Below are 144,179 nucleotides of genomic sequence, written 5' to 3'. Positions count from 1 at the left end.
TACCTGCAAAGTCATCAGTGCACAACATTGTCTTTAGTTCCAGTGTGCATTTAATCTCGCTGATGCGTTCACTACTTCCCCCTGCTTTAACTAAGAATTGCACTGCCAAGAATAAAAAATAAGGCAGCAAAAGTCATCCCCGCATCAGTACCATTTATTAACACAAACCATTACCACAATTAACACTGCCTGCAGATTTAAAATAGAGCAAATATATGACTGTGGGGATGCAATGATTGATTGTCTATATTTAGACATTTGTTTGAGTCATTATCGCAGAGGTTCTCTATATACATATCATAAGGATAAATGGCAAACTCTGATTTAGTGTTTTTTTTTTATAAGTTTCCTGTAAAAGATAAATGTATTACAGTGTGGAGCTTCCTTTTATGCACCAAGATTTTTGATACACAATACTTTAATATACAAACTGTTACAAACGCTTCCATTTCTTGTTCTCGTTACATTTATTTGCACACTCTTTGTAGGTGTCAGTAAAAACATATTCATCTGAAATGAACTAGAATATATCTTTTAAATGCTGACACATACCGCCTTAAAGGGCACAGTATGCCTCCTCTCCCTTCACACAGGGTTCCTCAGCCTGCAGTGAATTGACCACTCGAAGCCCTTGGAAATCGTTTACATTCTAGTAACACAGATATTTACAACATAATGATACGGACACAATCATAGCTTTGATCTTCAATGCAATTTCCACTTTATTCTCTGCGACCCCCTTGAAAACACATCAATATACCAAAAATCCTCAATTGTTTCTGAGAAATTTACAATATTGAAGTTTAACTTATTTTAATTCCAATGAAAGACAATAGCATAGATTGTAAACAGATTAAAAAGGTAAAAAGATAAAGCAAACCAGTAAGTGAATCAGCGTTAACGGGCTCACAAAAGCGGTTTTAGATTGGAAGAAACTAAATTGTATTTTCATTTTTCCAGTAAAACAAATAACACAATTGGTTGCAAAACTATGGTCTTTGGCCGGATATAATAAGTCCACACATCAAATGACTGAGGAGAATAACTGATACTGTGGCAGATTCATGGAATAGCATGGGAGCAGCTTTGTACACTCATCATAGGGTTTCGTGAACTGCTGAATAACATGGTGCAACCCATTCATTAATTTACAGGTTTGCTGAACTACTGAAATGCCACAAACGACCAGCAGCTTGTGGCATACTTACTTCAACATCCAAATTGTCTTTCTTATGTGTTGTAATGAATTGGACGAAGGACGGAAGCCTTTTATAATGTGTGGTTTGTGACTTGCTTTATGCTGATTGGTGTCATGAAACGTTGTGGAACACAGGCTGCAGTATGTTATAGCTTTTAACATTTGTAAGTGCTTCAAGTAAATCGAAATTCTAATAGGATGTGCTTCTGTAGGCAGGACACATGTGCATTTGTTGAAGTCTGTAGCAAAAGTCACAAAAAAATCCAAGACATCACATAAATGAAGTAACAAAACACAAGGCAATAGCACAAAACAAAGAACAAGAGCATGACAAAACAATCCCTATTGAGCATAACAAAACAAAAAATATAAACACAAAACAATTGCATTAAAACAACATCAGGACAAAACAACAACACAGCCCAGGACACACAATGCAACAAGATAATAGTACCACAAAACAATATACCAAAACAACCAACAAAATAGCAGAAGACATAACACAACAACTCACAGCAGAACTTAGCACAGTGACACAAACACAATTCTATTGCGTTAATGCTATATCAAGACTTGGTTGTTATGTTTTTGTTGTGTTGGTATTTAGTAATGCAACTATAAGTAGGTATCAATATCTGCCAATTATGTCTTGTTTTCTACACTGCAACTTCTGATTAAGTGAATCAGAGTTAATTTTTTAGGATCACAAAATCAACCTTCTGCACAAATTGAAAGTTCACAAAAACACTTGGAATCACAGGAGGCATATAAGAATGTTAGTTATCATGAAACTCTAAGGGATGTTCTCATAATTTTAAATTTAAAAATCTCTTAGCACTTCTCTTTTATTCATTTATTATTTAGAGTAATAAATGATTGATAAATTAGCAGTGTTAATCATTTAATAGCGTCCAAAAATAAGTATAAATGTATAGAAAAGAACTGTGCAAGGGAACATTAAGGCTTATATACAAATCATGAAAAACATATTATATTATTGTACAGCTCTTAAATCTTGTTCCAACAATGACATTAAAAATCACTATCTCCCCTGCTGTTTGTTCTTATAATAGAGCTATTGTTAAGGAAAGTTAGAAGAGACAAAGGAAAACAGGATCACAATTTGGTCAGGACATGTGTAAGGTAATATTGTTTGTGGATGATATCTTATTAACACTAACAACTCCAGACACTTCCTCCATTGTTTACAAGATATCTTTAAACAATGTGAAGCAGTCTCAGGATTTATGGTGAACATGACAAAAACAAAAATATTGAACCGAACAGTTACACAGGCAGGTGTCAGCACTTTTTGGGCCTACACACCGATCTGATGGGTCATAAAATCAATTAAATACCTAGGTATTGCTACAAGCTCTAACCCCAGGGACCTACCTGAAGCTACCCCATACCCCCACATTTTGTTACTACATTAAAAGAGCAATTAAATAAATGGTTGACAATCCCTGTTTTATGGATAAGCAAATAAACTCCAATAAAGTGACAGTTCTCCCCAAAATGCTATACCTTTTCCATCCTATGTTTATGCCCTTGGAGCTTTTTCACTGATTTTAAAAGTGCATTGCTGAAAGGATATCATGTAAAACAATGTGACGGCCCAAAGAAAGGGGGAGGTCTGACTCTGCCTGACTTGAAAACCTATTATACAACAGCTCTATTGAGAGTTATCACAGAGAGGAGCTCTAGGATGTCAAAAGACAATTGGTACACATAGACATAGTGGTAGTAAAACCCTCAATGTGGGACCTCCAATGGAAACAAAAATGTGACCATCTAGCAAATGCCTACTTCAGCATACATACCTACATGCAGAAAACTACACATCTGAGACACCCTAAGTAAATGTTTTTACCTGACTACAGTTCCATCTCTGCACGTGCCTAATTATTTAATTTCAACTGTTACTCCCCTCTCCAACCAGAAAGGGAGAGATTTTACTAAACACAAATAAAACACTCGGTCTTACAGCCTAGGTGGAAGGACACAGTTGTGACGAATTAATCCCCACAGAAAAATTCACAAGGCTAGCAACCAGGATAATGTTTTACTTATATACTCTTCCTGTGGAGAGAACCCTATATAATCATACTTCAAGTGGAAACAGGTGGCTGGAGCTGACTGGTGAGATGCCGACAGAAATTCAATGGTTGAATGTTTGGAGAGAGCGCTATAAAAATCTATGCAGTATTCTAGGCAGGTAGACACATTTCAAATTACTATGGTACTGGTACCATTATCCAGTTAAGCTACAGAGAGTTCATCCTCTCATTTTTTCGAAGTGCTGTAGGGGCTGCAAGTCATTGAGAGATTTAAACTGAAGTTGATGGAACTATCCATTTGTTAAGCCATTTTGAATAAATATAATCAAGGAATTCATGTCCATTTTAGGTTACATTATCATACTAGATCTCGGAGCATACACTCAGGGATGAAGACGCCTTTATTACACTATTAACTTAAAACACACAAAATATAGCTCTGGAGTTATCTCAAAACCATCAAAACACAGTGGCAACCCACAGGAAAAAGGCATCTACCCATTGCACACTGGCATACTCAACTGTGGAATCTCACAGCTATGGAGATACTTGATAACACCATTGGTAGAGAGGACAATAGATTGTGAAATGGTATGGGTCCCATTATTATAATATTTATCTGAAGAATGTCTGACTGTGTCAAGGCCACTGAAATAGAATTTCTTTGCACTGTGATAGAGATTACATGGGAGGATGTTGGAGGGGTAGTCTTCAGCACTCAGGGTAACTCAACAGTAACATTGATATGCCAGGCACTTTTTTGTAATATATGACCTATTTAGACAACCAAGTGGCCCTACTAGTGAAACTCAACTGTAGATGTTGTAAAGAGAAACTCTGGTGTAGAAGGCTTTGAATGGGGTGGAGGTGGGTTTGTTTTACTTCAGTTGAAGTATAGAAAACATGGTCTATATATATATATATAAACCTTCTGGTGATAACCAGTAGATAGTTATATTTAAGACCAACTTTTCCCATCAAAACTGGTGTGTTAATTAGTTTGGCTACTGTCTCGAAAGTTTTTGGGTGATTCATCAAGCTAGGGCCAAGAAAAAAGGGGGTACCAAAACAACTTTCATCCATGGTATGTCTATGGGGTTTTTGCCATGTTTTAACATGGCTATAGTCTGAGCTGCTGAACAGATCCACACAACATTTGCCAGAAAGGTAGGTCTTGTTCCAGAACGATCTCTATTTATTACTTGGTGTAAATCTGTTCAGTCATTTTTGAGAAACTAAAGAAGATAAAGTACAGAAATCTAGGGACAGGGATCCTCAGCGCATCCCCCTTGGATTTGAAGGGCAATAGAATATATATATATATATACTGAAAAACGCTCACTAACGGGCTCCTGGAGGCCCAAGAGGGGTGGTGCGTCATAAACCGGCAGAGCTCTCCGGTTAATAATATAAACAATGCAAAAACTATCGCAGTAAGACGTGATCAAGGCTGCTTGACAGCCGAAACGCGTTGTGTGAATAAACACTTTATTTTTGTGAATTCCTGAGCGAGCATCTTACTGCGATGGTTTTTGCATTGTTTATATATATATATATATATATATATATATATATATATATATATATATATATATATTCCACCTAATCCTTTGTGTTAATATACCAACAAAATATCCGACGTCTGCTACAGTGCTCAGAACTTTTTATTAAGTTGCTGCTGTCAACTACGGACGCGCAGGCAGTCAGGAGCACAGTGGCAGCAACATACATTTACAAACATTTGATTCAGTTACTACTGAAAGGCTTCCTTGTACATAGTTCATATAATCATGTTTAAAACAGTAAATTTCACACTTGCAATATATTCAATACAGTGAGTAAATCATTTATTTAAAACCAATAACCTTTTCTAAAAGCAGACAGATAAAATTCCAGTACAATTCACCCGAAATTCTTATTCTTTGATGTCTTAGATTGACTTCTTAGTTGTCAAAGAACTTTGAATAGAGTTAACTACAGGCGGCTAAACACTATGGACCTCATTTACGAGGCCCTAGCTGCACACTGGGTCACCGGAGCATAATTTTTTTATGCTCTGGTGGCGCAGTGTGCCAGTCCATATTTACAAGGTCACACAAAGCCACCATGCGCGGCTTTTTATGGCCTTGTAAATGTGGCCCCTTTTCACTCCTAACACTCTGTGAAAGGGACATTCCATGGGTGTTGCATGGGGTTTTCCCAAGCAACACCCATGCAACTGGAAGGAATCTGATGCATTCTCAGAGTTACAAGTCTGGGAATGCGTCAGTTTCCTATGTCACCTCAGGGGTGGCGTAAGTATGACACAACGGGGAGAAACATCTTTATTTCTCTTCATTTTTTCAGCTTCCTGCAGCACACATAGAAAGATGAAATCATCACATGTGATTGTTTTTGTGCAGGAAGGTGCCCATTAATGCACAAAAACTAACATCCCCACAATGGAGACATCCTTGTACCATAGTGCAAGGGTGCCTGCATTGGCACTAGGCAGCAATTTGTGCACCAGCACAGGGGAAGAGGACAGAAATGTGCCGTAGATGTGGTGCATTTCTGTCCTTTCTCTGAGGTGCAGGGCGGTGCAGCAAGGAATTTGCTGTGCTGCCCTGCGCCACTGGTCTCATAAATGAGGCCCGATGTTTCTGATGATAGCTATATTAACGCCGTCAGGGTTGGCCTTCACTGTTTAATATTAAGTTGCCATAGTAATTCCTGGAAGCAGAACATGATTTTCAAAATAACACCAACTGCAGGGTGCTTTGTTCTGACTGAATATCAAATTGACATAACATGTAATCCATGGACCCATGGGCACAATCCAGAAACAAAACAAGAAGATGCACAATAATGCAATCTGAAGACTGTCAGATAAAATCAGTGGTTTGAGTGCTTTAAAAAAGAAGATTGCACTCGGCCATCTACTGTCAGTAAGTTCATGTGGGAATTCACAGAGATCTTCTGTGATTTAATCATTAATCTAACCTTTTCACAGTGATTATAATGGAAAATTTTGACTTTTCTCCCTCAAGAAGCCCTGACGATTCTGGGACTTGGAGCAACACAGGAACTTCCAACATAATTTCTTTTACATAGGAAAGACAATGGATAAATAGAGGATTGTCCAAGGACAGCTCTCCCTTGCTACAGCCCACAAAAATGTTATTTTCTGTTTGGCTCATAAAGTGATCTACAATAATAATGGGCACATTTTGATTTGGTCCACAAGATAAGGCAGCTCCAGCTCAGGGTGACATTCAAAATTAGAAAAACCAACAGGGATCTGCTAGCAGTTTTCGAGGACAACTTTTCGCGGTGCAAGATATCCTCTTCTGAGTGGCCCCAAAGTCCCGTTTCCTATGGGACCATAGATAAACTCCTACACCTGTAGAGAATCAGCAGCTTTTCTTATGGCTTGTGATCCAGTTTTAAAGCAACCATGAATAAGGCCTAAATGGATCTTAAGAACTGCTGGTGCCTTATATTTTGTTAGTCAACCCAGCAAACCGAGGAGTGAAACGGAATGCCCAATTAGGTAAAAATGTTCTCCTATCCCACTGCAAAATCACCATCATTCTGGGCTTGTTTTTTGTGTTTTTAGGCCCCATGTCCTTGTGAATGGTTTAGTTAGGTTAGTGATCAATCCATGCCCCTCCTAAGAGAAGTAAAACCATCCAGGAGACTTTGGAGACCATTTGCAGTTCTGGCCAGCAGGACTGCACCATTTACATATAACAAGATGGGGATAGGGTGTTAGCCCAATTGGGCCATATCTTTCTCATTGCTCACTAAGCAGTTCTCTACTCTATTTGTGTACAGGGTAAAAAGAAATGGTGCCAGGACACATCCTTGGCGAATCCCTCTTTTAGAGCTATTGGATTCTGTGCATTCGCCTCTTGGTCTGAAGCTTACCCTTTCTGTAACTTCCTTATGCATTTCTCTCTGCAACAAAATTAGCCCCCCCCACACCACTCCCCCAATCCGCTCCATAACGGATCGATTAACTCTGTCAAAAACGCAGCTCGGATACATTAATGTCAGTTGTACTATGCTACTTTTGGATATTTGCCAATGAGCAGGTATAAACTAAGGCACTATGCCACTGTCCTTACATCAGGATGGAAGCCGGTTTCAACTTCTGAAAGAGTTGTATTCTCTTTGTCCAAATTTTCCAAGCTTGTTAACATAACTCTCCCTATAATCTTCACTGTGGAGTAAAGCAGAGAGATTGTCTGATAGCAGCTAGGATCATTTCTCATCCCTTTTTTGAAAAATGAGTGCTACTGTGGCCTCACAACACGAAGAAGGGATTCCTTTTGCAATGGCACCCCTGATGATGCGTGTTACTATTGCTGTTCACACGGTAAGATTACTTGTATATACTTCCATTGGAACATGTATGCACTATCCTTTGTCTCTTGCCCTGCTCGATCAACGCATCCATTTAAAGTACACTTTCTCCCTTTGCTCCTTGCTGTCAGAATGGTACTGTGGGCAACAGAATTCTGCCCCATAGGTCTGACTTATTCTTTGTCAATTCATGTTGATTTGTATACACATTTTCATTTGTTCTCTTTCTAGTTGGTGAAAAATCCAATAATTGATGATGGAATGCATCTACTTTACTTGTAGTTATGTTCTAGTGGGCTTGTAAAGTATTTATAGATCTTCATGTATTTAAATTCCAATTGTTGTCATAGAAAACAGTCTCCAGCAGAGGGAGTGCTGCAATGAATAGGGGAAATACCAGGAACCAACTGACATGCAGCATGACTGGAGAATTCAAAGAGACCAGGAGCTGCAGAGGAAAATTGTTAAGTACTTTACATTCGACCTGGTAAACCCATGGAGGACATTTGCATGAACAAGAGGCCGGATGTGAACTAGAGCAAATGTGAACAAATCACAACAACCTACCTGAGTTACCAAGAAAGTTATTCTACAAAGCTTAGGAAAGATTAATTAATCTATAGAAGATTTCAGATTCAAGAGCATTTAATAGTGCCAGCTATAAAATCTCTGTAGAATAACCATGGCTTTTCAGATAAATAGCTGAAATGTTATGACTTGTTTCTAATGTATCTACCCCAAAATAATATACTCATAGTGGACTGCTTTGCTGCATTTTCTGCTGTTCTGATAAATGTTGTAATTTGCCTCCTTACCAGCATAATCTATTTTGGAATTATCATTTACAGATTTATGGAAGATTCTGCTCAGATAGGACAACAGCAGAATTTTTATATTTATGGATGTGTATGTAGAAGATGAGGCTGCTAATCTTAGGAGAAAATCTTTAGATAAACTATATCACAGGTAACCATGTAATATGGTCAAATCTTGTCATTGAGGGGTTCTGGAGACATTATAAACCACAAGTCCGATGATAAGTAGTTTGTTCCTAGCTGTGTAGGACCATATTGTGCATGCTACCCATTGGGCATCTTTTAATAGTACATGTTTTTATTTAAGGTAGTTTATGTTCAAAAAGCTATTTTCGTCACACTGCAGTTAATAATGCCCACTGAATGAGATTAGAATATTTGGTTATATTTTTCATAAATAAATTGTTGATGAAACAATGCACACATGATGAGGGCCAGATGATTTATTCAATTCTGTGGCAGCAACATTTACCACATAATTATATTTACTGCATTTACCAAATAAATTGCACACAATTTGAGTATTTTGCAACTTTTCACCCATTAGTTCTAATGAAGCATAATCTGGCAGACGGCTCTTCCACTAACATCACTGAAATTGAAGCTTGGTAGAGACAAAACACAATTTCCTAAACTGTTCCTCAACAAATTAGAACAGAGAAAGAAAAAACAGTGCACATGAAACATAATTTCCATTTAAATGGATGCAGCCAACGTAAATATGACAAAAGAGATACCAAGATTAAACTGTAAAACTAACAAATTATACATTAAGATATTCCAATATCGGCAATGGTCCATGCAATGTATAAAACTGTAGTGATCAGTCTTGAAAACAGGAATCCTAACATAGCTATGCATCTTCAACCTCTTGGTGGATAATTGTAGCTTGAGCCGAAGCTCTTGCTGTAGTTTGAGGTGGGGAAAGTGTATTGGATCCCATCAAGAAAGATTGCCATCAAATCAACCTTGATAGGTCATTGTCCTGCAGCATAACTAATAAGCCTTAAGCTATAAGGTTGTAACGGAAGTCTTCTCCTCTATGGTTGATGGGAAAAGGCAATGTAAAAAATGCAAGACAGTTTTATGGCTACAAATACTGACTTAGAGAACAAGTGTTGGAGAGAATCACTCTAAACTAGTACCAAATTATGTACTGACCTGGTATCATTGAGACTATGGAGCCTATTCTCAAGGTAAATGTACACCTATAAATTTAGTACATGTAAATGTACTTTTACATTTTTCATTAACTTCACTTCTGGTGGCTATTGGCCATTTACTAGTGTAAAAAGGGGTGGAGTCAGTGAAAACATGAAATAAGGTCATAGAGTTACTACTAGTGATGACTTTATGACATGTTTTTTACGTTCTGTACACTTGGCTGCGACCTATGCAATCTTTTAGTGCTAAATATTAATGTTAATTAATTGTGTATATTTATTTTAATGTTCACAATATTACAAATGGTATTGCATTAATAATGTACTTTAAATTGTGTGGAATATATTAAATATAAAAAAAGTATTTTTATGAAGTTTACGTAAAACAAATTCCGAAAGTAAGTTTAACAAATATATTTTAAGAATGTATTATAAAGGTAATTAGAATAATTTGGATTTTTTAAAAATATATTATTGTTAAATTAGTGTTCAATATTAAAAAAGGTAAATAACATATTTTAAAAGAAAATAATAATTATGTTACATGTTTTGTTAACATTAAACAAAATGCATTTATATTTTTAAATAGTTCAAATATTGTAATTTGTTTTAACATTATTTCCTTAGGGGTTTGATTTCAAGTTCCTACCTCCATTATTTTCCATGTGAGGGTGTTGCAGTACCATTATTTGGCCACTCGTGATTCTGAGCTGGAGTACATTCACAACAGTTGTGGGTCCTTTCTGGTTTTAATAACTATAGAAGGGCAGTTTGTGAATAGCAATTAGCTTATTCTTTTGCAGGTGGAGGAAAGTTTCTCTCTAAACCCCTCCCCAACCTTCTTTTAACCCCACCTTACTCTTCCCTCATTTCCTGCCACTTCCCTAACCTGCCTACATTTACTACTAAAATATATGTGTGAGGAAATCTCCACATCCAGGGTTGGGAGTACTGCACAGAAAGATAGGAAAAGTGGGCAGAGACCTTCTTGCGTTGGTTTGGGTATAGCATTTTATACTAATGGACCACAAAATGCAGTTTGTAAATAGCATCTGAATCTGGACCACAACCTTCTCAGCTACGTTCTTGTCAAACTTTGTTTCCTGGAGTATAAATCCTGTACAATTAGATGTATGCACTGTGCGAATGGGGAACTAAGGACATTGCTATTTCACCGTTCATGTACATTATTAGTGGCATTATCTGCAACTATAGTATGAACCTTTAGTCAAACTCCTTCCAAAATCTATATAGTAGTTATATATATATATATGGTGGTAGCTGCCTATGCCTTAGCAGCCTTTAGTTTATTCCAGTGTACTTGATTCAAATATAGGTCCTCAGTTAGAGTTTGGAAGGAACTGAAAATTCTCTAATAACTGGAAAGTACTCTGAATAGGGAATGTAGAGATAGTACTGTGAAAGAAATTCAGCTGGTATTTTAGACTGTTGTCCAGAAATTGGAATATTTTTATCTCCCTCTAGACTCTCAATAAATCTCATAGTTTGTAACCTGTCCGTTGCTCGACCTTTTATAGTCAAGTAAATGGTATGCACAAAACAGCTGAATTTCCACAAGGAAGTGTTATATTTTTAGCAACATCCCAGTGAATAAAAGGACCAAGGAATTGTTCCAGGAGCAACTTAATCTTAGTTGTTCCAAGATGTATGTTTTTGTGGGGAGTGTACATGATGTTAAACTGGCAACTCTGTGCTACCCATATAGTTGCGAGGCCGGTGTAAGTGGGAATGATATGAGTACTGGGAAAGGTGTTATAGCTTGTATAGTTGGAAGGAAAATACATATCAATATCTTCCAGTATGAAAGCTGTACAATTCGGCACATATGCAATGTTGAAAAAAAGAGAGAAATGAAAACATTTTTCCTCGTTCTCCAGCCGTGTGCATCGATCTCCCAGCCACGCTGCAAGCGCTGCATCGATTTCAGCCATGGAGCCGGCGGCGCGTCATTTCTTCAGCCGCTCTAGGGGGTTGCATCGGAAATATCCCTGCACGGCAGTCTGTGCATGGATTTTCAAGCTTGATCTGCCAGCTTCAACTGTCAAGGCCACAGGAACTGGATAGGGCACCACTTGGCAGGGCAGGAGTCTCAGCAGAGAGTCCAGGTGCTGGCAGGGGAAGTATGTGATGCCCTGAGACTTCAACAACAGGAGGCAAGCTCAGGACAAGCCCTTGGAGATTTCTTCACAAGCAGGAATGCACAATAAAGTCCAGTCTTTGTCATCTTTCACCAGGTAGAAGCAACAACTGCAGGATAGCTCCACAAAGCACAGTCACAGACAGGGCAGCACTTCTCCTCAGCTCTTCTCCAGGCAGAGGTTAATTTTGATGTCCAGAAGTGCTCTAAAATCTGTGGTTTTGGGTGCCCTTCTTATACCCATTTTGGCCTTTGAAGTAGGCTTATTTCAAAGGAAAATCTCTCTTGTTTTTTAAATCCTGCCTTGCCTGGGCCAGGCCCCAGACACACACCAGGGGGTGGAGACTGCATTATGTGAGGGCAGGCACAGCCCTTTCAGGTGTAAATGACCACTCCTCCCCTCCCTCCTAGCACATATGGCTCATCAGGATATGCAGGCTACACCCTAGCTCCCTTTGTGTCACTGTCTAGAGAGAGGTGTAAACAGCCCAACTGTCAAAATGACCCAGACAGGGAATCCACAAACAGGCAGAGTCACAGAATGGTTGAAACAAGAAAATAGCATTTTCAAACACACAATCTTAAAACCAACTTTACTTACGTATGAATTTTTAAATTGCAAGCTCAGAGACCACACTCTCCACATGTCTATCTGCTCCCAAAGAGCATCTACGCTTTAATCATATTTAAAGGCAGCCCCCATGTTAACCTATGAGAGGGATAGGCCGTGCAACAGTGAAAAACGAATTTGGCAGTATTTCACTGTTAGGACGTATAAAACACATTAGTATATGTCCTACCTTAAACATACACTACACCCTGCCTATGGGGCTACCTGCAGCCTACCTTAGGAGTGTCTTATATGTAAGAAAATTGAAGGTTTAGGCCTGGCAAGTGGGTACACTTGCCAAGTCGAATTGGCAGTTTAAAACTGCACACACAGACACTGCTATGGCAGGTCTGAGACATGATTACAGGGCTACTAATGTGGGTGGCACAACCAGTGCTGCAGGCCCACTAGTAGCATTTGAGTTACAGGCCCTGGGCACCTCTAGTGCACTGTATTAGGGACTTACCAGTAAATCAAATATGAGGCAAACATGAATAAAACCAATTACATACACATTTTGTATAGAAGCACTTGCACTTTAGCACTATAGCACTATATAGCAGTGGTAAAGTGCTCAAAGTAACAAAAACAGCAAAAACAGAGACCAGCACACATCAACAACCTGGGAAACAGAGGCAAAAAGTTAGAGGAGACCACGCCAAGGATGCCAAGTCTAAGACGTGTCCCCACCCCCCCGCAGCTGAAAGTGGGGAGCAACTACCCAACCTCTTGGTAGCTCTCATCACTAAGGCGGAAGAATCTTGACAGACCATCAGCATTGGTCTGCTCTGTACCTGTAGGGAAATGGATCACCTCAACAGTTTTGGATTCTCACCCCTCATCTGCATCAACCATCTGAGGGGCCTGTGGTCGGTCTGAGCCCAGAAGTGAGTCCCAAACAAGTAGGACCTTAGCTTCTTCAGCGCCCAGACTTCAGCAAAAGCTTCACGTTCTATGGCACTCCACCTACGTTCCCTTGGAAGTAACCTCCTGCTAATGAAGGCTACGGGTTGATCTAAGTCCTATTCATTAAGCTGTGAGAGTACTGCTCCAATACCATGCTCTGAGGCATCTGTTTGCACAACAAACTCCTTGGAGTAGTCAGGTGCTGTGCAAATGGCAGCCTTGAGGGCATCAAAAGCGGTCTTCTTTGGTTGATTCTTAGAAGTCAACTCCGTCAAGGGGGTAACAATGGTACCATACCCCTTGACAAACCTCTTGTAGTAGCCAGTGAGGCCTAAAAACGCTCTCACCTCAGTCTGGGTTTTGGGAGGCTCCCAAGCCAGAAGGGTGTCAATTTCTGGCTGCAGGGGTGCCACCTGGCCACTACCTACCTGGTGTCCCAAGTACACCACAGAACCCTGCCCTATTTGGCACTTGCTTGCCCTAATAGTGAGGCCTGCCTTCTGTAGAGCCTCCAACACTCTGCAAAGGTGTTGCAGATGTTTCTCCCATGTGGAACTAAAAACAGCTATGTCATCCAGGTAGGAGGAACTAAACTCATCCAGCCCAGCCAACACCTGGTTGACCAACCTCTGAAAGGTGGCAGGGGCATTCCTCATCCCAAATGGCATCACTTTAAACTGAAAGTGCCCATCTTGATTAGAAAATGCAGACCTCTCCTTGGCCCCCTCAGTCAAGGCAATCTGCCAATACCCAGACGTTAAATCAAATGTGCTGCGGAAGGTGGCAGCTCCCAACCGATCAATGAGCTCATCAGCTCGGGGGATTGGGGTGTGCGTCAGTCTTACTGACCGCATTGAGTCCCCGGTAGTCCACACATAACTGGAGTTCTGGAGTGGCACCAGGTGCAGCAGCCTTTTTGACCAATACCACAGGGCTGGCCCAAGGACTGCTGGAATGCTCAAAAAGCCCTAGAGTTAAGATTTTGGATATCTCATCCTTAATGCTAGCCCGACCTTGTCAGTCAGCCTGTAAACTTTTTGTTTAATGTGTGTACTGTCCCCAGTGTCCACATCATGTGTGTACAAGTTTGTGACCCATGGGATCAAGGAAAACAGTGAGGCGAACTGTCCCAACACCTGGCGACAGTCCCTCTGCTGCTCTGCAGGCAGGGAGGGGGATAGGATCACTCCCTCCACAGACCCATCTTTCTCTCCTGCAGACAGGAGGTCAGGAAGAGGCTCACTCTCCTCCTCCATCCCATCATCTGTTGCAAGGAGCATGGACAGTTCAGTCCGCTCAAAGTGTGGTTTGAGGCGGTTAACATGCAAGACCCTTAAAGGGTTCCTGGGAGTCTGCAAGTCCACCAGATAGGTGACTTCACTCTTGCACCCCACCACCTCAAAAGGCTCAGTCCACTTGTTTTTGAGTGCCCTAGGCTCCACTGGTGCCATCACCCACACTTTTTGACCAGGTTGAAACTCGACCAGAGTGGCATTCCGGTCATACCACTGTTTCATATCCTCCTGGCTTGCTTACATGTTCTCCTGTGCGACACACCTGAAGCGGACAGTCTGATTTCTCAGAGCCAGCATGTAGCTAAATACGTCCTGGGGGGGTTTACTAGGAGCTTTTCCCAAAGCCTCCTTTACCAGACTTAAAAGTCCCCTTACAGGGTGGACATAGATCAGCTCAAAGGGACTAAACCCAAGTCCCTTTTGAGGCACCTCCCTGTAAGCGAACAGAAGGCATGGCATGAGGACGTCCCACTTCCGTCTCCAGGGCTCGGACAGGCCCATAATCATGCCTTTCAAGGTGCAGTTGAATCTCTCAACCAGACCATTGCTTTGGAGGTGGAAAGGGGTGGTGAACTTGTAGGTTACCCCACACTCCTTCTACAGGGACTTCATATATGTAGATACGAAGTTGGTACCCCTGTCAGATACCACTTCCTTGGGGAACCCCATGCGAGTAAAACCCCCCATCAATGCATGACCCACCAAAGGGAAAGTGATTGACCTCAGAGGAACGGCTTCTGGGTACCGGGTGGCATGGTCCACCAAGACCAGGATGAACCTGTTGACAGTGGCTGTTTGGGGATCCAGAGGACCCACAATTTCAATACCAACCATTTCAAAGGGGGTACTAACAACAGGAAAAGGTTAGAGGGGAGCCTTACATTTCCCCCCACTCTTACCACTTGCCTGACAAGTTTGGCTAGACCTAAAATGAGCATCTGACTGTCTGCGCATTAGGGGCCAGTAAAAGTGGATGACAAGTCTCTCAAAGGTCTTGTCCTGCCCCAAATGTCCTGCTAAAGGCACATCATGAGCCAACCCCAGTAGGAAGGCCCTGAAGCACTGGGGTACCACCAGCACACGGGCTGACCCAGGCTCAGGAACCTTAGGCTCACTATACAGGAGGTCATCCTAGCAGTAGATCAGGTGGGATCCCGGCTCCTTGCCAGTCGCCTGGTCTGCAGCCTGCTGCTGCAAACCCTCCAGAGTAAGGCATGTCTTCTGTGCTGCAAAGAATGCTTCCCTGATGGGCCCCCGTTCCTGCTGACACTGCAACAGCTCAGGGACCTCCCCCAGTTCAGCCACCTGTTCCCCTGTAGGCTCTGGGGCGTCGTCCTCAGGCTCCACCTCCTCCCGGACCATGGGAACTTATGGGGCCGGTTTACCATGCCCCCGGCCCTTCCTCTTTTTGGGGTTCTCCTGGGCCACTGTTTCAGGATCCGGGGGCTCTTGACCAGCCTGATGGGCTGCCATTGACCTGGTAGATACGCATGCCCACCCAGGCAGACCCAACATCTCCAAGGATGACCTGTGTTCTACCTCCTTCCAAGTGGAATCCTTCAGGTCATTGCCAAGCAAACAATCTACAGGCATGGTTGGACTCACAGCTACTTTCAAGGAACCTGAGACCCCCCCCCCATTCAAACAGAGGATGCGCCACTCTACACGGGTGCTCTGAGTTGTCCACTGCAACTACTTGGTGAAGTATAGGGGGCTCAATCTGCTCTTCAGACACCAGGTGACTCCTCTAGGCAGTCACACTGGCTCCTGTGTCTCTCAGAGTTTCCACCCTCTGTCCATTGATGGTCACCCACTGCCTGTTCTTCTTAGTGTTGTCAGGCACGAGGGTTCTCTGGACCATCTCACTGTCCCCTCGTGAGACAAGGGTCATCGCAGCTGGGTCCCACCCACCTGGAACCAACTCTTCCCCAAGCTCTACACTAGCCAAACCTTGGGACTGCGCACCAGTGGTTGCTGGTGTACTCTTGGGGCATTTGGGGTCCCCCTCACATCACCCACTTTGTCACATGCATAACACTTACATGGGGGACCCCCTGCCACTGACCTCCCTTTGGAGGGATCATGGCTTCTTCTCACTGGGGGGCTGGGAATCTTTACCCTGGAAATCAGATTTGGGCCCTTTAGAGAACTCCCCCTGTTTACCCTTACCCCCCCTTTCTTCTAAGAGGGACCCTGCCCACCCTTGGCGGGGTGTCCCCCATACTTCTTCAGGACCCTGGTGCTCTCCCAGCGTTCCGCTTCCTGCGCAAGTTTCCTGGGATCAGTCAGCTTGCTGTTAAGCAGGTGCTGGTGCAGCTCTGGAAAATATAAACTGTACAAGTTCTTCCAAGCAATCAAATTGTAAAGCCCCTCATATGTTGTCACCTTACTGCCCTTCACCCAACCATCCAGCGACCTGCAGAATGAATCAACACACTCCAACCTTTTTGGGATTCCTTCCTCTTATAGGACTGGAACTTTTCCTTATTACTGCTCAGTGGTGACACCATATCATGATAGAGTAGGTGATCCCCTAAGGATTTCAGAGTATTCCTCCCTTCTACCTCAAAGTGCTTCCACAGACCTCCCCCCAATGAGCTTCAGGGACCAGTCTGTGGAGAGCAGACTCATACCCCTTGAACCACAAGTATATGTCATCCTCTCTCTTGCAATCCTTCACTTGGTCTTTTGGAATGTGTACCCTTCTCTCAGGCTGCACTGTACTCTTGCTGTCACCTTTTCTACTGGACTGGCTCCTTTGATCTAGCTCCCTCAAGCTAAGCTCATGAGCCAGCAGTATCTTCTTTTCCTCATTGGCCATCCTTCTGTCCTCCCTCTCCCTCTCCATCTTGAGCTTGAACTTCTCTAGCTCCAATTGGTACTCTCTCTCTGCCTGTCTGTCCTGTAATTCTTCAGGAGTCAGACCTTTTGATGACACACTGCTACTTGCCCTGGAGTCTTTCTCCCTGGACATAACAGGCCCACCCACTATACCATTGTGGATGGATTGCGCCTCTTCCTCCTCAACCTCCTCCTCCTCTGTGTGCCCCTCAGCTTCTTTGGCTGTCACCCAGGCCCTCTGCACCTTTTGCAGCTCTTCGTTCTTGGCGGAGCCCTTAATGGGACAGTCAAAATCTTTACAGAACTGCTTTAACTGAGCCACTGTATAGCTCTTTAGTTTCCTAGGTCAAAAGCAGCTTCAGCTGATGCACCTCTAGATTGGGACATGATGAAAAGTCAACAAAGTGCAAAGTTCCAAAGACAGAAAAACAAGTTCCCAATGAAGTTCAAGAAAAGTCAATCAATGGATCAGTAAAAATATGGAAGTAGACCAAAAAAAGAGTCCCACAGAGAAAAAGCAAAAATCACAAGACAAATAGTATGTGGTCACATAGTGGTCTGCATTGAAAACAGTAGTGTACACTTAATCCCTGTATGTCACGTACAAATACAAATCAAATCCCAACCGCTGATCACCAATGTAAGAAATTGGGGTCTTTGGTTGGCAGTCATGTTACACCCTGTCCCAGCAAGAACCCTCACTCAAATCAGGGTAAAGGAGAATCACCATCAGTTAACCCCCGCTCACCCCCTTGGTAGCTTGGCACGAGCAGGCAGGCTTAACTTCAGAGTGCTAGGTGTAACGTATTTGTACCAACACATACAGTAACTCAATTAAAACACTATAAAATGACACAACACAGGTTTAGAAAAAGAGAAAATATTTATCTAAACAGAACAAGACCAAAAAGACAAAAATCCAACATACACAAGTCAAGTTATTAATTAAAAAGCAGAAAGAGTCTTAAATCCTTTTGTAAACAGGTAAAACACTGTTAGAATTGAAAAAAGTACATGTGTAGCGTCAAAATAACACACACAGGTGAGTATGCATCAAAAAAGGTAAGCTGTGTGTTGATTTCTCACCCGCAAGCGAGCTCGTGCGTCATTTCTCCTTCTTCAGTCAGGCCAGCGTGCGTCGTTTTTCGTACCCGCAGGGGAGCGATGCGCCGATCCGGGCAGCACTCGGGTCCGGGTAGGCGTTGTGTTGTTTTTTCGCGCCCAACAAAGTTTGCGTCGAAAATCCTGCCGCACGGTGATAGCAAAACCGCGCTGTGTGGGTTGCGACGTTACCAGCCTCTGTCAGCAATCTCCCAGCCACGCTGCAAGCACTGCATCGATTTCAGCCGCGGAGCCAGCAGTGCGTCGTTTCTTCAGCAGCTCTCAGAGGTTGCGTTGGAAATTTCCCTGCACGGCTGTCTGTGCATGCATTTTCAAGCTTGGTCTGCCAGCTTCACCTGTCAAGGCCCCAGGAACTGGATTGGGCACCACTTGGCAGGGCAGGAGTCTCAGCAGAGAGACCCGGTGCTGGCAGGGGAAGTCTTTGATGGCCCTGAGACTTCAACAACAGGAGGCAAGCTCAGGACAAGCCCTTGGAGATTTCTTCACAAGCAGGAATGCACAACAAAGTCCAGTCCTTGTCCGCTTTCACCAGGCAGAAGCAGCAACTGCAGGATAGCTCCATGAAGCACAGTGACAGGCAGGGCAGCCCTTCTCCTCAGCTCTTCTCCAGGCAGAGGTTCCTATTGATGTCCAGAAGTGATCTAAAGTCTGTAGTTTTGGGTGCCCTTCTTATACCCATTTTGGCCTTTGAAGTAGGCTTACTTCAAAGGAAAGTCTCTCTTGTTTGTGAAATCCTGCCTTACCCAGGCAAGGCCCCAGACACCCACCAGGGGGTTGGAGACTGCATTGTGTGAGGGCAGACATAGCCCTTTCAGGTGTGAGTGACCACTCCTCCCCTCCCTCCTAGCACAGATGGCTCATCAGGATATGCAGGCTACACCCCAGCTACCTTTGTGTCACTGTCTAAAGAGAGGTGTAAACAGCCCAACTGTCAAACTGTCCCAGACAGGGAATCCACAAACAAGCAGAGTCACAGAATGGTTTAAGCAAGAAAATGCCCCCAATCGCATTTTCAAACACACACTCTTAAACCCAACTTTACTAAAAGATGTATTTTTAAAAGGTGAGATCAGAGACTCCACTCTCTACATGTCTATATGCACCCAAAGGGAATCTATGTTTTAAACATATTTAAAGGCAGCCCCCATGTTAACCTATGAGAGGGACAGGCCTTGCAACAGTGAAAACCAAATTTGGCAGTATTTCACTGTTAGGACATATAAAACACATTAGTATATGTTCTACCTTAAACATACACTACACCCTGCCAAAGGGGGCTACCTAGGGCCTACCTTAGGGGTGTCTTATATGTAAGAAAAGGGAAGGTTTAGGCTTGGCAAGTAGGTACACTTGCCAAGTTGAATTGGCAGTTTAAAACTGCACACACAGACACTGCAGTGACAGGTCTGAGACATGATTACAGGGCTACTGATGTGGGTGGCACAACCAGTGCTCCAGGCACACTATTAGCATTTGATTTACGGGCCCTGGGCACCTCTAGAGCACTGTATTAGGGACTTACCAGTAAATCAAATATACCAATCATGGATAAACCCATTACATACACATGTTGTATAGGAGCACTTGCACGTTAGCACTGGATAGCAGTGGTAAAGTGCCCAGAGTAACAAAAACAGTAAACACAGAGTCCAGCACACATCAGCAACCTGGGAAACAGAGGCAAATGGCTAGGGGAGACCACACCAAGGATGCCAAGTCTAACATGCACTAATATTAGATTACTGGTAGTTGCATACTAGAGGTATACACAGGGCAGTTGTGGAAAACTACTGTCATTCTTGTGGTGAGGAAAGTCTTGGCATGTGGACACTAGTGACAGAATTCTGGTACTAGCAGAATTAAGTTACATAAAGGTTGAATAGGAGAGTGATGAAAAAGTGCTGGCCCTGATATACTTAGGTACTGTTTAACATAAGTGTCACCTATAACCAATAAGTCTGTTGCTGCAGTGATGTTGTGTCATTTTTTAAATAAGGTGGCACCCATGGCATATGGGGTTACTCCTGACAAAAAATTGGCCCTGGCACAATGGAGGTAGTTTTCGACATATGAGGGCCACATACCACATTTTGAAAAAAATAGTGTCAACTTCTAGGGGACATCAGGTTTTATTGGTTTGAAACACCATTACAGGATTTGAATATTGAATAAGGGCTCTTTCAGTGCTTAGGGGCTTGCAGAAATTGTAGCAAATGTAAGTGAAAGTTGTGCTTTTAAATACACCGTCTGACCCTATTGTTTTCAAGCTTTTCTCAGGAGGAGAAACTCCATCAAAAATGTCTTGTGTACTCACTCTCCTTACTCAGTACAATTAAGGGTATCTTTCAAAGATCAAGTCAGCACCATGATATAGGCGGTATAGAAAATAGACATTTATTTGAATTTCGCTGTTTTATTGATCATGCGCTTATTATGGAACCTCAACAATGTCAATTGTTGTGATGATAGGTTCATGAGAAATGGCTTCTGAGAAAAAATTTGAGTCAAAAGTCACATGATGTCCCTTTTTGTGATGTCATTATGGTCAAATGGTATGTGGTGTCACTTTCGATACCTAAGCATTTTGGCAAATCAGTGCTCATGGTCTCTGTTCGTGAAGTAATAGCTTTTTCTCCCAGATTCCTCAGCCAAAGCAATTTGTTTTTCCAGCATTATAAGGTAAGTGTTAAGTTCAATGTTGGTATATTGTTTAATGTAGGGAAAAAGTCTATTGCACAAAGTTTCATTTCTTATTTATTTTATTCTGCGCACAATGCTAATTCACAATAAAAATCGCTTTTCATAGGTATTTTAGAAATTAGCAGTGTCATTGATTAAATGTGCACTATTTTAGTGTTGCCTTCAACATAAAAACACACCATTAAATTGTGTTGGTGTATTTGTGATGAACACTATTAAAATGTGATACTTGAGGAGGAGTTTACATATTCATGCAGGTCCGGGCATTCTAATGCTGTACTAGAGAGATCTAAATGCTGTTTGGCCATTTTGTATTAGGGCTTGTTATAATTAATTTGACTAAGTGCTGTAGCTACATACTTTTTTAAATGCACTTTACATTCTTGCATTTACTAATTAATTTGTATTTTCATTCTAACTAGTTTTATTTCCTGAAATGTTCTTTTTATATTTTAAGCAATAAAGAAACTGAGAACTGGAATAAACCTAATTGTGCATATTTCTCAGTAATGGTTTTAGCTGATTATGTAAGCACATTTTTCTCTCTTTCTGGCAAATTGACACTCCTTAGTGGTAATTGAATGGGGGTGTCAGATATAATAATAATAATAATAATAATAATAATAATAATAATAATAATAGTAATAATTACATCTTAACTTCATGCTACCACAGTTGCTACCATTGCCCACTTTAGTGATTTTTAATTTACTGACTTTGGAAGAATTTATAGTTAAGCTACTGTTTAGGATAATAAACCTGTGAGATCTATCTAACAGTGCTTAGGAAAGTACTGAGTTCTTCACCTGTTATGAAAGCATTTGAGCAGCCCACTGAGAAGCAATTAATGTTATGTGCATTTCAGTAGTGTACAATAATATCTGTACATTTGTTTATTGCATCTTGTAGCAAAGTAGATACCTCAAGAACTATCAGTGAGTCATCTGGAGTGGTTAAGTTGCCCAAAAATGTGCTGGTAGATCTTCTACGCGGGTACAAGATTTAATGAAGTGGGCAAGGGCAGAGCCTGATACGTTAATATTGCTTAGCTTGTGGGGAAGCCATGCACCTGTGGGGCTAATGTGGTTTGTATTAAGAAACTGGTAGCAAGGAAACATTTTCAGAACACTTGAATTGTGTAGGAGGCTGGCTGTCTATATACTGTACAAACATTATATGCACTGTTCAGAGAGTCCAAACAACCCCACCTTGGTTTACAAAGGTACAAACTAGGCCACTTAATGCTTTAATTTTCATGGTAGGTTGGCCGAGTAGTTTGGCCAATTTTGGAGAAGTGGTAGGAATTTGATGAATTGACAGAATCAATAATTGTGGTCACACACCCAAAAGAGTAACTCAAGATCAATTTACAAAAATACTTCAATTTTTTATAATTTTTTACAACCAAGATCATCAAAATCGGGTAAGTACTTTTTAAGTTATGATTTTTGAAAGTTTAGCAAAAATAGGGCCTCATTACGAGGCTGCCGGTCACAAGACTGCCAGACTCACAGTGGCGGCCAGACCACTGTGGCTGTGGCGGTTGGACCGCCATATTACGAATTAGGTGGGCGGACCTGCCTAAAGGCCACCGTCCCCACCAGGATCACAGATCCTGACGGGGTGACAGCAGTCTTGATTGTAGTCAGCCAGGGTGGCACTGAACTCAGTGCTGCCTGGCTGATTACAACCTTGTCCTCCACCAGCCTTTTCATGGTGGAGACCCCACCATGAAAAGGCTGGCAGAGAACAAGTGCCGGGGGCCACAGGGGGGGTGATGGGGGCACCCCTGCCCAGCGCTGTCAGAATACACAGTCTGCATTGCAGACAGTGCGTATTTTGGAGGATACTGGATGGCCCTCCTGTGTGACGGCATTAGACTCAGCTCCATGTGGAGCCGAGTCCAATGCCGCTGCATGTTTTCCACTGGGATGACTGGCATAAACCTTAGCTTCCACTGGTCAGCCCAGTGGAAAACTCGTAATGAGTCTTGTGAGGAGAATGTAAGCACCATGGTGGTCTCCTCACCACGAGTCTGGCGGTCGGGTGTTCCGACCGGCACACTCGTAATCAGGCCAATAGTCATAGCATATTTACGCACCATAGTAATCAATAGGAGAAAACTTAAAAAATGCATACAAAATCAGGCAGTGTGTTTACCAATGTCTCCTTTTGTTTGCATGTTGAGGTCATCAGGATGTCCTATGGACCAGCTGGAGAAGCTGTCGGACAGCCAAGACTGCAGCAGTTGGGCTGCCACAGCGAGTACAGTGGTCTTAAGACCCCCTTACTCAAAATTAGGCCCTAAGTTATTTGCCCAATATAAAGGTATTTGAGCAGAAGCTGGGACTCAAGCTTGGTTACCCAGTTCCAAATACTAACTTAATTTTTTTTTATATTCTTTTTTATTTATTGATGTTTTTACAGTGTACAACATGATGTGACCAACATTCACAAGGCACTGTTTATTAGCGTCAACATAGTGACAGTACCATCCTGTGCACTGGCATGCTCTTTGTAACTGTAACCTGTAGAGTCCTTTAGAGCTGTCGTAACCACATTGTATATAGCATAAGGTGAAGCAAAGGGGTGACATGGTACCTGCACCTGTGAAGGTCATATGCAAAAGTAGGAGGAAGGGTGTGAAAGGGGAAAGAGGGCGAATAGAGTGGGTACTCACACTCTGTTAACATTTTCAGGCAAATGGTGCATTAAGGCCGGCCTCACAGGCGAATTCCCGCTGGGTGGGTTGGTATATCTGAGCGCTGAGTAGTCAAGCCACACTCTCTTGGTCATTAGATAGAAGGTACATCTGAAGGGGCAGCCAAACATCCACCAGGCGTGAATGGGGTGCCATCAACTCCCAATAGGCCGACAGTTTTTCCTGATAGTACGCTGCGTCTTTCAGCCAGTCTACTTTCCGTGGTCCATGCTTTCTCCCCCCAGCCTTGGGGACCACAGAGGGGGCAGTGGCCTGCATGGTTGTGTTCAGACCAGTGACTATCCGGGGGGCCAATTGGCCTTGTATAATAATTCAATCACATGAAAAGGCTGTGGCGCAGTGGGGAATCCCTGGTAGCATGCGGCAATCTCCGCTTTTATCTGAAGGTACGTCAGACAATATAATGCTGTAATGTAGGGCTCACAAAACGCGGCCTCCGAGGAAATGGATAGGCCCTCTGGAAAGAGCGATCCAAGGGTTGACAGTTTCATATTACTGAGATGCATGTGAGCCTTGCCCCCCTCCACCATCTGCAATCCTGGATTGGCACTGAGTGTGCACATATCTCCGAAGCCCCAGTCTGACATAATATCGGACAAAACTTTTGTCGCTGCCAGGTGTGGGGGGCGTGTGCGGCTATCTCGGTCTACTACAGGGTTAAGCACCCCATTGAAATCTACACCCTACAGCAGGGTCCCAGCGCCCAGTGTACTCACCAGATGCCAGGCCCCTGCAAAGAACTCTGGATCATCGACATTAGGACCATATATCGACGAGAATTGGAAGGGCGTTTCCTGAAGCAACCCCTGCAGCATAACATTGCGACCATTCAGATCGCAGAGTACCCGCACGGTATGCCGCAATAGTCCCTTACGTATAATTATGGCTACCCACACGCATAGCTTGGCACTCCCCCACCCAGCCTGTGCGCAGCCGCGATTTAGTTTTAAAGGTTCAGTGAATTTCTTGTAGCAGGCACAATTCAATTGCATGGTGCTGAAAGTACGACAGCAGTCTCATTTTTCGAGTATCATTCAGACCCCTTACGTTCCATGTCAAACATCTCACAGTAGTGAAATTATCATGATCTAGCAGGTAACCGCCCCCATCTCAACCATCCTTGAGTGTGAGTACAGGGGAAAGAGGGAAAAGCTTTCAGGGAAACAAGTGTACATTTTTCTTACCAACATCTCCCATCCAACCCACCACCCATGTCAGCCTCCAAGTTGGGCCACACAGCACTACCCCACCCTAAACATTCCCATGCACAAAACTCAACCCCAATGAACTACTATGAATTTGGACTCATCCAGCAGAGCATTGGTGTGGCCATAGGACCCCCCCACCAATAGAGGGTGGGTGAGCAGAAGATAGAACAGTCGGATAAGACATTTAGGCCAGAGGACACCCATCTTCAAGATGTATTTGCGCCACCAGTCACAGTGACCCACTGTGTTATGATACTAAGTTGGCATGCTCATTATGAGTTAGTCATTGTTACTGAGGCGGTCTCCTCCTTCTCTGTTATCAAGTGCTCAAGCCTGGGCCAATTTCTTAGGGAGCATTTTTACAAAGCTGGTAACTTTGTTCGGGTCTGTGGAAAAGTGTAATTTACCATTACGCTGAATTCTAAGCTTGGCTGGGGAAATTAGAGAATATTTTGCTTCTGTTTGGTTCAGGGTGCACTTAACCGTCAGGAACGCCCTGTGAGCCGCCTGTACCCCATGGCTGCAATCCGGAAAGATGCTGAGTGTGTTACTGTTATATATAATGGGCCTGAGGTCGCGGGCCAGATGTAATACAACATATCTGTCTCTGTAGTTCAGCAGGCGTGCTATGATGGGGCGGGTCGGGTGCCAGGAGGCGGCCTCGGGCCCAGTGATCTGTGAGCCTGCTCCACCACTAACACCTGGGAGAGCTCACCGGGGAAGAGCGCAGTCAGCGCTGTCTTTACGCAGTCCTCCATACGGCCGATGTCCGTTGACTCGAGGACTCTCAGGATGTGAATGTTGTTTCTGAGTGAGTGGGCCTCAAGGTCTTCATTCTTGTTGCAAATCAGCTCCAGCACCCGCTCCATCTGGAGAAAGCATTTGTCTCCATCGCAAGGACCATCCTGCAAGTCTGAGGTGCAGGACTCCACGTGATCTAACTGAGTGTCATGGTCATCTACCCAGCCCTTCAAGAGGTCCATGCGGTCCTTGAGGTGGTCTAGTTTGACATCTATGCCTGCCAGGCTCTGCTTCAGATCCATGAACATGGCTTTTATTGTAGATGACTGGGCCTCACTCTCTGAAGACTGCTCCAGGACCATCTCCTCTGCTGGCCTGCTCTCTTGACCAGCCTTCTTCTTGTTCTCAAAGGATAGTTTCACCTGTTTGTGATCTGACTTCCCCATGTCGCCCGAGGGGCATTAACCTGTTGCCACCTGGGTTTTCAAATTTACTCACCACCACTCAGTTAGCCGCAGGTCTATCGTGATGGATGCAAGTTGCGCAAAGTTAAAATTCTTCAGCTGTTATATATTTTTTTTTTTTTGTTATTTTCTTTAGTCTTCTGCAAGCTTGCAGCCCCCACTGCTCACACGCCTGGAAGGGCCACCAGCGCTGTATGTTCTTTGGTTTAGGCTCCCTCTGGCGGTGTCCGACACCCAACCGGCCCCCATAGCCCTGCTAAGACCAGGCCCCAGGCGCCTGCGCCAGGTGCTCCACTCACACTTCCTTTATGACTTTCACGCACTTGACAACTCTCGCCTGCGTTTCGTAAGGCCCCTGCACCTCCGGCCCTCCTCTGCCGGGATCGGGACCTTTGTCTCCTCAGGCAGCCACCGGGCTGGGGTAGCTCCCTCACTACGGGGCCAAAATGCAGGTCCCCCCCGCTGGCCACACAGCGCCGGCCAGGCCAAGCAACCTCCTCAGCCGCACGGTGCCCGGCGTCCTTTTCCCCAGCAGCTCCAGGCACACAGCGCATTTGTCCTCAGGCCCAGGCTCTGCTGGCTGGCGGGGTGTCTACCACAGTGCCAATCTCTTCAGGCCTCAACGCAGCCAGGGTCCCCGCACGCCGGTCCAGTCTCACCTCTCGCTGCTGGTCTGCCGTGAGGTACACCCCTGCATCGCGGACCCCAGGCTCACCTCCGCTGCCGGCAATTTCTCCTCGGTTGGGTCCCCAGCGGGTTGAATGTCTAGTGCCCATCAGGATTCATCAGTGGGCAGCCCCTATGCCCAGATGAATTAAGGATAAAAACTCCTGTCTCCGGATCCTCACAGGGTGGTGTCCATCTTGCAGGCCGGCCAGACAACGCCCCCCCAAATGAATGTTTAAATCCACTTGTTGGACCTGACCCTCTCTGCAGGGTCACTCCCAAACATAACCAGTACTAAAGTGATTGTGCTTGCATGACCCAATTAGCATATTTAATTTATTTGTAAATCCCTTGCAAAGTGGTACTAAATGTACCCAGGGATGTAAATTAAATGCTTCTGTTGGGTCTGCAGCACCTATTGTACCATTTACTTACATAGGGGGTCATTCTGACCTCGGCAGTAAAAGGCCCTTACCGCCGGTCAGAAGTCCGCCATTCTACCGCCGCGGCCACGGTAAACCGCCACGGTCATTCTGACCACCAACTGTGAAACCGCCAAAAATCCGACATCCAAGGAAGGCCGCCGCATCAGCGGGCCGCGGAAAACTGGAGATGACCAAACCTCCACCGTCACGCCAACACAAACACGCCCATGCCATTCTGACCCACGAATCCACGCGGCGGTCTTTCAACCGCGGTATTCCATTGGCGGTACACACTGCCGCGCTCAAAATACACACACAGCTCCAAAACACTGCCACATTGGACATTTTGAAATACGCACACCTGAGACACATACAAACAACACACCCACACATCCAATCAACTATAAAACACACACCCACATCACCCACAAACCCCCACTAGTTGGAAATCGGAGCGAAGGCGAGAGCAAGAGAGATAGAGATAGAGAGAGCGAGCACAGCAATAGAAAACCCCAACACACACAGGAACCCAACTTCATCACCCACACCACATCTACGCACACATCACCACATATCACCACGCACATCACCACAAACACCACCCCACACCTCATCCACACCACCCCATGGCACCCCAAAGACACCCAAGGTTTTCGGACCAAGAACTCCGGGTCATGGTAGAGGAAATCATGAGGGTTGAGCCCCAGCTCTTCGGCACACAGGTGCAGCACACCACCATAGCAAGGAAGGCTGAGCTATGGCAAAGGATCGTAGACAGGGTCAACGCTGTGGGACAGCATCCCAGAAATCGGGAAGATATCAGAAAGCCATGGAACGACCTACGGGGGAAGGTGCGCTCGATGATCTCCAGGCACAACATCGCTGTGCAGAAGACTGGCGGCGGACCCCCACCCACTCCACCCCAATTCACAGCATGGGAGCAAGAGGTGGTAAACATCCTGCATCCTGATGGCCTCGCTGGAGTAGGCGGAGGAATGGACTCTGGTAAGTCGAATCTCAACTACTTCACCCCCCCCAACCACCAGCATGCCAACCCCCCCCCTCACCCCCAATCTCACCCCCCAGCACATAACCTCCCTGCCAATGTCTCACCAGCACAACCCACCCTAAACAACACCAACCCCTGAATGCCAACACAAACCATAGACAGCCACCACCAAAGCATGACCATTGCACATACCCATACACCCCCCCCTCCCCCAAACCCTCACAACACCTCCCACAAGGGAATGCCAGCACTGGGGGCCAAGGGCACTCAAAATGCACGCCATGGCACACACAGAAACAATAACCATACTCCTTTACCCCTGCAGGGCCCGAACGCCAACACACCGCCACGGAGGGTCCAGATTTGTCCATCCCACCCCCAGAACAGGCCCCCAGCGAGGACAGCAGCTCTGTCGACCTAGAACCTGACGACCAGCCCGGACCATCGGGGACCTCTGGACAGTCGGTTCCCCACACACAGACACAGGCCACAGCAAACCCAAACCCCTCTGGGAACACCAGCACAGCTCCCACCCAGCGGGCCCATGCCTCTGTCTCGTGGACGCGTCAATCAGCGGTGTGTCCGCCACTACAGGGCACCCAGGCTGACCCAACACCCCAACAACAACAGGGACCTGGGGGCAGTGGTAGTGGGCACACCGTTCAGGGGACAGAGGCCCGGGGAAACAGGGCAACTGGGAGGGCTGCTGTGCGACGGGGGGGGAGGACAGGCCCAGGGAACCGACTCTCCAAGAGGCCCTCACCACCATCATGGGAGCATATCATCACTCCCAGGAGACGATGGCGACGGTACTGGGCAGGTTCACCGAGATCCAGGCACAGCAGGAGGAACGGTACATGGGATTCAGCAATGAACTCCGGGACATCGCTACCGCTATGGGGACCATAGTCCAGGCCCTCAACCGGATAGAAACCACATTGCGGGACCATGTGGCACCGCAAAGGGCCCCTGTCACTAGCCAGGAACAGCCTACCACCTCCGCCGGCGCTAGTGGTCAGGAGGCCCCCACAGAACGACGGGCCACCAGAACCCCACCTCCTGCTGAAGAACAACCACCCCGCAAGAGGAACCTGAGATCTCAAAGGAAGACAGTGTAGGATGCCAAGACCCCCGCCAGCCTAATATCCCCCCGGATGTCATTCCACTGTCCCACAGTGTCACCCTGTCCAACCTTGAACTGCCCCTGCTCCATCCTTCCACAGCCCGATGAACAATGCACCTGTGCGACCGAGAACTGGACTCTGCCATGGACATAACTCCACCCCCACCCATCACCGTTTTAATATCATGTACCACAATATAGCACTAAAAAAAAATCACTCATTGCACAGAAATCATTCTGGAGTCAGCCTGTATTATTTACAAATGTATAACACATTACTTATCAATAATGTTCTGTTATTTATGTGTGGACAACATACCGATGTCAATAAGCATTAGTCCATGGGCTAACCAAGCAGAAGTCACGCAGTGGGTCATACAGCACTGAAAAGGGAAGGGAAAAGTAAACTTCAGTTTAAAAGAACTGGGGGGAAATACACAAAGTAAAGATGCAGGGGGCATTCAGTAAATGTTAAATGGCGTGGGTGATTCCTACCTGTGTGCTACTGAAAATACTGTTGGATAACTCTGTCCCTGTTGTCTGGGTCGTCCTCTTCGTCTTCCTCCTCTTCACTCTCCGCAGGCTCCACAGCTGCTTCAACACCACCATCTGGACCATCCTCCTGCAGGAAGGGCACCTGACGCCGCAATGCCAGATTGTGAAGCATACAGCAGGCCACGATGATCTGGCACACCTTCTTTGGTGAGTACATCACGGATCCCCCTGTCATATGCAGGCACCTAAACCTGGCCTTCAGGAGGCCAAAGGTTCTTTCAATGATCCTCCTAGTTCGCCCATGGGCCTCATTGTACCGTTCCTCTGCCCTGGTCTGGGGATTCCTCACTGGGGTCAATAGCCAAGGCAGGTTGGGGTAACCAGAGTCACCAATTAGCCACACACGTTGTCTCTGTAGCTGTTCCATCACATAAGGGATGCTGCTATTTCGCATCACATACGCGTCATGCACTGACCCAGGGAACTTGGCATTCACATGGGAGATGTACTGGTCAGCCAAACAGACCACCTGGACGTTCATCGAATGGTAACTTTTCCTGTTTCTGTACACCTGCTCATCGTCGTTTGGGGGTACTAAAGCCACATGGGTCCCATCAATGGCACCAATTATGTTGGGGATATGTCCAAGGGCATAAAAATCACCCTTCACAGTGGCCAAATCAACCTCCTCAGGGAATACAATGTAGCGCTGCATGTGTTTCGTCAGGGCAGACAACACTCTAGACAAGATTTTTGAAAACATAGGCTGAGACATTTCAGATGACATGGCCACTGTTGTCTGGAATGAGCCACTTGCCAAAAAATGGAGGACTGACAGAACCTGCACTAGAGGGGGAATTCCTGTGGGTTGGTGGATGGGGGACATCAGGTCTGGCTCCAGCTGGGCACACAGTTCATGTATAGTGGCTCGGTCAAGTCGGTATCGTAGTATGATGTGGCGTTCTTCCATTGTCGACAGGTCCACCAGCGGTCGGTACACGCGAGGATTCATCCTTCTCCTCGCAAGTCCCAGCGGACGGTGCCTAGGAAGGACAACATGGCGCACAGAGTCAAGCAAATCACAGGTACGTTCACCACTGCATGCATAGCACACGATTATCTATGTATTGAAAGGCGTGTATGTGTGGCAATGCAAGGCCTGTGTGACGCAGTACAAATAATGCCATGTGGGCCCTTGAAATGGCAGCTGCCTGACCTGTGAAGTGGGACAATGGGATGTGAGGTCAATGCGCTGGCGTGGCACACCGTGGCGGTAGGCGGTCGAAGACCGCTATACGAAGCCGCATTGGCTAACATTGAGGCCTATGGGTTTCAGGAGCCAATGACGAGGTGCGCCGGCGGTCGCGGTACGCACCGCCGCGGTACGCACCGCCGCGGGCGTGACCGCCATTTTCTATCTGCTTAATCACTCGAGACCTGATTATCCACAGGAGAGGACCTATACTGCAAGTGCTGCTGTGACCTCGGTCTGGAAGTGATAATGGCTGCTGCGACTGGGGAAAGGGCCCCTGCCTTCACGTCTGAGGAGTTGGACAAACTTGTGGATGGGGTCCTCCCCCAGTATGCGTTACTCTACGGTCCTCCAGACCAACAGGTAAGTACACTGGGTGCAATTTGAATGGGCTATGCCTGTGTGGAGTGGTGTGGATGCTAAGTTGGTGGGGTGGGGGGAGAATGAGGAGTGCAACGCACGACAGATGAGAGCATGTGCCATATGGCAAGGTTGGGGAGGGGGGCCAATCGCATCTAACATGCAGAAAAATGATGATTTTTCCTTCCCACCCTGTACATGTCAGATAGGTCAGCGCCCATCAGAAAGTGGACATTTGGCGTGCCATCGCCAAGGAAGTCCGGGCCCTGGGGGTCCACGTCAGATGGGGCACCCACTGCCGCAAGAGGTGGGAGGACATCCGCCGCGGGACCAGGAAGACCGCCGAGTCACTGCTGGGGATGGCCTCCCAACCTAGGAGGGGTGCCAGTCGTACCCTGACCCCCCTGATGTCCCGGATCCTGGCGGTGGCCTACCCTGATTTGGATGGGCGCTTGAGGACATCACAGCAGACACAAGGGGGTGAGTATCAGCACATTCTGCTATCTCTCTGCGCAGTGGAGGCGTCTGGGTGGGGGAGGAGGGTTGGGGGTGACATTAGGCCAGGGCGCTTTCTGTAGTGTAGTCCTCTCCTTTAGGCATGGGCCTGTGCTCCCGGCCCCCACCTCTGTAGGGTGACAAGTACAGCTATCGATGGTCCAGCATCACACATGTGCGCCTTTGTCGTCTCTAGACCTGTTGTCCTAGTCAGAAGTACTGAGTAGTGTACCCCGAATGCGCGGCTTAGTGCATGAGGCTCCTGTGTCTGTCCTCTCCGCCAACGGTGTTGACATTGCATGCACTCAACCTGGTCTTCGTTTTTCTCCCCCACCCTTCTTCTTCGTCTTCGTGTGCATCTGTGCATTAGCATCATCAGGCGGAGGAGAATTGGCATCGGAGCACGAGGGAGCTGCAAGTCACAAGGCCCCGGTGGGACCAGGAACAGACACCGAGGGCACCAGTGATCCGGAGGGCGAGGGGAGCACCACAACGGGGACCGGTGGTGACACCAGCGACAGCAACACGTCCTCGGATGGGAGCTCCCTAGCGGTGGCGGCAACATCCGGGCCCCCCGCCTCTCCAGGTACAGCCGCCACCCAGCGCGCCAGCCCCGCCCTCCCAGCAGCCCCTCAGCCTACGCTCTGTGCCCGCTCGCCCAGGAAGGCGGGCGTCTCCTTCGCTCCAGGCACCTCAGCCCCTGCCCCTGTTACCCCTGCTGCCCTCAGTGAGGAGGTCATTGACCTCCTCAGGACACTCATTGTTGGGCAGACTACCCTTTTGAATGCCATCCAGGGGGTAGAAAGGGAGGTGCATCGGAGCAATGCCTACCTGGAGGGCATTCATTCGGGTCAGGCTGCCCATCAACGATCGTTCAATGCTCTGGCCTCAGCACTGACGGCAGCCATTGTCCCTGTTTCCAGCCTCCCTCTTCTGACTGCCTCCAGCCTGTCTCTGTCTCCTGTTCCTCAGCCTATCCCATCCACACCATCAGACCAGCCTGCACACACCTCAACACCCAAGGGAAGCTCATCCAGACACAAGCACCACAGAACCCACAAGCATTCACGCAAGCAACACCCAGATGCAGACATTCCAACAGTCACTACCACCTCTGTGTCCCCCTCCTCCTCATCTCCCTCCTCCCTCCCTGTGACGTCTACACTCACACCTGCATGCACACCACCATCAGCCAGTGCTTCCATCACCAGCACACCCTCCAGTCCAGTCCGCACACGTGCAGTCACCACCCCCACTACCATTTACACGTCCCCTGTGTCCTCTCCCACTGTGTCTGTCACCCCCTCTTCCAAGACACACAAACGCAGGCAGACACCCACCCAACAGCCATCCACCTCACGACAGCCTTCAGCACAAGCACCTGCACCCAAAGACAGCACACCTGACTCTCCTATAACCACATCCTCTTCCTCCACTTCCATCACCACTTCTCCTACCTTTTACCTTGGTCCTAAGAAAGTTTTCCTTGCTAATCTTGACCTCTTTCCCTCCACTGACCCACCCCCTCCATCTGCAAAGAGTCCCAAGAGCACCTCAGCCACCACCAGCCCAGCTTCGATTGTCACTGTGGTGCATGGGTTCTGGAGCCCACCCTTTGCCAGCAGTGACACTTCAATCAGCAGCAAGGGGACAGCCAGCCCCCCACCAGGCAAGAAGACCAGGAAGCTAAAGGGCCGCCGTGAGAGGACTGACACGGCTGCCCCCAAGGAGCAAAGTTCGCCCACTTCACCAGCCACAACATCTAGGGGAGGCAAGGGCCCAAGAGCCCCATCTAAGGAGCGAAAGGGCAGCAGGGCGGAAAAGTCAGCCAGCAGGAGCGCGGAGCAGGAGGGGCCCACAAGCCCCATCCCGGGTGTTAGGAAGGACACCAAAGGGCCCAGGACTCCGTCACCGAAGGGTCCAGCAACAGCACGGTCGGAGGGCGACTGAGCAGGGAGTCCAGGCCAGGTCTGGCTCCCTTGACCTACTGGACGAGCACCGCTGAACAGGGCCCCGCCGTGCAGAAGAGCACCGCTGAACAGGGCCCCGCCGTGCAGAAGAGCACCGCTGAACAGGGCCCCGCCGCGCAGAAGAGCACCGCTGAACAGGGCCCCGCCGTGCAGAAGAGCACCGCTGAACAGGGCCCCGCCGTGCAGAAGAGCACCGCTGAACAGGGCCCCGCCGTGCAGAAGAGCACCGCTGAACAGGGCCCCGCCGTCTCAAGCACCGCTGAACAGGGCCCCGCCGTGCAGAAGAGCACCGCTGAACAGGGCCCCGCCGTCTCAAGCATCGCTGAACAGGGCCCCACCGTGCAGAAGAGCACCACTGAACAGGGCCCCGCCGTGCAGAAGAGCACCGCTGAACAGGGCCCCGCCGTGCAGAAGAGCACCGCTGAACAGGGCCCCGCCATGCAAAAGAGCACCGCTGAACAGGGCCCCGCCGTGCAGAAGAGCACCGCTGAACAGGGCCCCGCCGTCTCAAGCACCGCTGAACAGGGCCCCGCCGTGCAGAAGAGCACCGCTGAACAGGGCCCCGCCGTGCAGAAGAGCACCGCTGAACAGGGCCCCGCCGTGCAGAAGAGCACCGCTGAACAGGGCCCCGCCGTGCAGAAGAGCACCGCTGAACAGGGCCCCGCCGTGCAGAAGAGCACCGCTGAACAGGGCCCCGCCGTCTCAAGCACCGCTGAACAGGGCCCCGCCGTGCAGAAGAACACCGCTGAACAGGGCCCCGCCGTGCAGAAGAGCACCGCTGAACAGGGCCCCGCCGTGCAGAAGAGCACCGCTGAACAGGGCCCCGCCGTCTCAAGCACCGCTGAACAGGGCCCGCCGTGCAGAAGAGCACCGCTGAACAGGGCCCTGCCGTCTCAAGCACCGCTGAACAGGGCCCCGCCGTGCAGAAGAGCACTGCTGAACAGGGACCCGCCGTGCAGAAGAGCACCGCTGAACAGGGCCCCGCCGTCTCAAGCACCGCTGAACAGGGCCCCGCCGTGCAGAAGAGCACCGCTGAACAGGGCCCCGCCATGCAGAAGAGCACCGCTGAACAGGGCCCCGCCGTCTCAAGCACCGCTCCGCTGGGCCCCTTCCTGTCAAGCGCCGCTCCGCTGGGCCCTTCCAGTCAAGCACCGCTCCGCTGGGCCCCGCCGTCTCAAGCACCGCTCCGCTGGGCCCCGCCGTCTCAAGCACCGCTCCGCTGGGCCCCGCCGTCTCAAGCACCGCTCCGGTGGGCCCTTCCTGTCAAGCACCGCTCCGCTGGGCCCCGCCGTCTCAAGCACCGCTCTGCTGGGCCCCGCCGTGTCAAGCACCGCTCCGCTGGGCCCCGCCGTCTCAAGCACCGCTCCGCTGGGCCCCGCCGTCTCAAGCACCGCTCCGCTGGGCCCTTCCTGTCAAGCACCGCTCCGCTGGGCCCCGCCGTCTCAAGCACCGCTCCGCTGGGCCCCGCCGTGTCAAGCACCGCTCCGCTGGGCCCTTCCTGTCAAGCACCGCTCCGCTGGGCCCCGCCGTCTCAAGCACCGCTCCGCTGGGCCCTTCCTGTCAAGCACCGCTCCGCTGGGCCCTTCCTGTCAAGCACCGCTCCGCTGGGCCCCGCCGTCTCAAGCACCGCTCCGCTGGGCCCTTCCTGTCAAGCACCGCTCCGCTGGGCCCCGCCGTCTCAAGCACCGCTCCGCTGGGCCCCGCCGTGTCAAGCACCGCTCCGCTGGGCCCCGCCGTCTCAAGCACCGCTCCGCTGGGCCCTGCCGTATCAAGCACCGCTCCGCTGGGCCCTTCCTGTCAAGCACCGCTCCGCTGGGCCCCGCCGTCTCAAGCACCGCTCCGCTGGGCCCTTCCTGTCAAGCACCGCTCCGCTGGGCCCCGCCGTCTCAAGCACCGCTCCGCTGGGCCCTTCCTGTCAAGCACCGCTCCGCTGGGCCCCGCCGTCTCAAGCACCGCTCCGCTGGGCCCTTCCTGTCAAGCACCGCTCCGCTGGGCCCCGCCGTCTCAAGCACCGCTCCGCTGGGCCCGGCCGTCTCAAGCACCGCTCCGCTGGGCCCGGCCGTCTCAAGCACCGCTCTGGTGGGCCCCGCCGTCTCAAGCACCGCTCCGCTGGGCCCCGCCGTCTCAAGCACCGCTCCGCTGGGCCCCTTCCTGTCAAGCACCGCTCCGCTGGGCACCTTCCTGTCAAGCACCGCTCCGCTGGGCCCTTCCTGTCAAGCACCGCTCTGCTGGGCCCCGCCATCTCAAGCACCGCTCCGCTGGGCCCTTCCTGTCAAGCACCGCTCCGCTGGGCCCCGCCGTCTCAAGCACCACTGGCACAATGACAGTGCCGGATCTGTCTCGAGCTACTGTTCACCGTTCACTGTGCCCACCATGCCTCCTCCTTGACCGGTGGAGACTGTTATCCACCTGATGGACTGTGGCTTTGCAATCCCCAGGATGGCCGAGTGGGCAAGCCACCCACTGTAGAGACTTGAGAGACTGTGGCTTTGCACTCCCCAGGATGGCCGAGTGGGCAAGCCACCCACTGTAGAGACTTGAGAGACTGTGGCTTTGCACTCCCCAGGATGGCCGAGTGGGCAAGCCACCCACTGTAGAGACTTGAGAGACTGTGGCTTTGCACTCCCCAGGATGGCCGAGTGGGCAAGCCACCCACTGTAGAGACTTGAGAGACTGTGGCTTTGCACTCCCCAGGATGGCACAGTGGGCATGGTGGCCCCTTCGTGGATCTGGCATCGTGGAATCATGTGGCTGTGGTGCCCCCCCCCCTTCCCTTCCCCCTGAGGTGCCTGTGGTTTTTTCATCAGATGCCCCTGCAGTGTTCTCTCCAAAGGACTCAGGTCTCCTGTGTGGGCTTTGCCCTTGTGTTGCTACACTTTGGCCCACGGACACTTGGAATCTCGTTAGATGTGCAGGACTTATTGCCTCGGTTTATCGTATGCACTGGATATTGAATTGGTATATTTGAATTGTTATTGCTATTTGACCGTGACTTATCAGTGGTTTTTATTTCCCATAAATTTCGAGTCACAATTTAATTATGTCCTTGTTTTTTTTACGGGGGTTTGGGTGGTTTCACTGTGACTTGTTGCTCTGCATTGGTGTGTAAATGGTTTGGGGGGGGTGGGTGCATCGCGTATGTGTGTGCCCGTAACCTTTGGTCCTCCCCCCTCCCCTGTGTCGTAGGTGCAGTACTCACCGTTGTCGTCTGCGCCGGCGTTCGTACTCGTGGTAGATGAGCAGGTAGACGAGAGCAGGTAGGATGTTTAATTCGGGTTCCATGTTGTCCTCCTTCCTCGTGGAGTGCGTAGAGGTGCGCGTTTTCCCATTCGTAGTCTGTTTCCGCCGTGTTTTTATCGGCGGTGCTCCCGCCCCGGAAAAGGTGGCGGATTGGCCGGTCATGATAGTGTGGGCGGTACATTGTCTGCCGCCTGTCTGTTGGCGGTGACCGCCGCGCTGTTTGTCGGTCCCGCCGTGGCGGTCGGAGTGTTAATGTGGCGGGCTGTGTTGGCGGTTCCCGCCAGGGTCAGAATTCCATTTTTTGGACCGCCGGCCTGTTGGCGGTTTGGCCGCCGCTTTATCACTGACCGCCAGGGTTAGAATCACCCCCATAGTCCTCTAAAACAACTCTCAAGCCTTCAATTTCATTTTGTGTGTGCACTTATAAACTGCCATTTCGACCTGGCAAAATACATCTTTTGCCAAGCTTAGACTTTCCTTTTTAATACATCAAAGTCACCCCTAGCGTGAGCTCTAAGCAGTCCACCATAGGACAGGGTGCAATGTATTTAAAAAGATGGACATGTATTTTCAAGTTTCACATGTCCTGGTAGTGAAATCCTCTCAAATTCATGTTTCACTATTGCTAGACCTAGTATAATATGGGGTTACCTTAGTATATTTAATAGGCAATAGAAAAGTAATGTTTGGTGACTGAGGAATTGTAATTTTAAACCCTCTTTATATTTAGATTGATCATCTATGAAGTACAAATGGATATACTGTACAGATACCATATTTCTAGTAACATATGGTTTAGGATAATTTTTGTGGTATGTTTTTCTAAATGATTGTGACATGGAAAAGTTTAATACTTGTTTATTGTCTTTTATGTATTTTTCATCAGCCCTAGAGAAGTCCCACTGTCGTTGGGACAAAATGTTTTGGCTCTGTCTGTGTTTCACATCTGAATTTCAAGATGGAAATATAAAATATCACTTTGATCACACATGAGAACTGCTCATTTGGAGTATTGATTGATTATCCTGGATTTCATACAAAAGATACTTGATTTCACCTTGAACAATCTGGGTGCTGTGGTACTATTTACTGAATTTTTCTCCCATACTTTGAATGTTCTTGTTATATTTGTTTTTTGGTTTTAATGGTCAACCCATGGAGTGGAGCAGCAGTGCTTTGGAATGACTTGGAGTGTGGTGACATACACCACAACTGTTCTTAGTTAAATAGAGTGTTTTGTAAACAGGGGACCCTCAGACCTCCTCTTCAGTTCACTCCTGGATCTGTGGATGCCCTGTTGCCCTGTTGCTTGGGGTTTGCCCTGATTGTTGAGAAAGAAGTCTGGACATGCACCCTTCATCTCAGGCTGATGTGACTCCAAGGGTCAGCTGACTAACTTCCTGTTCTGAGCTACAGGGACAAAATAAGCTACAGAGGCCTCTATGCAATTGCCCAGCTCACCTGTTGCAAATGAACCTGCCTGAAGCTGCAGATGGACCTGCCAGAGCCATTCTGGCCTTTGCTGGAGTCAGTCCTTGATCCCCAAGGGGTGCCTCCCAGGTCTTGAACCCTTGGTGTGGGATCAGTTGAACTCCTCCTTGAAACAAAGGAGAAATCCTGAAGTAGTGGGTTCTGCTTGACAGCAAAAAGACCTGTTTGCACCAAGATCTTCCTGTCCATGCCGACCAAGACTGTGAAGCTCTGATGAACTTGATGCTTCACAATACAGCGATTTCCAGCAACAAGTGGCAAAGTAAGATCTGCACTTCACGTTATAGTATCAAGGTTGGCCGTGTTGACTACTAATAGAAATCGAAAACAGATAAAGAAGGGCTAATGTATCAGGAGTGTTTAAAGAATAGTTGGTCCTGTGTACGATACTCCCATCATATTTCAAAAAAAGCCAAAGGTGCACAGCTCCAGACAATGGATTCTGTACAGATGCATACAGTGAACAATAGAGCTTATGAGTCTTCTCTTTTTAGAACAAGAGCCTCACTCACCAATTGGTGACATGCTTCATCATCGGGCTTTTGCTCCTCGTCAGGCCGGCACTGCAATGCCTGACGGGCCCCTTGTGGGGGCTCTTTGCTGGAGATCTTTTGAGTGTAGAAGTGCCGATTGTTGAGTGCTAGAATATGGGATTGGTATATGAATGTGTGAGGTTAAAAACGGCTAGAGGTCTGAAAACATCATATTTATTCAAACACAGGCCCCTGTCATGATTAAAAACAAAATCTGGGTGACGATTAGAAGTAATGTCTTGTTCACCCTCAAAGAACAAAAACTGACAATCCCTGAATTGGGTGAATGTGAAAAGATTGAGTACAGAAATTCCTATACTTTTTTCTAAAGGTCAACATTTTTCTCGCAAAAAATGTCATTTAAGATCTGTGCGATTCGTCAGGACCAAAAACGTACCTAATCCACATGTTATAACCCAATTGGGGATCTATTTATACCACAGGTACCCTCCTTGTATTAATCGGGATGACGGCGAGCATCAGTAGTCCAAGCGGGTATAATTAACCCGCTCATGTGAAACACCGGGTGGATAATCACCTACCCCTGGTCCGCTTTTTTACTAATGCAAATCTCCAGCACTGACCATCTGCAGTGCCTAACAGAATCTTTGTGCTAAAGCCACTACCATCTGGGATACCTGACCTGCTCTTTGCACTGCAGAATGACTGTCCAGGATGCTCTCCATTCTATTTGCTGCCTCCTCCACCCTGAACGGAACTCTTCTCGCTGCACTTTAGAAGGTAACTTTATCAGCAGGACTAACCAGGTCCCTTTATCCGGCCTGTTCTCCACACTTACCTAAAAAATAATGATTGCATAACTCTGGTTCTTTCGATTGGATTTTTGTCATTTTGGTGTCAAATAATGTATTAAATGTTACTCTGTTTTTCTAAATTGATGTGGGATTTCTTTGTGCTGTGTATTCGATTTATTGTAGTTTGTGTGATGCATAAATATTTTCCACTTTACTTCTAAGTTAAACCTGACTGTTTTTGTGGCAAGCTACCAGAGGGTTAAGAACAGGTTAATTTAGTGACAAGTTGTTGTCCACCCTGACAAGGATTGTGGCTGTTTCTTGAGTAATAATTCACCCCTCTCAATCAACAACCCAATTTCTCACAATACCCAATAGCAAAATACTTGCTAAGGGAAAAAAATACATTTTCTGACACACTGAAAATAATGTAGCAGAGAAAATGAAATGGTGACACGTAACTGAAAATGAACTAATTTTATGACAAAGTGCCATTGTTACGTTTGTTTTTCTTTTGACTTCAGCACTTTTCTTTTTTCTCTATTTCTCACAGGTAAACAAATAAATCTTTATGGTCTAACAGCTCTCTGACTGTCTTCTGTTTCTTTTTCCTCATCTATTTCCATAGTAAATCTTTATCACTGACTATAAATAAACATGAGCAGTCCCTATACATCTGAAATCATTTTGATGTTCAAACTTTCTCTTTGAAATAAAATATTTAACAGGCTTGCAACTTTGGTAACTGAGCAATGTTGTCAAAATAACCTACAAGATAATTCTTCAAAATACATATGCAGTGTAGCCCAGTAAAAAATTAAGAGCCTGCCACATTTGCCTCAGGTTCTCGGAAGATAATGTTGCACTTTCAACTGCTTGCAGATGTTGGTTTGCACCTAACTAACACCAAGGTCAGGAATTCTGGCTTTTGACAATGTTTTTCCATTGAATGGTGATGTGTATATGTGGCAGTCTAAGTGGGCTAATGGTAGAATGTGATATTCAATGCACAGATGAATGAACGGGTATGAGGGACCAAGGGGCATATTTATACTCTGTTTGCGGCAGATTTGCATCATTTTGTTTTACACAAATCCAGCGCAAACTTAACTCCATATTTATATTTTGGTGCTAGACATGTCTAGCGCCAAAATATTGGAGTTAAAGTCATTTTTTGCCTGCGGAAAACTACCTTACATCACTGAGATGCAAGGTAGGTGTTCCTGGGCAAAAAATTACTCAAAGGCCCTGGCGCCTTATTTATCCTCCCATGCGAAAATGGCACATGGGAGGTAGGTGGGCCTAAATAATGGTACTAAGCTTGCTGAGCACCGTTATTTAACGCCTGCATCAGGGCAGGAGTTAGTGGACCTGTGGGCCCATTTCCATGGTTGAACACCATAAAATAAGGCTACAGGTGCCCTCCCTGGGCCACAGGGGCACCCACACCAAAGGAACAGCAGAGCATAAGGGACTCCATCCCAGGTAAGGACAGGTAAGTAAAGGAAAGTGTTTACTTTTGTTTCTTAAAGTGCCATAGGGGGGCCAGAAATGGACCCCCATACATGGCACTAGGTGCAGTGTCCAAGCCCAGGGGACCCTTGTCCCCTGTGCTGGCCTTTGGGGTGGTGGGCATGACTCCTGTCTTTTATAAGAAAGTAAAAATGTGGTATGGTAGGTTTAGTGTCAATAAATGATGCTAGGCTGGTTAGAATAATCTTTTTTTACTCTAACCAGCCTAACGTCATTTTTTTGACACTAAACCCACTACTCCCATACCGCCACCCCCACCCGCTAACGTTATTCTTCATAATGTTAGCCCACCCTTTGCTAGCGCCATTCCAAGACGCCTGCTCGGTGTCATCTTATTTATTGAATGGTGCAATCCGGCGGAATACTTTTCGATGCTAAACTGCGTTAGTGCAGTTTAGCATCAAAAAGTATAAATCAGGGCCCAAGTGCGTGAATGATGAGTGATTGCATCCTAAATAGAACCAAGGGGTGTGAGGGCATGACTAAATTCATAGTGATATACAAATTGCATAAATGTTGAAATATTTACAAGTTCTGTGAGCTGCATTTCTGCAACAAAATAAATACCAAAGTGCACCTACATTGTAGCCTCGTAGAGCTGCTACATTTATACCCTCATGAGATGTGCCTAAAATCCTACCTAAAATGTACACATGCCTCCTAAACCTAAGCCTCTGTGCCCCAATTAAGCGTAACCCATCATTGGCCTGTTCCTCCCAGAAACGCCACCTGTGCCCTTGTGCGGCTTGGTCTAAGCCTGGCACTCTATAGGACATTAACCTGAAAACAAGGGAAAATTGCAACATTCAACATCTGGTGGCAAAGTCATAATAAATAAATAAACCACATAGAGGTGTCAATTGACATAGTTGACTCTGAAGCATGCATCAAGAAAACATAATTGTCGCTGTGCCATGTAAGAAAGTGACAACATTGGGAACTTCAAGCCCTGAAGACTGACCAGGTTGCTGCATAAATTACTATATCAATTCATGTAGCACAATCCACATGGGAATCTTAACTATTTGCCGAGCCACTTCTCTGTCCTACAGACATGATGTTCCTCAGTAGCCATGCTGGTACATCAAAGCAGTGGCCGCTGCTTCGTGGAGTTGAGGGGGGTGTGCCTCCAGGCGCTGACGGATGGTCAATTACATCTGTGTTCTTTGCTAGTTGAGCAATAGGGGTGGGCGTTCAGGTGTCTGGAAAAGGGTGACTGCCACTCAACTTTTTTAGGAGACTTTAACATTCATTGGAATAATCCCAACGACCCTCTGGTGAAAAGCTTTAAATGCTTCCTTCTTGACCTCAAACTTATCCGAGCTTGCAACAGTCCTACTCACAAAAAGGTGCCACCTTAGATTTGATAATTGCTAAAGAACACTCTATTCAAATCGAATCCATCCTATCTTGCGACTGGACTGACCACCGTTGCATTACCTTCTTTATATCAGAAACAGCATCAAGATCAACTGGCCAACCTATGTAAGCCAAGAATTGGGTCAGAGACACCTGCATCATCAATCCACTCACGTTCTCAGCCATTAGTAAAAGCAACCTTCTCCCCACCCTTAACATGCAAGACGATCATGACATCACCGATCATTACATGAACTCCATGGCAAAAAACATGGACACTATTGCACCCAAACAACTAAAGAGAAACTCATTTAAAAGATTCAACCCTTAGTTCAATAGCACTCTTAACGAGGAATGTCAATGCCTCAGATGTGCTCAAAGAGTTTGGAGACATTCCCCATCTCTGACCAACCTTAAACTTCTACGACAAAGAAGGAGCGCTGGCAACAGACATATTAGAAACTACAAAACAAAGTTTTTCCCAAAATCAACTGAACTGGGCTGCTAATCCCCCTAAAAAACTGTTCGAACTTATCAAAAGTCAAATGACCAGAGAAAGCAATGCCCTAACCCCTGACAACACAATCCTACCAAACCTCGAACCTCTTGCCTCCTTCTTTTTTGCAAAAACCATGCTAATCACCACAGAGATCCAGAATGCCCTTAAACTCCTACCATTCATACCTTCCCCTCAACCCTTACCCCATGCTCTGCCCACAACCCAAACAACAACACTAGTTGATCCAGCTTCAAAAACCTGGATGAAAACTACATCTCAAAACTTATATCCTCTCTGAAATTTTCAAACCACTTCAGTGATACCCTTCCCTCCAAACTTCTCAATGAGTCCTCTCACCTCGTAATTCGCATATGGACAAGGATTATCAGGGCCTCACTTAACCAAGGCTCTAAACCTAACTGCCTAAAAGTGGGCAGGTTACTCCCAACAGCTACTGCCCCATATTCAACATCCCAGCTTTGGCTAAACTTGTGTGCATCTTCAACTTTGCAAACACATTGAGCATTTCCAACTCCTTGACCAATGTCAATCTGGTTTCAGACCCGGCCACAGCACTGAACCAGCTATGGCCCACATGTTGATGATGCTCTCCGTTCTGTCGAGCAGAATTAATCTTGCTTATTAATACTACTGAACCTGTCAGCGGTGCTCGATACTGTCAATCAGGAAACACTTCTGAACCTATTAGAACATAGGGTGGTTCACTTTGGCAGTGTGTTAGAATGGGTCTCCTCATTTCTTCATAATAGATCTCAATGGGTCCTAATCAACCACACTCTTTCCAATCAGACTCCAGTTTTGCTTGGTGTCCCCCAAGGTTCCACTCTCTCCCCGACACTATTCAACCAAATCTTCAAACTCTCTCACATCTCCTATCAGACGTATGCAGACAACACTCAACTCTACATGAAAATCGCCTCCCCTGATGACATCAGAATCCTCAATAACCTCTTGATTTAAACACAACATTGGCTGACTCGAAACCACACAAACTTAATGCCCTTAAAACAGAATTCCTTCTCATCTCTCTACCAAGTATCATATCTAGTATTAAAGACTATCTCCCACATTTTACTGCCTTGAACCTAAATCACATGAGATAGTCCTGGAAAATGACATCTTCATGCAGTGCTGTCACCAGAGGAGTTAAACATCAACTCCATGCTTTAAGGAAACTAAAACCTTTCTTTCCCCTGGCAGATCTAAAAACAGTGGTCCATCCAAGCTCTTCTATTGTCTAAGCTAGACTATGGCAGAGCTACCCTTTTTGGGCCTTCCTAAAAGCAAACTTGTACCATTGAAGGCTACCTCGAACACAGCAGCAAGGCTCATCACTGGATCAAAAAAGAGATCTAAACATCCCGACCTCCGATCACTGAATTGGTTACCCTTTGAGGCAAGGATCCATTTCTACATTGCCTGATTGACACACAATGTGATACACTATGACACCCCCTCCTACCTGAGTCAGAAATTTAATTTATCTGGCAGAAACAGACCTTCTAGAAGCACAAGCTCTCATCTACAGCCACACAAATTAAAAAAAAGACAACCTACAAACAATCCTTTTCAGAGATTGCCCCTAAAATCTGGAACCCCCTTCCTCCAGAGACCAGATGCAACCCTTCCACCCCCAATTTCAGAAATGAAGTAAAACTCCTACTTGCCAAAAGATTCCTCTCACACTGAGGTCTAACGTCCTCACCCATATCCTCATAATCCGAGCTGGCTCTTCATCTCCGCTCCTCTACTCACTGCCTCAACACCTTTTGGATTCAGCTCATGCCAGTTTTTGAAAAACTATAGGATCCTGGCTCCCCCCACTACGCCCTTATGTACTAATACTAACTTTTTCTGTATATTTATTTTATGTGTATCTTTTTCAATGGTCTCTCAACCACTTTGGTTTTTACTGCAAAGCGCTCTGTCACCTATAAGAGCCTTGTTCGCACTATATAAAACTCTGAAAATAAAATAAAATAAAATTTGGAAATGTATAGGGAGCATCTGTTGCATGCTATATCACAAAAGCCTCAGTGTTCACCTAGATCCTGAGCACCTCCATCACAACAGCTACCTATCTGGATGCCTGGGAACATGCCACAATACTCCTCCTCCTCAAGAAGTCCTCTGCGGACCCAATGGTGCTACCTAATTAGAGACCCATTTCCCTGACCCCTACCGAGACAAAATCCTGGAGAAGTTGATCAACAAGCACCAAGCTAACCACCTCAAGGACAACCATCTCCTTGACTTCACTCAATTTGGGTTCATACTATAACCTCATCGCCTCAACCAATGACATCTGCATGATCTTTGACAGAGGAGGCACAGCTGTCCTCATCGTACTGTACCTCTCCACTGCCTTTGACACTGTATCTCACTCATCCTCATCATAGGACTGCATGAAAGCATCATCCCTGGACTCATACCCATTGGATATGTTCTGGTCAATCAGGCAGCCTGCCCCCCTATTGCCTTGGATGCCTGAAAACTCACTGGTTGAGTACCACAAAGCTTATCACTTAACCTATCCCTATTCAACACTTACAGCACCAGCAGCATCCGTGCCGATGGTATCAACATCCTATTCTACACTGACGAGATGATACACTCCCTCTCACACTCTCCGTTTCCCTCTAAGACAAAAAATCTAACACCCATACATAGTTTGCTACCCGTATTGCCATGTCTAGTTTTCCAATAGAAATGGGTTTGATTTTTCCTTTAGGCTACTTACTTTTATTAAAAATGGTTTTCTTGGAAATTAACACCTGGCGCCCTATTAGATAATGGGCACACTTTCCCTGTTTGCACCACGGCACAGCTTCAAACCGGTGCGTTGTGCGCAAGCAGGGAAAATTTGTCTTTTAATGTTGAATGAGTTGCCCTCAGAGTAGCCAAGAACGTGTGCTACCCAAGGGGCAGTGCATTCAAGTGAAATACTGAGTGACTTTGAAGCAGCCGCTCTGTATTTCACTGTGCAGGCACTGTTAAGAGTGGAAAGAGATCCCCGACAATGCGGGAACAGTGAGAGACCACACCCGCCAAGTAGATGTCAGGGAGGTCCATAGAACCCACTTGACCCTCTCCAGAGGGCTTCCACAAGGGGGCGCACTGACAGTGCAACACCTTTCTGTGACGTAGTGTCAGTGCACCTCCTGACAGAATGGGCCCACACCCCCATGCATACGAGGGAATGACCTCTTAAGATAGCACTGGTGCTACATATGCACCAGCGATAAATGAATTACAAAAGGGACCACACAGGTGTCTGTGAGCCCTTCTGTAACACATGATCGTTGCACCACAGGGTTACTTTCTATAATACAGCCCCTGGCAAACATTGTAGTCAAAGCCAATGGAAAAACATGATTTTGAAGCAACATTTCCACTTAACTATGGATCTACCACCCTTGCCACATATTTCACCAATTTGGAGACTCCAGTAAAAATATTTTTCCCTAACTCAAAGAATTGAAAGTGACTCAATCAAACATTCCACATGTGGTGTGTACATTGGCAGACAAGTTGCAAAGAGTCAGAATTTACTTGTTGATTGATGGCATTAAATTGGTATTTATGAGGGGAAGCTTGTGATCAGACAATATGAGTGTTCGTAATTGATGATCAGGTGTAAATATTTGCTTTCGGCATAAATTAAGTCCTGTTTTTTTTGCATGTAATTCCAGTAGGAAAGAAATAATGATGCCTTCTTTGTCATAAAATTGTTTCGCTTCATTCTTTGTGCGAATCACAAAATAGCAGTTATTTCAACAGGGCAAACAGATAAAAAAAAATCCTAAACATTTTACTTCTCTTTTCAAGGTCTGTGGCGTTGGATTTTGCTATGTCTTACAGAATGTCAAATTCGATTTTACAAGCTGTTTCTTAATAGAAGTTGGTGCCCCTAGAGTTCCAACGTATTGAAGCCAGTGAAAAACCATATCAGAAGACAAGCTCTAGGATCTAAATGTGATACCAAGAATAAAAAAGGCACACCTTTTAATATTCAAGCGCTTTTGCTGGTTTGTTTTATGCTGGATGCAACATTATTTTATTTTCAAGAAACTATTGTCTTCCTTGGGATTGAAAGAGATACTTTTAATGCAATAGTGTTCCTGTGTTTTCAAGCATGAGAATATCATTATTTCTTTGTGAACATCCTTCTTACTAGGATCTGGAGAATTTGTATATTTAGTTTCTTAAAGAACCTTTGTATTTTGCAATCAATTGGAATATATTTTCTATGAATATGTTTAAATGACAAGCAGCTAAAATATCCCCACGGAATGTGTAGCATCACACATAGGGGGTCATTCTGACCTCGGCGGTAAAAGCCGCTTACCGCCGGTCAGAAGGCCGCCACAATACCGCCGCGGCCGCGGTCAGCCGTCACGGACATTCTGACCCACAACTGCAAAACCTCCGAAAATCCACCCTGCACTGCAGTCCGCCACATCAGCGGCCAGCGGTAAACTGGAGAAGACCAAACCTCCACCGCCACGCCAACAGAAATACGCCCATCCCATTATGACCCGCAAATCGACGCGGCGGTCATTCAAACGCGGTATTCCATTGGCGGTACACACCGCCGCGGTCAAAATACACACACCTTTACAAACCCCTACCACATTGGACAATTTGAACGGCACACACCTGAAACACATACACACACCACTCCCACACATCCAATACCATATAAAACACACACCCACATCACCCACAAACCCCTACCAACAAAAACCAGAGACGAAAGAGAGAGAGAGAGAGACACATCAGAGAATAGAGAGCCAGACACACAGAGGCACACCGCAACATCACACACACCACATAGAAGCACAAAGCACCACACACCAACACACACATCATCACATACACCACCCCACACCTCATACACACCACCCCATGGCACCACAAAGGCACCCACGCTTTTCGGACCAAGAACTCCGGGTCATGGTGGAGGAGATCATAAGAGTGGAACCCCAGCTCTTCGGCTCACAGGTCCAGCACACCACCATAGCAAGGAAGGCGGAGCTCTGGCAGCGGATCGTGGACAGGGTCAACGCGGTGGGACAGCATCCCAGAAATCGAGAGGACATCCGCAAACGATGGAACGACCTACGGGGGAAGGTGCGCTCGATGGTCTCGCGACACAACATCGCAGTGCAGAAGACTGGCGGGGGACCCCCACCCACTCCACCCGAATTCACAACATGGGAGCAAGAGGTACTCAACATCCTGCATCCCGATGGCCTCGCTGGAGTACACGGAGGAATGGACTCTGGTAAGTACAAGGCCAACCACTTCACCCCCCCCCAGCATGCTAACCCCCACCCTCACCCCCAATCCCCCAGCACACATCCTACCTGAGAATGTCTCCCCAGCACAACCCACCCAACACCAACCCCTGCATGCCACCCCCAAACTATGGACACCCATCACCTAAGCATGACCACTGCACATACCCATCACCCCCCCCCCCACAAAACACCCTCACAACACCTCCCCCAAGGGAATGCCAGCACTGGGGGACAAGGGCACCCATAAAACGCAAGCTAATGCACACACAGAAACAATAACCATACCCTCTTACCCCATGCAGGACCCGAACGACAACACACCGGTCAGGAGGGACCAGAAATGTCCATCCCACCCCCGGGAACAGGCCCCTAGTGATGACAGCAGCTCTGTCGACCTGGAACCTGACGACCAGCCCGGACCATCGGGGACCTCTGGGCAGTCGGTTCCCCTCACCCAGACACAGGCCACTGCAGACCCAACCCCCTCTGGGAACAACAGCACAGCTCCCACCCAGCGGGCCCATGCCTCTGTCTCTAGGACAGGTCAAGCAGCGGTGTGTCTACCACTACAGGGCCCCCAGGGTAACCCACCAACCCAACAACAACAGGGACCTGGGGGCAGTGGGAGTGGGCACACCGTCCAGGGGACAGAGGCCCAGGGAAACAGGGCAACTCGGAGGGCTGCTGTGCGACAGGGGGGGGAGGAGAGGCCCAGGGAACCCACTCTCCAAGAGGCCCTCACCACCATCATGGCTGCCTACCACCACTCACAAGAGACGATGGCGACGGTACTGGCCAGGTTCCAGGAGATCCAGGCACAGCAGGAGCAACGCTACATGGGGTTCAGCGACCAACTCAGCAACATCTCAACCGCTATGGGGAGCATAGTCCAGGCCCTGAACCGCATAGAGGACACGTTTCGGGACCATGTGGCATCACACAGGGCCCCTGTCACTAGCCAGGAACAGGAACAGCCTACCACCTCCGCCGGCGCTAGTGGACAGAAGGCCCCACCACAACGACAGGCCACCAGACCCCCACCTCCTGCTGAACAACAACCGCCCCGCAAAAGGAGCCTGAGATAAAAAAAAACGACAGAGTAGGATGTCAAGTCCCCCGCCAGCATCACATACCCCCTGAAGTCCTCCCACTGTCCCACATTGCCACCCTGTCAAACCTTGAACTGCCCCTGCTCCATCATTACTCCACCCCCACCCATCACTGTTTCACTATCATGTACCAATATCTATGCACGAATAATAAATCACACATTGCACTGAAATCAATCCGGACTCAGCCTGTCTTATTTACAAATGTATGACACATTACATATCAATTACGTATTGTTAACATTGTGAATTACACATACCGAGGTAACTTAGCATTAGTCCATGGGCCAACCAAGCCGAGGTCACGCAGTGGCTCATACAGCACAGAAAAGGGAAGGGAAAATCAAACATCATGTTCATAGGTCTGGGGGGAAACCGACAAAGTTGAGATGCAGGAGGCTTTCAGGAAATGTAAAATGGCATGGGTGATTATTACCTGTGTTCTACTGGAAATACTGTTCTATTACTCTGTCCCTGTTGTCTGTGTCGTCCTCTGAGTCTTCCTCCTCTTCACTCTCCGCAGGCTCCACAGCTGCTTCAACACCACCATCTGCACCATCCTCCTGCAGGAAAGGAACCTGACGTCGCAATGCCAGATTGTGAAGCATACAGCAGGCCACGATGATGTGGCACACCTTCTTTGGTGAGTACATCAGGGATCCCCCAGTCATATGCAGGCACCTAAACCTGGCCTTCAGGAGGCCAAAGGTCCTTTCGATGATCCTCCTAGTTCGCCCATGGGCCTCATTGTACCGTTCCTCTGCCCTGGTCCGGGGATTCCTTACTGGGGTCAGTAGCCAAGGCAGGTTGGGGTAACCAGAGTCACCTATTAGCCACACACGTTGTCTCTGTAGCTGCTCCATCACATAGGGGATGCTGCTATTTCGCATCACATACGCGTCATGCACTGACCCTGGGAACTTGGCATTTACATGGGAGATGTACTGGTCAGCCAAACAGACCACCTGGACATTCATCGAATGATAACTTTTTCTGTTTCGGTACACCTGCTCATCGTCTTTTGGGGGTACCAAAGCCACATGGGTCCCATCAATGGCACCAATGATGTTGGGGATATGTCCAAGGGCATAGAAATCACCCTTCACTGTAGGCAAGTCACCCTCCTCTGGGAAAATGATGTAGCTCCGCATGAGTTTCATCAGGGCAGACAACACTCTGCTCAAGATCTTTGAAAACATAGGCTGAGACATTCCAGATGACATGGCCACTGTGGTCTGGAATGACCCACTTGCCAAAAAATGGAGGACTGACAAAACCTGCACCAGAGGGGGAATCCCTGTGGGTTGGCGGATGGGGGACATCAGAACTGGCTCCAGCTGGGCACACAGTTCATGGATAGTGGCACGGTCAAGTCTGTATCGAAGTATTATATGGCGTTCTTCCGTTGTCGACAGGTCCACCAGCGGTCGGTACACGCGAGGATTCCTCCTTCTCATCGCAAGTCCCAGCGGACGGTGCCTAGGAAGGACAACATGGAGCACAGAGTCAGCCAAACCACAGGTACGTACAGACAGCTTGCACAGTTAAAGAATGGCAATGGGTTGAAAGGCGTGTATGTGTGGCAATGCAAGGCCTAGGCCTGTGTGTCGCAGTCAAAATTAAGCCATGTAGGCCCTTGAAATGGCGACTGCCTGACCTGTGAAGTGGGACAATGGGATGTGAGGTCAATGCGCTGGCGGGGCACACCGTGGCGGTAGGCGGTCGAAGGCCGCGGCGCAAAGCCGCATTGGTTAACATTGAAGCCTATGCGTTTCAGGAGCCAATGACGATGTGCGCCGGCGGTCGCGGTACGCACCGCCGCGGTACGCACCGCCGCGGGCGTGACCGCCATTTTCTATCTGCTTAATCACTCGAGACCTGATCATCCACAGGAGAGGACCTATACTGCAAGTGCTGCTGTGACCTCGGTCTGGAAGATACAATGGCTGCTGCGACTGGGGAAAGGGCACCTGCCTTCACGTCTGAAGAGTTGGAGAAGCTCGTGGATGGGGTCCTCCCCCAGTATGCGCTACTCTACGGTCCTCCAGACCAACAAGTGAGTACACCGGGTGCACATGGAATGGGCTATGCCTGTGTGGATTGGGGTGGATGTAAGTTGGTGGGGTGGGGGGCGAATGAGGAGTGCAACGCCCGACAGATGAGAGCATGTGCCATATGGCAAAGTTGGTGGGGGGGCCAATCACATCTAACATGCAGGTCATTGATGATTTCCTCCTTTCCACCCTGTACATGTCAAATAGGTCAGCGCCCATCAGAAGATCGAGATTTGGCGTGCCATCGCCAAGGAAGTCCGGAACTTGGGGGTCCACAACAGACGGGGCACCCACTGCCGCAAAAGGTGGGAGGACATCCGCCGCGGAACAAGGAAGACCGCAGAAACACTGCTGGGGATGGCCTCCCAACCTAGGAGGGGTGCCAGTCTCACCATGACCCCCCTGATGTCCCGGATCCTGGCGGTGGCCTACCCAGAATTGGATGGGCGCTTTAAGACATCACAGCAGACACAAGGGGGTGAGTATCAGCACATTCTCCTATCTTTCTGCGCAGTGGAGGCGTCTGGGTGGGGGAGGAGGGCTGTGGGTGACATTAGGCCAGGGCGCTTTCTGTAGTGTAGTGCTTTCTCCCTTAGGCATGGCCCTGTGCCCCCGGACCCCACCTCTGAAGGGTGACAAGTACAGCCATTGAAGGTCCAGCATCTCCCATGTGCGCGTTTGACGTCTCTTGGCCTGTTGTCCTAGTCAGTAGTACTGAATAGTGTACCCCAAATGCGCGGCTTAGTGCATTAGGCTCCTGTGTCTGTCCTCTCCGCCAACGGTGTTGACATTGCATGCACTCAACCTGGTCTTCTTTTTTCTCCCCCCACCCTTTCTCTTCATCTTCTTGTGCATGTGTGCATTAGCATCATCAGGCGGAGGAGATTTGGCATCGGAGCACGAGGGAGCTGCAGGACACAAGGCCCCGGTGGGCCCAGGAACAGACACCGAGGGCACCAGTGATCCGGAGGGCGAGGGGAGCACCACGACGGGGACCGCTGGTGAGAGCAGCGACAGCGACACGTCCTCGGATGGGAGCTCCCTAGCGGTGGCGGCAACATCCGTGCCCCCCGCCTCTACAGGTACAGCCGCCACCCAGCGCACCAGCCCCGCCCTCCCAGCAGCCCCTCAGTCTCCGCTCCGTGCCCGTTCGCCCAGGAAGGTGCGCGTCTCCTTCGCCCCAGGCACCTCAGCCCCTGCCCCTGTTGCCCCTGCTGCCCTCAGTGCGGAGCTCATTGACCTGGTAAGGACGCTCATTATTGGGCAGACGACCCTTTTGAATGCCATCCAGGGTGTGCAAAGGGAGGTGCAACAGAGCAATGCGTACCTGGAGGGCATTCATTCGGGTCAGGCTGCCCATCAACGAGCGTTCACTGCTCTGGCCTCAGCACTGACGGCAGCCATTGTCCCTGTTTCCAGCCTCCCTCTTCTTACTGCCTCCAGCCTTTCTCTGTCTCCTGTTCCTCAGCCTATCCCATCCACACCATCAGACCAGCCTGCACACACCTCAACACCCAAGAGCAGCTCATCCAAACACAAGCACCACAGATCCCACAAACACTCACCCAAGCAACACCCAGATGCAGACATGCCAACAGCCACTGTCACCCCTGTGTCCCCCTCCTCCTCGTCTCCCTCCTCCCTCCCTGTGACGTCTACACTCACACCTGCATGCACCCCAACATCAGCCAGTGCTTCCATCACCACCTCACCCTCCAGTACAGTCCACACTCGTGCAGTCACCACCCCCACTGCCATTTACACGTCCCCTGTGTCCTCTCCCACTGTGTCTGTCACCCCCTCTTCCAAGACACACAAACGCAGGCAGCCACCCACCCAACAGCCAACCACCTCACGACAGCCTACAGCACCAGCACCTTCACCCAATGACAGCACACCTGACTCTCCTACAACCACCTCCTCTACCTCCACTTCCATCTCCACTTCTCCTACCCTTTACCTTGGCCCTAAAAAACTTTTCCTGGCTAACCTTGACCTCTTTCCCCCCGATGAGCTCCCCCCTCCATCTTCAAAGAGTCCCAAGAGCACCGCAGCCACCACCAGCCCAGCTTCGGGTGTCACTGTTGTGCATGGGTTCTGGAGCCCACCCTTTGCCAGCAGTGACACATCAATCAGCAGCAAGGACACGTCCAGCCCCCCCCCCCGGCAAGAGGACCCGCAAAAACAAGGGCCGCCGTGCGAGGACCGACAGGGCTGCCCCCAAGGAGCAATGTGCGGCCACTTCACCACCCACACCATCTAGGGGAGGCAAGGGCCCGAGAGCCCCATCAAAGGAGCGGAAGGGCAGCAGGAGCGTGGAGAAGGTGGACCCCACATGTCACATCCCAGCTGGGAAGGAGGACACTAAGGAGGCCAGGAGTCCGTCCCCGAAGGGTCCAGAAACGTCACGATCCGAGGGCGACTGAGCAGGGAGTCCAGGCCAGGTCTGGCTCCCTTGACCTGCTGGATGAGCACCGCTGAACAGGGCCCGCGGGGCAGAAGAGCACCGCTGAACAGGGCCCGCAGTGCAGAAGAGCACCGCTGAACAGGGCCCGCCGTGGAGAAGAGCACCGCTGAACAGGGCCCGCCGTGGAGAAGAGCACCGCTGAACAGGGCCCGCCGTGGAGAAGAGCACCGCTGAACAGGGCCCGCGGTGCAGAAGAGCACCGCTGAACAGGGCCCGCCGTGAAGATAGGCACCGCTGAACATGGCCCCGCCGTGAAGATAGACACCGCTGAAGAGGGCCCCGCCGTGGAGAAGAGCACCGCTGAACAGGGCCCCGCCGTGGAGAAGAGCACCGCTGAACAGGGCCCCGCCGTGGAGAAGAGCACCGCTGAACAGGGCCCGCCGTGAGGAAAGGCACCGCTGAACAGGGCCCGCCGTGGAGAAGAACACCGCTGAACAGGGCCCCGCCGTGGAGAAGAGCACGGCTGAACAGGGCCCCGCCGTGGAGAAGAGCACCGCTGAACAGGGCCCGCCGTGAAGATAGGCACCGCTGAACAGGGCCCGCCGTGAAGATAGGCACCGCTGAACAGGGCCCGCCGTGAGGAAAGGCACCGCTTAACAGGGCCCCGCCGTGGAGAAGAGCACCGCTGAACAGGGCCCGCCGTGAAGATAGGCACCGCTGAACAGGGCCCGCCGTGAAGATAGGCACCACTGAACAGGGCCCCGCCGTGAGGATAGGCACCGCTGAAGAGGGCCCCGCCGTCTCAAGCACCGCTCCGCTGGGCCCTTCTTCTCAAGCACCGCTCCGCTGGGCCCTTCTTCTCAAGCACCGTTCCGCTGGGCCCCGCCATCTCAAGCACCGCTCCGCTGGGCCCTTCTTCTCAAGCACCGCTCCGCTGGGCCCTTCTTCTCAAGCACCGCTCCGCTGGGCCCTTCTTCTCAAGCACCGTTCCGCTGGGCCCCGCCATCTCAAGCACCGCTCCGCTGGGCCCTTCTTCTCAAGCACCGCTCCGCTGGGCCCTTCATCTCAAGCACCGCTCCGCTGGGCCCTTCCTCTCAAGCACCGCTCCGCTGGGCCCTTCATCTCAAGCACCGCTCCGCTGGGCCCTTCTTCTCAAGCACCGCTCCGCTGGGCCCTTCCTCTCAAGCACCGCTCCGCTGGGCCCCGCCGTCTCAAGCACCGCTCCGCTGGGCCCTTCTTCTCAAGCACCGCTCCGCTGGGCCCTTCTTCTCAAGCACCGCTCCGCTGTGCCCCGCCGTCTCAAGCACCGCTCCGCTGGGCCCTTCTTCTCAAGCACCGCTCCGCTGGGCCCTTCATCTCAAGCACCGCTCCGCTGGGCCCTTCCTCTCAAGCACCGCTCCGCTGGGCCCTTCATCTCAAGCACCGCTCCACTGGGCCCTTCTTCTCAAGCACCGCTCCGCTGGGCCCTTCTTCTCAAGCACCGCTCCGCTGGGCCCTTCATCTCAAGCACCGCTCCGCTGGGCCCTTCCTCTCAAGCACCGCTCCGCTGGGCCCTTCATCTCAAGCACCGCTCCGCTGGGCCCTTCCTCTCAAGCACCGCTCCGCTGGGCCCTTCCTGTCAAGCACCGCTCCGCTGGGCCCCGCCGTCTCAAGCACCGCTCCGCTGGGCACCGCCGTCTCAATCACTGTTTATGGTTCACTGTGCCCACCATGCCTCCTCCTTGACCAGTGGAGACTGTCATCCACCTGATGGACTGTGGCTTTGCACTCCCCAGGATGGTACAGTGGGCAGCCCACCCACTGTAGAGACATTGAGAGACTGTGGCTTTGGACTCCCCAGGATGGTACAGTGGGCAGCCCACCCACTGTAGTGACATTGAGAGACTGTGGCTTTGCACTCCCCAGGATGGTACAGTGGGCATGGTGGCTCCTCGTGGATCTGGCGTCGTGGACTCATGTGGCTGTGGTGCCCCCCCCTTCCCTTCCCCCTGAGGTGCCTGTAGTTTTTACATCTGATGCCCCTGCAGTGTTCTCTCCAAAGGACTCAGGTCTCGTGTGTGGGCTTTGCCCTTGTTTCTCAAAACTTTGGCCCACGGACATGATGAATTCGTAGGATGTGCAGGACTTGTTACTTCAGTTATACACTGATGTGTATGTCATTTGTTTTCTTGTGAATATCTTTCATGGTTGTACGATAATTTTCAGGAGCTTTTTGGTACATAAATATTTATTCCAAATTTGATTATGTCCGAGCATTTTTCTGGGGTGTTTGGGTGGTGTCACTGTGACTTGTTGCTCTGCATTGGTGTGTACATAGTTGGGGGGGGGTCGCATATGTGTGTGCCCGTAACCTTTCGTCCTCCCCCCTCCCGTGTGTCGTAGGTGCAGTACTCACCGTTGTCGTCTGCGCCGGACTTCGTACTCGTGGTAGATGAGAAGGTAGACGAGAGCAGGTAGGATGTTTAATTCGGGTTCCATGCTGTCCTCCTTCCTCCTGGAGTGCGTAGTGGTGAGCGTTTTCCCGTCCGTAGCCTGTTTCCGCCGTGTTTTTATCGGCGGTGCTCCCGCCCCGGAAAAGGTGGCGGATTGGTGAGTTGTGATAGTGTGGGCGGTACATTGTCTGCCGCCTGGCTGTTGGCGGTGACCGCCGCGCTGTTTGTTTGTCCCGCCGTGGCGGTCGGAGTGTTAAAGTGGCTGTCTGTGTTGGCGGTTCCCGCCAGGGTCAGAATTCCATATTTTTTACCGCCAGCCTGTTGGCGGGTTGGCCGCCGCTTTAACACCGACTGCCAGGGTTAGAATCACCCCCATAATTTGCTTTTACTTACTATAGGATGTAGTCAACCCTGCTTCAAATGTCAGTCCTCAATTGCTGCACATATGTAGTGCATTTACATACTTATCTAGATCATACTTCAAGTAATAATTAATTTATAATATGGATTGTGTTGCCTTTTAATTGTTGAAGCATTTTTAGGATGGCTTCTGTTTTAAGCAAATTACTTTATAGTGCCTAAGAAAAACACTCTTGCCGACCATACACTATAAGATTCAGCACTAGCAAGGGGAACAACTACTTATCTGTGAACCTTTTACATCAAATAAACGTTATAGTTATCATTTAGTATGTTAACACACTGAAGAAGCATGGTAAATATCTGAATGTAAAATTAGTCCATTGTATTAGTACTCTGTGACTGGGTGGCAGCCAGATAACAGGAGGTCACAGACAGTGAGAATGCTTTGAGAGTGCATGTGTGCACCCAGGGAACAGGAATAAAGCATGGCAGGATGAGAGGAGGATGAAGTATAGGTTTTCCAAATCGAGTAATAAAGGCACTACCTGGTGTTGGCCCCAGATCTTGAATCCATATCTTTCCACCTATCACCCCACCCCAGGTAAGCTTGTCTGCATGAACCTGCACCCTGAACTACTGCATTGCCAACTTGGTCCAGAGAACCTTAAAGTCAGGCCAGGTAAGATTCACAGACTTCTACATGTCTTCTAGACCTGAATCCCAGCTCATGTCTGTCCTTAATCAGCAGGCATCTCCACCTGTGCACATAGGCAATCATCCCACACATGACATTAGCTTTTAGTCTGTCTCATCATACATCTAACATCTAAAGATATACCCAAAATTACTCATGTTGACCAGTTATACCAAGCCTTCATACAGTCATCAAGCATGACTCATTGCAAATAGTGACAGCAGCACCTCCATCTTTGGCAGTCCAACAACCAGGACTGGTACAATCACACAACCAGGCATGTGTCACTGCTAGAAATGTTGAGTTGCTGATATTCTCTTCTAACCACTGCACATGCTACAAGTGGAAAGGTTGATTTAGTGACTTTTGATATGTTGTGCCTTGAGTTGTGTAAACTGCCTGATAAAATGCCTGACAACAAGGAAGCAGAGGATGTGCTTAAAAACTCTGAGATGTAGTAGTCATTGAGTGGTTGTGAGTGTGAAATGGTTTGTAATTGATAAATGTGATTAATGTTCAGCCATTAGACAAAGGGTTACCTTTGACATGGATTTGAGCTTGTAAAACAGGATCAGAAGATCAACCAAATGTCAAGATGCATAGAATCAACAATGATTCAAGATTAATACTGCTCCAGTGACTAATCTCTAGACATGTTTTTGGATTTTTTTGCTTCATCAGCAGACAGTAACTTGTTGGTTTGGGATTTATGTACTGCTGCTCATAGTCTCTCAGCTTAAGTACGATCCAGAGTGCAGGTGAATCCATACTGGATTGTCAGCCTAATAACTTCATGGAGGAGCTCACACTCAAAGGGGGAAATGAAGTACAGTGCTTGGCATAACATCATCAGTTCACTCAGATACATTCTGGTAGATGCAGTACATGAATACAGTACATACTGTAATTTACTCACAAGGTATATCGTGTTTGCCATGTATTGGCACATCCAGTGCTTGAATCTCCAGATGCATGTTTCTGGACCTATGTCCTTTAATTCTGGGTGCTTTTAATGCTGCTCACTGTCTCTCCGGTTAACTACCACTCCAAAGAGCACACACATCCAGACAAGCTAACCCACCTAATGACTATTGAGGAGCTCATACTCAAAGGAGTTTGGGGGGGGGCACACTGCCCATCATAAAATCACCAGTATGCCTAGAAGCATAATATTAGATCTAGTCTGGTTGTGCTGAAGCATCATTGTATCCATGTGGAACATACAGCACTGAAAGAGCTTCATATACATTAATTTTGGCAATTTAATTCCCACCTTGCGGGCCCTATGCTTCCTGGCCCTCAGGCTCCTGCCACATATCTACTGCTGTTGCTCTGCGTACATCCCGATGTAGACTGGCCTCTCACCCCACATTTTTGACAAAGCTAGGTAAGTCATCATCTAGGACAACCTGTAATTATCCATACATATCGCCTTCAGCAAACATTGTCTAACATCCAATCTCTGTATCAGTCACCTACCCATGTCATCGATGTATCAGAGAGATGTCATGAGTGAACAAATTTATCTGGTGTCTATGTCCTCAGAACATGACATTATCCCTTGGCTTTGACGACATGAGTGTTTGGGGTCCCAACGCTATACTAACACATGTATTCACAATATCATTGTGAACCTTTTGTACATGTCAACTGTAGAATATAATATATTAATTCAACATAGCAAAGGAATCCCTGTCAGAAAATAACACACAACAACATGAATGACTGGTAAGTAAATGTAACTCCCTCCTACATCCCATTTATTGTAACCATGTCCCCATTACCTTCAATCAAAGAGCGGTATATATGTCTACCACTGTTTCTTGTAACGTAAACCTGTGCCTCATCCAACCTCATTGTCACAGTAGCTGTCACTCAGGCCAGGCCTCAGTGTATGTACCAACACTGTGATACATCAACATATTCAAATGCCCACATACTGATGGTTCTTCTGAAACATAACTAACCTGTATGTGTCCATTACTACAGCTGCAATAACAAGCTTTCCCTCCTGATCAGAGAAGGGACCAGCTATCAGCCACATCAAGAAACATCATGCAGTTCATCCCTCTGCTTCTTATCAGTAAGGTAAGTATGTGGCCTTTGCTCATTAGCTACACTGTGAACTATAGTTTTCACATTAAGCCGCTTTGTTACCTGTGCCACTTGTATGTCTAACATCCATATTGCCTGTGTGGTTATCAATGTGCTTAATTACCCTGTCACTTTTGTTATCATTCACATAAATCATCATATGTATCGCAGTTGTCCACAGCCACACTGATGTGAGTCAGTTACCTTTCATTTATAATTTTTCATCTGCTAAATCAACATCCACATGTACACAATCACCTGCAGGCAGTGCTTGTTAACAACCGGGGTCACAAGGTCCATCCCGATAGGAATCATTTATGGCACCATGGTCAGGTAAGAAATAACCCTTTTAGGTGCCAATTAGCATATTGGAAACAGCAGCTACCCATATATGCAAATGTAATGTCATATCTGCAAAGTCCAATGTGTTATGTGTGCCGTTAAAAAGGCATTATGTCACCTAGGACTGTTTCAGTCAGCATGCTTCTGCACATTCATGAAAGTCAAAGGTCTCACAGATAGTTTTCTTCCATCACAGTACAGTAGGCCAGTACCTTCCCACCCAAGAGCAGAGGACGAAGCTAAGTCCAGGAGAAAACACCCATGTCCTTCAGGGTGCCATCTCTTCAGTCTCCAACAATGCACAAGATGAGGAGAATGTTGTCCATATACAAGGTGAGAGTTCACATACCACCGCCCTGCTGGTCAACAGTAGTTTACATTGGGCAACCTTCCAATTCATGTGCAAAATTTGCTTACTAGAGGTGTACACGGTTTGTGTGTGATGAGTTATTGACCTTTGAATGATTTCTACATTATCTGACTAAATTACATGTCACACACCATGAGCATTCTTCAGAAGCCCTTTTCACACAACCTCAAATTAACTCATAATAATACTAAAATTGTACTCATTATTTCCCGATACTAATCCATCAGTAATTCTTGTTGGGTTCCAGAGTAGCGTGCTACTCACCGAAAAACGTTTCGACGCCTTGTCAGGGGTAGTAAGCGTTATATAAGTACAATTACAATACAATACAATACAATACAATATACTGAAAAAGGACTCTCTTGAGAACTGCAGTTTATCCTCATGTAGTTTGCAGATCACACTGTTGCAATCAAGAGGTACTCTGCTACAACCAGCTTCCTGTGTGCCAACGTGTATACGGACACATTTAACAACACATCTGTATTTTAGTGTAACTTCAAGGCACATAGGGGGTGATTCTGAGCTTGGCGGGCGGCGGTAGCCGCCCGCCAAGCGGGAACCGCCAGAAGACCGTACCGCGGTCAAAAGACCGCGGCGGTCATTCTGGGTTTCCCACTGGGCTGGCGGGCGACCGCCGAAAGTCCACCCGCCAGCCCAGCGGGAAACACCCTTCCCACGAGGACGCCGGCTCAGAATTGAGCCGGCTGAGTGGGAAGGTGCGACGGGTGCAGTTGCACCCGTCGCGAATTTCAGTGTCTGCTAGGCAGACACTGAAATTCTTTTTGGGGCCCTCTTACGGGGGCCCCTGCAGTGCCCATGCCATTGGCATGGGCACTGCAGGAGCCCCCAGGGTCCCCGCGGCACCCCCTACCGCCATCCTGTTCCCGGCGGGAGAACTGCCAGGAACAGGATGGCGGTAGGGGGTGTCAGAATCCCCATGGCGGCGGAGCACGCTCCGCCGCCATGGAGGATTCTCAAGGGCAGCGGAAAGTCGGCGGGACACCGCCGACTTTCCGTTTCTGGCCGCGGCTCAACCGCCGCGGTCAGAATGCCCAGCGGTGCACCGCCAGCCTGTTGGCGGTGCTACCGCGGTCGTTCGCCCTGGCGGTTTTTAACGCCAGGGTTAGAATGACCCCCATAGTTATATAGTTACACAAGTGCAGCATCGATTTCTGAACACATCTAAAGGAGATAGGAAATGCATGTCATGAAATTATTGGGAGCTTGACTGTTGAGTTTTCATATGGTGTTATGGGAAATGGCACACATGTTTGTTTATAACACATAATAGAGACATATAGGCAGGTTAAGTATGCTAATGAGAAGTATAGCCAATTTTTATATGTTTTAGAAAGCTAATTATTAGTTGTGGTGGATAGTACTCCACCACAAGTAATAATGTAATTGTTCTTGTTAGGTTGAGTAAAGGTTTCAGTATTTTACACCAGAGTTTAACCCCTGGTAGATATGGCACAAAGCAGACAGGCTTAATTTAAAATTTAAATAGCATTTAGAAGTACCAAAAGTTACAAAGTTCAAAACATAACACAATAAAAATCCCAATCCAATTTATAAACATAGAGAATACTTTCATGAACACAATGACACAAAATGCCCAAATGACACATCTGATAAGGGAAAATGGAAGATTTTTTTTTTTACAGTTTAAATTAAAAATGAGTGCCAAAAAGCATTAAGTACCAGCCACCATCATTTGGCTGCACTTTAATAGAGACCTAGGTGATTTAAGACCGACCACAAAGGAGCGTAGATCAGATAGAGAAACTAGATTGTCCCAGTCAGGAGTTTTACCTTCTGATACAATCCCTGAAATGTAAGTTAAAATTACTCTGCAAGGAGCAAAGTAGCAGCCTGTGGCCCAAAGGGCTCCACAAGTCCGGATAGCTATTATTGGATGAGGTCCTGGTCAGGCCAATGACGTTTGGTGGGAAAGCTCTGACGAGGAGAAGTTAAAAACTCATGACCAAGTAAGGTCCCTCGTCAACCAGATACTATTGCTGCCTTCGCCTAGAGAAGTTTTCTACATTCAGCTTTGGCACATTTTTAGAGCATTGGATTCCGCCAGTTCATAAAGGCTGCAAGCTGTAGCTGAACAGGGCTCCATGCGGCCCGATACCCTCTCCTTGATGCCCCGCTGAAACAGATTTGCTTATGCTGCTCTGTATGGGAGCAACCTGAATCTTTGGCACTGTGGCGCCCCTACTTCATCTGAGTAACTTGGGAGATTGTTTCCTGTCCTCTAGAGGCCTGTTGAACCAAAAACATTTTGAGTCCCAGGTTTTTCAGGATATTTGACCCTTTGACACAACCTAGAGTCCTAGAACCTCAGAAAAAGCAGTTGGGGAAAGATTCACCCCAGCATAAACCATGAGCCGGGTCTAGGGAAGGGCCAAGTGGAATTGACCAACTGGGCTCAACAAGAAAACACCTCTATCAGCTTGTGTGTCCCTGTAGCTTAGCATGAGGTCAGCTAATGGCAGTGATTCAACTATCTTCTAAAGAAGGTGCCCATAGGTGTCACATTTACGCTTGGCACTAGCCTATGGATAAGGATGTCTCCTAGCCCCTCCCTAATTAATAGTGGAAAGTTCCCAGGGGTAACCCTATCCATATTTGCAGCAATTGCTATGTTCCCTATTGCAAACAATCCCAAGTGTCTCTGTGTACCTAAAAATTGATAATTGATAAACCTTGGCAACATTTATAAAGGGTGAGGCTGCTTTGAGTAGGCTTCCCAGTGCTAAAACAAGGATGGCAGAACCTGTCTTTCCATGTGCAGATCTACTGTGCATACCAGAGAGGTTTGGTCAAAGAAAATAAGCATTCTCCTGTGATCACTTCAAAACTGTTTTGGGGGACGCTCCTCTGTAACTGGGTTTGTTGCCTGCATGGCTATTTAGAGCAAATACGGTCCTGCTCAGATGTCAGCTAAAATGTGCCAGTGACAGTGTAGGCCTCTTTAAAGGTAATGAAGTTCCTTGGCACAGACATGATGGGCACTCTGCCAGGATGACTGCGTTTAGGGTGAGATTGTTTTTGTTCAGGAAGGAACGCCTTCCTGCACAAAAACAATCGGAAATGCTGATTTGCTCTTTCTATTGGTGCTGCAGAATGCAGTACACATGGAAAAGGAAATAAACGAGGAGAACTGAAAGCATTTCTCCTCGTTGCGCCATGCTAACGCCACCCCTGGGGTGGCGTTAGATTTTGGTCCTGCCTCAGGTTTACGAAAATTCGTAAATCTGAGGCAGCATCAAAAAGCAATGGGTGTTGCTGTGGCATAGTAACACCTATTGCACACCCCTTCCCCGCAAAATGCTGCTTGCAAAGGGGCCGTGTTTACAAGTTGGCATTAAGCCACAAAAAGTGACTTAATGTCACCCTGTAAATACGGCACAGGGCATGAAAAGTGACGCTCCAGTAGTGCTAGGGGCGCTTAAATATATAAAAAAAATAGTTAGGTTGGGAATATTGAGAAGAAGTATGTATGTTTTCTACATTATTATTGAAGTGTTAAATATTCATGACTTATAAGCCTTGCGGTGTTTATATCATTATTATGTATTTATTTTAAACTTTTAAATGTCTATCCTTTCAGATTGTTGTTGTTTTTTTGGTATTTGGTGGGTAATATTTTATAAAATATATGTTTTATTGCTATTAATTTAATTCATAAATAATTATCGCATATTGTGCTTATTGTTTGGATTTGTTAATAGGGTTGTGGGTTTTGAAGAGAAATAGTGTGGGCAATGTTTTAATCTAAAATATACATTGTAATAATAATTTTATATATTTGTATATTTTTTACAAAGAATGCTAATTTTGAAAACATATTTTTGAAAACTCATTCAAATATTTAGTAAGCAATTTGAAAACATTATTCGAAGATTTGTAATTAAATGTCATTCTTCATTTAATTGTACTGTTTTAATTTAATAATGCATTTTGAAAAAATATTTAGAATATTAAACATGTTATATAAAATGATTAAAAATCTTAATAATCGGAATGTTTTTAATAATATCCAACTTATTTTAATTACATGTGTTCTGTTTTCAGATTAGTTTGTGTTTATAAAAGTGTAAGATTTGATATGAGTTTATTACCTAGAGTTCTGAAAATGTTAAAAAATGTATGCTTTGTGTTAGAAATGGGGTCTTTGGTTGGCAGTCAGGTTACCCTCTGGCCAAGCAAGGACCCTCACTCTAGTCAGGGTAAGTCACAGACAATCCAATTTATCCTGTGCTCACCCTCTGGTAGCTTGGCACTGAGCAGTCAGGCTTAACTTAGAAGGCAATTTGTAAAGTATTTGTGCAATAAATCATACAATAACACCATATAGCACCACAAAAATACACCACACATTCTTTAGAAAAATATGGGATATTTATCTGGATATTTGCAGGTCAAAAATGATCAAAGATGCAATAAGAAAATGTAAAGATATCACTGAAAAGTGATATAAAGTGTCTTAAGTCTTTTAAAAGCAAACAAAGGCCCTCATTCTGACCTTGGCGGGCGGCGGAGGCCGCCCGCCAAAGTCCCGCCGTCAGATTACCGTTCCGCGGTCGAAAGACCGCGGCGGTAATTCTGACTTTCCCGCTGGGCTGGCGGGCGGTCGCCTTCAGACCGCCCGCCAGCCCAGCGGGAAAGAGGCTTCCACGATGAAGCCGGCTCGGAATCGAGCCGGCGGAGTGGAAGCTGTGCGACGGGTGCAGTTGCACCCGTCGCGTATTTCACTGTCTGCGCAGCAGGCAGTGAAATACATGTAGGGGCCCTCTTACGGGGGCCCCTGCAATGCCCATGCCAGTGGCATGGGCACTGCAGGGGCCCCCAGGGGCCCCGCGACCCCCCTACCGCCATCCGGATCCCAGCGGTCGGACCGCCGGGATCTGGATGGCGGTAGGGGGGGTCGGAATCCCCGCGGCGGTGCAGCAAGCTGCGCCGCCGTGGAGGATTCAATGGGGCGGCGGTACACTGGCGGGAGCCCGCCAGTGGTGCCGGTCCGACCGCGGCTTTACCGCCGCGGTCGGAATCCCCATTGGAGCACCGCCGGCCTGTCGGCGGTGCTCCCGCGGTCCTCCGCCCTGGCGGTCAAAGACCGCCAGGGTCAGAATGAGGGCCAAAGTCTCTTTCAAGCACGAAGTACCTGGTTTGAGTGAAAAATCTCTGCAAAGGGCTGCAGAGGAGGAGATGCGTGAAAAACAGTGTGTGCTACGATTTCTCCCCTTAACACGTGGACTTGAGTCGTTATTTTCCACGTGGGGAAGACATTGCATCGATTTTCGGCGTGTGGACGGCCTCCTCTTCAGGTTGCGGGGTTTTCAGACGCCCCGGGGTCTGTGCGTGGAATTCTGGGCTTGTTGGCAAGCTCTGCATCGTTCCGGTGGGTGATGCAGGGAAATTTCTCCCTCACGGCAGGCGCAGTGTTGATTTCCCTTCTGGGAGTCGGGCGTCGAAGTCCCAGGTCGGCTGTGCGTCGATCTGGTGGGCCGTGCGTCGAAGTTCCGGTTGCACCGCAGGTGGCGCGTCAATCTTTTCCTTACGAAGTCGAGCGTCGTCGTCCCAGGTAGGCGTGCAGTGAATTTTTCACCACAGAGCAAGCTGTGCGGCAAATTTTTCACCGCACAAGGAGTCCAGTTGCAAGAGAGAAATCTTTTTGGTCCTGAGACTTCAGGGAACAGGAGGCAAGCTCTATCTAAGCCCTTAGAGAGCACTTCTTCACCACAGCCAGGGAACAGCAAGGCAGCAGTCCTTCAGAGAAAGCAGTCAGGTGAGTCCTTTGGGCAGCCAGGCAGTCCTTCTTTGCAGGATACAGGTTCTGGTTACAAGTTTCTTCTCCAGGAAGTGTCGTTATTTTCCACGCGGGGAAGATGTTGCTTCGATTTCCGGCATGCAGACGGCCTCCTTTTCGGGTTGTGGGGTTTTCAGACACCCCGGGCCTGTGATTGGAATTCTGGGCTTGTTGGCAAGCTCTGCGTTGCGGGGAAATTTCTCCCTCGCGGCAGGCACAGCGTCGATTTCCCCTCTGGGAGTCGGGTGACATTGTCCCAGGTCGGCTGTGCGTCGATCTGGATGGCCATGCGTCGAAGTTCCGGTCGCACCGCAGGCGCCGGGTCAATCTTTTCCTTGCGAAGTCAAGCGCTGTCGTCCCAGGTCAGCGTGCAGTGAATTTTTCACCGCGGAGCAAGCTGTGCATCGAATTTTTCGCCACACAAGGAGTCCAGTTGCAAGAGAGAAGTCTTTTTGGTCCTGAGACTTCAGGGAACAGGAGGCAAGCTCTATCCAAGCCCTTGGAGAGCACTTCTTCACCACAGCCAGGGAACAGCAAGGCAGCAGGGCAACAGCAAGGCAGCAGTCCTTCAGATAAAGCAGTCAGGTGAGTCCTTTGGGCAGCCAGGCAGTTCTTCTTGGCAGGATGCAGGTTCTGGTTACAAGTTTCTTCTCCAGGAAGTGTCTAAGGTGGTAGGACAGAGGCCCTGTTTTATACCCAAATGTGCCTTTGAAGTGGGGGAGACTTCAAAGAGTGGCTTAGATGGGCACCAGGTCCCCTTTCAGTTCAATCCTGTCTGCCAGGGTCCCAGTAGGGGGTGTGGCAGTGCTTTGTGTGAGAGCAGGCCCTCCACACCTCCAGCCCAGGAAGACCCATTCAAAATGAAGATGTATGCAAGTGAGGCTGAGTACCCTGTGTTTGGGGTGTACCTGAGTGAATGCACAAGGAGCTGTCAACTAAACCCAGCCAGGCGTGGATTGTAAGGCACAGAAAGATTTAAGTGCAGAGAAATACTCACTTTCTAAAAGTGCCATTTCTACAATAGCAATATTAAATCCAACTTCACCAGTCAGCAGGATTTTGTATTACCATTCTGGCCATACTAAATAGGACTTTCCTACTCCTTTCAGATCCCCAACTACCACTTCAATAATGTATGAGGGCAGCCCCAATGTTAGCCTATGAAGGGAGCAGGCCTCACAGTAGTGTAAAAATGAATTTAGGAGTTTTACACTACCAGGACATGTAAACTACACAGGTACATGTCCTGCCTTTTACCTACACAGCACCGTGCTCTAGGGGTTACCTAGGGCACACCTTAGGGGTGACTTATATGTAGGAAAAGGGGAGTTTTAGGCTTGGCAAGTACTTTTAAACGCCAAGTCGAAGTGGCAGTGAAACTGCACACACAGGCCTTGCAATGGCAGGCCTGAGACAAGGTTAAGGGGCTACTTAAGTGGGTGGCACAACCAGTGCTGCAGGCCCACTAGTAGCATTTAATCTACAGGCCCTGGGCACATACAGTGCACATTACTAGGGACTTATAAGTTAATTAAATAGTCCAATTGGGTATGATCCAATGTTACCATGTTTAACCTCTCCCATGCCTTGGAGGTCACCTCGTCCAAGGCACGGGAACTGGGGGGAGCGCTATCGTTCCCCCCCTGTGCTCCCCACCCACCCCTCTAAGGCAGGGATGGAAGGGGAAGCCCTTCCCCTTCCACCCCCGACCCCTCCACCCCCCTGTGATGTCAGCGCGCGAGTGTGCGCCGACAATCACAGAGCCTGCCCCATCGAAAGAGAAATGCTTTGTATTGGTCTTTCGATCACGTGGGGGAGGCCCGGAGAGGCTTCAAAGGGAAGGAAATGTATTTCCTTCCCTTTGAAGTCTCTCCGAGCGTTTCAAAAGCCGGAAACGCCTACTAGACACAAGGGATTTTTCAAATTGTCATAATGGAGCAACCCCATTGGGCAGGAGTCGCTCCCAGGGGGGGGCATTTTTTTGATAGGCCTTTTCTGCCCCCCCTGGGGGCAGATCGGCCTATTATTAGGCCAATCTGCCCCCAGGAGGGGGCAGAAACCTCTAGGCACCAGGGATCATTTTTTTTTTTTTTTTTTAGGTGGGGAGCGACCCCTTAGGCAAGGGTCGCTCCCCTAGGGGGCAAATTATATTTAGGCTATTTCTGCCCCCCTTGGGGGCAGATTGGCCTATTTTGATGATGCCAATCTGTCCCCAAGGGGGACAGAAACCACTAGACAACAGGGATTTTTTTGTATTTACGTGAATTTCACTCAAGGGAAGCAACCCCTTAGGCAAGGGTCGCTCCCCTGGGGGGAAAATTTATTTTAGGCCATTTCTGCCCCCCTGGGGGGCAGATCAGCCTATTTTGATTAGGCCGATCTGCCCCCAAGGGGGGCAGAAACCTCTAGGCACCAGGGATCATTTTTTCTTTTTCTTTTTTTTTTTGAGGTGGGGAGCGACCCCTTAGGCAAGGGTCGCTCCCCTAGCGGGCAAATTATATTTAGGCCATTTCTGCCCCCCTTGGGGGCAAATTGGCCTATTTTGATGAGACCAATCTGCCCCCAAGGGGGACAGAAACCACTAGACACCAGGGAGTTCTTTTTTTTTGTACATAAATTTCAAGCAAGGGGAGCGACCCCTTAGGCAAGGGTCGCTCCCCTGGGGGGATAATTTATTTTAGCCCATTTCTGCCCCCCTGGGGGACAGATCAGCCCCAAGGGGGGCAGAAACCACTAGGCACCGGGGATTTTTTCTTTTTTGTTTTACAGATGGGGAGAGACCCCTTGGAGAAGGGTCGCTCCCCTGAAGGGGAAAATTGTATTTAGGCCTTTTCTGCCCCCTTTGGAGGCAGATCGGCCGATTTTTGCTACGCCAATCTGCCCCCAATGGGGGCAGAAACCACTAGGCACCGTTGATTTTTTTTTTGCGCCTATGTCACTCAGGGGGAGCGACCCCGTAGGCAAGGGTCGCTCCCGGGGGGGGGGGAGTTGATGGGGGGTGAGGGAGCAACTTTCTTTTAGGCCATTTCTGCCCCCGGGGGAGCAGAAACCTCTAGGCGCCAGGACAAAAAAATTTTTGGTGTTCTTTTTGTTTGTTTGTTTGCATTTGTAGAGATGGGGAGCGACCCATTACGCAAGGGTCGCTCTCCTGGGGGGCAAATTGTATTTAGGCCATTTCTGCCCTCCTTGGGGGCAGATTGGCTGATTTTCGGTCAATCTGCCCCCAAGGGGACAGCAACCACTAGGCACCGGAGATTTTTTTTCCGGCGCCAACGTCACGCAGGGGGAGCGACCCTGTAGGCAAGGGTCGCTCCCGGGGGGGATGGGGAGGGGTGGGGGGCAAATTTATTTTAGACCATTTCTGCCCCCCCCAGGGGCAGATCAGCCTATTGTTATTAGGCCGATCTGCCCCCAGGGGGGGCAGAAACCTCTAGGCGCCAGGGCAATTTTTTTTTGTGTCTTTTTTTTTTATTTTATTTTTTGAGATGGGGAGCGACCCATTAGGCAAGGGTCGCTTAGGCAAGGGTCGCTCCCCTGGGGGGCAAATTGTATTTAGACCATTTCTGCTCTCCTTGGGGGCAGATTGACCGATTTTCGGTCAATCTGCCCCCAAGGGGACAGCAACCACTAGGCACCGGGGATTTTTTTTTTTTGCGCCAATGTCACGCAAGGGGAGCGACCCCATAGGCAAGGGTCACTCCCGGGGAGGGGTTAAATTTATTTTAGGCCATTTCTGCCCCCCCTGGGGCCGGCTGAGCTAGAGGCCAAAATCCACAGGTAGGCACTTTGCAAAAAACACCTCTGTTTTCTGTGAAAAATTGTGATGTGTCCACGTTGTGTTTTGGGCCATTTCCTTTTGTGGGCGCTAGGCCTACCCACACAAGTTTGTGGCTCCTCTCAGATTCTAGAACTTTCTCTCACCGAAATGAGAGGAAAAAGTGTTTTTTTGGGCCAAATTTTGATGTTTGCAAAGGATTCTGGGTAACAGAACCTGGTCAGAGCCCCACAAGTCACCCAATCTTGGATTCCCCTGGGTTTCTAGTTTTCAAAAATGCACTGGTTTGCTAGGTTTCCCCCTGGTGCCGGCTGAGCTAGAGGCCAAAATCCACAGGTAGGCACTGTTTTCTTTTAAAAAATGTGATATGTCCACGTTGTCTTTTGGGCCATTTCCTGTCACGGGCGCTAGGCCTACCCACACAAGTGAGGTATCATTTTTATCGGGAGACTTGGGGGAACGCTGGGTGGAAGGAAATTTGTGGCTCCTCTCAGATTCCAGAACTTTTTGTCACCAAAATATGAGGAAAATGTGTTTTTTTAGCCAAATTGTGAGTTTTGCAAAGGATTCTGGGTATCAGAATCTGGTCAGAGCCCCACAAGTCACCCCATTTTGGATTCCCTTAGGTTTCTAGTTTTCAAAAATGCACAGGTTCGGTACGTGTTCCTAGGTGCTGGCTGAGCTAGAGGCCAAAATCTACAGGTAGGCACTTTTAAAAAAACACCTCTGTTTTCTTTTAAAAAATGTGATGTGTCCACGTTGTGTTTTGGGGCATTTCCTGTTGCGGGCGCTAGGCCTACCCACACAAGCGAGGTATCATTTTTATCAGGAGACTTGGGGGAACGCCGGGTGGAAGGAAATTTGTGGTTCCTCTCAGATTCCAAAACTTTCTGTCACCAAAATTTGAGGAAAATTTGTTTTTTTAGCCAAAGTTTGAGGTTTGCAAAGGATTTTGGATAACAGAACCTGGTCAGAGCCCCGCAAGTCACCCCATCTTGGATTTCCCTAGGTCTCTAGTTTTCAAAAATGCACAGGTTTGGTAGGTTTCCCTAGGTGCCGGCTGAGCTAGAGGCCAAAATCTACAGGTAGGCACTTTTCAAAAAACACCTCTGTTTTCTTTCAAAAATGTGATGTGTCTACGTTGTGTTTTGGGGCATTTCCTGTCGCGGGCGCTAGGCCTACCCACACAAGTGAGGTATCATTTTTATCGGGAGACTTGGGGGAACATAGAATAGCAAAAAAAGTGTTATTGCCCCTTGTCTTTCCCTACATTTTTTCCTTCCAAATATGAGAGAGTGTGTAAAAAAGACGTCTGTTTGAGAAATGCCTTGTAATTCACATGCTAGTATGGTCACCCGGAATTCAGAGATATGCAAATAACCACTGCTCCTCAACACCTTATCTTGTACCCATTTTGGAAATACAAAGGTTTTCTTGATAGGTATTTTTCACTCTTTATATTTCAGCAAATGAATTGCTGTCTACCCAGTATAGAATGAAAACGCATTGCAGGGTGCAGCTCATTTATTGGCTCTGGGTACCTAGGGTTCTTGATGAACCTACAAGCCCTATATATCCCCATAACCAGAGGAGTTAAGCAGACGTAACGTTATATTGCTTTCGAAAATCTGACAGTGCAGGAAAAAGTTACAGAGTATAACGTAGAGAAAAATTGCTGTTTTTTTCACCTCAATTTCAATTTCAATATTTTTCTTTTTTCATTTGTTATTTTCTGTAGGAAACCCTTGTAGGATCTACACAAATGACACCTTGCTGAATTCAGAATTTTCTCTACTTTTCGGAATGTTTAGGTTTAGGTTTCTGGGATCCAGTATTGGTTTCATGCCCATTTCTGTCATTGACTGGAAGGAGGCTGAAAGCACAAAAAATTGTAAAAATGGGGTATGTCCCAGTAAAATGCCAAATTTGTGTTGAAAAATTGGGTTTTCTGATTCAAGTCTGCCTGTTCCTGGGGGGGCGGAGCCAAGATGGCGGCCGGAGCAGACGCGTAGCTTAGAGCTCCGCACCGGCCCCGGAACATTTCTCCTGACATGACGGTGTTGCAGCCCTGGGGCCCAAGGGAACACTGTCTGGAGGTAGCTTGGAGGCTCCAGGGACAGCTGGCTGGTGTTTTTGGGGTGGCGAGGTGCCCCACCGTCCCTCACGCACCGCTGCGGCCGGGACCTGGACGGCGCAGCCTGATGCTGCGCTGGGGCGGCACCGGCAGAGGGGGGACCCATTAGCGCGCCAGCGCTGGCCAGGTGAGCGCTGAGTGGGGCAGCGTGAGGGAACCCTAACGTGTTGCCCCAACCGGACCCGATACTGCCTGGGTGGACCTGGGCGAGCACCCGGCCTCATTGTGGGCGTGCCCCACCTCCGGATCAGCGGAGCCTCCGAACCTGGCTGAGGACCGCAGGCGCTGCACATCTCCTCATCGTTCTTGCGGGTGCTCGTGTCGTACCCCCACCGCTTGGGAGGCCTCCCCCGCGGGTGACGGTGGCCCGCACAATCTACTCACACTATACGCCGGAGCTGCGGGTTGGCCCCTGGCCGGGGGTCCCGGGGCGTTTGGGACACATCACTGGTGACCGCTGACTACCCGCAACGAGCTGGTCAAAGACGGCAGCCGACCTTTCCTCTTACTGGGATCCCTACATATAGTACTTACAGCACACGCTCTGCAGACACCAAGAGAGACTTCCATCAGCGGGTACATCCAGCAAAGCGACGAACTACCACGCAGAGGTGAGCGGAGTTGTTAAAGGCACCCTAAAACTGGCGATTACTGGATCATCTGATACTGGTAGGGAGTGCTCCACCTCGAGCTGGTTGTGTTATAACTGAGAAAATACTACCTCACCTATTAACTGCCTAGAAACTTTTTGCGACTGGACCTTGGAGGTACCTGGCGACTTCCCTTTGCTTTGGCGCTGCCCGCTCTTGATGTTGCATATCGATTTCACGGAACTCCACACCGCTACCTCTGCTCATTGCTTTGCTTCCTCTGGTGCTCTTCTTCATTGCTCCATTATACCCCTCTCCGGGCGGCAATGATGGGCAAACCTAAGGCGCCCAGGGCTCCGGGACCTGAGCTGGATCTCACCTCAAAGGAGGGGGGAGTCTTGGAGACCCTGGCACAACTAGACACTACACTCAAATCCCACTCTGCCCAATTCAATAAGGTTCTACAGGCTATTCTCGACACCAATACGTCCTTGGAAACCAGAATCGCCACAATCGCCACAGACGTTACCCTACTTCGGGCCGACCATCGTAAATTGGCTGATCGTGTGGAAGAAACAGAATCCTCACTGGCAGCTCTCTGTCCCACGGTGCAAGACCTGCATTCCCAACTGAAACAAATGCAATTGGATCTAACCACCCTGCACAATCACGCAGAGGACGCCGAGAGCAGGTCATGTCGGAACAACATTAGACTTGTGGGGTTTCCTGAACAGGTTTGAAGCACCAAATACTGAACTCCTTGTGGAACAATGGCTGATTGACCACGTGCTAGACGGTAAGCCTCCAAATATTTTCTCCGTAGAGAGAGCACACAGAATCCTCGGCAGGACCCCCCACCCGGGGGCGCCGCCACGACCCATTATCGCCCGGTTATTGAATTTCCGCGACAGAGGCTTAATTCTGCAGCGCTCTCGCTCCTACGGCCCATGGCAGTACGAAAATGCCGCGATATCAGCATATCCTGACTTTACAGCCGAAGTACAGGCAAAGCATAACTCCTTCACCAAAGTAAAACAACGCCTCCGGGAACTAAATTATAAATATGCGCTCTTATTCCCAGCTAAATTGCGGGTGATTGACGGTGAGGCCACTAGACTTTTTCAATCCCCGGAGGATACATGGACCTGGTAACATGCAAAGGGATTGGTGCACTCAGCTACAGACACTCTGGAGGATGCCACTTGGTTGACCCCACACTCAAAACGATTAGGTAATCCCATAAAAAGATATAGAATATACACTTACCTCCGACGGCGCCACATCCATATCGCCTGCCTGCAAGAAACACACCTGACACACGGTGAATTACTCAAATTGCAGCGGCGCTGGAAGGGTCACGTTTTTGGCACTAGCTATTCCGCGTATGCCAGAGGCGCCCTGATACTCGCGCCGGAAGTACCATTCACTAAAACTAGATCGCATGTGGATCGGGAGGGCCGGTATGTCATATTGGACGGCCTCCTAAATGGGCGCCCTATACTCTTGACTTCTATATACGGCCCTAACACCCTGCAAGGCACGTTTTTCGATGATTTAACTCCTACCCTATTGTTAGATCCCAATACTCCTAGTCTACGGGGTGGTGATTTTAACTGTATTCAGCATACTGCAATGGATCGCTCGACTCCTCCCATGCCAAATACCCCTGGTCTCTTAGCCACTAAACATTTTCAACACTTGTCACACACTATGCACTTATCCGACATATGGCGTTTACACCACCCAGACGATGGGGAATATTCGTATTATGCCCCTAGCTACCATATACACACTAGACTAGATTATGGCGGTCATTCCACCATATGGCCGCTCCGTGGTCAAAAGCCGGCCCAGCGGGAAAGGCCCTGCAACAAGGAAGCCGGCTCCGAATGGAGCCGGCGGAGTTGCAGGGGTGCGACGGGTGCAGTTGCACACCGTCGCGATTTTCACTGTCTGCTAAGCAGACAGTGAAAATCTTTATGGGGCCCTGTTAGGGGGCCCCTGCACTGCCCATGCCAGTGGCATGGGCAGTGCAGCCGTCCTGTTCCTGGCGGTAAAAACCGCCAGAAATAGGGTGGCGGGAAGGGGGTCGGAATCTCCATGGCGGCGCTGCTTGCAGCGCAGCCATGGAGATTCAGCCCATGCAGGGGAAATCCGGTGGGAAATCCGGCGGGAAACCGCCGGATCCCCTTTTCTGACCGTGGCTTTACCGCCGCGGTCAGAATGGGCTGGGAAGCACCGCCAGCCTGTTGGCGGTGCTTCCGTGGTCCCCGGCCCTGGCGGTCTTGGACCGCCAGGGTCAGAATGACCCCCTATATTTTTTGTAATTCCCTATTGTGGCCACACATCCGTAGCTCTGAATATCTGGGTAGAACTTGGTCGGACCATAATCCCCTTAGAGTGTCGTTCCAATGGGGGCCAACCAGACCGCGAATCCCATTGTGGAGGCTGCAAGTGGCAGCTCTTCAAGACACGCCGTTTAAAACTCAACTTGGTACCACCATTACGGAGTATTTTAAACACAATGAAGGATCTGTTGGGGATCCTAGAACAGAATGGGATGCTATGAAGGTTGTGATTCGAGGCCATTGCATGGCCTCCTCCTAGGGAGCAAGATCGGCCCTTACCCACAGTATAGGGAAGCTTGAACACAAAATGCGGCAATTGGAAGTTGCAGCTGTTACTGACCCTTCCGTCCGTCAATGTCTATCCACGCGGCGCCGCCAACACCGGGAGGACTCCCACAGACTCGGCAAATTAGATTATAAAACATACTCTCTGCAACAACAAAGAGAGGGTGACAAACCAGGACGTTTATTAGCATGGTTACTGCGTTCTGAGGTTCCATGTACAGTACTAGGGGCAATCCGTAACGAACATGGTACAGTGGTCAATACACACGAAGCAATTAACGCAACCTTCGCTCATTATTATAAAAATCTATATACAGCACGGCCGACCCATCCCACGTTTGATCTTCACCTGTTATTAAAGGATCTTCGGGTGCCCTCCCTTACACAACAACAGAGACAGGACCTAGACCTCCCACTGCACACAGATGAGATGAACCTCGCAATACAACAGATGGCTAGGGGGAAGACTCCAGGCCCAGACGGTCTTCCCATAGAGTTATATGCCTCTTATGGGACCACTCTCGCACCCAAATTATTGACTTTGTACGAGCCATCGTACCAGCAGGGCACACTCCCCTCATCATCATCCTCCAAAAAAAACTTTATTCGCTTGGTTTTAACAATCTTAGAAGTCATTGTGCATAAAAACGATATTCAAGAAAAGCGAATGCTAAAATACATATAAATATAAATATGAATACAACCAGATAAGAGAGTAAAAGAAGTAAAAGAAGTTAATTAACAATTTGGTTAAAACAGGTAAGGTGGTCTCAGATATAGCACTTAAAAATCTCACTCATTTGCCTCAAGGTGTAATCTGGCCTTAATCACTGAACCCAGGAATAAGGCTAATCCATTGCAAACCATAATAGACGGAAGGGACAAAAGATATAAAAAAGATGGATGACATTGTTTAAAATGCATTAATTTTAAAAGTGGTATCACAAACATTTTCCTAGAAGTTGAATAATATTTACAAAAGAGGAGTGTATGCATTGTATTTTGGTCAGAGACATTATCACAAGGGCATTTTTCCAGTTGTGGAGAACAGTCATTAATCGAGGGAAAGCTAACAAGGCGATGAAAAGACTCTAGTCTCAGACGCGTAAGGACAAACCGATGTCTTGGGTTCAGAACATTACATAAATATGGTTCCATACCATTTGTTTGCTGTATCAATTGGTTTCTCCTGACACTATGTTTATTTGCCTCCACATCCCATCTCAATTCGGCCAGGTGGGTGAGGCAAGTGTTATTCAAGTCTTTCCTGGAGATTGTTTTCAATTCATCTGGAGTAAAATACAGCTCGGGGTGGCCTAGTTTAATAAGAAAGTTCTTTATGTAGTTTAGCCACGGGATTTTGAGCGAACAAGTAAGTGCTAGGGCGTCTGCTGTGATAGCCCTGTTCAGCCTCACAGGGTCAGAGGTCCATACTTTATGCCAAAGTAAAATTGGTTGAACATGAATAAGATCTGTAAGGTATGTTACTCCCATTTCTGAGTGGCATACTAATGTTGAGGTTGATTGCGGGACGCTTAGGACTGTTTTCAGAAAAGCGTTTTCAGTCAACTGTAGGGTAGAGCAGTCCCGGTAACCCCAAAGTCCTGCCCCATACAGTGATACGCATTTCACGTTGTAAAGCGTCATCATATCTTTAGGAGTTGCTCTCCCCACCCTTTTAGAGAAGTTTTTTATCGCCATGACAGTTTTTGTGAATAGCAGTTTTCTCGCTTTTATAGCTTGTACCCATGTGCCTTTGTCATCGAACACAATGCCGAAGTACGAGAATGTCCCTGTATTGGCTAGTTTTGCACCTTTTAAGTCAATATGACAATTCTTTGTGCGGCTTCTGGAGTATGTCATTGAAAAGGTTTTAGTGTGATTAATTTTAAGACCCAAGGCATCCATACAATTATCAAAGGTTGTTGCTAATCTTTGCAGAGCGACTGGGGTGCGGGCCATCAAAACAGCGTCATCCGCAAACAGGAGCGCCGGGATCTTCCAAGGGCCTACTTGTGGAAGGTCACCGCAGGCATCGGATAGAGTCCCCTCTAGACTGTTAATGTATAGGGCGAACAGTAGGAGAGCTAACAAACAGCCTTGACGCACCCCTCGTTCAATGGGAAAAAGTGGGGTGCATTCCCCCTGGCGCCCATAGCGAACCTTAGCATTTGCTCCAGCGTACAGTTCCCTAATAAAGTGGACTATGGTAGTGTCAACCCCCATATCCAGCAAGATAGGCCACAATTTTGAATGCACCACACAGTCGACTGCGGAGGATAGATCGACAAATGCAAGGTATAGGGCTCTGGGCTAGGCCCTTGTATATTTACCAAGTATGATCTCTAGGTTAAGAGCCTGTTCCGTTGTCCCTATGCCAGCCCTAAACCTGTATTGTAAATCAGAGAGGATATGATTTTCCTCTGTCCAGTCTTGTAGTCTATTTAAAATGATACGTCCCGCAATCTTTGCAAGTGTGTCAAGCAACGAAATAGGACGATAGCATGCAGGGTTATGGCGATCTCCCTTTTTATAGATTGGAATAATTATAGACTCAGCCCAGGTCGGGATGAAAGTTGTTGAACAGCAGGCGCGTAGCACCTGCGTCAATAGTGGGTCCCAAAGAGACACGTTAGATTTGTAGATGTCAACTGGAACTCCATCTGGGCCTGGGGCTTTTCCGCTTTTACTTGCTTTAATAGTGTCAGTGACCTCATTTAAGGTGAATGGTGAAATGATGGCCTGAGAGTCTAATTTAGGGGGATTTGTTTCCAATACCACATTTTCTGAGGAATATATGGTAGAAAAGAAAGCAACCCACTCTTCTTCTGTGATGGCGATTTCAATTTTTGGTACTTCTCCATCACATAGGAGCGGGGAATTCACAATTTTCCAGAACTTAACATTATCATTCCGGAGGCTTGCGTCGTGGAGGGATTGCCATGCCTAATTTTTTAAGTTCTGTTTTCTTTTCTTTATGGCATTTTTGTACTCCTTCCTCTTTAGACTTAATTGGAATTTGTCCGGGTTTTGTAGGTGTAGGTGGCATTTTAGATTCTTACAGGCTTGTGTGCATTCAGCATCAAACCAGCCTTTATCCTCCTTCGATCCCGGTTTGCTAAAACTTGCTTTAAGAGACTGTTTTATACCAGCAGTAATTACGGTAAAGGCCTTAATGCAATCTCGTGGACTCGTGTTATCTGCGAGGCAACTATTAAATTCTTTAAAATAATTAGTCACTAGTCGTTTCGTAAAACCTGTGGGTTAGATCTCTGACCACCGGATAGTATAACCGTTTGTTGCTCCCAATTCAATATTTTTTACTATCTCTTCCATTTCCCTGTGTATGGGTATATGTTGGGGAAATGGGAGGCCTAAGGTTTGAGGGTTATGGTCGCTAAATATAGTATCTTGAATGCTATAATCAAGTACATGAGGAAGAAGATTATTGGAGAGTAGAATAAAGTCAATTGTCCTGTTGGCATGCCTACCATTAAAAGTGGGTTTCAGTTGTGGTCTGCCATGGGTCAGGCTATTGCACAGGATAAGGTCAAGGCTAAATAGAACTTTGTTCAACAAATTGTCTGAATTATTGTGTATGAAGTGTAATGGATCATCATCGCTGTCAGGGGAGTAAGGGCAGTAGCCCTCAACCGATCGAGGACACAAATATACATTAAAATCGCCTCCCCACACAATATAGGACTGTTTATTCGAAGAATCACAAGCTCAATCTATATCGTCCTGAAGGAGGTTAAGTACTAATCGAAAATCTTGAAGGGGTACATTATTATAAAAATTGATGACCACCAATTGTGCGATATTGTTTAAGTCACATGTAACCACTTGATAAAACATATTAGATGTAAAAACGATGTCCTTGATTATATCACACTTGTTAGATATAAAAGTACACAAACCGCCCTTAGCCCTGCCCCGTGCAGAGGGAGCGGCAGGAGTATGTAGTGTCCTATAGCCATTTATGTGAATCGGGTTCACAGACCAGGTCTCTTGAAGACTCACCCAGGTAAAACGCTGGATATATTCTAACCAGACCTCATTCTCCACTTTAGATCGGAGGCCAGCCACATTCCAAAATAAAAATGAGAAATGGTCTCTATGCATTTTTTTAACCTGGCCCGCAGGGGACTTATCAATTGCCTGAGTTTTCCCTCGGATAATATTACTATCTGTACGTTCGAGAGGAGTCAATGCACGGGTAAGGATTTTTTTGGGCAGGGTTCTTGAAAACAGTTCGTCTTTGACAGAATGTCTAAGGGGAGGTTCCATGTCCAATCGTTCTTCACCAGGGTCTACTGCCGAGTTGTCAGCGCCCAGATGGGCGAGGTCTGGTGCTTCTATAGGGTGCTTGAGCCTGAGAGGTTCCTTGTCAGATAATAGTCAGTCTGTGTCTTCCATGATGAGCCCCCAGAATCTATTCACAGTAGAAATTGTGTATTGCGACTCAGGCCTGGTTCTTTGATCCTCAAGACGAAAGCCAGAACCGTCATGGCCTTTAGTGCTCGTATAGAAAAAACGCAAGGGAAGCAGGGCAACACCATGGTCGGTAATCTGATGTGGGCTTAAATTTCTTAAAATGTCTTCGACCAGCGTAGGGGTTTTGAATGAGAGGACTACACAATCGCCCCTAAATATTTTGTGATTTCTACCCACCCATTTCACCCTTCTAACCATCTTAATGTCTTCAAAAAGTTTATTTGTCAAACCAGGTTTCAGACATGTTGCAATCCAATTCAGGGCCTTGTTCCTCAAAGCTGCCCATGATTCCCTCTGTGCTCCAGATAGAGTGGGAACGTTGGCAAGAACTGCCACATAGGGGGTTGCCGCAGGCGGGAGGTCAAGTATGTCTCTCTCTGTTAAAGGGGTGTCCTGGTAAACTTTAGGAATAGTTACATGTTCCCCACTTATTGGCGCCATTTTAAGGGATTGGGCATTGCCAATTCTATCGAGTAAGACACAAGGATCGAGTTGTGTTTGGGTAATCTGAGGAGTGGGTGGTTGGGTCTGATGCGTTGGAGGGGAGCTAGCATTAGGATCAATGTCGCGAAGTTGCAGTGTAGTTGAGACTAGTGGGTTTATTAATTGTGGATTCAGTGTTTTAAGCAAATAGTCAATTTTTCCCTCCAGTTGAGTTAGGCGTTCTATTACTTGATCAAAGCGTGAGCTGACTAATTTTTCTAAAGCAGTCAGCGGCTCTGCAGCGCTAGTTTTCCCTTTTGCTGTGTGGGATTTATTCTTGTGAACAGGTTTTACATTTTGGGAGCGAGTTTGAGCGTTTTGGATGAATGCGTTAGATTGGGCTTTCAGAGAGCCAGATCTAACATTAACAGGCGGTTCTTGTTCGGATGCTATGTCCTTCCTTGCTAGTTGTGGTTTCCTCTTGCGTTTTGGTGAGGGAGGATGCTCATCACCGTCTGAAATAAAATCAATTGTGTCTTGAATGCAACCATTTATGTTTTTAGTCTGGGTTCTACTTTCAAAAAGCTTCGCCGGATGATCAGGAGTTGTTGTTAGTGGGGGGGGGATTAAGGGGTACTAATGGCCTATTCTGGGTGAGTATTTTTCCCTCGACATTAGTAATCTGTTTGTCGATTTCCCCCATAGCTTCTGAGATAAATTTCAAAATTGACGTATGATTTTTTGGGAACGAGATATCATTTACGCTAGATTGCTTCCTTTTTCCCATTGTTACTAACTGCCTTAGGCACAGGGGTTCTATAGTAGTTGGCTGCAGAGTAGGAATTCTCTTAGGGGATATGGTAACTAACAGTTGTTTATACGGAAATGGAGGCAGAAAAAAGGTAAATGGATTTATCCCAGTATTTGGAGAAAAAAAATTAAGAGGGCAGCGGTGCAGGCTACGAAGTATAGTCGCGGGGAGTCAAGGAGGAGAAATGCAGTACCTGGTTGGGAACTTACGAACCAAGTCCTGAGTTTGCGGGGATGTTCTCAGAGGGGTGGCCCAGCCCAGCCTCTGCCAGCCGCTGACAGACGCAGGACGGGCGCGCCCTTGGCCCGGGCTTTGCCGCGAAGCGGGAGCGCAAGGTTTAATTTAAAGGGCTCCTGCCCTTGGTCAGGTTGCCGCCGCCACCTCCAACAAATCGCGCTTCCGGCGAAGTGGGAGCGCGAGGTTTAATTTGAAGGGCTCCTGCCCTTGGTCAGGTTGCCGCCGCCTCCTCCAAAAAATCACGCTTCCCGTGAAGCGGGAGCGCAAGGTTTAATTTAAAGGGCTCCTGCCCTTGGTCAGGTTGCCGCCACCGCCGCCTCCAACAAATCGCGCTTCCCGCGAAGCGGGAGTGCAAGGTTTAATTTAAAGGGCTCCTGCCCTTGGTCAGGTTGCCGCCACCGCCGCCTCCTCCAACACTCCCCTCAACATTGAACGAAGCACTCATTGTGGTCCTTCCAAAGCCTGGTAAGGATCCCCTTGAAGTGGGCTCCTATCGTCCCCTCTCCATGCTCAATATTGATTATAAGATCCTTAGTAAACTATTGGCTAACAGGTTTCTCCCCCTACTTCCCTCCTTGATTCATCCCGACCAAAATGGTTTTGTCCGCCACAGAACTACTTATGGCAACGTTAGACGTCTCTGCCACCTCATTGATACACTGTCTGGAGGAGACGGCTGCCCTGTGGCAGTGTCTTTAGACTTTGAGAAGGCGTTCGATACTTTGGGATGGCCATACTTATTGTGGGCACTGGGGCGCTTTGGTGTTGGTCCCCAAATGTTGCGATGGATAAAACTTCTCTACACAGCTCCTTGTGCTAGGGTTCGTACTGGGCACTGCGTATCTGGGTCCTTCCCCATTCAAAGGAGGACCCGTCAGGGATGCCCCTATCACCGATACTCTTCGCCCTAGCAATGGAACCTCTTGCTACACGATTACGTCAGGAGGAAACCGCATGGGGCTTGTGGGCCGATGGTAACTGGCACATTACTTCTTTATATGCTGATAACGTACTAATTTATCTACGCGATAGGACTGCTGCCCTAGCCGATTTATTCCTCCTATGAGACCAATTCAGCGAGTTGGACTGGAGTAAGTCCTGTATGTTCCCCCTATGCAAAGAAAGCAACGCTGCATCCTGGACATCTCCTCAGGATAGACTTCCGTGGGTGGCAAACAGCTTCCGCTATCTTGGTGTAGATATATATCACACCACTACAGAGTTTGTGGAAGGCAATTATAATAGAGTGCTCTCTTCCATTCGTGGGTCCATGCCCTTCTGGCTGCGTTTGCCTCTCTCCCCAATGGGTAGAGCAGCTATTGCCAAAATACTAATACTTCCCCGGTTCTTATATCTCTTCATGGCCCTTCCATTCTTCCCGGGCGACCTTTTTTCGCAGCAGCACACAGTTTATTGACCTCTCTAATCTGGGGCTCGGGCCGCAAACGGGTCTCTCTTGATATATTACACCATCCAACTCAGGATGGGGCTATGGCGATTCCGGACTTGTGCCATTATTACGCAGCGGCTCAACTCCACTGGCTTATGATGTGGCTATCAGAGGCCCCTTCCATAGAAGGGACCATGATTCGCCAGATGACAGGTGGCGCGGGGGTACTGCATTGGCTCTTTGACCGTACTCAGCCCGGCATACGCGCAGGCCTGCTCCTTCGCACGGCGAAAGGCACCTGGGTTAAGTTTATTCACAGACGTCGACAGTGATTTCCCTACTCCCCGGAGCTCCCAATCTAGGAACTGCCCCAGATTCATGACCTTCAGCGACGATATGATTTTCACATGTGGCGCGAGGGAGGGTTGTCCAGCGTCGGTGAGTTGTTTCAAGATGGGAAACTACATACTTTCCAGACACTCAGTACCCTCTACAATTTAGATCCCGGACAATTCCTAGCCCACGCAGCTGTACAAGCTGTAGTTTGACAAATGTGGTCCCTTGGTTCCTTGGAACCCCCAACACACGCCATACTTCACCATTTATTGACTAGGACGGGGGAAAGGAAAGCAATCACTAATTTATGTGCCCTATTGAGGGACACAACTGTAGTTCCCCACTCTCATAGTAGAACTAGATGGGACCAGAGCCTGGGAGTGACCCTCACGGACCCCCAGTGGAAGATGCCCTTACAACAAGTCAAATACGTATCGCAGAATGCCAGACTGAAATTTACATACTTCAATTACATTCATCAAACTTACCTATCCCCCATAGACTGCATCGAATATTTCCAGGAGCTCTCTCGGTATGCCCATGATGCGCCCAAAACAATGCCACCTTCCTACATATGACATGGGAATTCGCTGATATATCCCTCACCTGGGCACACGTTGTGCGGCATATTTCTGATATTGTAGACGCCCCCGTCCCATTAGACCCACTGCTATGCCTCTTAGGGATAACCCGCAGATCCAGATTGTCCAAGTATTATTTAAAGTTTGTGGATCTCGCCCTTATCCTCTTTAAACGCTTGATTGCTATGAACTGGAAGGCCCCGAAACCTCCTGACATATCGAAATGGCTTCGAGGGGTGCTACACTGGGCTACGATTGAAGCACAAGCACTTGAATATGACAACCGCAAACGTGGGGGCGAAGGTGGGATTACACTATGGGACACGTACTTAGTGAAAGTAGAAGATAAATTGCCCGCTCCTGCCCCCATCGCCTCACCTTGTGCAGATACCTCATCCAACCCTAGCTAAATTAATCAAATGTGTCAGCTACATGGTCCCGCCCCAATAGCAGCTCCCGCGCTATGAACTCGCTGCCTCCTCACATCATTCCATCCCGACCTTGCAATTACGGTATCACATCATTCATTGTATCCCTCTCTCCACCCCCCGCCCTCCTCGATCGTGGCTGTTTCACGTTAAGCTAATGCGTCCTCCTCGATGATGTGCCTACCCAAATCGTGTGCCAATACACCTTCTCTTCACCAAGCAGCTCTCTATTGTTGTTTTTCACTGTTTTTTCTTTCCGTTAGACCTTATTGGTCCCTGTTGCTTATTATATAATTTTCTTGCATTGGACTACAGTACACCCCATAATGTCTCTATTTATAGAATAGTGTACACTCAATTATCAGCTCATATATTTCTGACCTTCTTTATTATGTATGAATGTAATACATTATCTCTCATTATCTGAATCAAGCATGATGCACCACCCCATTTATGCCCTACTATCGTGCAGATATGTTTTCCTTCTTCATAACTATAATCCTTATCCACTGTGCGTGATTGTATAACAACCAGATAACGATATGTAACAGATCACTTATACAAAGATGCTTCATTGTGTATGTTTTATTCAATTTAAAATACCAATAAACAGATTTAACAAAGAAAAGTCTGCCTGTTCCTGAAAGCTGGGAAGCTGGTGATTTTAGCACCGCAAACCCTTTGTTGATGCCATTTTCAGGGGAAAAACCACAAGCCTTCTTCTGCAGCCACTTTTTCCCATTTTAAAAAAAAAAAAAAACTTTTCACTGTATTTTGGCTAATTTCTTGGCCTCCTTCAGGGGAACCCACAAAGTCTGGGTACCTCTAGAATCCCTAGGATGTTGGAAAAAAAGGATGCAAATTTGGCTTGGCTAGCTTATGTGGTCAAAAAGTTATGAGGGCCTAAACGCGAACTGCCCCAAATAGCCAAAAAAAGGCCTGGCACAGGAGGGGGAAAAGGCCTGGCAGTGAAGGGGTTAAGGGGAGAGAGCATATGCCCTTTAGCACTGGTTAGCAGTGGTAAACTGCGCAGAGTCTAAAAACCAGCAAAAACAGTGTCCAAAAAGTGGAGAGAGGCAGGCAAAAGGTTAGGGGTGACCACCCTAAGCCTGACAAGTCTAACACTTTGACTCTACTATTTGTCTTATTAATTGCGGAATGCCAAAATATGTGCACTTCTCAAATATGTTTGTTTGATTGCACTGAACAGTTAATGTGCCCCTTTCATTATATATACTTAACCTCATATTTATAGGACTGGATTTAGAAAAATAAATATACAGTTTGATGCAATTGCCTCAATATATGTACAGTTTATGAACAGTAAATATGACTTCCAGAATTATATGCACTTATCCCAGTGTAGGTAGGACTGGAGTTAGGATAGTAAACATGCTGCCTCATTTTTATGTAGTTACACAAATATTTGAGGAAATGGGGTTAGAGTAGTAAACTCTCCCCAGTTCTGTGGAATAGCCACAATGTGTGTTGGACTGGAGTTTAAATAGTAAACAGCATAAATGCTACCACCATTTCTATGGAAATACCCCAATGTTTGAGGGTTGGACTTAGAATATTAAATTTGTTTCCATTCACTTTTACACACTTACTTCAATTTTTGTTTGTATCGACTGAGAACAATAACTATTCCCCCCCATATTTTATATACTTTCTCTAACATTTGTGAGACTAGAGTTACAATAGTATATGTAGCTCCCACATTTGTTTGATTTTTTTTGAGAGAGAACAATATTCGAAACATTGAATAAGAATCATAAATTTATAATCAGAAATGCTGATACACATTTGCCTCTGCAGAAATAGAAGAAAAGGTAAACCTGTATGTATATTGCACATTGCAGTTTGGGCCCCCATTGTTGCAATGTCAGAACTATTTCTGTCCGCCAGTTTTGGAGAATTAATGATCTGACTATTAATACAATAATTTACAATTGTTGTTTTTGCAAAGAGGCAGGTTTGGATTCTGATGAATATCCCCAAAACGGTGTCTGAACATCTATCGACTCTTCCAGTTCTAATGTATGGAAATAATAATTTTTAATCTCCACCCAGAATCTCCCTATTTTGGAACAGTCCCACATAATGTGAGTCCAGCAACCAGCACCGTCCATTGAACACCAAAAACAGTTGTTAGGAATCTGAGGATTAATTTCATGCAAGAAAGCTGGAGTTCCGTACAGTAGCCACTTAGCATAAAATTGCATATGCCTAAAATTTGCACCCTGCAATAAAGTTTCATTATTCCAGGCCGCAACTGTGAGCTGAAAATTTTCTTTGACCCACCATTCATACTGAGCCTTCACAATGTATTAGCCTTCTTCTGTAGCAAACCAATGGCTGATAGATCTACGAGTTCTAGATTCTATCAAGTCCTATAGTAATTCTGAGATAGATATAATCACAATTGGATCTATCATGCTTAGTAAATGTCGGATCTGAATAGAGGACCATATCAGTGCACCTCTGGTATATTTAATACTAGGCTCAACTTCGTTCCAGATTTTTCACCTTCCAGTTTGCATAAAATCTAAAATTGAATGATAACCTTTACTCTCCTAACAAGAAACAATATTTTTCTCTGGGAGGGTCGATCTCCAATAAATATATCCACCAGAAAAGTAACTCCACTGAAAACCGGTATGTTATAATGCTTAAACATTTGTGCTCTATGCTTTATTTTTACTGTAAGGTCTTATATCTCACTTTCTTAGGGGCTTTAATAAGCCATAGAAAATTTAAAATCTTTCAGTGGAAATTGAAAATCTTGAAAAATCAGATCAAGAAAAAAGTTAACACTTAAATTCACACCTGAGGGATTAGAAAATCTGTATGAGTCATGCAAAATTCGCAAAATAGTATACTCTCAAATCTGGCAGACCTAATCCCCTTCTATTACAGTTCTACATAATGCATCTAGAGACAATCTAGTTTTGATAGCCCATAAAAAGGTAGAAAACATTCATCTTTGAAGAATTTCATCTGCAAGGCCCAAGGGATGACAGCAAACAGAAAAATGCATGGAGGCAAGACTGACATATGAATTAAAGTGGCCCGGCCCAAGATTCAAAGAGACAGATTAGTCCGTTTGGCAAGTGGCGGCTTAATTTTACTTATTAAAGGGACATAATTCAGTCAGTATAAATTGATATTTTCTGAAACATATATCCCTAAGTACCGCTTAGGCCTTGAGTTAATTAGTGAATGAAATTCAGTGAGTAAAGTATCTGGTGCGTGAATACATAGTAAAATTTCAATTTTTGTCTTGTTAATCCTGTTAATGTTATATTCGCCTAGCTCTTGATACTCTTGAAAAATCTCAAGGTCCTTTTTTTGTATTTCTATCTCCGGTGTTAAAAACAAAACTATATTGTTGGCATACAGCTTAATACTAGTCATCCCACTTAAAGGTGGAGCTACCATTACACTAGTTCTACTAGCTAAAATGCTTGATGAACAAGGCCAAAAGTATGGGCAACAGAAGGCATCCCTACCATATGCCCCTATTCACCATAAATATATACCAATTTTGCTAGAGCTAAGGATTATTTGTGCTGCTGCTACTTTGCATAGACATAGTATTATTTGGATGAAACTAGTGGGAAAGCCGAACTCTCTAAGAATAATAGAAAGGCTTTCCCACCAAACCAAATCAAAAGGATTTTGGGCATCTAAAAGTATAGCCTGAGCAGGTGTTGTATTTTGTGATAGATGGTCTAAGGCTTCAATTAAAAAGTTAGTATTAGAGAATACCCCGGCAGAAAGCCACATTTATCAAAATGCACAATAGAGCCCATTACCCTGCACATTCGGTTAGCTAGTTGTTTGGGATAAAATTTGTAGTAGACGTTTAGTAGGCTTATACGCATATAGGAATTAATATTTCCTTTGTAATCCTTCCTTCAGAACGCTAACTACAACTGCAGTATGGAAAGATGTCGGGACTTCCCCCTTTCTAAGATGTGGTTAGCCAGTTTTAAAAGTTCAGGTTTTAGTACTGATGAGAATTTTATATACAGTTCAGGCAATATACCATCTTCTCCAGATGCCTTTCCATTGGCCAGTGATTTTACAGCCACCTCGATTCCCTCCAGCGAGAATTTGGCTACCAATGCCTGCTCTTGGCTTAATTGTAATTTAGGGATAATAAGACTACTAAGGAAGTACACGAGCCATGCCACATCACCCTGCTGCTGCTTGTGCCAGCCTCTGCTACTTACTTCTGTTGCTGGTGAAGCTGAAGGTGATAGCAGGCAGCAAGACCGTCTTCACAGAACCGATGGCTGCCTGGTGGAGCAGTGCTGCTACGAGGCTATGTCGCTGCACTCCCCAGAGTGGCAGCACCAGAGCACAAAAAATACATGCAGATGGCGGCCACAACCCAAGGGACCCCTTCACTGGAACAGGCCAGGGCGCAAAGTGCACAGATGATGGCCAGGATGGTCACTATTTGGGTGGACAGATGCTTAATGCTGGGCTCTTCTCCAGATAAAGTCTCAACCGACTCTGCATCCATGCATTCTGAAGACAGTGTAACTTCGCAACCTGTGCCTGATGTCACGTCTCAAACAGTGGGTGAGCTTCTATGATGCCATGGCAGGATGGCCACTAGCATTGAGGAATGGTGGCATTATTTCTAGGATCTGCAGTTGGGGTGGCGGTTCACGAAGAGCTGTGGAAAGGGGCTGTTTGACAGTCACAGGGTCCTCTGGCTCATAGCTCATTCACGTACTGCTTAATAAGCTTGGTGTAAAGCACTGATCCTCTGATTACACTGCCCCCCTCACACTGTTCTTTTTTTCAGTTGACTCCTTGATGCAGTTGGAGCTCATGATGGCCAGCATGGGAGCACCCCATCAACTGGTTACAATGTTCACTGTTTAGGTGATCCCCGGTTCTGGGATTGCTCTGGTTTGGGATATGGGAGTTCTGGTTGTACAATTGTTTAAAACTTAATGATGCACTAGCAACTTTTTTCACAGGTCTGGCTTGGGTATTGACAAATGGTGTGGCGACACATGGAAACAGGGCCAGCTGATGCAAGGGGCTCATTTTAAAATGTGTACTGGATGGCTAAGTATAAATTCATAATGTGGAATGTCCGAGGTATGGGCTCCACCAGCAAGAGACATTCTGTGCAGCAATACCTATGGAGGAGGAGTATACAAATTGCTTTCTTGCAAGAGACATATGTGATGATAGAAAAAAGAGCGCTTCCAGAAGCACTGGAGGGGTAATTGCTATTCTACCATATACTCGGGCTTTGGACAAGGGGCCTTGGTGTGGATCCGCCCTTCAATTCCCTTCCAAACACTGAGGACAGCTGTTGATCCTGAGGGTAGATATGTGCTGGTGGAGGGGCTCATGGATGAGGAGGCAGGGTTACTAGGTAGTATATATGCCCCTAACATGGCACAACTGGCCTTTTTCTCTCGACTGACTACTGTTTTAACACATGGGCCCACATACCATGGATATTTGGGGTGACTTTAACTGTGTAATTGACCCACGACTTGACCAATCTCACCCCGCCCACTTCCTGGCTCCCCAGTTGAGACTGCAGCAGCACTGTTTTCTCAGTGGCTCCAACACAGCCTCTGTTAGACAGTTGTAGATCTCTATATCCAGATGAGATAGACTACTAGCACTACTCAGTGGTGCTTGTCTTTCATGTTAGGCTGGACAGAATTCTGTGTGACCCGACCCGACGACCCAACACAATGAGGAAGGGGCAGAATATCTGGGAAAGACATTCTCTGATCACAGTCCATTGCAATTTCAACTAAAGTGGGGTGCTGCTAGATTGCTGGTTCCCTCCTAGCGGCTGCAGCTGGCCTTACTTGAGGAGCAGGTACTATGAGCTGAGACAGATGAAATGTTGACACACTACCTCATTGAGAATTAGGGCACTTCTACCTTCATGGTGGCTTGGGAGGCCATAAAGGTAGTGTTAAGGGATCATTTTATCCGCACAGTAGTGGGAACTAGGATGACCGTACACAGGGACTTGACGCAAGTGCAGGCTTCTCTAAAACCCCTGGAAACTGCCGTTAGGGACAACCCAACCACGCAGGCAGAACTGAACAAAGCATTAGCTGCGTACACATGCCTGGTGGAACAATTGCACTCCGTTGACTTTAGGCCACACAAGGCCTAGATGCATGCTTACGGCGACAAAGCCGGTCTCCTGTTGGCTTGGCTACTATGTAGTGCTGACTCCCCCGCTTCTATTGTGAGGATTCGTATATCAACAGCAGAGTTCACTGTGCAGCTGTCACAGATACATGATGCATTTACATCACAGTACCATACACTTTATAATCCCTTGCAATTGCCCGACACAAAAACATACGAGCATGCTTGGCTGGGGGGTACTCCCAAAATTAACACCTGCAGAAAAAGAAGACCTCAACAGCTCCTCACATTAGATGGGGTTAAGGGAGCAATTAAGGGTGCTGCCACTCACAAAACCCCGGGCTTGGATAGGCTTCCTATCTAATTTTATAAGGCATACGAGCATCACCTTGCCCCTCAATTACTTGAATTATATCAAACAGCAATGGAAGGGGGCCGTTTACCACAAAGCATGTAGGAGTCACTCTTGGTCTCTCTACCAAAGCCAGGTAAAGATCGAGAGGAACGTGCCTACTACTGCCCACTGTCCATGTTGGGATCAGAACCCAAGCAAGGTCTTAGCGGGTGGACTCATGAGACGGTTGGTACACCCAGATCAAAACAGGTTCATACCCGGGAGATTTACCATGCTAAACATTAGTCTGTTGCACGGAGTGAAGAAACTAGCCCCATCCCAATGGCCATTCACAGCATACCTGGTATTAGATCTAGAAAATGAATTTGATATGTTTGGAATGGGACTATCTCTTCTCAACATTGACAAAGTTCGGGCTAGAGGGGAGGCTTCAAGCGTTGATCCAGTTACTCTATGTGGATCCAATGGCGAGGGTCAAGATTTGCAGGTCTGTTTCTCCTCCATTCCAGATCAAACGTGGAACCCGGCAAGGATGTCTGCTCTCTCCACTTCTATTCGTTCTCACCATGGAGCCTTTGGCATAAAGGCTGCGTGATCTGGGGGATGAATGGGGCATCCCGCTATTCAAGGAGATGCACATTGTCTCACAGTATGCAGACAACATCCTGATTTATGTCTAAGATATTAGGGAAGTCATTGAGCCCATACAGACGCTCCTGCAATATTTTTCTGTGGCGTCAGGGCTGCGGGTGCATTGGGCTATAATCTGCTTGTTCCTGTTGCACCCACATTGCCCTCCACAGGACCTTATCAGAGAGGATCTCCGGTTGAGATGGGAGCCTCACACATTCATATATCAGGGCATTGATGTATATCACAACAGGCAAGATCTCCTAGATGGCAATTTCACGAAGGCAGTAACATCCATTGAAACCTCAGTTGGCCTTGTGGAGCATGCTTCCACTCATGGTCCAGGGTAAGGTGTCACTTGCGAAAATGGTGATACTTCCTTGCATGATATATTTCTTTCACAACTTGCCGGTCAATGTTCCGGGATCCACTTTTTGCGCTTTGCACTCTACTCTGGGGACCATTATTTAGAATAAGGGCTGCCGACCAGTATCACTTTGGAAGTTACAACTTTACACCACAAAAGGGGGGTTGGGTGCCCCCAATCTCGATCATCATTACTTGGCCACACAATTGCAGTGGCCTGCATACTGGCTGGCGGGCCGCTACATTGAGCAGTTATCCCCTCTGGACCTGGAGAAAGCGTGAGCGGACTTGAGGAGTGAACTCCAGCCTCGTGCATGGCCACCATCTGGGGTGAAAAATCTACTGAAGATTGCATTTAGTATCTATCACTGTAGCCTGAAGTTAGTGCCACATATGCCACTTTACTCACCAGCTATCCCATTGGGGTCAATACCAAGGGGAATATTTATACTCTGTTTGCACCAGATTTTTACGCAAATCCAGCGCAAACTTAACTCCATATTTATATTTTGAGGCTAGACATGTTCTACCGCCTAAATATTGCAGTTAAAGTTATTTTTTGCCTGTGGAAAATTACCTTGCGTCAATGAGATGCAAGATAGGCGTTCTGGGGCAAAAAATGACTCTAAGGCCCCAGGGCCTTATTTATCCTCCTGTGCAGAAATTACGTACGGGAGGAGGATGGCCTTAAATAATGGCGCTAAGCTTGCTTAGCATCATTATTCAACACCTGGGTCAGGGCAGGTGTTAGGGGACCTGTGGGCCTTTTTCCTAGGTTAGAGACCATGGAAACAGCCCACAGGTGCCCTTCCCTGCCCCCAGGTACACCCCCACCCACCTGAAGGAAACCTAAGGATGGGGGAGACCCATCCCAGGTAAATCCAGGTACGTTTTTATTTTTTGGGGGAAAGTGCCATGGGGGGGACTAACTCGGCCCCCTTACCTGGCACTGTGCCCAGTGGCCATGCCCAGAGGACTTGAGTCCACTACATTACATTGAGTCCAGGCATGGCCTTTGGGCTGAGGGGCATGACTTCAGTCTTTACTTAGACAGAAGTCATGTCCATGGGGGTTGTGTGTGGAAATAATGACGCTAATCAGGTTAGAGTCATTTTTTACTCTAACCTGACTAGCGCACAACCTCCAGTTTCCCCAACGCCTCCCCCACCCGGTTAGCATCAATAATTTTGCTGCTAACTGGGCATTACCGCCAGCTAGTGTCATAGCTTAAATATGACTCCCGGCTGCCATCCAGGAATGCCGCCATACGGAGGTATACTTTTTGACGCAAACCTGCGCTAACGCAGGTTTGCGTCAAAAAGTATAAGTCAGGGCCCTAGTTTCACTAGAAAGTTGGGTGAGGCAGGCATGTATACATGGGCAGAGGCGGGGCAGATATCCTGGGGATGCTATTTCAAGAGGGTTCACTGCTGACCTACGAGAAGCTCCGAGAAGAATATCACCTACCTGAAGGGCATTTTTCTGGCACACGCATATCTCTTGGAGGAGGTGATCCATGTCTGGGGTATCATAGACACAAAGCCGGACTCCCACTCAATAATTCACTTATTATACACCATGGGTGAAGGGCGCAAATTGGTAACATGGTTTGCCCAGGCATTTGCACAAGCTGTATAGTATCAACTTCTTGCAACTCATAGAAAATGGGAAGGTGATTTGGGTAAGGAGATTACTATGAAGTATTGGGTAAAAATCTCTGAATACCCAAGATGGGTGTCCTGAAATGCAAAGTTTCAATATATTCAACATAACATATTTCACAGGGCGTATTTCATGCCTGCTTCTCTCTCCAGAATGTTCGGTTTACCGTCCACATGCCCACAATGACAACAAGCAGAAGCGAATATCAAATATGTGTTCTGGACCCGCCCGGTTGTGGTGGAGTACTGGACTCGGATAATATCTGAAATAGAGCAAGTATTGGGCTGCACAGACATACATACAATAGAGAAGGAACTGTTGGGCCTTTTCCACAAGCCCCTAGCTGCTAAAGCCACCAATAGGTTTATAGATCTGACACTGCTTCTGCCTGCAGGCTTATCCCCGGAGACGAGGGTGAAGAACTTGGCGTAGGTTTATCGGCAGTGTCCATAGACTTCTAAAAATCAGAATTGATTGATTTTTTTAGCCTGGCCTCCCCCGATGTGACCCTACCGCTAATTTTTTGGAGGTTTTTTTTGACTGTTATATGTGATAACCTCTCAATTTAAAGGATTAGGTATGTTACTAGGTCCTGACGAATCGCATAAGGTAATTCCTTGGTGACAAGCGAGAAACATGTTGACCAATTATATAGAGTGACACAGGGGATCCTGTGTGCTCCGTCCTTTGACGTTTATACCTTCCTAGCTTTCATGGGAATTACGGACATTAGCCTACCAATTCCCAACTTTACTCGATTTTAATCTTGTCAGAGGTAGAGTCATGAGTATTAAAATTTATTAATTTTTACCTCTAGACATTTTTAACCTTTTCTTATTTACCAATCCTTCACTTCATTTCTTTTTCAACCGGCCACAACCGATTCTTAAAAGATCTCCGGCAAAGAGCCCCCTGGCGGGGCCCGTCAGGCATTGCAGTGCCGGCCTGACGAGGAGCTGGCCCTATGATGAAGCATGTCACCGGATGGTGAGTGAGGGCTCTTGCTTCGATTAAGTTCGCTTTTCAATGATTTGTTGAATTTTTTCCTCGAAAGAAACCCACGATACTAGGTGGAACCGTGTGTAATCTTTTTTTATTTCTTGTCACTAACTAACAACCACCTGCCTTCTGTATCTGCCTGTGAGAAGGTGGGTTGGAATAGGAAATGCTTATTAACATATACTGCCACTCCCCTGAAGGCAGCACTTGCATTTGAGGTACACTGATACCCTGCCCACTGCTTGAACTTCACACTGACACCCTGCCCACTGCTTGAACATTCTATATGTATTGTCTCCATCATCCCTAAAGTGCGTCTCCTGTAAAAGCATGTGTGGTGAGTGTCCTCCAGCCTAGACATCTATTGCTTGAGCCTTTCTTTTTTTGATGAGGGCATTGACATTTAACGTTATTATTCGTTTATAATCCTTGTGTGTCTGCATTTTGCATTCCTGAAAGCCTTGCTCATCATAGATGATCTTACTTTAAATTGTACTTATCTTTTCAGCTAGTAAAGCGTATCTAAATACACAAAGTAACTATGAGCTATCCCTGTTTATCTCAACAAGAATAAAGTGCCTCAAATGTATAAAATGACTGTGCATATCCCAAGTTCAGAAGCGAGCACTTTTAACCTCATAGTGCATCAGACAATAAGCTGCAGAGAATGTACAAGCAACAACATGCCCAAACTCTTACTCCAATCAATTATTTCTGAACTCTAGAGACTGATTAAGGATTCTCCCTTTTTTCCACCCTTTAGTGACCCAGTGTCCCCATGTCCCATAGCCCACAACCCGTGTCCTCTCAGGGGCGAAATTACCCACATTTCCTCCCTTCCACCCAATAGCACTTTGAGTGCCATTTTTTTATATAGCACACGCTTGCACCCAGCCCCTCCAAAGCCTAGACCTGGAGAGTACTCAACCCTTTCCCCCTTCCAGTAGCAAAATCTAATCTACAATTAAAAATAAAAAGCAGAACAATCAGCCTAGCTTGAACGTTTCTGGAGAAGCACTTGAGTGTCACAGATGTCACTGAATATGAAAATTGTCCCTTTGCGAAAACCTTAATTTTAACCTGCTGGACGATAGTTGCTTGAACGCCCCTTGCTTTAAGATAATTAATCATTTTAACAAAATCTCTATGTTTCTGTTCTGTAGCTGTGGACATATCAGAGTAAATTCTAAACTGGGTCTCATCCGGGGCTGACAGCGTCTTCTTTGCAATGGCCTTTGACAAAATGCATATCTTTACTCGATAGTCGGCAAAGGTTAACAATATCGTGAGCGGATACTTAGCCCCAGTAATTTGTCAAGCCGAAACTCTATGTGCTCTTATAATAGTTAAATCACTGACTAGATCCGGCATTGCCTTCTTCAAAAGAGCTTCTGCCCATTCCCGCAGTTGTGGGTCTTCACTTCCCTCTGTGACTCCCACTTTACGGAGTTTTGAATGCCTATTGTAATTCTCTGAGTCTTGCAATTTATTCTCTTACTCTTTTCCAATTGATTGACTTCCTGCTGCATAGTCAAACGTTTGTCCTCCAAATCCAAAATTCAGCTTTCAGCCTCCTTTAGTCTTTCCGGGATCACACCCATGGTTTCCTCAGTCTTTGCCAGTCTCTCATGAAGCACTGCTATTGCATGTTCCTATGTGCATTTCAAGTCTCTGATCTCAGCGAGCATAATATCAAGTTTGCGTTTCACTGATTGCTCCGGCCTTTCCTCACTGTCACTATCACTTGGCTCCTGCTGTGCTTTCTGATACCTTTTAATGACAGCTTCTTCTGTAGGCGCCAAGCCTTCATCTGCTTCCATAGTCTGAGACATAGGGGGTCATTACAACATTGGCGGTAAAAGCCGCTTACCGCCGTGCAGAATACCGCCAACACACTGCCGCGGCTGCGGAATTCCGCCACAGTCATTATGACCCAAAGATCGGAATCCGCCAAAATCTAGACACCCACACAAGTCCGCCACACCAAAGGTCAGTGATAAACTGGCGAAAACAAAACCTCCACCGTCACGCCAACAGGAATACGCCCACACTATCACGACCCACGAATCAACGCAGTGGTCTTTCAACTGCGGTATTCCATTGGCGGTACACACCGCTGCGCTCAAAATACACACATATTTACAAAACACTGGACATTGGACAAATCGAAATACACACACCTGACACACATACACACACCACTCCCACACACTCAATACAATATAAAACACACACCCACATCACCCACAAACCCCTACGACCACAATTGCGACTGAAGGCCAGAGAGAGACACCACCATCTACAAACTAGCATCCACAGGCACTCAACACCATCACTCACATAACATCCACGCACCTCACACAACACACCTCTAAATATCACCCCACACATCACAACACACACCACCCCACACATCACCCACACCACCCCATAGCACCGCAAAGACACCCCAGGTTCTCTGAGGAGGAGCTCAGGGTCATGGTGGAGGAAATCATCCGGGTAGAGCCACAGCTATTCGGATCACAGGTGCAGCACACCTCCATAGCTAGGAAGATGGAGCTATGGCGAAGAATCGTGGACAGGGTCAACGCAGTGGGACAGTACCCAAGAACTAGGGATGACATCAGGAAGAGGTGGAACGACCTACGGGGGAGGGTGCGTTCTGTGGTCTTAAGACACCACATCGCGGTTCAGAGGACTGGCGGCGGACCCCTCCTCCTCCCCGACAACTAACAACATGGGAGGGGCAAGTCTTGGCTATACTGCATCCTGAGGGCCTCGCAGGAGTAGCTGGAGGAATGGGCTCTGGTAAGTCAAATCTTTACTACTTCATCCCCCACCCAACCTGCATGCCATCACATACCCCCACCCTCGCCCTCACCCCCATCAATCCAACTTCTCACACATGTCCCAATATCACAAACCAAACATCCCAAACCCAAGCCCTGCATGCAACACCAAAGCATGGACACCCATCACCAAAGCATGGCCACTGCACATACCCATACACCCCCCTAACCCATCATCACACAAGGTCCTACACAGGAATGCAAGCACTGGGGTACACGGTCACCCACCCATTGCACACCATGGCACACACAGATGCAATAATCATGCTTTTACACCCCTGCAGGACCCCTACCCAACGTCACCTGACAGGAGGGTCCAGATATGTCCACTCCACCGACAGAAGAGGCCCACAGTGATGACAGCAGCTCTGTCCAACTGGATCTAGATGACCAGCCCGGCCCATCTGGGACCTCGGGACAGTTGGTTCCCCACACACTGGCACAAGCCACTACAGAGCTTCCCCCCTCTGGAAACACCAGCACAGCACCCACCCAGCGGGCACATACCTCTGTCCCCAGGACACATCAAGCAGCAGTGTGTCCACCACTACAGGGAACCCAGGCTAACCCACCACCCCAACAACAACAGGGACCTGGGGGCAGTGGCAGTGGGCACATGATTCAGGGGACAGAGGCGCAGGAACACAGAGGAACTGGGAGGGCTGCTGTGCTACAGGGGGAGAACAGGCCCAGGGAACCCACTCTCCATGAGCCCCTCTTCAACATCATGGGAGCCTACCACCATTCCCAGGAGACAATGGCAACGGTACTGGCCAAGTTTCAGGAGACCCAGCGGCTGCAGGAGGAACAGTATTTGGGCTTCAGGGAGGAACTCAAATCCATCAATTCCACCCTGGGCACCATTGTAGGGGTGCCGAAGGAACTCGTGAACATCACGAGGGACACTGTGGCACAACAAGTGGCCCCTGACACTAGCCTGGACGATGAACTGCCCACCACCTCCACCGGCGTTAGTGGACAGGAGGCACCGCCACAGGACCACCACACCAGCACCCCACCCCCTGCAGAGGGAGAACCACACCGCAAACGGTCCCTGAGATCCAGGACAAAGACAAAAAACAATGCCAAGACCCCCGCCAAGAAATGAGACCACCCTGATAGTCATCCTTTTGTCCCACCTTGTCACCCTTTCCATCCTTAAACTGCCCCAGCTCCACTTTCTATGCCCCTTTGGACAATGCACCTGTGAGACTAATAGACTGGACTCTGCCATGGACATTCCTCCACCATCACCCCTCACCATTTTACAACCCCCTCTAATATTGAGCACTTAAATAAACACCCTTAAAGCACCAAACAATCAGGAGTCTTTCTGTGATTTCGAAATAGTATATTAGCAATACAGTGGCAAAATGCTCTTTTAAAAGTAATGTCAACATACCTATGTCACACAGCTCTAGTCCATGAGGAAACAAAGCAGATGTCACACAGTGGGACCCACATCTGTGAAATCGTAAGGGAAAGTGACATCTCAGTGACCATACACTGGGTGAAAATGACAGACAGTAGAGAGGTAGTAGATTAAAATCAGATGTAGCAGGCAGTGTTGTCTTCTTACCTGTGTCTCACTGGAAGTATTGGAGGATCACCGTGTTCCTGTTGTCGATGTCCTCTTCTTCTGCTTCCTCGTCTTTACTGTCCACAGGGTCCACAGCAGCCACAAGACCTCCATCTGGACCATCCTCCTGCAGAAAAGGCACCTGTCGTTGCAAAGCCAAGTTGTGAAGCATACAGCAGGCCACGATGATCTGGCATACCTTCTTTGGTGAGTAGAATAGGGAACCACCTGTCATATGGAGGCACTGGAACCTGGCCTTCAGGAGGCCGAAAGTCCGCTCTATAATCCTCCTAGTTCACCCACGGGCCTCATTGTAGCGTTCCTCTGCCCTTGTCCTGGGATTCCTCACTGGGGTCAGGTCCATGATAGGTTGGGGTAACCAGTCACCTGCAAATGGCGAGGGACAAATGTTAGACACACACTAACTCATAGGGACATCCACAGACCCAGACAACTATTCCCACTGTATTGGGTCCATGTCCTCACCTAATAGCCTCACCCGGTGCCTCTGGAGTTGCCCCATCACATAAGGGATGCTGCTATTCCGCAGGATGTAAGCGTCATGCACTGAGCCAGGGAATTTAGCATTAACATGGGAGATGTACTGGTCTGCCAAACACGCCATCTGCACATTCATGGAATGGTAACTCTTCCGGTTTCTGTACACCTGTTCACTCCTGGGGGGGTACCAAGGCCACATGTGTCCCATCAATGGCACCTATGATGTTGTGGATATGTCCCAGGGCATAGAAATCACCTTTCAATGTAGGCAAATCCTCCACCTGAGGGAAAACGATGAAGCTCCGCATGTGTTTCAGCAGGGCAGACAACACTCTGGACAACACGTTTGAAAACATAGGCTGGGACATCCCTGATGCTATGGCCACTGTTGTTTGAAAAGACCCACTTGCTAGGAAATGGAGTACTGACAGCACCTGCACTTGAGGGGGGATTCCTGTGGGATGGCAGATAGCTGACATCAGGTCTGGCTCCAACTGGGCACACAGTTCCTAGATTGTGGCACGATCAAGCCTGTAGGTGATGATCACGTCACTCCTCCATTGTCGACAGGTCCACCAGCGGTCTGTACACCAGAGGATGCCGCATCTCATCACATGCCCCAGTGGACGTTGCCTATGGAGGAGAACAGCGAGCAGAGAGTTAACCAACTCTGAGGTACGTAAACACAGCTTACTCTGAAAATAGTAGCAAATCGAAATTTGCCTGTATGAGTGTTTAGGCAAGGCCTAGATTTGTGTGACACAGTCCAAAATAATGCCATGTGGGTCCATGAAATGGCGGCTGCCTGACCTGTAAAGTGAGACAGGGGGATATGAGGTAACTGCGCTGGCGTTGTACACCGTCGCGGTAGGCGGTCGAAGACCGCTGAGCAATCCTGCATTGGTTAACATTGGACAATATGGGTCCCAGGAGCCAATGACGATGTACGCCGGCGGTGACGGTACGCACCGCCACGGACGTGACCGCCTTTTTCTGTCTGTTCAATCACTTGATACCTGATCTTCGACAGGAGAGGACCTACACTGTAAGTGCTGCTGTGACCTCAGTCTGGAAGGGACAATGGCTTGTGTGTCTGGGGAAAGGGCCCCTGCCTTCAGCACGGAGGAGCTGGAGAAACTCGTGAATGGGGTCCTCCCCCAGTACACGCTACTCTACGGTCCTCTAGACAAACAGGTAAGTACACTGTGAGCATGCTGTATGGGCAATGCCTGTGTGGAGTGGGATGGATGAAAGATGGGGGGGTGAGAATGAGGCGTGCATGAAACGACGGTGAGTGCATGTGCGTCATGGCAATGGTAGGGATGGGGGCCAATGACTGTAACGGTGCAGATGGTAATTACTTCTCTTTTTCCCCTGTACAATTCCTGTAGGTCAGCGCCCACAAGAAGAAGGACATTTAGCGTGCCATCACCAAGGAAGCCTGCACCCTGGGGGTCTACCACAGACGGAGCACCCACTGCCGGAAAATATGGGAGGACATTCGCCGCTGGAGCAAGAAGGCGGCGGAGGCCCAGCTGGGGATGGCCTCCCAACGTGGGAGGGGTGCCCGTTGCACCATGACCCCCCTGATGTTCAGGATCCTGGCGGTGGCGTATCTGGAGTTGGATGGGCACTTGAGGGCATCACAGCAGACACAAGGGGGTGAGTACACTCTCATTCTGCTGATTCAGCGCACATTGTAGGTGTCTGGGTGGGGGAGGTGGGCTGTGGGTTCCCCTAGGCCAGGGAGAGTTTAGTAGGCAAGGACCATTCTTAAGGCAGGCCTTGTGGCACCCCACCCCATCTGTGTACAGTGCCAACTACACCTAGTCAGGTTCCTGTGACATCCATGTGGGCAGAAATCGGGCATAGCCTTGTAACCCATGTCCCTGGGATTGAATAGTGGACTCCAAGTGCGTGGCGTAGTGCAGGGGGCTTCTGTGTCTGTCGTGTCCACCAACGGAAGCGGTATTGCATGCGCTCAACATGTCTTTCTTCTGTCTCCCCCCCCTTTTTGTGGTCTCCCTGTTCTTGTGTGCATTAGCATCATCAGGCGGAGGAGCAGTGGCACCGGAGCAGGAGGGGGCTGCATCCCACATGGCCCTAGAGGGCGACACTACGGAGTCTGAATTCACCAGTGGGACGGAGGGCGAGGGGAGCTCCACGGCGGGGACAGGAGCTGACACCAGCGATACGGACTCCTCCTCTGATGGGAGCTCCCTTGCGGTGGGGGGCCCATCTGTGCCCCCTGCATCTACAGGTGCAGCCGCCACCCCCCTACCAGCACCGCTCTCCCAGCAGCCCCTCAGCGTTTGCCCCGTGCCCGCTCACCCAGGAGGGTGGGCATCACCTTCGCCCCAGGCACCTCAGCCCCTGCCCCAGTCAGCCCTGCTGCCCTCAGTGAAAAGGCCATTGACCTCCTCAGGTCCCTCACTGTTGGGCAGTCTACCATTTTGAATGCCATCCAGGGTGTAGAGAGGCAGTTGCAACAAACCAATGCATACCTGGAGGGCATTCACTCTGGTCAGGCAGCCCTTCAGCGAGCTTTTCAGCACTGATGGCAGCCATTGTCCCTGTCTCTAGCCTCACCCCTCCAATTTCCTCCACCCAGACCCACACCCCTGTACCTCAGCCTATCCCAAGCACACCATCAGACCAGCATGCACACACCTCAACACACAAGGGAAGCTCTGGCAAACATAAGCACCACACATCCCACAGGCACTCACTCAAGCATCAGACACATGCAGACACACCAACATACACTGCCTCCACTGTGTCCCCCTCCTCCTCGTCTCCCTCCTCCCTCCCTGTCTCATCTCCACTCACTCCTGCATGCACTACATCCTCAGCCACTACGTCCATCACCAGCACACCCACCACCACACCCTGCTCACGTGCAGTCACTACCCCCACTACCATTCACACGTCCCCTGTGTCCTCTCCCAGTGTGTCTGTGAGGCCACCTCCCAAGGTACACAAACGCAGGCACACACCCACCCAACAGCCATCCACCTCACGACAGCCTCGAGCCCATGCACCTTCACCCAAAGCCACCAAACGTACACCTCCTACAACCACCACCTCTTCCTCCACTCCCAAACCCCCTCCAGCTACCCGTCCCAGTGTTCCTAAGACACTTTTCCTGTCCAACCTTGACCTCTTTCCCTCACCTCCCCCACCCCTTCAGTCTCCTAGGGCCCAACTCTCCAGGTCCCAGCCTAGCACCTCAGCCACAACATCGGCGGGACCAGTGGTGCCAGTAGTCACCGGATTCAGGGCAGCCAGTGTGGCAAGGAGCCAGAGCACGGACAGTCCCCCACCTGTCAAGCATAAAAAGTTGGCCAGTGCCCAGCGGGAGAGGGGAAAGAAATCAGCCACCAAAGCCACTCCCAGGGGTACCGTTGGGAGTGTGGAGACAGCGGCGACACCATCCAAGGTGGGGAAGGGGCACAGTAAAACCGGCAAGTCTGGTAAGATCAGCATGGCTGACAAGACCGCCACCAGCCCTGCTGCCCAGGACAAGACCTCCACCAGCCCCGCTGCCCAGGACAAGACCGCAACCAGCCCCCCTGCCCAGGACCCCGCCGCCAGCAGCACCGCTGCCCAAGACAAGACCCCCAGCACCACCGCAGGACAGTGAGCGCCAATGATTACAACACTACTGAGGCCGCCACAGGCAGGATGAAGCACTCTGGGCACCAAGCCCCCTCCAGAACCAGTGGAGAGTTATATCCACTACCTCTGTCCTTGGCAGGATGAAGCACTCTGGGCACCAAGCCCCCTCCAGAACCAGTGGAGACTGTTATCCACTTGAGAGACTGTGGCTTTGCACTCCCCAGGATTGATCAGTGGGCAACCCACCCACTGTAGAGACTGTGGCTTTGCACTCCCCAGGATTGAACAGTGGGCAACCCACCCACTGTAGAGACTTGAGAGACTGTGGCTTTGCACTCCCCAGGATTGAACAGTGGGCAACCCACCCACTGTAGGGACTTGAGAGACTGTGGCTTTGCACTCCCCAGGATTGAACAGTGGGCATGGAGCCCCCTCGTGGATCTGGCGTCGTGCACTCATCCGGCTGAGGTGCCCCCTCTTCCCTTCCCCCTGAGGTGCCTGTTTTATTTCTATCTGATGCCCCAGCAGTGTTCCCTCCGTCTTGTTCGGGTATTGAGTGTGGGCCTCGCCCATGCCTTTTGGGCCCAGTGGTCCACGGACTATGATGGTGGAATCCCTTGAACTTGTATTCTTGGTGTATATAATTGTTTATAGTGTAAATGTATATATATGTAAATATTTTTGATTTATGTAATTGAATATATTATAATTATTCAACTCATTTTCTTTTGTCCTTGCATCCTTCCAGGGGATTTGGGGGGTGTAACTGTAATGTATCATGCTGTATTTGTGTGTGTTGTAGTGGGTGATTGTGGGGGTTGGGGGGTTGCGTATTGCGTGTGTGTGTCACTGTTTTTTCCCCTCCCCCCCTCCCCTGTGTCGTAGGTGCAGTACTCACTGTGGTCTTTGCTGCTGGTGTTCGTGTTCCTGGTAGAGGAGTAGGAAGATAAAGGCTGGGAGTATCTGAAATTCCGGTTCCATGGCGTCCTGGTTCCTCGTGGGGTGTGTAGAGGTGAGCGTCTTCCCTTCCAAGTCCTGTTTCCGCTGTGTTTTTGTTCGCGGTGAATCCGCCCCGGAAAAGGTGGCAGATTGGACTGTTGTAATTCTGTGGGGGTACATTGTTCTCCGCCTGTCTGTTGGGGGTTACCGCCGCGGTGTTTGTTTGTACCACCTTGGCGGTCGGAGTGTTGAAGTGGCTGTCTATGTTGGCGGTTTCCGCCACGGTCGTCATTCCATTTTTTTTACCGCCGGCCTGTTGGCGCTTTTACCGCCGCTTTCACACCGACCGCCAGGGTTGTAATGACCACCATAGTTTCTTCAGACAGGGCACACTGGCCATTGCTCTCTGCGTCCTGCGCATTGCCTGAACCTCCATCTGTGTTAAAGATTTGGCTGGTTGCTTTACAAACAATGGATAAGGTTTGGAACCTGTAGGACCCGTAATTGCAACAGTTACAAGTTCATTAATACTGTCTGAACCTTTTGACCCTGAATCTGAGCCTGATAGTTATAGTGCTGTAAATACTTTACCACTCTCCAGTTCTGAGCCCGTCTTTCCATTGTTTTGATATGTAGAGCCCCCCCCCCCCCCTCTTTTGGCTTCCAAATGGAGTGCATCCCTTCTTTGTAAGGAATTGTGGCTAGCTTTAGTAGCAGTAGATGCCGTAGATATCTCCCCCTGACTGCCCTTGCTCTTCAGCTTTGGGGATGGGGTTGATTGGATCAGTGTGTTTGCATTGGTGTTTGCTGTCTTACGCTGTAATGCACGCATGTTGCACTTGAAATTAAAGTTCTAATATCCAGCAGCAAAAGAAGGTATTCTAAATCTATTATATCCTCCTGAGTCGTTATTTGAACAGGTGGCTGTTGCATGCTGAGAAGCCACTCCAGGCTGCTCAATCCTTCCCAGAGGTAAACTCCTATCCACTCCGGCTCGCTCTTATCTTTGAAATCCTTCAATGTGAACGTCTCCCAGAGCTCTGCATCCTCCTCACAGCATGCGATTGTGGCTTTCTGCTTGGCATATGGACTCCGTGGATTTCCGACCCGTCATTTTCTGAGCAGAGCACGTTAATCTTGGTCACTTTTCTCGCTTCTATTGCATATCACTGTTGGATTTCAGAATAGGAGTCTGATTATATTGCAGGCAGTTCGCTCGGTTCACTCCTTTTCACAGGTGAACAACCTTGGGTTCTTCTCCCTCAGGGTCATCGCCTGCTGCGGCATCCGTGACCTACAGTCTGAGCATGTGTTTCCGGGTGAGCAAGAGGGGTCAGAAGGGCAATCTAGCTGCAGAAGGTGTGGGTAGCGTCTGCTACCACCCCCCAGCCATAGCTAACAAATTTGTGTTATGTCATCTTAATTTTATTTCATTGCTGTTTTACATTAAAGCATTTTTGTTTATAGAATGTATGAATTAATTATTTTGTGAAAACTGTTTATAAAAATGTATCTTTTGTTAGGGTATTATATGTGTTTACAGATATGTTAGTTGTTTAGAAATGTAAATTCATGATTTTTTTTTTACACTTATGGCTATTTCTATTTTTACAGCTTGAGAAAATAGAAAAGGAAATGATTTGGGAATATATATAATTTTTAATTTTAGATAAATAAATTGTACAGATTGCTTTCGAATTCTTATGACCGATGTGTTTTTAACCTAAATCTATAACATAACAAAATGTTATTTGTTTAATGTTTGTAAACAACGCTATGTATACTTTATAAAATGTTAATGATAAAATACTTTAAAATATGCAAAATGTATATGTTAAAATATTATAATTCATGGAAAAATTATATGAATTGAGAAAATATATTTAATTTGTTGTACATTATATTGCCAATATTTTGGTATACCACATTTTGTTTGATAATTTTGTGAATATCATTATTAGTCTTAAAAACCAATATAAATGTACTGTAGATTTTAGCTGCAGATATTTTCTTACTTTTTATATTTTTGTTGGTCTATAGTTCTGAATCAATATTTATTAAAAGTATAGTATCAGGCTATTTAATATCTCAATATTTTTTCTTCAGTATTATTGTAGGTCGATATTGTTGTCAATAAATCAATCAGTCAGTGTATTTGTAGAGCGCAATAGCCACCCGTAAGGGTCTCAAGGCGCTGAGGGGAGGGGGGGTGCTGCTACTGCTCGAATAGCCAGGTTTTGAGGCACTTCCTGAAAGTCAGCTGGTCTTCGGTCTGTCGTAAGGGGAAAAGGAAAGGTGTTCCAGGTCTTGGCGGCGAGGTGGTTGAAGGATCTGCCTCTGGTAGTCGCTCTTCGGATGCGGGGGCGGTGGCGAGGTCGGCTGAGTGGAGTTGGCGGGACGGGGTGTAGAAGGTGAGTCATCTGTTGAGGTAGGCTGGACCGGTGTTGTGGAGCGCCTTGTGTGCGTGGGTGAGGAGCTTGAAGGTTATCCTTTTGTTGACGGGGAGCCAATGTAGGTCTCTCAGATGGGGAGTGATGTGGCTGTGGCGAGGGGCATCGAGGATCAGGCGTGCGGAGGTGTTTTGTATGCGTTTTAGTCGTTTGAGGAGTTTGGCCGTGGCTCCTGCATAGGAGGCTGTGATCTATTTTCATGACCACAACGGTCTGCAGTGTGTCTAGGTTTTTGAGGTTTTGGGATTTCTTCAGGGACGTAGCTCTCATTGATGCAGCAGGTACAGTGGTGCCCAGAGGTATGAGGAGCCCTCTGAACTCTGATCATTGATTATTTTTCTGTTCAAACCGCAGCCAGGGGATCCTTTTCTCTCCTTGTGCAAGGGCTCATAACACACTCCTGCTAGTACTGTTCATTTCCTGCCTACATTGATTTCAGTGTGATCGCCTTGTAGTACCTGGGACTGGCTATGTGCACTGCGAGACATACTTTAAAGCTAGGCTGGAGTAGATTTGAGCCCGTTTGGGATGCAACACCATATGAATATATGAGGGTGTAATTTTAGTGAATTGTAGGTGGGTTTGTTTCACATCTGCCTTTTTCTACCTTCGGTTTCCCCTTAATTCTCCCACTTTGTTGTAGAAAGCCCTATTTTCAGTAGCTTTTCATTGCCACGCCCACTTATACACCTAAAAGTAGATTTTTGCATACGTAGTTCTTCGCTCTGTTATTGAAGAACACACATATGTTGTACTGTGTTTATGATTATGTGAAGTAGTACTACAGGAGTATTATTCTCATACTCGAAAATTGCCTCCCAAATTAACACTTGGTAATACTTTAATGCCTTAAAATGTGGCAGCATGCACACAAAAATTAGAAAAAAATATGAAAATGTTCCTGTATATTTAATCTTTCAAAGCACCACTAGATCTAGTAAAGTGTGGTCTGTTTTTGGTAGGTGAACACCTGTCAAATCTGATCATTCTTAAGCCCATATTTAAGAAAAAGTGGCTCATCAGCTCTTATGCACCACTTTTTCTGCACCCCCTTACCGGCATCTCTCGACACCATGGTTGTGCCATATTTAAAATATGGCACATCATGGCGGTCTTTAGAACAATAGCGTCAAAATTTTTGACGCTATTGTGGTGCTTTGCTACACTAGCATCAAAAATGTTGACGCTAGTATAGCAAAGTGCAAGGAGGCCCATTGATTTTAATGGGTGCGTCATTTTAATGCCTGCTTTGAGCAGGCTTTAAATATGACGGAAAAAATGGCTTAGTGAAATCTGTTACATTTCACTGCATCATTTTTTCGGGCCTCCTAGCACTGAAACACCCCCCTTGCATACATTATGCTGACACAAGCATAATGTACTGCAAGAGTTTACATACTGGGGCAAAGCAAGCATTGGGCCACTTTGTAAACATGGCAGGGAAGAAAGGCCACCTTAACGCCACATTTGCATTAAAAAAATTACTCAAATGTGGCGGACGGTGGCGTTAGGGGCTTCTTAAATATGCCCCATAGTGATTTTACCAGCATTCCGGGGAGTGACCTGCTTGTCAGTTTCTGTTAAATAAGTCAGGCCATTAGTTTCCAGAAATCTTGTTCCTCCGTGGATTTTTTTCAAGGCGGTGCGGTTGCACCTTTGTGTTGAACAGCCAAAATAATCAAGGTCTTCACGAGGACCGTGTTGTGCTTCCTATTATTAGAAGAGGCTGACTTATTGGAAAGTCTTTCGCAAAAGGTACCACCTCAGGGAATGACAAATTGCCATGGGGCCTCAAATTTTGGATTTGTTTGTTTATTTCTATCTGAAAAACTAGAATCTCACAATAATGCGCATTTGTTTATAGCGGGCCTCAATGTTTCAATTTAAACTTGAATATAAAGGGACATACACTAGTTTTTACTAACCTGTTTTTTGTTGCCTCAGAAGAGGAGGAAGGGGGAGTTGTGTTATCAGCTTGGTCATAATAAACTTGCTTGCGCCTGCAGATACTGTACATTGCACTGGCGGTCAGCATGGTGCAGGCCAGTCTAGCTGCGTGTAGTGCTCTGTGGCTTGCTTGTCATGATTTAAAGGTCTATTTGCATTGGAACCCTTGCACGTGCTGGGCTGAAAAGAGTGTTGTAACGGTGTTAGTGGCAAAAACGTCTGTCTGATACAGACAGTCCTTCCTCTTTGCCTGACGGTCTTCCTTTGTTCTTTGTGTGTTATTATTGTGTGGTATGGCCATCAGCACCTGATCCCAGAGCTACTGCGATCTGTTGTGCTGTCGGTTTTACTACGTGTGACTCCTCGTCGTCTCTTTCAAGACTGCCCGTTTCTTAGTTGTTTAATATCCTTTGATTCTCTCACTTAACATGTCTTACTTGCTTGCCTTGATCAACACATTGTTGAGTACAGAAGAACTCCCTCTTTTTCAGGTGGCACCCCTAGGTGTATTCAGTAATGATATCATGTGCGCATGACTGTCATTACCAGGCACCGATGTTGCTGGAAACTTTATACTGGTACAGTTCACTTCGTACTTAATGGGCTGTTGTTGTTAAAATATCTGATGTTATCTTCTGTGCGTTCGTCGTGTCCCAATTGTAGTTACTAATGAATTGAGATTTTTGTGGACTCGGCTGCTGTATTCTTGGGAAATCATGGGTGCCTCAAGTTACAGTGTTATGAGTTATTTCTGGAGTGCGATCGGTTCAGTGGTACAACCTCTTGAATTAGGAAGAACAGTTTGCAGCATTGTTTAGCGAATACCGCTTTCTGTATGTTTGGCCGAAGTAAATTGGCTGATCAGTGAGGTATTTGCCACTTGTCATCGGAATGTTTACTTTTGTTGATTGATGCATTTCTTTTGCACTTGATGGGTTTGTCCCACATATACTAATCCATCATGGACATACATTGGCATATACAATGTGTTTCATGTGCAGTTTGTGAATCGTTGGGGTTTTGTTTTGATGCTGTAAGAAATTGGGCTATTGGTTGAGGGGGGGTGGAAGCCCCAGTCTGGCAACTAGCACTGTCCTTGCTGGGGTGAAAAAAAGTCACTAATTTAACATATGCTTAATCCCCTGGCAGATTGGCACAAAGCAGTTACATTTAAATTAAAGGCAATATGTAAAGTATTTAAGCAGACCACAACCAGCAATAAAGTTAAAGCACAGCACAAAAAAAATCCCAAACCATTTCAGAAAGCTAGAGTAAATTGTAAGAACTAAAATTATACCAGAAAAACAAAAACCCAATCAGTAGAGCCAGAGATGTTCAAATTAAAAGTTTTAAGTAATATAGCACATAAAAGCACAAAGACCACTTGCGGTCACCTGGTCGGGCTAGAGAGGGGGAAGCGACGAGTTCAGTCCAACCGTGATGGAACTTGAGCAGGATACAGGGACCAGGTTATTCCCACAGAAAGAGATACCTTTGCGAGGAGTTCCATTTGTGGTGGAGGAGGCAGTAAAGAGCAGAAAGAGCATTGCTGATGGTCGTTGCTGTAGCGCAAAGGGCAAGTCTGGCTGGAGGCACTGTAGAGCGTAGAGCCAGTCGGGTGTTGTAGATAGTCGTTGATGGAGATTTGCATTGTCAGTCACCACGGGCTATCATTGCTGTATTATGAAGTGCAGATCTTGTGTTGCTGTTCAACATTGACAGTTGGTGTAACACGAAGAGTAGGTCTTCACTGAAACTTTGCATTGGTGGTCATCACGGATAGCAGAGTCTTGCACAACGAGGCCCAATCATTGACTTGGAGATCCCAAACTTCAGGATTTCACCTTGTTTCTTGAGAGGAGTTGGAGCTGATGCCAGACAAGGGTCCAGGACCTAAGGGGCACATCTTGAGGATCAGCAACTCACTCCAGCAGAGGCCAGTAAGGCTCAGGCAGGTTCAGCTGCATCAGGTGAGTGGGGCAGCTGCAAAGAGGCCTCTGAAGCTTGTCACGTCACCGTAGCTCAAACAGGAGGTCAACCAACTAACACTTGAAGTCACTCAGGTTAGCCTGGAAAGAAGGTAAGTAGGTCCAACCTTCCTTCTCACAGAGCAAAGCAGTCTTTAAGCAGCAGAGAACTACTCCTGTAGCAGCAAGGAAGTCCTCTGTTGGCAGGGCAGTCCTTCTTCTGTAATTCCCACAGGTCAAGGAGTGTTCTGATGAGTATCACTGGAGGTCCAATATTTATACTTGGCTGCCTTTCAAGTGGGAGGATTCCCTATACTACCCCAAGACCTTGTTCTGAAAGTTCTTCCTTACCCTTTTGAAGGCCTTAAGAATTCTAGGGTGACAAAAGACAGTGTGGGCCTGGTGTCAGATTCCTTTGTGTGTGCTGGAGGCAAGCCCTTTGACAGGTAAGAGGGGCTGGGTACAACTCCATCCACAGCCATCATGGCTGGATGGTCCACCTTACCCAAAACCTAGTCCTCTTTGTCACCTGTCTGAGAGGAATACACAAATGCCAACAGCAGAGCCATTCATAGTCATGTGACCTAGGACACTGGCAGAAAGCAAAAACGGTTAGAAGAAAATGTAAGCTTTCTTAAAAAGTGGCAGTTTCAGAATTGTGACTTAAAATCTGCCTTAACCATTATAGAAATTATAGTTCAAGTCTAAACAGCATATTCCTATCTGTTCCCAATCCAATTGTAGCATTTGTAAATCTAATAACGTAAACTGGTGTTAGCTAATGAAAGAGATCAGCTTTGCAATAGTGAAAAGCAACTTTAGGAGCTTTTTACTATTAAGACATGCAAAATTAAAGTACACATGCCTTACTTTTTCCACACCATACAGTCTGCCATATGAATGTTAAGCCCTTTCTTAGGGTGGCTTATAAGTATTAAAAAGAAAGGTTTAGGTAAAAAGAACATTTATTTTACCATGTTGAAGTTTCAGTTTAAAACTGCACTACAGGCTACAGTGGCAGTCCTGAAGTATGTTTTAAAAACCACATTAGTGTGTGGCACAATGAGTGCTGAAGAGTCTCTAATAGCATTTACTTCACATGCCCTGGGTACATCTAGTACTGTTTACTAGGGACTGATAAGTAAATTAAATGTACAAATCAGGTGTAAGCAAATTACATCCTGTTTTAGGGAGATAGCACAAACACTTTAGCATTGGTTAGCAAAGTCCAAATGCCAACACAAAACAGTTCAGTAACAGAAGGTAAATATCTGGGGGAGACCCTGTAAAGTGGGTCAGGTCCAATGGGTGCTCTTGTAAATGGGTTCATCACCTGCAATAGTTTAGTGGGAGCAATTTCCACCCAGAAGTTGCCATTTAACAGGTGAAAGGTTTAATGGAGCATTGATATCGCTCTTTGTATGCTGAGAGCAAAGTGTTTTAAAAATTGCAATTGATGCACTCATAGATGGACTAACAAATCTACTTGCTAATCAGGTAGCCTTAATTGGCAAAGAAGGAGCCCTCGAATCACCTTTCTATGCATATTCTTCTGTTAATGACATAAGCTTGAGAAACAGCTAAAGTTGTGTTTATGCCAGTTCCAATTAATGAAGTTTTAATTTATTTTATAGCAATGTGCTGATATGAATGCCACAATGAGAGCTGCAGAATTAGGACCTGCTCTTGGGTCAATTCAGTTTATTAGGTATTGCTCATATTGGATGAAAAAATATCAAATTCTTGCTGTCATTATCTTCTGAAATAACATGAATAATCATTCTTAAGAAAAAAATAAACACCAAACATGCATATACAACAGTGGTGAAGGAAACATCTAGGTCTACAGGCGTTTGGCAGCAAGGGCCCTAGGAACCAGGGGAAGATATAATCTGTAGTGCAAATAATGGCAAAACTGCTTGAGAGCTGTTGGAACTCAAAGGCCTAGGGATTAGGGGACATCTGTGACAGTGAGGCAGATTGGAAGATGTAGGAAGAAGCAGAAGGGTAATAGGGAATCTAAGATGTGGGGGCAGATTTATCAATATTTCACACAACGCAACACATCAGGACACCTTCCTGCACTGCATGAAAGGGAGAGCACAGGAACGTGTCATATTTAACATTATATGGCACATTCCTGTCATCTCCTTGCACTGGTGAATTTTTAGCTGTCTAGCACTGTAGTGTAGCCATTTTTGATATAGCTTCATGCACGTTAGTTTAACATACTAGGCCGCTGTGCACTTTGCCCTAGATACATTTTATTCAGCCTCGCACTGTTATTTTACAATAACCAGTTTTACGGTCTTGTTTTAATTTCTTTCTATCACACTGTTTAGCTTAGTTCAGCACCGTGTTCTCAAATAATGCATTCTTGATCGCCCTGTGCTTCAGTCAAGGCTACAGTCTGGTACATTGCCGGTAAACGTGGTAGAAGTTTAGTCTCCAGCATTCGTAGAAAATACACATCCTTACGTAGGGACATTTCCTTAGAACATCTGCGTGTTAGTTATAAAAACACTTCCTAGTCCTAGTACACGTCAGAGGGAGATTCCGGCCAGGAACCTACAACTAGATGCTGACTGCCCCGTTGCAGATGCTGATGCAGATTGCAGGCCTTTGCTCAGGTATGAGGGTTGATGTCCTCCCGGGGGAACCTGAAAGGCAGGCTTAGAGCTTCACATGATGTGCTCGAAATATAACTTAGAGAGAAAATAATCTAGCGGCACTATGATAGCCTTATTCTTGTGCTTCACTCTCATCGTTACTATTTTAATCCTACTGTGTTGTGTAGTTCTGGTTATTGCAGCTCACACTTTGCTATCTAAAATGCAGTCATTTTATTAAACCAATCTTTAAAACTTAAACTGCCTCTGTCATTTATATATGAGACCGTACTGTGTATGAGAGAACCGGTTGTGACCTGAGTGACCACGACTTCCCTGGGAAGTGCTAAGATGTCATGTGATCGGCTGCCCAATTGTCTCTTCCATTTGGGAGAGACGAGGCACTGCTAGTTAGCCGGAGTAAAACCCGGATTTAGAGTGACAAGGGTCCTCCACCCTGGGTCAGACTTCATCCCCCACACTGTGAACGATCTTGCTGCTCAAAATCCAGTAGTCTCATTCGGATAATGAGAGCCTACGCGACATGGCGCCACCAACGCTTGGTCAGGCTCTAATTTTCGGGTCCACCGGCATATCTCGGTCTCATTTAATATAATGACCCCTCAGTTCCGTTTACGGAGACGACCGTGGTACTGAGGATTTCCACCACCGCCGTGTCGGTAACCCTATTTTACAGCGGGTGGTTGTTCAAGCTTGAACCTTAAAAGGAAAAAAGACCCTGTCTTGGTGTGCCTTCTCTGAACCTTTAGTGCTTTTATAATGGCAAATCCCCAGGCTGTACAAATTGCTCTTAATATGAGACAACCATTTATGACACACTTATTAGCACATGGACTTACAGCACAGGGAGGTCCAGTCACATTTGTGGTGGACGCTCACACAGCGTATAGAACAGAGCTGTTTTACTCTTGGGTCACATTTACAGCAGTAGATCGGAACACAAATACATTCCATACATATACAGTTGCGAACGCGCATGGGCAGTACAGGGCGTATGCATACTTAGAGATGCCTTTATCTTATCAAGAACATAATAATTGGCTTGATGGCGCCTTACCCCATACAATATTACCAGTAAGGTTAGGTCCACTAAGTAATGATGGTCCTACCTGGCCTTTATTGGCCACATATACATCTCATCCTGGGGTTGTGAATATGGCGGTAGCTGAGGTTCGACGCCTATATACTGAATTGACAGCAATATATAGACGATTAGTACAATTTGTGATGCAGACACTAAATACAATCCCAGCGCGTGCTGCTCCAGCACAACCACATGCAGTAACACCAGGTATAAATCCGGTGACTCTACACTCTATTATGGGTAAGGTCCCAGCCAAACGAGAGGAGACTCCGTTTTGGCTAGCACAAAAAATTAATACGCTGGAGGCAGTATTTCTCCGTACGGGACCTCAGGATAAACATAGAATATTAACTATGTGCTTGCCCTTTGGGATGGTTCCCACAGTTGAACACTGTAATACATGGGGCACGGTATTTGCTGCGCTCTATACAACGACACACGGTACACCGACACTAGCCAACCTACCGGAAGTGCTTAAACAAATTCAAGATGAATACAGGGCTGCCCCGGCCTTAGATTTATGAATGCAACTGATGGGCAACTTTGCCACAGTTTCTTCAACTATCCTAAGTAATCTTAAAGGGGAAGCAGTTGCACATGCAGTGCGCATGCGTCTTCGTGACGTTCCGCAACAAAATCAAGAGCAAGAACTGCCTAAAACAATAGCGGAAACATATTCCAGTATCGGTCGAGCTAGCCTTGGCGCTAGACCACAAAAACCTCAGTTTCAGGGTAAAATTAATAAAAACAATACTAAATAACAACCTGAGGGTAATTAGAAACGCTGGGAGAAAAAACAACAAACACATAAAAGAGAAAGGGGAGAATCTCCACGCACGGAGACCCCACATAATAGGTACAATCTCAGAAATAGAGAGAATATAAAAACGCCTGATAGATATCAATATACTGATACACGCCAATCTCGTTCCTTTCAGGACTCATCGGAAAAGAGAAATGAGAGAGGTGGGCAATCAGAGCGGAGAACAGAGTACGTGAAACAGACACAGGAATCACAACGCTTTTCGAAGGTTTCTGTTAAGAAGGAAGAGAAACCAGTACAACAAAAACAACAATTTAAAAAGAAAAAAGTGCCAGCTGTATCAGTTAGACATGCCACTCAGGAAGAGGGTTCTCTTGAAGAACAAGAACTGGGCTCTAGCACTGCTAGACATCGTGGCAGAGGTCACAATAGTTCACCGGAATCTTCTAGAGCATCTGGAGGTGAAAGCAACTGATGACTTCATACAAGTAGAAACAGCAGATATGCGTGTCTCCGAACCCAATAGGGTGGATAGAGTAACTCCACAATTGGAAGGAGACATTGAACGCACCATACACACAAACTTCTGGGATCATGTAGTTAAAATATATGACATTTTGTTGGCCGAACAAGATTGGCCGCCTGTTCCTATTCTATAAAATGGGATTTCGCACAGGCACCTGCGTTATATATAAATCACGTAGGGTGGGACAGGGATTCTCCATACCATGTAATTCCCATTACAGACATTTAAATGGACATACACATACATATGCTATACAAAATTCGCATAGCACTGCACTTATGAGCAACATTGTGCGGAAAAAATATAAAACGACTTTGGATATCTCAAATGGATTCTTTTGCCAGAATATAATGGCTGAAAGCAGAGACTTAACAAGCTTTAGCGCACTAGGCTCCCAGAAAAAATTATGTTGTTTGCCTCAGGGGTATAAGAACAGCCCAGGACTGTTTGCAGTTCTTGTGGCTTCTATTTTACATGAGCTAGACCCTGAAGCATTGTCATATGTGGACGACATATATCTCACGGATGACGAGTTACTGCAACATTTAAGACGGTAGCCCGCATTGTTGTAGGGTTTGCCGAACTCGTCTACAAATGTAACTTCAAAAAATAAACAAAATTGCCTTCCTCAGCGTCCTGTTCCTGGGATATGAGCTGTCGGATGAAGGGAAGAGCCTAGCGCCACAATTTTTAGAAAAATGTGCACAATTGCAACCACCAAATACGATTAAAAAATTACAATTGTTGTTGGGCTTTCTAAATTTTGGCAGAACATGCATTCCTGATTATGCTACACGCATAAAACCTTTCTATGAATTAATACGTCCTGATTTTTCAAGCAAATTTTGGACAATTGAACATACATTACTCTTAGAGAGTTACAGGCGGACATGCTAGCAGCAAAACATTTACACACACGGGACAATAAAACACATTTGGTCATCAGGGTGATAGCTGGGGCCATTGGGTTTACTTATGTCACATTTAATGAAGGTGAGACAGTCACGATTGCATACAAATCACACTTGTATTCCGCTGCTGAACAACGCTTTGCACCCACGGAGAAAATACTCACTGCTGTACAGATGGCTGTTCTAAAAGAAAGACCTCTTGCCCAAGGAAAATGCATCATTGTCGTTTCTTCTATTCTGGCCCTCGAGGCTGTTACAAAAGCTAGCGTCCGGAATGCAAAAGCACTTCATCCAAGATGGATACAATGGGCTACGTCTCTAACATCCACTGATGTAGACTACATTTTTGACCCAAAGTAACAAACTCAAGAATTTCTAAAATATGAAGTTGAATATCCAGTTCCCGCTGACACCTTGCCAATTGCTCAATATAATGTAGTCATGTACACCGATGGCTCATTTCAACCAGCGATTGGAACTAAACATCAATATTCTGCTGCATGTGCGGTCATGAGCGGCTATATGGAGGGGAGAAATTCTGTCCCCAAAATACCTATACACAGACCTTAGGGGATTGTGCAGCACAATTGGCTGAGCTAAAAGCTCTACTAATGGCACTAGAACATACAGATCTGACACAGTTCACACTGATTGTTTGTGATTCATATTATTGCGTCCAGTCTTTTAATGAATACTTGCATTACTGGTGCTTAAATGGGTTCAGAGATTCGAAAGGCAACACCATAAAACACAGACTTCTATGGGGGAAGGTAGCAGACCTGAAAGAAACGCTACCCAAAGTCCATGTTGTTCATACACTTGCACACCAACGCGTTGGGATACATGTTGCTGGAAACACTTTGGCTGATGAAGCCGCAAAGTCAGCAGTGGCAGTTGCGACTGTAGCTGCAGTGACTTGTTCGAGTTCCAAACCAGACACAGGCATTATGGCTGCCATAAAAGCTACTGTTGATGGTACGCCTTATCCTAAAGGATTTCCTAATAAATATCAATACTTGATGGGAAGTATGCTGAACTCTGAAGTTAAAATTCCAGGCGTAGGCACACGCAACATCCCCAATAAAGATGTAAGACCTCAATTGATTAAAGCAGCGCATGAGGGGGTGGCATCTGCACATGCTGGCGTGGCTGCTGCAATTTCACTCTTGCAAGCCTGTTATTGGTGACCTGGTCTCTATAAAGAGACTAAGCAGTATGTCCTTTGTGGTGACATCTGTCAACAAATTAAAGTTTCCACAGCTAAGCGCCCGCCACTGACACCCCTCTTAATCTCAAATAGACCATTACAATGTGTGTACTTGGATCATTGCGGTCCATTAACACCGGATAGTACATACAAATATATACTAGTCGCTGTTGATTCTTGCTCCAGATTTGTGTGGGTGTGGCCACAACGCTCGGCTGTCGCTCGGACTGTTATTAAAGATTTGCGAGTCTTTGTCGGTACATATACATTTGCGGCATTCCATTTGGACCAGGGCCCTGCTTTTGCCTCCAGGGCATTCAGGGACACCATGGCTTCCTTGGGGGTCCAGCTCCAGTACTCGTCTCCATTTCATCTCGAGGGAAATTCTGTCGTGGAGCGATTAAACCGCAATTTAAAGCAATCCTTAACAGCCAGAGTCTTAGGTACGGGTCGTAGTTGGCTAACCCACCTGTATGGAGTTCAGAGAGCACTAAATAACCTGCCTAGAAGGTCCCTGGGGGGATGTGCATCATATGAGTGCCTGTTCGGAACACAAATGTTTGTTCCGGATCTTGATGGTCCTGGTGTGGAGGCAGCGGAAACACCTTTTGACATAAATGATCGTGTCACTGTTTTACAGGAATTACAGCAGTTCCGTGAAGATAACTCTTCTAAAAGTGCTCCCTCCACAGGAATTAAGGATGTGCCAGTAACACCTACCGGCTGGATTCCCAGAGTTGGGGATCTTGTGCGTGAAAAGATTGCAGTGAAAAAAGAATTTGGCCCTTCTTATCGAGCGCCAGTCCTTGTGTTGGGGATACACGGTACCAGAACTGTTATTCTACCACCGTTGCCAGGTGCCACAGAAAATCGCTTTGTTTCTATTGACAATGTAAAGTTACAACATGTGTCCGATTCTACACAGCCGACCAAGAGGAACGCACAATAGTTCCTGAATCCCTCTCACTACTGGAGAAGAAGTTCTGCTTTAAGTTGGCTATACCAACACTGTTGCCTCTCCGAGCTTGGGGAGGGTGGATGATGATCTCGCATTAGTTCCACTAACAACAAGCAACTTAGAAATATTTGATCAAGTCACCATGACTACGAACAAAACGGATGGTGCTGTCTACCGTGTACCGCCACAGGAAACACCAACTCCTCCATTGACTACAGCAATGCCTTTTGCATGAACTGCCTCTGGTTACTTTGCCGACAACAACAGCGGTCTATCGGACTTGTTGCCTCTTCGACTGCTGACCTGTCTGGTCCACGTAAGCTGATACGTTGGCTTAAAGATACGTATTTCATTTTTCCATGGAACTATCTGTGGCTTTCCTTGACTGTCTTAGCCTTTTTTCTTTGGATTGGGTTTGTCATTACCTTTTTTCTGTTAATACATGGTCATTTTCTTCCTGAGAGATCAGTGGTTGAACAGGTGGAGGAGGTATTGAAACCACATTTTTCATCACATAAGGTTCGAAGAGACTTGTCCTTTGTGAACATTTCTGCAGTGCCAATTCCAGATGTGATTGTGTGGGATAAAGTAATGTTTGATATACATGGTCCCACTTAAATAATTCAAATACTGTATGTGTTAAAGTTATCCATGAACGATATAGTTATACCAGGCATTGTATCTGATGATTGGGATGTGAAAACAGTTGATTCGGTGATGACAGAATTGCAATATTATACTCTCTATGAAAATGAGGATGTTTACTAGTTTAAAGACCACTATGGGGACATATTTTGCTATAATTATTATGGGCACCACTTCATACATAAAGCGAGCAGTCCAAAAACGATTTTTGATTATACGCAATGGGAACATTGCCCAACTCCCCCACAAGGGAGTTCAAAAACGTATTTTATAAAATTTGCGTATTTTTCTGGGCATAATCAAAAAAATGCTGAGTCATATTATTTTAAAATAACTCTGACTAGGGATAAACAAATGTTGTTGACCACCACGAAATTTATATATTTGGACTCCTTTGTTTCCCGATTATCAATTGAAGGTTATGAATATTGGTAAAAAAATATTGAGTTGAAAAGTGTTTGGGGAACAAAAAATTGGCAGACCAAGGGTAGAGAAACATTTAGAGCAGGTCTCATCCCCGCTCAAATACATTTTTTAAATGAAACAGTACAACAGACCAGTTGCTTAGGCTTAGCTACAATTAGAGAGTTAAACATGCCCAGTATGCCTGCCCCTACAAAGTTTAATAACTGGCAAAAGTACACGAATGCAACTTTAGTGAGCTTAATGAATGGGTCCAGAATGGTACATTTAACACTTCACTGACACGTCCAGACGGGTGGTTATTGTGGTCAATAGATACCAACCGGTGTCATCAACATTTTGTCACCTCCTCAGGGGGTTTCCGAATGAGTAGGTCAGACCCTCGCTATATATCACCAGAACATGTTGAAATAATTTCAACATATAGGGGGTCATAACGACCCTGGTGGAAGGCGGAGAACCGGCGGTAAGACCGCCAACAGGCTGGCGGTCTTACTGCATGGAATTATGACCATGGCGGTTACCGCCATGGTCATCCGCCGGTTCTCCGTTCCACCCGCCAGGACGGAGACGACCGCCGGGCTGGAGACCTGGGTCTCCAGCCCGGCAGCCATCACTATAACGCCTGCGGTATTTTGACCCGGCTTACCGCCGTGGATTTCCAGCGGTTTGAACCGCCATGAAATCCATGGCGGTAAGCACTATCAGTGCCAGGGAATTCCTTCCCTGGAACTGATAGGGGTCTCCCCCACCCTGACTCCCTCCCCTACCCCCCCACCACCCCTGGCACCCCCCAAAGGTGGCAGGGCCCCCCTCCCCATCCCGACCCCCAACATCACTTCACCCATACCCACACGACACACATGCAGGCACCACCTACATACTTACACGCACCGACATACATGCCAACATCCACACACACAGTCAGACACGCACACCCACATTCAAACATACACGCACACATCCATACAGACATACCCACAGACATACACGCACTCATTCCCATACACACAACACCCCCGCAAGCATACACGCACTCACACACCCCCTCTACATACACAGACGCACACCCCCATGCACCCACAGAACACACAACACCCCCCACCCCCCTCCCGTCACGGACAATCGACTTACCTGATCCGACGATCCTCCAGGAGGGGGACGGGAGCCATGGGGCCAGCTCCGCCGACACCACACTGCCAACAGAACACCGCCACGGCGAATCACAGGATGTGATTCGGTGGGCGGTGTTCTATTGGCGTGGCGGTGGAGGTGTAGCAACCTCCACTTCCCTGCCGCCCGCCAGTATGGCTGTTGGCGGCTCTCCGTCCGGAAAGGGACGGAGAGCTGCCAACGGTCATAATAGGCCGAGCGGCAAACCGCCTGCACTGGCGGTCTTCCGCACGGCGGTCCCTCGGCGGTCTTTCAAAAAGACCGCGTTGTGCCAACAATGACTAAAAGCATCCTCACTAGATGCAGTTAAGACACATCTCACTCTCCTGTCTAATAACACTGACTTACAAGATTTTTTGTCAGGCCCAAAGATACCACGTAGGAATCATTTCTTGTATGAGGTATATAATGAAATATGGAAACTTTCCCAACAAGAGGCTACAGCCCTGTTAAGGAAGATAGATTAGGAAAATCTGAAAAAGGCATTAGCTGTTGTGGATAATGGGATTCACACCTTGTCCGACCGGATATATACAATTAACAACATTGTTTCTTCTGCTATAGACATTATACGATCTGATATGTCTTCTTTATATCATGGTCAGAGTCAGACCAGGTCCATTATGCAGTTGGGTTGGACGCTTCGGACATTGAAGGCAGGTCGCGTTCCGTGGCAGCACATCAGTGCTAGGGAAATATTTTTTTCCTTTAATTTAACGCGACAACAACAACTAATGGCTAAGAAGGAGGCGACTTCCGTCATGCTCAACATTGAAAAGATAGAAAGATTGCCTTTTACCGTGGCCGAGATTCCCTCAGCAGAGTGGTTAATACACGGGGTTATTAATCTGCCTGTTTCTACATAACAATTCACTTCTTGTTTGAAACATGTTCTGGTAGGCAGATATTAAAAGTTGGGCGATAGTTACATCCATGAGGTGTGGGAGCTTCCCTTCTCATACAAATGCCTCAATGGCATGAAAGAGGTCTTTCTTAGCGGCAGTGAATGTGAGACTTCAGTCAGCCATTCAATGATTTGTAAGCAGCTGTCCTTGCATGGGGCTTGCAATGCTTCGGTTGCGAACTTGGCTTTGCGATCTGAAGGGAGTTCCAGTCCCCTTGATTAAACGCACATTCCAGGTGCTTTCAAACGGCAGCTACGTCCTCCTCAATAGTGAAGACTATTGTGGCATGCTGGCCGGAATAGTTTACGTTGTTTTGGTCACTAAGGTCGTTGCATGCTGCGGGAACGTGTTTTGTATCCCCCTGCTAAAATTAGGGAGGTAGCAGATATTTGGCTTCCCATTGCTACTTTCAAGGTGAATTTTGACAAGTTAAGTAGACTGAAGGCTTTATTGTTTAAGAAGCATGTGGCCCTTACATCTGCACGAGACCTAGGCACGTCAGGTGGCAAGGGCATCGGCGGAAATACAGTCGCTGTTAAATACAAACTTTCCGGGACACTTAGGTGAACTCGCGGGATGTATATAGAATGCGTCCAGCACAGCTGGATTAGCACATTTTTTCAAAGCTGTTGGTATTGGTTTTGTTCACACCTTTTCATCCATATTCGGTTTAACCTGTTCTGTGCCTTGGACGAGGTCACCTCGTCCAAGGCTACAGTTCCCGTGTGCCTTGGACGAGGTCACCTCGTCCAAGGCACAGGAACTGGGGGGAGCGCTAGCGCGCCCCCCCTGTGCATAAGGCGGGGTTGGAGGTGGAAGCCCTTACCCTTCCATCCCCGACCCCCCCAACCCCCCCTGTGACGTCAGCACGCGAGCGCGCGCTGATTTGTCACAGGTCCCCCCAATCGCACTGGAAGCTCTGCTTCCAGCGCGATTGAAAGAGAAATGCTCAGCATTTCTCTTTCAATCACGTGGGGGAGGCCCGGAGAGGATTCAAAGGGAAGGAAATGTATTTCCTTTCCTTTGAAGTCTCTCCCAGGGTTTCGAAAAGCCAGATTGCTTGCAATCCGGCTTTTGAAACCCCACTAGACACCAGGGATTTTTTTGGGGGGGGGAAATTGGCATAAGGGAGCGACCCCTTGGGCAAGGGTCGCTCCCAGGGGGGGGATTTTTTTTTTGAAGGCCTTTTCTGCCCCCCTGGGGGCAGAAACCTCTAGGGCACCAGGGATCATATTATTTTTTTCTATTTTTTTGTTTTTTGTTTTTTTTAGGTGGGGAGCGACCCCTTAGGCAAGGGTCGCTCCCCTAGGGGGCAAATTATATTTAGGCCATTTCTGCCCCCCTTGGGGGCAGATTTGCCTAATTTGATGAGGCCAATCTGCCCCCAAGGGGGGCAGAAACCACTAGGCACCAGGGATTTTTTGTTTTTTTTTTGTTTTACAGATGGGGCGCAACCCCTTGGACAACGGTCGCTCTCCTGGAGGGGAAAATTGTATTTAGGCCATTTCTGCCCCCAGGGGGGTCAGAAACCTCTAGGCGCCAGGGCAAATTTCTTTTGTGTTTTTTTTTTGTTTGTTTATTTTTTTAGAGATGGGGAGCGACCCATTAGTCAAGGGTCGCTCCCCTGGGGGGCAAACTGTATTTAGACCATTTCTGCCCCCCTTGGGGGCAGATTGGCCGATTTTAGGTCAATCTGCCGCCAAGGGGGCAGAAACCACTAGGCACCGGGGATTTTCTTTTTGGTGCCAATGTCACGCAGGGGGAGCAACCCCGTAGGCAACGGTCACTCCCAGGGGGGGTGGGGGTTGGGGGGGCAAATTTATTTTAGGCCATTTCTGCCCCCAGGGGAGTCAGAAACCTCTAGGCAGCAGGGCAAATATTTGTTGTGTTTTTTTTTGTTTGTTTGTTTTTTTAGAGATGGGGAGCGACCCATTAGGCAAGGGTCGCTCCCCTGGGGAGCAAATTGTATTTAGACCATTTCTGCCCCCCTTGGGGGCAGATTGGCCGATTGTAGGTCAATCTGCCCCCAAGGGGGCAGACACCACTAGGCACCGGGGATTTGTTTTTTGGCACCAATGTCATGCAGGGGGAGCGACCCCGTAGGCAAGGGTCGCTCCCCGGGGGGGGTGGGGGTACACATTTATTTTGGGCCATTTCTGCCCCCCTGGGGGCAGAAATCTCTAGGCGCCAGGGCAATTTTTTCTTTTTTTTTTTTGTTTGTTTGTTAGTTTGCTTTTTAGAGATGGGGAGTGACCCATTAGGCAAGGGTCGCTCCCCTGGGGGGCAAATTGTATTTAGACCATTTCTGCCCTCCTTGGGGGCAGATTGGCTGATTTTAGGTCAATCTGCCCCCAAGGGGGCAGACATAGGCACCAGGGATTTGATTTTTGGCGCCAATGTCACGCAGGGGGAGCGACCCCGTAGGCAAGGGTCGCTCCCGGGCAGGGGGGGGGTTTGGGGGGGTGGGGGGTCAAATTTATATTAGGCTATTTCTGCCCCCCCCGGGGTCGGCTGAGCTAGAGGCCAAAATCCACAGGTAGGCACTTTGCAAAAAACACCTCTGTTTTCTTTAAAAAAATGTGATGTGTCCACGTTGCGTTTTGGGGCATTTCCTGTCACGGGTGCTAGGCCTACCCACACAAGTGAGGTATCATTTTTATCGGGAGACTTGGGGTAACGCTGGCTGGAAGGAAATTTGTGTCTCCTCTCTGATTCCAGAACTTTCTGTCACCAAAATGTGAGGAAAATGTGCTTTTTTAGCCAAATTTTGAGGTTCGCTAAGGATTCTGGGTAACAGAACCTGGTCAGAGCCCCACAAGTCACCCCATCTTGGATTCCCCTAGGTCTCTAGTTTTCAGAAATGCACAGGTTTGGTAGGTTTCCCTTGGTGCCGGATGAGCTAGAGGCCAAAATCTACAGGTAGGCACTTTGCAAAAAACACCTCTGTTTTCTTTCAAAAAACGTGATGTGTCCACGTTGCGTTTTGGAGCGCTTACCCACCCAAGTGAGGTATCATTTTTATCGGGAGACTTGGGGGAACAAGGATTAGCAAAACAAGTGTTATTGCCTCTTGTCTTTCTCTACATTTTTTCCTTCCAAATATAAGAGAGTGTGTAAAAAAGACATCTATTTGAGAAATGTCCTGTAATTCACATGCTAGTATGGTCACCCCGGAATTCAGAGATGTGCAAATAACCACTGCTCCTCAACACCTTATCTTGTGCCCATTTTGGAAATACAAAGGTTTTCTTGATAGCTATTTTTGACTCTTTATATTTCAGCAAATGAATTGCTGTATACCCGGTATAGAATGAAAACGCACTGCAGGGTGCAGCTCATTTATTGGCTCTGGGTACCTTGGGTTTCATATCCCAGCAACCAGAGGAGTCCAGCAGACGTAACGGTATATTGCTTTCGAAAATCTGACAAGTTACAGAGTAAAACGTAGAGAAAAATTGTTGTTTTTTTCACCTCAATTTCAATATTTTTCTTTTTCAGTTGTTATTTTCTGTAGGAAACCCTTGAAGGATCTACACAAATGACCCCTTGCTGAATTCAGCATTTTGTCTACTTTTCAGAAATGTTTAGGTTTCTGGGATCTAGCATTGGTTTCACGCCCATTTCTGTCACTAACTGGAAGGAGGCTGAAAGCACAAAAAATTGTAAAAATGGGGTATGTCCCAATAAAATGCCAAATTTGTGTTGAAAAGTTGGGATTTCTGATTCAAGTCTACCTGTTCCTGAAAGCTGGGAAGCTAGTGATTTTAGCACCGCAAACCCTTTGTTGATGCCATTTTCAGGGAAAAAACCACAAGCCTTCTTCTGCAGCCACTTTTTCCAATTTTTTTGAAAAAAACTAAATTTTCACTGTATTTTGTCTAATTTCTTGGCCTCCTTCAGGGGAACCCACAAAGTCTGGGTACCTCTAGAATCCCTAGGATGTTGGAAAAAAAGGACGCAAATTTGGCTTGGCTAGCTTATGTGGACAAAACGTTATGAGGGCCTAAGCGCAAACTGCCCCAAATAGCCAAAAAAAGGCCTGGCACAGGAGGGGGAAAAGGCCTGGCAGTAAAGGGGTTAATACCTTCGGCTAATTTTCGGAAGCATTTTTTGGGGATTTCTGATAACTTTGGCTTTATTAGCCGGCATTTTGCTGTTGCTGTTGTTTTTCCGCAATGGCTGTCCCGCCGCAACAAAGACATATAAGGGCGCTCCCATCAGCACAGCTGTGTCGTGAACGCATGATGCAGCACTTTGGAGCAACACTCCTGGAACATTTGGAGTGTGACTGGTCTCTGCCATTCAGACCGGTTTTGGATTGTGTGCAGCCCGTGTTTCAGTGCCGTTGGTGCTCTTTTGAACATGCACTAGACGTTTGTCTCTCACAGCAACGCCCCTCAGTGATTGATGCTCATCTGTTGATGTTCTCAATTATGGTTCATTACCAGACATGCGCGCTGCGGCTGCGTTTGCTCAGAGAAGCTGATTACGAGCTACCCTTCCTGGAGAAAGTCAACATTAACTCGTTCATAGGCACTGCACAGGATGCCGCCTCAGTTGTCACTGGGGCTCTGGAACAAACCTGCTTCTTGGTAGTTTTTGGCGTGGATTTACCGGTTTTGTCATCTGCCGAGAATCTCCTGCTTTCCATGACTGATGCTTGATTTGGAATTATCCTAAATTTACATTTTCTTTCGAATTCGGCATTTGGCCACATGCTCATTTTAAAATTGCAAATTAGTATGCTTGTGTGTCCTCTTAACTTGTTAAAATTGAATAGGGTTTTTAATATATTTTAGCTTAGGGCATTTTAGCTTCGGCTTAAACCACTTTCTACCGACAAGGGAAGGGTGTAGTGTAGCCATTTTTAATATAGCTTCATGCACGTTAGTTTAACATACTAGGCCACTGTGCACTTTGCCCTAGATACATTTTATTCAGCCTCGCACTGTTATTTTACAATAACCAGTTTTACGGTCTTGTTTTAATTTCCTTCTATTACACTGTTTAGCTTAGTTCAGCACTGTGTTCTCAAATAATGCATTCTTGATCGCCCTGTGCTTCAGTCAAGGCTAAAGTCTAGTACATTGCCGGTAAATGTGGTAGAAGTTTAGTCTCCAGCATTCGTAGAAAATACACATCCTTACGTAGGGACATTTTCTTAGAACATCTGCGTGTTAGTTATAAAAACACTTCCTAGTCCTAGTACACGTCAAAGGGAGATTTCGGCCAGGAGATTACAACTAGATGCTGACTGCCCCGTTGCAGATGCTGATGCAGATTGCAGGCCTCTGCTCAGGTATGAGGGTCGATGTCCTCCCGGGGGAACCTGAAAGGCAGGCTTAGAGCTTCACATGCTGTGCTCGAAATATAACTTAGAGAGAAAATAATCTAGCGGCATTATGATAGCCTTATTCTTGTGCTTCACCTCTCATCGTTACCATTTTAATCCTACTGTGTTGTTTAGTTCTGGTTATTGCAGGTCACGCTTTGCTATCTAAAATGCAGTCATTTTATTAAACCAATCTATAAAACTTTAACTGCCTCTGTCATTTATATATGAGACCGTACTGTGTATGAGAGAACCGGTTGTGACCTGAGTGACCACGACTTCCCTCGGAAGTGCTAAAATGCCATGTGCTCAGCTGCCCAATTGTCTCTTCCATTTGGGAGAGACGAGGAACTGCTAGTTAGCCGGAGCAAAACACGGATTTAGAGTGACGAGGGTCTTCCACTGTGGGTCAGACTTAGTCCCCCACACTGTGAACGATCTTGCCGCTCAAAATCCAGTAGTCTCATTAGGATAATGAGAGCCTACGCGACAGCACCAATGCAGGCACCCTTGCATCATGGTGCAAGGGTGCCTGCATTGCAAAAATACTTTTTTGTGCAGGAAGATGTCTCTTCCAGCACAAGACAAACATCTGAAACTTTTTCCTCTTTCTATGTGTGCTGCAGAGTGTAGCAATCATAGATAGAGGATAGAATGTGGAGAAATAAAGATATTTCTCCTTATTACACCTCTCCTGTGACGGTGTAGCATTTTGACGAATTCCCGGGTCTACCATTCATTATAAATCTGGGAATGCACAAAATCCCTGGGCCGAGAAACACAAGGCAGCGACTTGTGCTGCCTTTCATTACTCCAGATTTACCAAGCAATGCAAGGCCACACAAGATGGCCTTGCGTGGCTTGGTAAATCTTAGTTTAGTGTTACATTGCCCTTGTGAACCTTATGTGATGCAAGGGCAATGCAACACTTGGATAAATCTGTCCCATTGTCTTTCATGCCAGAATCTAAACAGACAGGGGTACATCTATGTGACTGGGCCTGTGAAAGAGGCAGTGGCATGGAAACTAGGGGCTAGCGTTATAAAAAAATTCCATCGTCCTTGAGCCAAGCATGGTAATGCAAGGGCAACACAAAGCCTAGATGAGATTTACAAAGCCATGTTAGGCCACCTTACCCCGCCCTGTGATGCTTGGTTAAACTGGAATAACCAAAGGCAGTATAAATCATACTCTGCTTTGGGAAGGCATTCCAAGGGTGAGCATAGGTATTGTCACACATCCTCCCATGGATTTTGGCACATTCCCAGATTTACCATGAGTGGTGGACCTGGGAACACGTCAAAATGCTATGCCTTCCCAAGCAAGCTGTAACAAGGATAATTATCTTTATTTCAGTTCGATTTTTCCTCTTTTTACCCATTGTGCAGGACATGTGGAAATAGGAAAAAGCCTCAAAGGATTGTATTTGTGTAGGAAAGTGTGCATCCCATGTTGCAAGGGTGCCTGCTTTGGAGATAGGAAACCAAAAAGTGTGCCAGTGCCAGAAGGGATCAGGAATGTACCATATCTTAAGAGATATGGCACATTCCTGCCCTCTTCCTTTTGATGCATTACATTGCATGAAAAATTATAAATATGGCCCCTTAACACCAGTAGGTAAGGACTGTCATACATGGGATAAACCAGAAAGCCTCTAGGGAATACGTAGTGAGACTATTGTTGGGCCAGCAATAGGTGGCTTGTGGACACAGTTAAATCACCAGAGAATAAGCAAAGATGATCTGGACATACAAAGTAATTGAAGGACACCCGTAGGTCACCAGTTTCTGTCAGCATGAATTCTGTGTGGAGGTCTCATGAGTGGGCTCGGGGTTCCATTAGAAGACAAGGATAAATGTGCATCAGTAAATGTAATGGCTCATGGACTAAAAAAGGGGCCTTAGCTTGCAATGGGTTAATGGGCGGGAAATTAACCTGGCAAATGTTCAATGCAGTAGTGGCTGATGTCAGGGCAGAGTGGTGGGGCTAGGGGGTAGACGACACGAACACCCAAAAAACAACACAGATGATGACACAAACACAAGAAACAACATAAATAAACGTATCTGCTGGCCGCCATGTAGGAGGCTGACTCTCTATGTAGTGTGCAAAACTAGTCACACTGTGCAAAAAGTCCCGGCAACCACATGTTGGTTTACAGAGGTAAAAAGTAGACCACCGAATGCTTTCATTTTTATTGTAACTTGGTCGAGCAGTTAGGCCAATCTTGGAGAAGTGCAAAGCATTTGTTGTACTCACAGTACCAATAAATGAAGACACACCCTCAAAGGAATAACCTAAGAACAATTTACAAAAATACTTCACCTTTTTTATAACATATTTGAGTTATGATTTGTCAAAGTTTAGGAAATGTCTTGTTTTTGTGTGCAATTATGCACCATAGGAATCAATGGGAGAAAATGTTAAAAATACAAATAAAATCAGGCAATGTGTTTATAAATGTCTTCTTTTGCTTTTAGGTCGAGGTTGTCAAGAAGTCCTGTGGGCCAGCTGGAGAAGTTTGTGCGACTCCTGGTTTTGGCAGGAAGAGCTGCTGAAAAGTCCTTGGAGCTGATGCAGGACAACTGTGGGGAACCACTTGGAAAAGCAATGCACAGATGCAATTCAAGGTGAGTCCGGTGGGTCCCCTTGGAGTCCAGAGGTTGCAAGGGGTGGGGGACCCTTAGAGCACAGCTGGTTCTCCTGTGCAGGGCCCAGGAAGGCCGGGTGCAGAGCAGATAGGTGAGCCAAGAGCTGTGTGCAAAGGTGCCCTTGGAAGCAGGAGGCAGGTCACTTTGAGGGTGGATTGCAGGTCAGCAGGGCCACTATGTGGTGTGGTTCTCATTTGTCCTGAAGTTGCTTGACTAGGGCTTGCTCCTGGTCCTTTTGGAGTCTGGTATGAACTTCTCTTCTTGGGTTTTGAGTGACCAGTACCCTGCGTTATTGCATGGTTCGGCCACTGGAGGTTGCAGTGCCACCAAACTTGGCACACTTGTTCACTGTGTATGAGAGAACCGGTTGTGACCTGAGTGACCACGACTTCCCTCGGAAGTGCTAAGATGCCATGTGGTCAGCTGCCCAATTGTCTCTTCCATTTGGGAGAGACGAGGCACTGCTAGTTAGCCGGAGCAAAACACGGATTTAGAGTGACAAGGATCCTCCACTGTGGGTCAGACTTAGTCCCCCACACTGTGAACGATCTTGCTGCTCAAAATCCAGTAGTCTCATTAGGATGATGAGAGCCTACGCGACAGCACCAATGCAGGCACTCTTGCATAATGGGGCAAGGGTGCCTGCATTGCAAAAATACTTTTTTGTGCAGGAAGATGTCTCTTCCAGCACAACACAAACATCTGAAACTTTTTCCTCTTTCTATGTGTGCTGCAGAGTGTAGCAATCATAGATAGAGGACAGAATGTGGAGAAATAAAGATATTTCTCCTTATTACACCTCTCCTGTGACGGTGTAGCATTTTGACGGATTCCCGGGTCCACCATTCATTATAAATCTGGGAATGCACAAAATCCCTGGGCCGAGAAACACAAGGCAGCGACTTGTGCTGCCTTGCATTACTCCAGATTTACCAAGCAATGCAAGGCCACACAAGATGGCCTTGCGTGGCTTGGTAAATCTTAGTTTAGTGTTACATTGCCCTTGTGAACCTTATGTGATACAAGGGCAATCCAACACTTGGATAAATCTGTCCCATTGTCTTTCATGCCAGAAGCTAAACAGACAGGGGTACATCTATGTGACTGGGCCTGTGAAAGAGGCAGTGGCATGGAAACTAGGGGCTAACGTTATAAAAAAATTCCATCGTCCTTGAGCCAAGCATGGTAATGCAAGGGCAACACAAAGCCTAGATGAGATTTACAAAGCCATGTTAGGCCACCTTACCCCGCCCTGTGATGCTTGGTTAAACTGGAATAACCAAAGGCAGTATAAATCATACTCTGCTTTGGGAAGGCATAACATGGGTGAGCATAGGTATTGCCACACATCCTCCCATGGATTTTGGCACATTCCCAGATTTACCATGAGTGGTGGACCTGGGAACACGTCAAAATGCTATGCCTTCCCAAGCAAGCTGTAACAAGGATAATTATCTTTATTTCAGTTCGATTTTTCCTCTTTTTACCCATTGTGCATGACATGTGGAAATAGGAAAAAGCCTCAAAGGATTGTATTTGTGTAGGAAAGTGTGCATCCCATGTTGCAAGGGTGCCTGCTTTGGAGATAGGAAACCAAAAAGTGGGCCAGTGCCAGGAAGGATCAGGAATGTACCATATCTTAAGAGATATGGCACATTCCTGCCCTCTTCCTTTTGATGCATTACATTGCATGAAAAATTATAAATATGGCCCCTTAACACCAGTAGGTAAGAACTGTCATACATGGGATAAACCAGAAAGCCTCTAGGGAATACGTAGTGAGACTATTGTGGGGCCAGCAATAGGTGGCTTGTGGACACAGTTAAATCACCAGAGAATAAGCAAAGATGATCTGGACATACAAAGTAATTGAAGGACACCCGTAGGTCACCAGTTTCTGTCAGCATGAATTAGGTGTGGAGGTCTCATGAGTGGGCTCGGGGTTCCATTAGAAGACATGGATAAAGCTGCATCAGTAAATGTAATGGCTCGTGGACTAAAAAAGGGGCCTTAGCTTGCAATGGGTTAATGGGAGGGAAATTAACCTGGCAAATGTTCAATGCAATAGTGGCTGATGTCAGGGCAGAGTGGTGGGGCTAGGGGGTAGACGACACAAACACACAAAAAACAACACAGATGATGACACAAACAGAAGAAACAACATAAATAAACGTATCTGCTGGCCGCCATTTAGGAGGCTGACTCTCTATGTAGTGCGCAAAACTAGTCACACTGTGCAGAAAGTCCCGGCAACCACATGTTGGTTTACAGAGGTAAAAACTGGACCACTGAATGCTTTCATTTTTATTGTAACTTGGTCGAGCAGTTAGGCCAATCTTGGAGAAGTGCAAAGCATTTGTTGTACTCACAGTACCAATAAATGAAGACACACCCTCAAAGGAATAACCTAAGAACAATTTACAAAAATACTTCACCTTTTTTATAACATATTTGAGTTACGATTTGTCAAAGTTTAGGAAGTGTCTTGTTTTTGTGTGCAATTATGCACCATAGGAATCAATGGGAGAAAATGTTAAAAATACAAATAAAATCAGGCAACGTGTTTATAAATGTCTTCTTTTGCTTTTAGGTCGAGGTTGTCAAGAAGTCCTGTGGGCCAGCTGGAGAAGTTTGTGTGACTCCTGGTTTTGGCAGGAAGAGCTGCTGAAAAGTCCTTGGAGCTGATGCAGGACAACTGTGGGGAACCACTTGGAAAAGCAATGCACAGATGCAATTCAAGGTGAGTCCGGTGGGTCCCCTTGGAGTCCAGAGGTTGCAAGGGGTGGGGGACCCTTAGAGCACAGCTGGTTCTCCTGTGCAGGGCCCAGGAAGGCCGGGTGCAGAGCAGATAGGTGAGCTAAGAGCAGTGTGCAAAGGTGCTGCAAAGGTGCCCTTGGAAGCAGGAGGCAGGTCACTTTGAGGGTGGACTGCAGGTCAGCAGGGCCACTATGTGGTGTGGTTCTCATTTGTCCTGAAGTTGCTTGACTAGGGCTTGCTCCTGGTCCTTTTGAAGTCTGGTATGGACTTCTCTTCTTGGGTTTTGAGTGACCAGTACCCTGCGTTATTGCATGGTTCGGCCACTGGAGGTTGCAGTGCCACCAAACTTGGCACACTTGTTCACTGTGTATGTGAGAACCGGTTGTGACCTGAGTGACCACGACTTCCCTCGGAAGTGCTAAGATGCCATGTGCTCAGCTGCCCAATTGTCTCTTCCATTTGGGAGAGATGAGGCACTACTAGTTAGCCGGAGCAAAACACGGATTTAGAGTGACAAGGGTCCTCCACTGTGGGTCAGACTTAGTCCCCCACACTGTGAACGATCTTGCTGCTCAAAATCCAGTAGTCTCATTAGGATAATGAGAGCCTACGCGACAGCACCAATGCAGGCACCCTTGCATCATGGTGCAAGGGTGCCTGCATTGCAAAAATACTTTTTTGTGCAGGAAGATGTCTCTTCCAGCACAAGACAAACATCTGAAACTTTTTCCTCTTTCTATGTGTGCTGCAGAGTGTAGCAATCATAGATAGAGGACAGAATGTGGAGAAATAAAGATATTTCTCCTTATTACACCTCTCCTGTGACGGTGTAGCATTTTGACGGATTCCCGGGTCCACCATTCATTATAAATCTGGGAATGCACAAAATCCCTGGGCCGAGAAACACAAGGCAGCGACTTGTGCTGCCTTGCATTACTCCAGATTTACCAAGCAATGCAAGGCCACACAAGATGGCCTTGCGAGGCTTGGTAAATCTTAGTTTAGTGTTACATTGCCCTTGTGAACCTTATGTGATACAAGGGCAATCCAACACTTGGATAAATCTGTCCCATTGTCTTTCATGCCAGAAGCTAAACAGACAGGGGTACATCTATGTGACTGGGCCTGTGAAAGAGGCAGAGGCATGGAAACTAGGGGCTAACGTTATAAAAAAATTCCATCGTCCTTATGCCAAGCATGGTAATGCAAGGGCAACACAAAGCCTAGATGAGATTTACAAAGCCATGTTAGGCCACCTTACCCCGCCCTGTGATGCTTGGTTAAACTGGAATAACCAAAGGCAGTATAAATCATACTCTGCTTTGGGAAGGCATTCCATGGGTGAGCATAGGTATTGCCACACATCCTCCCATGGATTTTGGCACATTCCCAGATTTACCATGAGTGGTGGACCTGGGAACACGTCAAAATGCTATGCCTTCCCAAGCAAGCTGTAACAAGGATAATTATCTTTATTTCAGTTCGATTTTTCCTCTTTTTACCCATTGTGCAGGACATGTGGAAATAGGAAAAAACCTCAAAGGATTGTATTTGTGTAGGAAAGTGTGCATCCCATGTTGCAAGGGTGCCTGCTTTGGAGATAGGAAACCAAAAAGTGGGCCAGTGCCAGGAGGGATCAGGAATGTACCATATCTTAAGAGATATGGCACATTCCTGCCCTCTTCCTTTTGATGCATTACATTGCATGAAAAATTATAAATATGGCCCCTTAACACCAGTAGGTAAGAACTGTCATACATGGGATAAACCAGAAAGCCTCTAGGGAATACGTAGTGAGACTATTGTGGGGCCAGCAATAGGTGGCTTGTGGACACAGTTAAATCACCAGAGAATAAGCAAAGATGATCTGGACATACAAAGTAATTGAAGGACACCCGTAGGTCACCAGTTTCTGTCAGCATGAATTCTGTGTGGAGGTCTTATGAGTGGGCTCGGGGTTCCATTAGAAGACAAGGATAAAGGTGCATCAGTAAATGTAATGGCTCATGGACTAAAAAAGGGGCCTTAGCTTGCAATGGGTTAATGGGCGGGAAATTAACCTGGCAAATGTTCAATGCAGTAGTGGCTGATGTCAGGGCAGAGTGGTGGGGCTAGGGGGTAGACGACACGAACACACAAAAAACAACACAGATGATGACACAAACACAAGAAACAACACAAATAAACGTATCTGCTGCCCACCATGAAGGAGGCTGACTCTCTATGTAGTGTGCAAAACTAGTCACACTGTGCAGAAAGTCCCGGCAACCACATGTTGGTTTACAGAGGTAAAAACTAGACCACCGAATGCTTTCATTTTTATTGTAACTTGGTCGAGCAGTTAGGCCAATCTTGGAGAAGTGCAAAGCATTTGTTGTACTCACAGTACCAATAAATGAAGACACACCCTCAAAGGAATAAACTTAAGAACAATTAAAAAAAATACTTCACATTTTTATAACATATTTGAGTTATGATTTGTCAAAGTTTAGGAAATGTCTTGTTTTTGTGTGCAATTATGCACCATAGGAATCAATAGGAGAAAATGTTAAAAATACAAATAAAATCAGGCAACATGTTTATAAATGTCTTCTTTTGCTTTTAGCTCGAGGTTGTCAAGAAGTCCTGTGGGCCAGCTGGAGAAGTTTGTGCGACTCCTGGTTTTGGCAGGAAGAGCTGCTGAAAAGTCCTTGGAGCTGATGCAGGACAACTGTGGGGAACCACTTGGAAAAGCAATGCACAGATGCAATTCAAGGTGAGTCCGGTGGGTCCCCTTGGAGTCCAGAGGTTGCAAGGGGTGGGGGACCCTTAGAGCACAGCTGGTTCTCCTGTGCAGGGCCCAGGAAGGCCGGGTGCAGAGCAGATAGGTGAGCCAAGAGCAGTGTGCAAAGGTGCTGCAAAGGTGCCCTTGGAAGCAGGAGGCAGGTTACTTTGAGGGTGGACTGCAGGTCAGCAGGGCCACTATGTGGTGTGGTTCTCATTTGTCCTGAAGTTGCTTGACTAGGGCTTGCTCCTGGTCTTTTTGGAGTCTGGTATGGACTTCTCTTCTTGGGTTTTGAGTGACCAGCACCCTGCGTTATTGCATGGTTCGACCACTGGAGGTTGCAGTGCCACCAAACTTGGCACACTTGCAAGATTAGTTCACTGGGTCAGATGGGTGAAATTTGGTCTGGCTACGGCATCCGGTTCCTCAGTCAGCAGCCGGTCAGTGAACTGGACTACACTGGTTTTGGGTCTTTTGTTGCAGGGAGTAATGCCTTCATTTTGAAGGAAGATCCTTGGCAATTTTTAGAAGGGTGGAGGTCCTCTGGGGTTTTGTAGAGTCCGTCTGATGTCCGTGCAACCCCTCAATGGTGATTGTCGAGTCCTGGATGCAGCAGGCAGGGTTTGGCACCTTTTCTTTATGCAGGAGGAATGCAGTTCTCAAGCCTTGGGTCTTTTTTGTTGCAGGCCTTCTTGTGTCCTTAGAATCTGATCTGCAGGTCTAGGCGTGCCCACTAATCACTGCTTTTAGTGGGCGTTAAGGGGAATACCAATGGGTCATCTACCTTAGGGCAGTTACACCCACTATGTGGCCACTTCCTGTGGGCAGAGGTCACCTCTCCGACCCTGATAGACTATTTTCCTACCATGCAAGATGGAGGGAAATGAAATTGAGAGGTCACTATGCTCACACAATGCAAGTGACGTACTTAAAATAATGTATACACCTACAAGGCAATCAAAGATTTATTTGTTTTGTACTTTGAAATTTATGGAATATGTTATGTATGGCTTAAATTATGGATTCTTTTCGTGAATAAACAATATTGATATTGAAAAAAATAAAGAAAGAAATTGAGAGGTCACCTTGCATGCAACGTCTTAGGGTGGTGCAAGCTGGGGTGGCCAATCATCTTGTCCTTTGTGCATTTTCCCCCCATTGCTATCACTAAAAGTGGGGGTTTGCAATATGGATGGCCATCTTCTGCTAGCAGAAGGGCTGGTGGTCAAGTTTCAAGGAATGTAAGCCCTTTGAAACTCATAGGCAGGGCAGTGCACATTCCTAGGGGAAGAGGTGTAACACTTCTGTCCAGGAAGGAGTTTATTCTCTGGACCCAGAGAGCACAGGCTCTCACTACAGGGTTCCAGAATCCTATATGGTGGTGGCAGGCTGTTTGTGACTAGCCAGCATCATGCCAGGGTTGTCAGCTTCTACAGGAGGCACCACCCAGGTGCCTCCTGGCTACATTTTGCAATAAATCCATTACTGGTACCAGTTTGTATTTATCATTCTGAGTTGTTTGATACCAAACAACCCATGGTTTAGAGTGGCCATCATGTAGCTGTGAAACTCGTACTGACCAATGTCCAGAACATGCATGTAAAATGGCTGCTCTGTTAACTTACCATGTCCCTGGTTTGGCAGGAACACAGTAGGGGCATATTGCTATAGGGCACCCTGCCTTGGGGCAGGGGGGTCTGCCAGGGGGGAGACTAACTTATATTGCATGCAGTATGTAGTCAGTTTTGCATTTTAGAATTGCACCATGACACCCAACCTACAAAGGCAGTGCTGAGTATACTTGAATGCATGGTCCATGAGGGTGGCACAATCTGTGATGCTGGCCTCAGGGGCCTACCCTTAGTAGCTCATGCTCTGGGTGCTTTAGTACCATTTACTAGGGACTTATAGGGACACCTAAAGGTGCTTCCATTTGTGTCAATGCATCACAACAGTTTTGGGAAAGAGATCTGGCCCAGGGAACCTGGTTAGCATGGGCCCTGGGCACTAGCAACTATGAAACCACATTAGTTACAAGGCAAAACGTGGGGGCTAGCCATGTCAAAAGAGGGCCTTCCCCACACACCACACTAAAGCTCTTCTGCTTCTCTCCACTGAATCCCATGCTCCCAAACTCCCATGTGGCCGATCCAGACGCTGCTCTCATGCTGCTGGCAGCACGAGAACAGCATTGGGATTGGACTGAGGGCCTTAGCTTTGCGCTCCAAGAGAGATTGGAAGTCTGTGCTGCTGTTTCCAACCTGGCAACGCAGCTCAGGTTGGAGACAGTTCAGTGCATGTCGGTTTGGCCGTCCTAAGACAGCCGGCCAACCCTACATGTGCACTGATAGTAGTGCACAGTCCCTCCCTCCCCCTTGTCCCTATTACCACTTTGGCCCCACCTCCAAGACTCGACCCTGCCCTTAGAACTAGAAAAATAAAATGATAATAAACCTCCTTTATTATTGCTTTATCTTTCAACTTTTGAGGCTGTTGCCGGAAGGGCATGCTACTCTGCCATAGCAGAGGAGCTGCCACTGGGTCAATGAGCTACAGGGTCTTTGCAGGAAAGACGATAGTAAGGAAGAATGGAATGGTAATGCAAGGGTTTCTTATGGGGAAATTTTGAAAAAAGGATGGACACAGCTAAGTCTTTGTATTCTCAGCATAGATCTGTGTTGGAGTGAGAAGGCATTGTTAGGGCTACCTGTGTGAGAGCTAGATCAATGTTTATTTGTTGTACTGTGTTTTGTGATATATAGGTGCAGTTTGTGTTATTGATAAGACTTGAGCTGAAGTCTTTGTTTCAGGTTAACAGTTGCAGGTTTTTTCCGATTATCCCAAAGAGGTGAAGCATCACTTCACAAAGGTTTCACAAGGTTCATGAGAGAGCCTTGAATAATGACAGCGCGGGGAATGAGAGGGACAAGGATGCACTTGTGTTCTGTGTTTTTGTTACCGATCTGGCCGCACAATTTTTAATTGTCTGGTACGTACCATTCCCTATTTGCACTCCAACTGAAGTAATGTACAAATTTAGTCAGTCACTAATAAATGAATGAATCTCAAGGGGAGATGCCTATTGATCCGTCCAGGCTATAGGGGGAGGGGAGGGGTAGGTATAGTAAATTTTTTGGCATTAGTAAAAACGGAGTCCAAAAGTTTACAGCTGCACTGCATAGGCCCTCGAACGAGTTGGGTAGGCTGCAGTCACGCTAAGTTGCTTGAACCGGGCGCTACATCTGGAGAGGTAGCATTCTACAGATGACACACGCACCCGAATGCTCTTGAGCTATGATGGAAAACGTCTCAGCAAGCTCAGCTCCTAGCCCTGACATCTTGGCTAATCGGACATACACGTTTGATTCTAGGCAAGGCCATCTCGGTGTTTTATTCTTAAGAGCTTGAATAAGTACATTTAATCTGTGCGACACTTTCACTGATTATTTACAGCACTTAGAAATGGCAAGAAACACATAGATGATGATTATTATCATCACCATCATTAGGCTTGCATCCGTCTACTCATTTAAAGGTGATGGTTAAGGTCTGGTTTTTGCTTTAACAAAAAGTCGCTAGGAAAGTAGGTTAAATGAGTGACTGTTGGTTGGCGTGTGTAGAAACCTGAAGGTTTGCAGTTCTATGTGCATGGGTGCTTGTCTGTCTGGGTGTTTGAAAGTGTATTACGCTGTGCGCATTTGTGCCAGTCCTACGTGTGCAAGTGTGTCGTAGTTTGCCTACCTTACCTATACAAAGCCCAACGTATTTGCTTCGTCAAGGCTTCTTTATACGGTTCTTAAATGTGTTTTTTAATCTGTATGATGCTTAAGGAACATATTGATCACCACGTACAGAAATACTTACTGGCAAGAGACCATTTACTTTACCCCGTCGTCGTGTGTTTAATGAGAACAATCCGAACAAACATTTAACTATAATTTCAAACAGACATTGTTGTAGTTCAAAGGTGCCAAAACCATTGAAACTACTCCTCTGTCCGACCCTGCTTTAACATTTACATATTTTCCTCAAAGATTTGAATGCAACCATCCCAGTGCACTTTTCACTGATGCTATAAAACAGATGACGTGCTAACTAGACATTCATTTTTAGATTTCCTGTGCTATTAATCACACAAACGTTCTGCATTCCCGCCATGCATCTTTTTGTCACTGATTGATAGTTTATGTAATAACTCCAGGCCTTCCCTGCTGTGCAATCATTCACTGACCGCCACATCTGGAAGCTCAATAATTGCATCAAGAGGCTTGTTGATGCAGTTCATGAGCTACTTTCTTCCTCTGCTGCCAGCAGGGTGAATTACTAGGGCACAAAACCTGTATGTGGATGTTGATTTGCAGCTGCATTTTACAAAGGGGCTGGACTGAGGTTTGTCAGCACCCTGCATTGTCTAAAACGAACGTGTTCATTGAGTCAACAGAAGAGGCTCAAATATGAAAGCACATCCTATTGGGAATGGATTTTGACTCATTTGGCATGTGAAATACACGTTGAAGAAGACGTGATATGTGGAGTGTCAACTAATATAGACATTAAAATTTAAATTACAGACATTCATATGAAATATTGATAAAACATAAAGACAGGGGCCTTTTCACAAAGGCATTTTGAAGTGCGTAAAGGAGATCTCCTGTAGGTCTCTTTTATGTACTTTTTCATGCCTTTGTGAGTTAACCCCAAAACTTCTAAAATATGAATAACATTGGAATCTTCGTGGGTTACTCATATACAATTTTTACAAAAAAAAGGACGGTGCTCTCTTTGCACTTTTACTCAGACTGAGTTGGATCTTGCAGAGCTCATTGTACAAAGTATGCAAAAAAAATGTAAAAGAGCTCCTGTAGTACTACTTCATCTACTCATAACTGCTTCTGTGAATAAAATACACTCTACTGGTATTCAAGGTTCATAGTACAATTTATCAATGCTGCGGAATAAGCAATCTTTGTGTGAGGATGTGGGACTGCTCCATGAAGCTTTAATTTTTTGTATCCTAATCCACTGTCCATTTTAGTGTGCAGCAGATATTTAATTTCTGCATTGGCAGCTGTGATCTAACCAATGGGGATCTTCCCTATATTCTTGATAATCTGTTCCTGTGTTATATTTATTTGGTAAATAATGCCCTATTTTTTTAGTAAAATTGACTAAATGGTTTGCCAAACTCGGAGACTCAGAAGATTTTTACCATGTCTTCTGCTTCCAGAATTAACAACAGCTCGTCAAAAGTGAGGATCTGGACCAAATGAAGCAAGCTTCAAAAACGCAATTCCACGCCTCAATAGCTATATGATAACATATTGCAATGCTTCTGTGGTAAAATGTTCAATACTGGTGGTAACCTGCACCTCCTTGCTACACCTCAATAAGATATCACTGATCCAGTTCTCAAAGTCTTTCAATAGACAAAATCACACCAGCCTCTAGGACACTGACAAAAATCCTGCTAAAAAACTAAAACATGTAGCCCTACTCTCAGACCCCTGTAATGCCAATTAGGAATTGCTCTGTCCAATTAACTTACATTTAAAATGTTGTACTTGAAAGTCATCATAATTTCTAACATTCAAATCATGAATTTAGTACAAATTATTATTATGCAAATCAGCATTCATTATAGGATTACACTGGTTGGCAGTTTTATCTTTACTATGTCATGAGCCTCCAATAAAAGAAAACCTTTACCGGAGCAAGCATAGGTATGCTGGAACTTAGCAGTAAATTGAAAAAGGGAGAGTAGTAGTTGATGTTAGGTATTTAGTTACCGGTAAAAATGGAGGGAGAGGAGGAGCATCTATATGCCAGGTAAGAGTATGACCCAAAAATGAGATTACGGAGTCAACTATACTTTCAGAGACAAGGCGCAGAAATTGTCCAATATATGTTTGTGGGTGTCAATAATAATGTTGTTAAAGATTTAAAATGTTTTTCAATATGCAGTTTTTTGGGGATCTCTTGAAGGTGGAGAAACAGGGGTAATTTCTGAAGAGTGCTCCAAATCCAGTGACTGTTTTTTTTATGGAGAGGGGGTTAGCAAGGTTACATTTATATTTACAAGTTGGTTGGAGCTACTTGATAAATTGAGTTTTTTGTACCAGGTATTAGGGGATGTTTTGTTTAAGAAAAGTTTTGTGGACATCCATTTAAGATCAAAGAGGGCAGAATAGAAGTGATCAAATGTTTTAAACCATTTTTTATTTTTTAGCAAGCACAATGATATATTACAAGACATAACTTAGTGAGAACATTACCTAAAACTATGTTGCCACACCGATAAAAAAGGGTGTATTTTCTGTTCTGTGCTTGGAAAAGTGAACGGCAAGGCTACAATCAGGAAAAAGGATAGTATTTTCAGCTGAGAACACCAAGGGAGGGGAAATGTAGTAATAAGGGAGAGAATCAAGAAAAGTAACCACATTATGGAATAGCATAGAAAGAATTTCACCCATGCAGGGAAGGAGGGCAATAAAGGTCAGGGATGATCTTGTTTTTAAAAACAATGGTCAAGAAGTGGGCTGACCCGTGGAGTACCTCTTTTAAGCAGGCAAAATATTTTTGGGAGCATCCTTAGTTTAGGTGGGAGATGACAAAAGCCTCAACCGCTGTTTTGAAATCCTATTCGGCTAGGATGTGTTTGAGCTTTTCAATTTCTTGTTTGGGCGCTGTTAATCTTACCTCAGTAAGGCCAAGAACTTTACAGTGATATTAACCTATATATCCCTCACTCTTCATACTGATATAGGGTACACTTAATGAGAGTATCTTCATACAAACCTCAACACAATAAGTACCCCGTTGCAAGAAATTGGACTTTCGATTGAGGTAGGAAAAGATCCTTCTCAAGTAATAGTAATAATCTCTGTTAGTGTGAGAAACAAAAGTCATTAAATGCACAGCTGCATTTGACACAGGAACTGGGTTGAGGTAATTAACCCATGCTTAATCCTCTAGTAGCTTGGCACAAAAGCAGTCAGACTTAAATTAGAGGCAATTTGTAATGTTTTTATATAACACTCAAACAGAGATAAAGTGAAAACACGGTTCAAGAAAAATTCCACACTGATTTAGTAATATAAAGACAATAGTAAGAAATAAAATGACACAAAAACTAATGAAATAAAATCAGTAGAACCAGAGCTATGGATATTTAAATTTTTTAATGAAAAAGAGTGCCTAAAAGATCACAATGCAAACCACGGATATCTAATCATGCAAGACTGGGACAAAGTCAAAAGTTATGGCCAACCAAAATGGAACATGGTTTGGCTACACTGAGTGGATTGGGCTGGTCTCGTCTTACCATCTGGACTTAGAAGAAACTTTGAAGAAAAATGTCTGAGATGTGAAGTTCAGCAGGGGAGCAGGTAGGTCGCAGTCTACTATCAGTTCTCAGGCCACCTTTTGGTGGTAAATGTTGTAAGCTCCAAATTTCTGTTTTTGCTTGTTTGGCCACCTTTTACACCACTTCCAACAGTCCAGGTCTGGGTGGGCAACACTTGGAGAGTCGGACTTACTTCAGGCAGGGTACTGGTGCATGGTTTCAAGTTGTTGGAGCTTTATATGAAGGCAGGCAATTAGCCCTTGGGATCACTCTGGGGGTCCTGGTATCAAACAGCAAGGCAGGTCTCAAACAGCATTGCGGTCCTCTGAGGGTACAGGACAGTCCTCTGGTAGCAGCAGGGCAGTATTCTGAAGTACAAAGCAGGGCTCAAGCAGTAGGGCAGTCCCCTGAAGTACAAGGCAGTCCTTGTGAGGGCCTTCTGAAGGTCCAGGAGTGAATTAAGGGTCAAATATTTACACTTGGTTCCAGCCTTTGAAGTGGGAGAAACTCCTAGACTTTCCCCACATCTAGCACTGGAATGTCCTTCCTCCCCCTGCCTAGGATCCAAGAGGTCTAGGATGACAATAGACTGGTGTCAAGTTCTTTGTGAGTGGCGTATCCAACCTATTAAATGCTTGCTTCAGATAGGCTAGCCAGGGAATCGTTTTATCTAGGTCTAAACAATCCTTTAAAAATAACTGCACCAAGCTTGCCTCAGGTTTACAGTTACTGTTGATCCATAGTAGTAAAGGAGCTAAACCTACACCATCTTCCAGATGGGATAAACCCATCTCTGCATGACCTATATAAGAGGCTGTACTTTGAGGAACTTATAAAAGTCTACCAATAAAAACATTCTCAACCATTTGTAAAGTTTCAGGATTACTATTTCCCCAAATACCAGCCCTGTTTGGCTCACCAGTGAATTTGAATTGGTTTTCTCATAGGTTTATGACCCAGCCTGTGGGAAAACCAGAACTACAACCTCAGTAGTGCTATTAAATTGTTGTGGTTTTGAAGTTAAAAGGGGCCTCAATTTAAAGTCGAGTTACAGAGTATTCTCAAATGATTCAAATATTTAACCTTGTCCAATTGGGACCCACCTACTTGACAAGATTTGAAGCTTAGTATTACCAGGACCACAGGTCATAATGCACGATTTTATAAAATGTTCCTTTAAGTTTAAATCTTCCATAAACAACAGGAAATGTTAAGCAGCAGCTGTACACAGTTTCTTGTTCTTGCAATGAGGACTGCTTTGTTTACATATAGCAAAATTGGTGTGAGATGATTCCCCGTTCAGAGAGGTTCATTTCTCTATGGGCAAAAAAAAAAACACTCCACCCCATTAATGTATAATAAAACAAAAAGGGGGCCAAATTACAGCTCTGCCACACATCTTGTTTTGAACTGATGTGTGAAGTGTAATCGTCCTGTGAACCGTAGCACACCCTCAATGAGGTACCCCAAAGTGTGCATCTAATCAAGCTTAAAAACTCCTTTCCACCCCTTTGTTCTGCATTAATGCTCATAATTTGAAATGGTTAACAAAATCAAAGGCACAGGAGAGGTCCATAGAAGAAAAATGTGAGGCATCATCCCTTGCCTTGACATATTTACCAGTTTACAAATAAATGCTGAAACACTGGTTAAGCAGCTTAACCATACCAATTCCTGGGCGCAACCTTTACTG

This window comes from Pleurodeles waltl, chromosome 1_1 (genome assembly GCF_031143425.1).
Source record: "Pleurodeles waltl isolate 20211129_DDA chromosome 1_1, aPleWal1.hap1.20221129, whole genome shotgun sequence".
Taxonomy (NCBI): domain Eukaryota; kingdom Metazoa; phylum Chordata; class Amphibia; order Caudata; family Salamandridae; genus Pleurodeles; species Pleurodeles waltl.
The sequence above is the reverse complement of the archived record's forward strand: the minus strand, read 5'-3'. Positions refer to the sequence as shown.